Source organism: Pituophis catenifer, unplaced genomic scaffold (assembly GCF_029215685.1).
Source record: "Pituophis catenifer annectens isolate HBS135680 unplaced genomic scaffold, rPitCat1.0.hap2 SCAF_2, whole genome shotgun sequence".
Taxonomy (NCBI): domain Eukaryota; kingdom Metazoa; phylum Chordata; class Lepidosauria; order Squamata; family Colubridae; genus Pituophis; species Pituophis catenifer.
The window spans coordinates 150,656,308-150,800,486 of NW_027256882.1; the positions used below are offsets into that span (position 1 = coordinate 150,656,308).

Here is a 144,179-nt window from a genome sequence, read left to right on the forward strand (position 1 = left end):
GTATGAGGGAAATCAATCTTTATTAACGCCACATCTTTGGCTTTCATATTTCATATTTCATATACATATACATAAGACACATAAGACAAAGGCAATTTCACCACCATGGAATGAACTTCTCTGTTAGACAAGCATTGAACTGTGTATAAAGAATGTCAATTTCATTTCCAACAGTTGGCAACTTTTAAGGAAGACATAGTGCTTTCCTTACAAACTTCACGGTTTAAGAGACATTTAAGACACATTCAGTACCAATGTGAGAAGCCTCCGTGGTGACTTCCCACACAGAATGAGCAAGTGGGACAGCCAGGAGGAGGATAATTTTGAACTAGTTTTGTGTATTTGTTTTTTCTCAGCATTAGAGGCAGACAAGTCTATCTACGGTATCTACCTCATGGCATTTTATAATTATTATCCACACATAGGCTTTGGTACTTCCTGACTCAGCATTTTACTTCATTTTATCGTTAAGTGTGTAAACAATCCAAAGGAAACAAATGCTCTGCAAAGCCCCCTCAGTTGGTTACTCACCTCAACAGAGAACTTAAATATGAGTCAAAAGAAAGAAAAACAAAACAAAACAAAACAAAACAAAACAAAACAAAACAAAACAAAACAAAACAAAACAAAACAAAACAAAACAATGTTGGATTTTTAACAACAGACTAGCTATCCCAAACTGGCAAGTCGCTTAAAAGGTTAGGTAATTATGCCCCCCTAAATCATAGAAAGTGTTCTTGTCAAAAAAGAACAGAGAGGATCACGTTAGATCCGTGATGGCGAACCTGTGGCACGCAGAGCCGTATTGGTGGGCACACGAGCTCAGCTCTGGTGCACATGCACGTGACGGCCAGCTGATTTTCGGGTCTTCTGGGCCCCCTGGAAGTCGGCAAACATGCCGTTTCTGGCCTCCAGAGGGCCTCCAGGGGGGAGAGGCCGTTTTCGCCTTCCCCAGGCTCCTAGAAAGGCTCTGGAGCCTGAGTAGGGTGAAAAACAGGCCTACCCGGCCCACTGTGCCATTGCATGCCAAAAGCGGGGGAAGCGCAGAGGGGTCACACACACATGTGGGGGCGGGGGGCGGGGCACATAGAATAATGGGTGTGGGCCAGTGGTGTGTTCCTCCTGGTTCGGCCCAGTTCTCCTGAGCCGGTAGCGGTGACGATATGACCTCACCAAACCGGTTCTGCCCCCCCACGTTATTCTTACCTTTTATTTGGCCCCACCCCCAATCTATTGCTGCCTCCTGAATCCCAGCTGATGGCTAGAGGGAAAAAACTGTTTAAACTCTTGCCGCGGGCTTCAAAGGGCTGCCCTACAGCTGATCAATGTTAAAAGAAAACAAATGAGTAGACCAGCGCCTGCAAAAATACATGAGTAGACCAGTGCCTGCAAAAATACATGAGTAGATCAGTGCCTGCAAAAATACATGAGTAGATCAGTGCCTGCAAAAAATAAATGGGTAGACTGGTACAGCTCTGCAAGCAGTTAAAAGCCTGGTAGACCAGTACCTCTACTAAATCCTAAATAACTGTCACATGACCATCAAGCCACACCCACAAAATAAGCCACACCCACAGAACCCGTAGTAAAAAAAATTTAGAACCCACCCCTGGTGTGGGCACGCGCACGTGCAACCCCCCTGCACTCCCCCCACTTTTGGCACGCGATGGCAAAAAGGTTAGCCATCACTGCGTTAGATCCATATTTCTCAATTTACCATCCAGTTGTGCTGACCAAGCAGTTTCAGAATCCTAGCAGTTACCATTCCAACCCATCTGAACCACACCAGATGGGTTGGGGCAAACAATCCAATAGTTTGACCTTTGCTTAGTCTGGGATGGACAACTATGGCCCCTTTACAACCCTTGGACTTCAACTCCCAGGATTCCTGAGCCAGTCATGAATTCTGGGAGTTGAAGTCCACAAGTCATAAAGGGGCCATACTTACCCATCCTTGGCTTAGATAAATCCATTAATCTAAAGATCAAGATTAGGAGATGCTGAACCTTTGCTCCAGGTTGCTGCTTTTATTCCTATATTTCCTCCTCCTTGGAAGCCAAGGAAAACAACTGCTTCTACTTTAGAAGTGTGACCTTAGCTCTGTATGGAGTCGGGCTTCTGCCCATCAATCCTGAATATACTTTCTAGGAAGGAAATCTCATTTAAATAAGACCTGAATTCAACCCCTTGTTTTCAATCAAGCTGCAATGGCTGGTAGAAAAAAGGATGATGACTTTGGGTATGAGCTCTGGGCCAACCTCCGGGGTGGCCTGAGCAGATAGAAAAGTGCTTGGCTGAAGAATACTCTGGCTCAAGGGTGAAATCCAAAATTTTTCCCTACTGGTTCTGTGGGCATGGCTTGGTAGGTGTGGTGTGGCTTGGTGGGCATGGCAGGGGAAGGATACTGCAAATCTCCATTCCCACCCTACTCCAGGGGAAGGATACTGCAAAATCTCCATTCCCTCCCTACTCCAGGGGAAGGATATTGCAAAATCTCCATTCCCATCCCATTCTGGGGCCAACCAGAGATGGTATTTGCCGGTTCTCCGAACTACTCAAAATTTCTGCTACTGGTTCTCCGAACTGCTCAAAATTTCCGCTACCGGTTCTCCAGAACCTGGCAGAACTTGCTGGATTTCAGCCCTGCTCTGGCTTCCCATTTCCAGGACAATTTCACCCACACTTGACCACATGCTTGTCTCTGGGAGGCCAAGAATCAGAAAAATTGCCTTTTCATAGGCCTGGATAAGAAAGTATCTACAAAGAGGCCCCAAGTGGAAGTATGCATGCATAGGATATCTATATAAAAAAGAGAATGAAAATCAATCAAAAGAAAACATTGTTATTGAGAAAACATTACTTCAAGTGTGGGAAACCTCTCTTGTCCTGGGAGCTACCCCAGACTATTTGGAGGCTAGGACAATGATGTCTCCAAGAGGATGGGCCTGAGCATGGCTAGGAGGCATTTTTGAGCTATTTGGGAGTGTTTAGAAGTTGGAAATGGATGCATTTTGCCTCTGGGAGGCTGATCAGTCCACCTCTACTTCCTTTTGGCAAAACCTACCCCAAAAGGGTATTATTAATATCTCACCAATTTTGCCAGATGTTGCAGGACAAAAAGAGGATCTTCTGAGGCTGCAACATGGAGGCTACACATAGCCTACAAAATGCCCATCCCTGATTTATTCACATCTTCCTTTTCCAGCATTTAAGGATTATGCTAAGCAGAAGTGGATCAAGAGATCTTCACATTTTACAAAAGAAGTTACCACAGGAGAAAGTAAATTATTTCCATCTGTATCTCCTTAAAATGCCTTGCATAATATCTGAGAAAATCAAAACACAATGGTGCCATTGTTCCTTCTGCTTTCAGGGTGCCACAAAAAGATTCCAAAGAACCTGCTTTTGTTCTGTAGAGGAGCCATGCCAGCTGGCTCTAATTTAGTCACTGCTTTTGTTGGGTGACCATCCTAAGCATCTTCAGCGCCATGTCACCTTGGTCAGCCGGGACCTGAGAACAAAAAAGCATTAGCGGTTAGCTAACTGCAGGAGATTTTTCAGAAAGCCATAAAAGAGCAGCCATAAAAGTAAAGGGTGCGGGGACTACAAAGTAGAGAAAATCCCTCCTTAGGTTTTGTAATATTATTTATCTACTGTTCATTGTTCAATGAGGCCAAAGAAAAATAAAATAAAAAAGGAATGCTCATTCCGGTAAAACTACAAAATATTTTTAGACTCCATTATCTCAAATATAGACAGTTAACCATAGTCTTTTAGGACAGGGGTCCTGAACCCCCAGGCCGTGGTCTACTACTGGGCCTTGAGCCTTTTGGAACTGGGGCACAGAAGTGGTGGCCGAGCTTACATGAGCATCCCCACTCAAGTGAGCAGTGGGTGAGCGCATGCGCAGACCCATCCCCTCTCCCTCCCTCCCCTGCCAGTCCACAAAGCTGAAAAGATTGGGGAACTATGGGTGAGGGAAGGGCAAACTAGATGTCTCTGATGGAACAGAAATGAAAATGCAGCCAAGACTGACAAGCTGGCAGTAAGCTTAGTCAACAGAGCCTCTCCAGATAAGGAGAGGATGAGAGATCACCCACTTGTGCTCCAGACAGCAACTCCTCATGAAGAGATTGCAGGACAGGGGTTGACCCACAGGTCAGAGCCCTGGGAAATAAGGGAAGCCATCAAGTAATCACAGTGGAGTCTTTAAGGACATTGGGTTCATCCAACCTCACTTACTAGCCACTTTTGGATTTATAGTGACTTTAAAGTTAACAAAGATCTTCCAAGCAAGTCTGGTGAATAAAGCTTCATTCCAAAGTAGAGGTAAAACTAGCGATTGTCTCAAAGAATTCAAAGAACATGAAATAAATGTAATTGAGGAAACTTATAAATGAATTAAGGGAACAGGCGAATTTGGAATATTAGGCCTTTTGCTAAGATTTTTGAAATAAATAAAAAAAACATTTTCTTTGCAGAAACATAAATTGTTTAATCTATCAGGAACCAACCAAGATGATTGGTTGAAATTTGAAAATAAATAAAGAATTCTGTGATTAAAGAAATGAGACCCTAAAGAAGATTAATGTCGGGGCCTGAAGACTTAGCTATTCCAACAAATGGGCTGATTTAGATTCTTGGGTGTTATTATTTATTATCATTCGATTTTAACTGGTTTTAATTGGGTTTTTATTGTATGTTTTTTATCTGTTTATTTGTTTTTACCTGTGTTCGCCGCCCTGAGTCCTTTCGGGAGAAGGGCGGCATATAAATACTTGCAAATAAATAAAAATGAATAAATAAATAATGTTCTAGGCAGGAATAGTAAAAAGAAGGAAGCGGGAACCTGTCTTCTATTCTTGAACTGAAAGAAGAGGGGTGAAATTTATAAAATGACAAAGTTATGATGCTCGAGACATTTCAAAGGATTGTTTTGAAGAATTGAGAAACATAAAACTAAATTGGCAGAAATAATTTCTGCACCTGCAAATGCATTTTTTGAAGAAGATTCTAAGGAAGAAAGACACGGAAGAGACTAACATGGAGTAAATTATAAACTGTCAGGATGAGAAGCAAAACAAATTCCAGCTGATGTATAAACGTTGTAAAATAAAATAATTGTTAATTATAAGACAGGAATGACAAAGTGAAAACACAAATGATAAGCCAGGAGATGAAAAATGACATGGAAGAATTTTGAGACTGGGAAAAAGGAAGGTTAATTAGAGATTCAACCCCATGGATAGCAACTTGATGAATTGAAGATCAAGATTGTTGGAAACAAAAGAATGGAACATTAAACTGACTTCTTTGATTGGGGTTAAAATAAGAAATATTTCTATAAAATTCTGGAAAACCTTTATGAACTTTATGCCAAAACCTAGTTAGAAATGACAAGAAATGACTTTTTAGCATTGTTAAATTCTTTAATAAAAAGTGTTTGAAAAAAGAATCTCCATGTTATTATGATCAAATGAAAAAGCCTTGCTTATGGCAGCCTCTCTCTCTCTCTCTCTGTGTCTCTCTCTTTTGCAAAATTTTTATTTTATTCGCAGACTCTCTTTCATGGAAGGGATGTACCATATTTTTCGGAGTATAAGATGTACCGTTTCCCCCCCAAAAAGAGGGTGAAAATCTGAATGTAGCCCCGCCCACTTCTCAAACAGAGGTTTCAGAGGCTGAAAAAAGCATCAGAAAAGAAACTTCAGAAAAGAAGCCTCCAAACAGAGCTTCAGAAAAGAAGCCCCCAAACAGAGCTTCAGAGGCTTTTTTTCTGAAGCTGTTTCAGAGGCTTTCAGAGGCAGGAAAAAAAAAACAAAGAAAAGCAAGGCACAGAGCTCACAACCAAGGAACCTGTTGCTAAAATTCACCTCTGGGAACAGCTGATTATCCACCTCCCAATCAGCTTTTTTCTTATTTTCCTCCTCAAAAACTAAGGTGCGTCTTATACTCCGAAAAATACGGTATCATCCTACTTGCCCTATTCTTTTGTCTTTGTGCTATGCAAAGCTGTGTCTATAAAATGTTTTCCTTCTTACGACATACAAAACAGAAACTGTCCTGTTCTTGCTCTGAAGACATGGAAAGGACTTACCATGTGGCCAGCCTTGAGGATCCAGAAGAAGCTCAGGTTACAATAGGATTTATAAAAAGCAGCCGTCTCTGTGCATTCTGGGCAGGTGTACAAAGGTTGCCACTTCAGTGTACTGAATTCTTTCAGTTTGGGCCATTTTAGCTTCCGGAGCCAAGCTTCTTGCCCTAAACATAGAACATTGATCAGTAACTCTATCATAAAAAAATCCTGCAACAAACTGCTCCTGTTTGAACAGATGATTCCCCCACCTACCATGGTGGAGAGCCATGGTGGCACAGTAGTTAGAATGCAGTATCGCCGATTGACTCTGCTCATTGTCAGAAATTTGATCCTGACCGGCTCGAGATTGACTCCTTCCGAGGTTGGCAAATGAGGACACAGATTTCGGGGGACAATAATGCTGACATTATAAACTACTCAGAGAATACTTTAAAGCACTATGGGGCAGTATATAAATCTAAGTGCTATTGCTATTACTAGCCATCAAAATAAATAAAGCAACAAAAAGTCCTGGAAAGAGCAGCATGCAGATTTTTTAAAACAAATAAATAAAAGGGGGAAAAACTCTTTCAATGCAAAGTGAATCACCTTAGAGCAGTGATGGTGAAACTTTCAGCACCGAGGGCCCAAACTGGAATGTGTGTGCATGTGTGCGTGCTGGAGTGCCGGAAACCCAAAGAACAGCTGGCTGGCACACAGATGCCTGTTTTTTGGCCATTTTCAGGCCATTTTTTGGCTGTTTTTAGGGCCAAAAACGGCCCGAAAAATGGCCTTAAAACAGCCCCAAAAACAGCCCCAAAACGGCCTGAAAATGGCCCGAAAAACAGCCTGAAAAATGGCCTGAAAACAGCCCCCAAATGGCCTGAAAACAGCCCAAAAAACAGCCCAAAAAACGGCCTGAAAATGGCCCGAAAAACAGCCTGAAAAACAGCCTGAAAACAGCCCCAAAACGGCCTGAAAACAGGCCCAGAAAACCAGCCCCAAAACAGCTCCAAAACGGCCTGAATACAGCCCAAAAATGGCTCGAAAAATGGCTGGTTTTTTGGCTGGTTTTCAGGCCGTTCTCCAGTGCTCTGGCACCTGTGAAGACCAGCTGGCTGGTGTGCCAGAAACCACAAGAGCAGCTAGCAATGGTGCGCGTGCCCACAGAGAGGGCTCTGCGTGCCACCTCTGGCACACGTGCCATAGGTTTGCCATCACGGCCTTAGAGAGTTATTAAAAATCTTGGTTGCAACTGCCCACAATGGCCCACTATGAAATTAGTAAAACACTTAACACATACAGTAATCTTAGCAGTGTGTGTGTGTGTGTGTGTGTGTGTGTGTGTGTAATGTATAGCCAGGCACCTGCTGTCATGTTGGCTATCTCAATCATTGCTACCATTGCCCAGGAACTCATCTTTGAAATCATCATGGTTTAACTGGCTGATGCTAACTTACCACTCATTGCAATTTGCTTTCCAGACCTTGAGGTAGCAATCTTATCCCAATGTCTGGGAATCAATATTGTCACCGAATAGAAAAAAACAGTATAAACGTGGGAAATGGTGTGTAGTCACTGGTACATTGCCTAGGATCCCTTGGGAGTAGGTAATGAATAAATTTTATACATAAATAAATATGCTTATTTATATTACTGAAAGATTTACTTTAGTTAAGAAGATAATCTAACTGTAATCTAAATATAAGCATACCGTCTTTGCCCAGTGCCAGGAGATTTAATTACTCCATAACTTAGTCTATGTTTACCCAACATTGTTATGAATGCTTTTGATCAAACGGACCTGAAAGCTCCAGTCACTTTTGCTCAAAAGGACCAACACAGCTGTCCACCGCAAGAACTCAGACTAAACCCAGCTGAGTAGACGGATAACACAGGCTGCATTCATACCTATTACTCAGCCTAGATTTGTTCACCTGGATTTATTTATTTATTTATTTATTGGTTCGATTTATATGCCGCCCTTCTCCGGAGACTCAGGGCGGCTTACAATGCGTTAAGCAATAGCCTTCATACTTTTGTATATACCTGCTTAGTTGGGTTTTCGGCCCCCCCTAAGCGGTGTTCTTTTTTATACAAAGTCAGCTTATTGCCCCCACAATCCGGGTCTCCATTTTACCTACCTCGAGACGATGGAAGGCTGAGTCAACCTTGAGTCTGGTGAGATTTGAACTTGCAGTAATTGCAGGCAGCTGGTGTTACTTAATAGCACTTTAGTCTGCTGTGCCACCAAGGATTTGTTGACCATAATACAGTGATCTGGTTTACATATCTCATTAAAGAAAAAAACCAGAACACTGTTTCCCTAGATTAATGTTATACTGTATGTTAATTGTTTAACCTGAGTTAATAAACTGCAACTGAAAAGAAGAAGAATCTATTAGAGTTTAGCATATGCCTGCAAAGACCGATAAAATCTCAAAATGGAGCAAAGTAGAAATGGAGACGGCTTAGAAAATACATCCACCACTTGGACTTCAGCTAAGGGTCATCTCATCATTAAAAGCAATCCAAATAGCTACTCACATGAAGGAATCCCATTTTAAGATGAAAGGGAGAGTATAAACTCTACAAACAAGCTTATGCTAGCTACTGCTTATTTATACACAAGACAATGCCTTGATCCTATCTCCTAGCAAAACATCCCTCCTATACAAAAGCTTTAGTCTCTGATAACGTTCATGTTTGACTGTATTACCCTCTTCAATACTCTCTTCTAACCCAGCTCACTTCTTTCTACTATTTCTGGGTTCTGTATGCCCCATTTTCTTCTAGAGCCGTGATAGCGAACCTATCGCACGGGTGCTACAGGTGGCACACAGAGCCATATCTGTGGGCACGCGAGCATTGTCCTAGCTCAGCTGCAGCGTGCATGTGCATGCCGGCCAGCTGATTTTCGGGCCTTCTGGGTCTACCAGAAGTCGGGAAATGGGCCGTTTCCGGCCTCTGGCGGGCCTCAGGGGGGTAGGGAAGGCCGTTTTCACCCTCCCCAGACTCCAAGAAACCCTTGGAGCCTGGGGAGAGTGAAAAATGGGTCTTCCTGACCCACTGGAAGTTGGGAAACAGGCTGTTTCCAGCCTCCGGAGGGCCTCTGGGGGATGGGGAAAGCTGTTTTTGCCCTCCCCAGGCACCAAGAAAGCTTCTGGAGCCTGGGGAGGGCAAAAAACAGACTTACCGGGCTCACCGGTAGCCTTTTTGCCATCATGTGCCAAAAGCAGGGGGAGTGCGGGGGGGTTGCGCACGCATGCATGAGGGGGCAGGGCACAGGGGGGCATAGAATTACAGGTGTGGGCACGCGCGCCCCCGTTTTGGCACGCGATGGCAAAAAGGTTAGCCATCACTGTTCTAGAGCTATGCCATCTACCATCCTTCTACCATCCACTCACTTATTTTTTACTTTTTTTGCTTCTGAACTTTTCACTTTCCTATCTTGCTTGATGTTTCATGATGTTTTTGACATTTACTTCTGGTTTTTGACAAAAACACACCAGTGGTGAAATCTAAAATTTGTTACTACCGGTTCTGTGGGCGTGACTTGGTGGGGGAGGGGGGGGTAATGTGACTGGGTGGACATGGCCAATTTTTTTTTTACTTTTAAACCATTTTTTACATGTAAAACCATGTAAAAAATGCTTTCAAAAGGCTCTGACGATCCCAGCTGAGTTGCCTGATTGTCAGAGGGTTTTTAAAAAGCCCTTTGCCGATCAGGCAACTCAGCTGGGATCATCAGAGCTTGGCTCGTCAGAGGCATTTAAAAGGAAAAAAGCCTCTGATGATTGCATGGCTCAGCTTGGCATGGGGGGCGGGGGCAGGGATTTTTGCTACCGGTTCTCCAAATTGCCTGCCGCCATCGCTACCTACTCGCCCGAGCCGGGAGCATTTCACCCCTGAAACACACCCATTGTGAACCATTGGTTCACTTAAGTGCAGATTCATTTAATGAATACCACAAAAAAGACTGTAAAATCAGGTCAGTCACATAACTGACCCATTTTAGGACCTTCACGAGTTATGATCATGATAGGCAGGCTCCATGATAGTCAGAAGTCAAGGACTACCTGTATACAGTTGCACCTAATAATAATGACCTGCTTTGCTGTCTCCACCAAGCTCATTCCCATGAAAAAAAAACACCCTTACCTATTGTAGGAACGATGAGATCCAGCTGCCCATTGTATACAGTGACATTCACATTGGCCTCCAGCAATTTGTCTACAATATCAATTGCATTTTTCATAAAGTCTTCAGCCATATTCATAAATACACCTGTTGATTGCCCTGTAGAGTGATAACAAAAGAGTATGAAGAGGCAGATAACCTTATGCCGTCTGAAGGTCATACTCAGTGTTATTGATAAAGAAAAGGGTCGTGTCTCTGTGTGTATGTGTGTGTGAGAGAGAGAGCGAGAGAGTGAGAGAGAGAGAGAAAGGGAGAGAAAGAGAGAGACAAAGGGGAAGAGAGGGTGAGAGAGGGAGAGAGAGAGAGAAAGAGTGAGAGAGAGATGCAAAAAAGATACATTTGCCTCATGGCCAGGATCTGGTATTTTCATTTCTTTCTGCAGTTGGGGGTTGGAGTAAAGTAAATTTTTTCTTTTCATTTTAACCTGCAAAAATTAACTTTTCAAATTAAGTTTCTAAATTGGAGGAAACTACAATTCACTACTGAATTTTGGAGCCAGCATTAAAAAGTGGGGAAAAAGTGGGGGGGAGGGCTTGGGGTTTATAACCTGAATCTCAGAGCCACCCAGAAGTTCTTACTAAAAAACTTCATGGTTGCAAATAGAATTTGAAATAGTACAGTAATTAACTTCAACCTGGTTTAGAACCCAATTGGTTTTAATCTGAGGGGGAAAAATTTCCTATACCTGATTGTAATTAGAAATCTAGCAAATGAGACAACTGTCAGGGTTCCAAGTAGCACCCCCAACGAAGTAAGACTCTGACATAAACACAATTTTGTGTCAGTTTAATAATCACGGGAGTGTTCTCAAAAGAATTTGGGGAGTTGTCATTTGATGAAAAGATTCTTTACCTAGAGATGAAAAAAAAATCTTCACATGTACAGAGAACTAGAATTGCAGCTTCCAGTCAAAAAGAGGGAGTTATTATTACAAATATACAGTATAGAAAATCCAAACATTCTAAGGCAGAGGTCTCCAGCCTTGGCAACTTTACGGCTTGTGGACTTCAACTCCCAGAATTCCTCAGCCAGCAAGTTGAAGCCCACAAATCATAAAGTTGCCATCCTTGTAGACTCCTGTTCTGAGGGACGATTTTGAATAGTATGCCAGTCTAAGTCATTCCTCCAATCTTCTGTAACACTCCCATCCAAATTCAACTCCCAGAATTTCCCAAATGACATGGCCATTGCTAAGAATTCTAGGAGTTGAATTCTACATATCAGTGCCAAATTCGGAAGGCTGTCTAGAGAGTTCCCATGTTAAGAGAAAGGTGATGACTGGTATGTTAGTACTTCTAGAGGAAAGCTTATTTCCTAAAAACCTTGCTCCATTACCATCTCTTTTGAAATAAATGATATTCAGATTTATAGCCTTGTATTGATTTTCTCCAGATGTTTAAGGCAACATAGTCAGCACTCCTTCCTCCAATTTTTTTCTGCAACATTAACTCTGCAAAGTCCGGCTGGCCTAAAATCTCCTTCCAGGACAGAGGCTAAACTCAAGAGATCCAGGCTCAATATCTTAACTTTTATTAACACTGTTGAGGTTGCTTTCTTACATGTATAATTAACTGCAGAACATTTTTCTTTTAATGTCACTTTTATAGGTTAAAGTGTATATATATATATATATATATATATATATATATATATAAAACTCCTTTCCATTTAAATTCAGAAGAACCATCACTTTGGATGTAATTGTAAACCACCCAGAGTTGTATCAGTGAGATGGGTAGCATAAATAAATAAATATCCCCAGTTCCCCCTAAAGACAGTATATCAGTTCAGTTACTGCAGATAAAGCACATTTTGCCATTGAAGTTCAATCATATCTAATATCATATAAAAATATAGTTTCCTAAGAGAAAAGCTTCATCATAGAGTTCTTCATTTGTTAGTGAGCTATGATATACTGTACAACAAACTATATGAGTATTAGACGGAGCCGGTAGATATTACAATACCTCCCCATTTGACATGGTCTGGAATTATTTTCAGCTTTTTTCTGATGGGCCCATTCATCAGGTCATTCAGCTTGTCTTTAATTTGATTTTTCACATGACGCTGGAACAATTTTACTGAAGAAAGAAGACAAAGAAACCGTGTTTGAGGTTTACCTGGAAAGAGAACCTCTTGTATTTTTTTTTTGTTTTGTTTTAAAAAGATGGATGCTCTAATCTTTGGTGCAGAAGATTTTTTTTCTCTCTCTCTCTCCCCCTCCCCAATTCCAACAACCAAATCATAAATATAAAAAATAAAACAAACAAAAAAAAACCCAATATGGCAACAGATCAATGTGCAATTAAATTGAAATTAAAAGAACTCTGAACCACAGAGATGTGACTCTAGTCATGCCAAGAGCCATCTGTTCAGGACCTCTGAACAGTAAATCAATGGCCGCCTACCAAAATGTAATCAGATCCATTCAGGAGTAAGTAGGGAACACTAGAACCTGTCTAGCACTCCTTTGTCAAATCCTGAATCCTTTATATATATTGTAGCCATAAATTGCAAAAGCCTACACCATTCATCAAGCAAAAAATAAAACTGTTGACAAGACTTCAATGACATGTTCTCTAATAAGAAAAATATATTTTTTAATGTATTAATTTTGTAATGCTCAGCTCAAGCATTTTGTGTAGTTTGGAAGATGGCAGTCTGTAGTGCTTGGGACTTATATGGAGATCCAATGTAACAATAACAGAACAATTGCTTGTTTAGTTAATCAGAACCGTAGTCTTTTCATGAAAGAATCTGTGGCTGAGTTCCTGAAACTTTCTTTACTTCAGCAAACTTCATTTAGAGCATTGGAGCAGTGAAAGGGAATTTGAAGGTTGCTACTTCCTGTTTGGCTCTGATCTCCATTGCATAGTTGCAATAGGCATATCACGTAAGCCCCCTACCCCCCAGATCCTGGGAAATACCGTATTTTTTGGAGTATGAGATGCACCTTAGTTTTTGGGGAGGAAAATAAGAAAAAAGTTGATTGGCAGGTAGATCGGCCTCCCGGAATACCCCCAATCAGCTGTTCCCAAAGGTGAATTTTAGCAACAGGTTCCTTGGTTGTGAGCTCTGTGCCTTGCTTTTTTTTTTTGCTTTTTTTCCTGCCTCTGAAACTTCTGAAACTCCATTTCAGAAAAAACTTTTTTTCCTGCCTCTGAAAGCCTCTGAAACAGAGCTTCAGAAAAAAAGCCTCTGAAGCTCTGTTTGGGGGCTTCTTTTCTGAAGCTTCGTTTCTGATGAAACCTCCATTTGAGAAGCTGGGCGGGGCTACATTTGGAGTATAAGATGCACCCAGATTTTCACCCTCTTTTTTTGGGGAAAAAGGTGTGTCTTATACTCCGAAAAATACGGTACATATATATAGAGAGTGGGCTAGTGTGTGTGAATTCAGACATTACAAACTGGAGTTCTAAAGATTTTCTGTGGAAAAATATAACAACTACTAAGCCCATTTTAGCATCTGTAAAGGGGCTACACACCAGGACTCTCCAAACTGAGCAACTTTAAGACTTGTGGACTTCAACTCCCAGAATTCCCCAGCCAGCATGGAAGTTGAAGTCCACAAGTCTTAAAATTGTCAAGTTTGGAGACCGTGGGCTACATCTTCTAAAACTACCATGTCTTGCTAAAAAGAGATTTCTGGCAATCCAGAGTTCTCACTCAACTTACAAAATGGGATGGTTTCAGTTGCAGCGGATGAAAGAGCTGTGTCCTTCGTAGATTCAGGGGTTAGAATGTTATAGAAATTCACGCCATTTGTGTTCTAGACAAGAAAAGAAACGACATTAAGAATAGAGATCCTGCAACAAAAGACATGGTTTGCTTTAAGGTTTGGGGTTGAAAAGGACTCCTGAGAATACCCTAGAATAGATAGCCAAGAAAACAAACCAACGGATCGTAGAAGAAATCCATCCAAAGGTCTCAGTCAAAACTCTAGTAACTAGACTTTACATTAAGTCAGAGGTTCCCAACTGGGGGTGTGAGATGATATTCCAGGGGTTGTGAAAACCTGGCTTAGAAGTTTCAAAATTATAGTGTATATGTGTAATTATATGCATATAATTATTTACTTTTGTAAGGGGTGCGAGAATATATCAGAAGCATTCTAGTGGTGCGGGGTATAGAAAAGGTTGGGAACCACTGCATTAAGTGAAGACCTAGCTCTCTTAGAAGTCTAAAATGCTGGGAAAATGGAAAGGAAGGGAAAGAAGAGGATGATAAGGTGGATGGGTGGATGGATGGATGGATTCAGTTACAGCAATGATCATTGCACCATGGGAGACCGTGAAGACTAAGATGGAGACAAATTGTCAGAGACAAAATCTGTCTGCCTGGTCTCTAGAAGCTGCCATCAAGTTGATGGCACATAAGCAATTAAATCTATCTCTTTACCTTTTCTATGATATCCTCTGCTTTATCCCAAAGCAGGGTAGCAAGCTTAAATGCCCCTGTATTCATTGCATTCAGGATCTTCTTGGCAGCATTAGTGACTTCTTTCAAGCCTTGGTCATCTAGGAAAGACTGCAGTACAAGGAGTGGGGTGGGGGACGGAGCAGAAAGGAAAGAAAAGAAATTCAGAACCAACATTGCATATAATGCCTCAACTTCAAGTACTTTCAAAGGAATATAAGTTGGGCAGTAAACTGTCCCAATGTCAAAGTGTATTTTAACAAGATATTATTTGCAATGGCTTCGAAGAAAATGTAGAGGCTAACTGGAATGCTCAACAATATTAGAGAACTGGTAGATTGGCTTTATTAATCTAAGCAAAGTCAACAAACAGAAACTATAAGAAGTCTTTGGTAAAGGGAATTGTGATGCTCTAAAGTGTCTGTATTTACCACCAAAGCTTTATATAGTTTCTTTTTAAATGGATTTTATCTTATGGCTTATTTGCGGGGTAGATAAATCTCAGCACACTTGAGACCTGCTACCGAAGCCAGGTTTAATGCCAATGCCATTAGGTGGCATCTTCAGGGATCAAAAACAGTTAAGAAGGGCAGCTGGAGCAACTATACAGAAAGGGGAGCACATGGAGAATATGTGCTTGCAGGTATGGACACATAAATGGATCCCAAGTATGCACTGAGAGCAGATATAGCCTTTGAGGCCCAAGAGTTTACTGTGTTTATAAGCGATCAATATTGGTCATAACATTGTATGAACCTGCTGATTTCAATCCCATCTTCGGAGTTCCCCAGAAGCTGATCCAACATGGTAACTCTCATGAATAGTCAAAAAGCAGAGGAATAAAAAAAGAAAGAAAAGAAAGGAAGCATCTGCTTCAAGTTAGGCTCAGTGAAATCTATTGACTCCCAACCTTGAATTGACTCTTTATTGGCAGCAAAACAGGTTCATTAGATGTTGTATGGCCAAGCATTAAATTGTGGTTTAAAAACAAAGTTGCATGAATTTTGATATAAAGGTAATTACCATATCTGCATAATAATAAAGTTTATTTACCCTATTTATTAAGGTAGAATAGTTCAAATTATTTTTCTTTTTCTCTTTTTCTCCTTCTATTATTAGTTTTATTCAGTTTTATGTTTTGTATGAACTGTATTCCAAAGTTTGGGTTTTTCTATTCTTCCTTGTAGTTGTAAGAACATTAATATTTTTTTAAAAAAAAATATGGAATATACTTACAGTGCTATATAGGTAAGGCCCCCAAGCAAGCACGGAATCTAAAAGAAACAAAAATTAAGATTGATTTTTTTAAAAAAATAAAACAGACTAGTGGGCACAAACTTTAGTATCTTTTTCATCTTTCTGTATTTAAAGCAGGCAGGAATTTTTTAAGTTCCTGAGCATTTTCTGCATCAAGACAAAATAAGAGCTTATATAAAATAAATCCTAGCAATTTAAAAATTGGCAGCTTTTCAAAAGGAGAAGAAGGAAAAGGAAGAGGCAGCAGCATCAGTGCAGGGAAAGAACTCCAGGCTTTTAAAGTGGAGCATCACAAAATCTCTAAATCCATGGAGATCTGTTTATTATTCCAACATATCAAAATCTGGTGCCTTCCAGGAGCATTGATACAAGCTTTCCACCATCCCCAGATTGCAGGGATAGCCATGCTGGCTGGGTGCTGAAAGGCTTGTATTCTAGCTAACATGTCTTGATGCTACCAGGCTGAGGAGAATGGCATTAAACTATTCACATTTTTTAAAAGATCTTATTCATGTTGCTATTACACATTCTGAAGAATAGCCAAGATTTTGAGGGGGGAGTAAACTCTCTGAACTATTTTCAAATCACATGGGACGCCCAACCCAGATTCTTACTGACAACTGCCATTGTGTATCTAGTAACGACATTCTTCTTTACAGTAATTTCAGTAGAAGATAAGATGGAGAGAAGAGGATTTTAATTCTAAGGCCCCTGAAGTCAAGTTGGGGTAAAACCAAGCGTCTACAATGTCATTTGAACTTGGTTGCTGGTACTGAATATCAAATCATTCTTATTTTTTTTCCAGATTTTGCCAGAAAGAGGCAAGAAATACATTGGAACATACACAATATGTATGTGTTAGCTTCACATGACTATACCTAGAGGAGAAATCCATGAATCACCAAGGGCTACTCCATGAAAATTGCACTTGATTGTTCCAGCTTCAATAGCCTTAAAAAACACAGAATTAAGGTTTAATTAAAGCCTAATTATTCTGAGGTAAATGTACCATATATATTTTAAGCACTTTCCCTTAAGGACAGGAAGAAGGCAAACAAGAATTGCAGATTATTAAAGGTTGATTTCTTAGCTGATGCTATAGCTAAGGAAAGTGCTTTTTTGGCTAAAAGCAATCAAATATCTAGCAATATCTCATACATGCAGGCCTATGTGTATGACAAGATCAGGACTCGACTCTCTGAAACCTTGTGCAATAACAAAAGGGGCGGGGCTTGCCTTGTGATGGACTGCTCACCATCTTGCCAGTTTTAACACACTTCTGTGGACTCTGCTGCCTACGCAGAGTTTATTTTAGCTCAGTGCTAACATTCTTTGCCTCCATTGTGCTAGTTATCAAATCCATGCCAGGAATCAAATCTGGGAGAGACACTTATCTGGAGAGCTTGGTCCTCCCTCTCTTCAATCAAAAATATACTTGACGTTATGTAGTTTGTACATTACATTTTCCTTCCTTCCCTCCCTCCCTCCTCCCTCCCACATCAACTTTCTTCCACATTTTCAGAATAACAGTTAGAGAAAAGTAAGAGTAGCTGCTCAATCACTTGCTAAACAATGGCTCCTACTGCTGATGTGCACTTACACAACTGGTTGCAGCAGGGATGTGCAATATCTTTTGGCCTGAGGTACACACCTGGTGCCTGAGTCACATGCAAGATCCACACATCCACCTGAGGGGAAGGAAGGGGCAAAGAACTGGATAGGATTGGGTCAATAAGCAAGATTTAATTGAATTTAACTGGTATCAATAATATTAAAATAAACTGTTCAACAGCTGCGATTACTCTTGAGATATCAGATATAACAATAAGTTGTATCTGTCAATTGTTTCGGGGATGCCCCAGGAGCGGGGACAACCAAGGCTTTCTAGGGGTGCCTGTGGCCACCTGGCAATGGCCCACTCTAAGTATTCCTGAGTGGAAATTCCAAGATCAGATGACTGGATGAAAAACATATTGGGACATGAGAGAAAGACTGGAAGAACTTGGGGGTGGGGTGAAAAGGGATTAGCCTAGAATCCTTACGTGGTCACAAGCTGACCAAGTCTAACATATGTTAAGTGCCATTGACTCCTATCTAAATCTAAGTAGGTGCTGTTAGTTGAGAAAATTCTGATGCATAGGCTATAGCAGTGGTTCTCAACCTGTGATCCGCAGATCCCTGGGAGGCCGCAATGTTGTCACAGGCTTGAAGAAATGTTATGATTTAAATCTTGGTGATCCATGGCCATAGTCCACGGCCACAAAAGATATTTAAAGGGGGTCCATGAAGAAAAAAAGGTTGAGAACCACTGGGCTATAGCAATAAATCAGTTAACTGAACCACTTGTAGACCTCATCTTTCACACTTGACATGGAAACATGTATATATTTCACATCAGAGGTAACAGCACCTAGCCAATTTTGACTGATCTGAAAAAAGCAAAGGCAGTCCAATTTAGTTAATACTGGGAAAGCCCAGGGTCATAGACTAGACTAGGAGGTGAGCAATATATCCTAGAAGCCGTAGCAAAACACTTCCATTTTAAACAACACTTAATCAAGAACTAATCTTGATTTGAGGAGAATTTTATGTGCCCCGTTTATTAAGAGAGATTCTTCCCTCAGGATCTTGCAGAAGAAATCCAAGCTAGCTAGAGAGAATACACTTTCTCTGATAGGAAAAATCAACTTTACCTTATGAACTTCCAGAGCAATTGCAGCTGCCATTTTTCCTCCATAAGATTCGGAAAAGATGTAGAAGGGGATTGTCTGAAAGGAAAAATGCATTTTAAAAAATTAAGAGATTGAGCAACTGAATCCTTTACATGCTTTCCAGAAAAATAAAAGAATTACTCAATACATAAATAAACCTTCACTCTTTTCTTCCTCTTGCTTGATGCCCATAAACACTTCAGGGAAATCTTTCCTCAGAAGAGCAAGACAAAATGGTCTCCATCTGCAGCTATAAAGCCAAGTAAAAGACCCCCCCCCTTGGATTTTTCTCCTGCCCCATTCCACAGACATAGGATTCATTACAATGCAGATAACAGGTACCCCGCAACTTCCGAATGTAACTGAGCCCAGAATTACAGTTGCACAACGCCAAGCAGGTCAAATGATCATGCTCAATTTTATATTTTTCACTGCAATCATTAAGCAAATGCCAGTGTCACTAAGCAAACCCTGGTTTCTGGCAAAAAGCATTATAAATCACATAAATGCAAGCTGGTTGCCGAGCACCCAAAATGTAATTATGTGACTACTGGGGGGGAGGGGGGGCATTGTTGTCAGAACTTTGAATTATGGTCATAAGTATAGGTACCTTTTGGGGGGGTGTCTCTTGTAATGCTAAGCAACCGTCATAACTCGAGAATTACCTGTACACCTAATGAAGTCATTTACACACCAACTGGGACATTTGGGATTTCATTCCAAAAATTTAAAAAAACCTAACATTTAATTTTATTTCCCCCTGAAGTTAGAGAATCCACACCATTCTGATGACCGGCCAACACAATGAATTTACAAGGACCTTTCATATCTCCCTCTGATCATAAAACCCTGCTTCCCAGGACTAATCCTACAGCCTAAATCTTTTTGGCCAAAATTAGGCCTAGGATTATAAATCACTCGATTAAATGGCCAATTTTCAGGAGGGAGCAATCTCTACACTGGCAGGAATGAGGAACCTTTCAATACACCATCATTTGACCCATGTTCTGAGATACACTGAAGGGGGGCGAAAGGGGGGCCTAAATCTAGCTTTTGGGCACACTCACATTGTGAATTCCTGCTATGTCAACACTCTGAACAGGCCTTGCCCTGTAACAGATAATGTTCAGGATGACAGTCTGCAGGAGCCTTTGCAAGCATAACTATTAGTGGATTGGCTTTGGCATGAACCAAGATACCAATTGTTCAAGACGCCGATTTGCAAGGAAGTCAGCACTTGTGCAATTTTAAGCGAACTTAAGCAAGGTTTCGTTCTGTAAACATCCATCTCCAAAGCCATTTGATAAATGTCGGCAGAGCTTAAGGAAAAGGCTTGTGTGATGAGTACTTCAGTTTTGCAATGTTTGAATAGGGCTAATGTGTAGCTTAGGGACTTCATACAGTGATAGTGGACAATAAGGCATTCCATGGGCTGTTCCGACTGTACTTGCCTGGAATTCCACTTTTGATTTAAAGAACTCTCGGAGAACCACCATCATATCCGAAGCGACCATGCCGAGATCAGTGGCGTAGGCAAGGGAGTCATTAACATAACTGTATCCAGTGCCAACAGGATTGTCAACAAAGAGAAGACTTGCTGCCTGCAGCTACACCACCCAAAGGAAACACTGACATCAGCAACACAGAGAGAGGGAGAGCAGCATACTTAAAAGGGATGACAAAGGAGGACTCTTCCAAAGATTCCCACAGAGGCACGATGAGAGAGCTTATTTTGCATTGAAAGGGTAGCGCACTACTCATTATTGCTATATTTTAAGCCTAGAGGCATTTATTAAATATGTCCTAGGATTAGCTATTCTCATTCATAGGCAACCTCAGCCATAGAAGTCTCTTAATTTCAGTTGTTAATACTTGCAACAGAGTCAAACCTTCCAGTGTTTGTGTTTCAAAACAATAATTTTTCCCAATTTTAAGTTCATTCTTTTAAGGTTTTATAAATTATCCTTATGTATCTGTCTGTGTGTTTATGTGTATGTTGTTTTGTACACATGCATATATATATACTTGTAATATATATTTTTAATATACACATTTTTGTTTTTGACTTTCAGGAAAATGGAAGAGCAGTCTTACGAGTACTGGTAAAATTCACTTCTTTAAATATGAATCCAAAGTAACACCTAAAGTCTTACTTGGTTTGTTTAACACAAGAACAATACAGAAAAATAGAGCAAATAAAGATCTCCTAGCATAAAGACAAGTAATCTATTAGGCCAGGGTGTCAAACTCGCAGCCTGGATGTGTCACGCGCTGGCCACGCCCACCCCCATTTTAGCGAAGGGGGGGGAAAGCTGCGATACGTCACGTGACAACAATGTGTCGTTGCAAGTTTGACACCCCTGTATTAGGCTGCTGGATGAAGTGTAGGAGTAAGATCACTTTAAATAACTGACAGCTTCAGAAGCATACTGTGTATGGGCTCCTAGAGGAAAATGAGCAAGAAAGATCTCAAAGTCTGCAACAAAAATCAACATACTGCAAAAAGTATATATTTTTTAACATGGCCTGCCAGAACACACCCAATCTTCCCAGTATAAGTTAAGACAGTTTACCCAAGTTGTCTTCCTTGGTTTTAGATCAGTATCTAAAGGGCCAATCTCTTCAAAATTTCCATATCCACAACCTGAAGCTCCTGGGCCTCCCTATGAAAAACACAGAGATGAGAAATGGAGAGAAAAACATCAACCATTTTTCTTGCTATGTTATTTTTCATTTATCTCCCAAGAAAAGGAGGTGTGATGAACATAATGGTTTCCTTCCAAGGCTGTTAACGCAAATCTACAAATAGAATCCTGTAGAACTGTTTCTTAGAAACGGCTTCCCAGTGCTATCTTAGTCCACATGGGAAAGATAATGCAGGCCTTTAAGCAGCAGCCTAGCAGTCAGAAATTCTGAACTTTCCCAGCTAAACTTAATTCCTGCTTGCTACAGATAGTCCTTGATTTATGACCACCATTGAGTCCAAAATCTCTGTTGCTAAGCAAGACAATTGTTAAATGAGTTTGGCCCCATTTTACGACCTTTCCTGCCACACTTGTCAAGTGAATCACTACCGTTGTTACGTTAGTAATACAATTGTTAAATGAATCTGGTTTCCCCATTGACTTTGCCTGTTAGAAGGTCCCAAAAGATGATCACGTGACCCTGGGACACTGCAACTTTCATAAATACCGGCCGATTGCCAAGGGTCCAAATTTTGATCACGTGAACACGGGGATCCTGCAACAGTCATAAGTGTAAAAATAAATCACTTTTTTTTCAGTGCTGTTGTAATTTTAAACTGTCATTAAATAAATGGCTGTAAGTTGAGTTACCTGTTTAGGCATAAGAATGCCAGAATGAAATTCTATAGCTCATTTATGTTATGCTATCATTTAATTTTTGCCCTTACATTTTGCATTACTGTTACCAATTCTTTATTTGCTGCACATCCTCCACTATATTTAGCCAGTGATCACCGTTTTGAATCTTTAAAAGCTTCCGTAGTTTGAGACAAGGGAAATATTAGTAAGGAGTGACAAGTTTCATACACAAAGTAGCTTAACTTGCAACATATAATAAGTAGGATAGAGCTCCAAGGAAGCTTAGCATAATATGGCTTCCTCAATTTTGGCTTAGAGTGTTACAAAGTTATCATTGTTTGCAATTAGCCTGCCTTATTTTGTGAATTATATTTCAAAAGCAATGGCTAAATTCATAAAACACTCCAAGCAACTTACAAATCCAAACAATTTACACTACAGCTTTGTGTGGTGCATCAGAAATAATATTTCTGATTTTTTAGCTGCTTTTAATAGCTTGAATTAGAATAATTAAGGCAATGAGATACAATTAATATGCAATGAGAGCCAATTTGGTGTAGTGGTCAAGGCATTGGCTAAAAATCCAGAAACCAACAATTCTAGTTCTGCCTTAGGCATGAGACTACCTGAGTTATCTTGGGCCAGTCTCGTCTTCTCAGTTCTAGGAAGCAAGCAAGAGCAAACCGCTTCTGAAATCTTGCAAAAAACCTGCAGGACTGTTCCAGGCAGGAACCAGGAATTAACAATGACTCAATTCCCCCCCACCCCTGCCCCTCCAATGCAATCAGTTGATGTTACAAGACTGAATCTAAATTTAAACTTTATTTTTCCCCTCTGAAGGATTTATTCAAGGTTTTAGAAACCTTTTACTGCAAGGTTTTACATGGTTCAACTCTACTTCTGATGCTATCATCCTTCCATACAGCTCACATCAAAGCCTTATCCCCAACTTACCTGCAGCCATAAGATAAGAGGAAGTTGTGTGAAATTCTGAGTGGGACTGTCTGCATAGTACAACCACCAGAACATGCTTGCATTGCTTCTGACAGGAACATACCCCCATGCCTGTTTTGCTTCTTTAGGTTCCTTTATTGAAAAAGCTAAAAGGGGGGGGGGAAAGTAAGCAATTACCATGCTTTATAAAGCTAAGAGCACAAGAGGACTTGGTATTCTCCTACCATTGTGAGAATTTCAGGAGAAGAATCTCTTCTTTTCATACCAGGGGCCTCCAGCCTTGGCAACTTTACGACTTGTGGACTTCAACTCCCAGAATTCTGGAGGTTGAAGTCCACAGGTCTTAAAATTGCCAAGATTGGAGATCCCTGTTCTACACTACCACATCAAATCTATAATTCCTCCACACTTCCATGTACAATTGGCCTTGTAGAATATGTGGTTCTTTCAAAGCACAGAGATAGTAGAGATAGCAATGCTACTTTCAGTGCCATAAATATCCTTGGTTTTGCAGGATACTATACACATAGGGTTAATCAGCAAGGCCTAAATTAGATTTTGAGCTCCAAGTGTTCCATCAACAATGACAATGAGAGAGTGAGGCAGTCTATGGATTTTTTCTGCCCAGTAGAAGGCCCTGAGGTGACATTCACCCCAGAGTTATGATGAATCACAGAGTATGGTCTACATATCAAAATGTCCCATAATATGACTCGGAAGTATTAACAAGATATTTTTTTGTCACCATCAAGGAATCTGCAGATCATCTGCCATCTGAATCCACTCTACGGTACTTTCAAGACAAGTTCTGCCCACTTCAACCGGACAAACAGACAGTATCTATGCATTAAACTCTCTCTTTTTTTTTTTAACGAATACAGATTGTAATCCACCTTGGTCTACTTATAAAACAAAACAGATACTTTGGAGACCAAACTGATGGCAACATTTTAGGACTGTAGAAAATGCCCATTCATTCAAAGACAACCTGTTCAGCTTCCTTCCTACCACTCCATCTTTCTTTTGTCCCTTTTCGTGGATGCTTCCAAGTGAAGTTCAGCACATGAAGCCCACGGGCATTCTTGGAAATTAAAAAAAATAGACACGCTAGTCTTCTTAACTAAAAAAATATTTTTTTAAAAAAGAACATAGAGCAAGTAGGAACATTGGACAGTGCCAATTGTCCAATCCCATGGGATGATCTGTGGGATGGGCACAGCACTACCAGAAAGTGTCCTTTCCCCTTTTCTTAAACCTTGGCACTTTTTCTCCAATCCCACAGACCACTCCCTGGAATCAAAGAACTGGCAAGAGAGAACCCGCCACCTCACTCCAGAGGGTGAAATTTCTTTGAAGCTCTTCAGTAGACAGGATTCAACCTTGCAAGACATTCCGAGGTCCACAGGTTAACAAACAGGACTGTACAGTACAACCAAATCCAGTGCCAAGTAGATTGCCAAGATAGCCTCCTACATCTTTTGCTCATCTTCCATCAAGAGGACACATTCCTACAGCAGCTTACATCATATCAGTCCTACTGACCCCAATGCAATTGCTTACCCGTAGGTGTAGACCTCATGCAAAATACTGCCACCTTCTCTCCCCAGAGTAGCTATTAACAGTACTTGTTTAAAGGCAGTGTCAAAATAGAGTTTAGAACATAGAATACTTTAACTAACAACTGTAACATCTCTCTGCGGTGCAAATGGCTACTCCTAATTACACTGGGACTTGATAGGCAACTCATTATTAAAAGCAGGGGAGAGGAGAGAAATAAAATAAAACAGAGTGTCCCAATTCTCAGAGTGCAGCGGGCACAATCTCTCATAAGAGTTGGTGGTTAAAAGTCAGCTGCTCAGTAGGATTTACTTCCATAATAAGCAACTGTGAGAGTAAATCACGTTATCTCTGCCTCAAAGACTATATTCTGCAAACACAGAGAACTTCCAAGAACAAGGGTTGGTATCCTATAGTAGGGGTTCCCAATCCCTCGCTGCGGCCCATTACTGGGCCATACTCTACTTGCAACTTGGCAACGGGCTGGTACACATGTGCGGTGTACACATGTACACATGCGCAGCGGTCCACCGCTAATGTGGCCCAGTTCCCCTCCCCCCCAGCCATGCCGCCAAGCTGCAAAGATTGTGGACCGCTGTCCTATAGTGATTTACCTACAAGTAAATCCCATTCAAATCAATGAGACTCACCAGAATAGACTTGTATAGGACTGCATTCCTCTCCTCTCTAGTGCTCAAATTTAATAGCTCAGGGTTAGGTAGATAGGATTTGTACACGTTTAACACTATTGATCTGAACAGACTGGCATTAAGAAATACTTAACTTGGTTTTTAAAAAGAAACATACATGTTAGGCCTATCACATATCATCTGGAAAAATTCAGAAGATCACTTGATAGGAGTTAATTAGACTATTCTATAGCTCTCTGATGTCATGTAGTGGTCATCCATATTTTTTTTTGCCCTGATATGATAGCCTTAACATCTGGCTCTCTTTCTTATTGCCACCTGATTGAAAGGTAGAATAATCCCACAAACATTTACTCTGAAATAGTATCAGTAGTGAGATGAGCAGCATATAAATTTAATAAATAAATATTTTCTGACTTTACTGGGGTTTGCTCTCATACCACGTTGATGAAGCATGGAGAGATTTGGTTAAAACTAAAGACTCCCAATTCCAGATGTACCCTCAGTTATGGAAACTCAATAAGGAATTTAGGTAGGTCACTATTCCTCTATTATTTCATTTTTGTGCAGCAGGCATCTATGAAAACGCCTGCTGCACCATATATAGGTAGTCCTCGACTTACGATCATAATTGAGCCCAAAATTTCTATTGCTGTGAGACATTTTTTAAGTGAGTTTTGCCCCATTTTATAACTTTTCTTGCCATATTTGTTAAGTGAATCAGGCTTCCACATTGACTTGTAACATGTGTCAGGTCACAAAAAATGGTCACATGAGAATCCATCATAAATATGAGCCAGTTGCGAAGTGTCTGAATTTTAATCACATAACTATGGAGATGCTGCAATGGTCGTGTGAAAAACGGTCATAAGTCACTTTTTTCAGTACCATTGTAAACTTTGAACAGTCACTAAATGTATTGTAAGTTGAAAACTACGTATATACACTTTGTCTCTGAAGAAATTGGGAGCATAAGTTATACAATTTAAATTGAGGTTATACTTATCTAGCAGTTCTTCCTCGAGTGTCTAATTTTAAAATGTTAGCTTTAAAAAAGGAGTGACTGCTTAATTGGGATGTTTCCTTTTGGGCAAATTTAAAAACTTGTTTTAAATAATTACCAATTAAAGGAGTAGATATTTTACACTGACTTTCCAAACAAGCCTGCTTGGATGAATACTGGGAATCAAAGCGTTTCTCCACAGCAGCTCATATCTCCTAGCTCTGTGCAAGGCTTGTCACTAGAAATCAGAGAAGTATCTGGACGACAAGGGAAAGGACATGCCAACAAAAATACACAAAAAAGAAAGGGGGAGGGAGGGAGGGGGAAAGAGAGAGAGAGGGGGGGGGGGAGGCAGGCCTAAAGGTATTTTAGGCTGCAGCAGCTTTTATTGTAGAAGGCTAAAATCCCCCAAAAAATTTCCCCAAAGGAGATGTGAAATTCCCTCCCCCCTCCTCCCACAGCAGATCACACTGGCTGAAGCTGCTGGGAGTTGCAGTTCACAAACAACCCAAAGTGGGAACTGGCACTAAAAAGAGGATCTAAGAAATTTCCGCAGAGATTTTTCAGCCCATGATTACTCATTCAGATTCTGCCACCTACATAATGTTCTTCCACGGAGGGAGACTTGCATAGCTGGCAGGGTGAGAAAGCTCAGCAGCTACAAGGCAAGCTTTTAAAATCTCAATGCAGATAAAACAAGAAATATATACGCTCAGGTTAGCCTCGAGATGCCGCCGGTCAGTTTTAAATTCAACACCACAAAAAAGAGCACCGTTCTCCAATCGTGTTCCACCTCCCGTAAAGTGGTGTGTGTTTGTGGGTGTTTAAATGAAGCTGTTACTAATTCAACAATACAAAAAAGGAGCATCGTTCTCCAATCGTGTAAACGTACGTGTTTAAATGAGCTATTACTAACCACACACGATTTGGTGGGGAAAAAAAGAAGCCCTCTCCTTTCCAAACCTACCTGAACTTAGAGTCTGCAGCGACAGTATCAGAATAATACTTTCCGTCAGCAACATCACGACAACGGCAGGGCGCGATCTTCAGAGCAACAATCGTAAGACTCGAGCTCCTCGCCAGCCGCTTCTGAAGAAGGGGAAGTGGCGAGCCGAGTTTAAAAGCGAGCCTTGCAGGAGAGTTCCACAAGACCCGGCCCAACTCGGGAACCGCGATGTTTTTCTTTCGCCGAAGCTTCTCACGTGATCGCCTTGGTCCTGCCCGACCTTTGCGCGCTACAAACTGGACTTGGCGGCGTCCGACCAGCTTTCACCGCGCGACGAGAGCGCGAGATTCAAAACGCTGGCGCCGATTTGGGCTCTGTCCCGGTGGAGTCGAATTTCGCCTCTGCGGTTCTTTGGCTCCGTGCTGGATAGAAGCACGCCAAGTCGTCGTAGCCCTGATCCCTCTGGTTCATTTCTTGGCCCAGTTTATGCTACCAGGGCGATCAGACTGGTGAAAAAATGAATTTAAAATAGTTTAGCCTGCATGGTGTAATCTGGCTGTAACCTGTTTGGAGTTGCTGCCATCCAATGTGTTTCTTGCTGGCAAATGTAACCAACATGGAACTCTGGCTGAATTCCACCACTGCAACACGCCCCTGTCTACCTTATGAAACATTCTTCCCCTACATACAGTCACACACACACACACACACACACACACTCTACCTATTTAACATTTATTTTTGGGAAGGTTCATGCAAACGAGAAATACCCCCTTGCCCTCAAACCCCCCAAGGCGACTAATGTCGCTATACGATAGTCCAGCTAGTGTAATCGCCGCATTATGAAATGTTCTTCCTCTGTACCTACACACACAGAGAGGGGGAGGGAGAGAGAGAGAAATGCATAGAATGGCCATAGAAATTTTATGGATGGATGGGTGGGCGGGATAGACAGACAGACAGACAGACAAGATAGATGTGGTTTCGTTTTCATTTACTCTTGTAGGCAAACCTAGCAGTAGGGTTAAAATAAACCACAAGCAATACGGGAAATTGACTGATTTGGGAACTAAGTATTTGCTTCCACAACTTCCTCTTTATAAAAAAAAAAAAGCTTCCTGAAATACAAGCTCCCCTAAGCATTTGCAACCTTGCTGTAAAAAAATATGATTGCAGCCCACTCAAGAAAAATAGCAAGCAGAATTCACTACGGGATTAGTGAATGTGGCTTGTTTACTTTTGGCTTAGTGTGTTGATGCATCCAGTCAATTGTGGTTTTATTCAATCAAATAGGACTTAAACAATTTTAACTTAAAGTGTTACATCTTTAGCCTGTCACAGCAGCCATCCTTTCTTCCAGCTTGGTTCTCATGTTAAATTGAATCTGAAGGCTTGGACAGCTTCGGACTGCAAGAATAGATCATCTGCTTTTCCACATAAAAATAACAACCCCACAAAAATCTGGCTTATGAACTCCTCCTTTTCTCTGACATTCATGTTTCCATATTCTCATTTTAAAATGAAAGAATATTCCTTTGAGCCTATTTATTTTATTTTATTTATTGGCTGCCCATCTTAAAACAGGATAATTCTGGGTGGTTTATCATATTAAAAGGATAAAATTAAGTAAAACCTATATACCATATGAATAAAACACTACAATTATAGTTATAATCAAAGCACAAAGTGAACATTGTGCTAATGTACAAATAATCTCCACCTTTGCATCCTCCAAATTCAAAATGGTTATTATGAGCAAAACCAAGGAAGGCATACAAACTTGACTTATTTTAACATACTTCTATTTTACTGAAAACTTGTAAAGAGAGAGAGGAGGGCACCCTGATCCTATATGGAAGGCTACTAGCTATCACAATGGCAGGGAGAATAAAAGTGCTGGACATGTAATTCCCGAAAATTCATATGAAGAATTCAGTAAAGGAAAAGTGTGAAAAATGAGCATGTATCCCCACCTAAAATTAACAGAGGTTTTTTAGACCTTTAACAGTATTGCTGACTTTCGAGTCTTTTACACATTTTGTAGACAAACATGTTTAGTCTCCTGCTATCTATTTTTACACTTTATTTGCATACCTTTATGGTTAAAAAAAAGCCAGTATGTTTCTTTGACATACTGCCCTTAGCAAGATGACCAACTAAATATTCCTCCGCACACATTTTTTAAAAAAAAACACATTCCCGTGCTTTTATCAGCCGTCTTAAACACATTTAAAAAAAACAAAAACACGTTCCTGTGCTTTTATCAGCCGTTTTATATGCAATCTCGTTGCTCGGAGATTTCCGAGAGATGTTAAATTATTCAGAGTGAATAAGGAAGTGGAATTTGGGGTTTTTTTTCTCTCTCTCTCTCTCCTGAACTCCAACATATCCAGAGATTCTGAAAACTTCCAGCCTAACTTGATTTTATTGTTATGATTGTTTTCATTTAAAAACATTCAAGTAAAAAATAAATGGACTTTTTTTTTTTTTAAAGGGGGAAAAGCAACAAATTGCCGTGCTGGGAAAAAAAAAAATCCTCAGATTCTCGCGCTTTCTCTTTTCCCGTAGCGTTCCCGAGCAGCTCGCGGCCAGCCCCGCCCTCTCTCGCTCGCGCTCGCGCTCTCTCGTTTTGCTTTGTCCCGCGTGGCACGCCGTAGCTGTTGGCTCTCGGAAACATGGCGGCGGCCATAGGCAGTGGCTGCGAGGCTCCGGTGCGTCTCCGCCTGCTCTTCGATTACCCGCCGCCGGTGGCTCCGGCCTTCGGACTGTGTTGGCTGTTGGTGGAGCCCAATCAAGTGCGCCTCATCACTGACCTGATCAGCCTCATTCGGGAGAAGTTCGGCTATAGCAGCCGCGCCAGGCTCAACCTCTTCCTCGACGGGGCGCTCCTGCCGCCCACCGAGAGCGCGCGGCTGGTGCGGGACAACGACTCTCTTCGGTGGGAAGCCTTGCAAAAGGAAAAAGGGCCCGTGTGTGTGGGGGGGTGGCTCCTTGGATGCTACACAGGCCTGGGCTACGGTGGTGCGGGGAAACGGGCTCTCGCGAGCGGCTGCCTGCTTTGGAGCGAACAGAGATTTTGCCTATTTGGTTTGCGTGTTGGCAGATTTACTCAAATTTATTTTATTTTTTGAATGTTAAGCTTGATCCTGTTCAGATTTAGGCTGTAAGGTGCCTTCCAAATGCTTTGAATTGCATCTTCCATTAGATTCACATACAGTTGATGGGGTTTACGGTGCTCAACACATGTCGTCCTCGAGTTACAACCACAGTGGCGCCCAAAATTTCTGTGGTTGAGACATTTGTTAAAGTCAGTTTTGCCCCGTTTTCCAACTTTTCTTGCTTGCCACGGTTGTTAAGTCAATCAACTGCCGTTGATAAGCTAATAGCCCGGTTGTTAAGTGAATCTGGATTCCCCATTGATGTTGCGTGTCAGAAGGTTGCAAAAGGTGGATCACACGACACTGGGACACTGCAGCTGCCATAAGTATTGAACCAGTTGCCAAGCTTCTGAATTTTGATCATATGATCACAGGGATGCTGCAAAGGTCGTAAGTAGGAAAAAACAGTCACATTTTCCAGTGCTGTTATTACTTTGAACATCACTAAATGAATTGTTGTAAATTGAGGACTACCTGTAGTTGGAGGGGGAATGCTGGTGAAAGCCAAGTGCATCATAATTATATAGCATAATTATATAACTATAAAAATTATATAATTATTTAACATGTGGCACATTAAAGTTAGTACATCTAAATGTGGAAGTAAGCACTCATAAAATTATTTATCATCTAGAGCAGATGTTCCTAAACTCTTGAAGTTTTAAAGAAACTTTACCATGCTTATATTAGCAAGACTTCATCACTCTTGAGGTTTGGTCTCTGTTTTGCTTGTGAACGCTCATAAAATTTGAGAACACTGTGATGGCTAGATTAAAATGTAATTAAAACCCCAAGACATGTAAACTTCACTCATTACCAAACCTATGGGATTTCCCCCCCCCAACCATAAACATGAACTACTTAAAGTACCCTGGTAAGAAAACATTCACAGCAAGCTTGACCCTGAGTGGCATCAGAGGGAGGAATCATTGGTCAGGAATCTGTGGCCCAGTAAACTCAATTATTTCTATTCACTTACCATATCTCAGATAATGTGGGTGCCATGCTGACCTAGTAAGAATGAATAAATAATAAAGTCACATGGATGTCTTTATCTATCTAAAACATTCCAAGGTTGTGCTGTCCTGTTACCTTGTCTTCACAATGAAATAGGCCAAAGGTATGTCAGCTCTAGTTCTGCTTTTGCTCATGGCTGTTCAGCAAAGTGCAGAAGCGTTGCTGGGAGCCCAATATATACTGTCTTCTTGTTTGAATGCTAATAAAATTATGTGGTATATTCAAAGTGATTTGGTTGTTTTTGGTGAGCCAGATTTGGCCACAACAGTAATTATTATAAGTAAGCAATACACTGACTTGCCCAAACTTGGCCTTAATGATATTCATTTTATTTATGGAAGCTGTCATATAAATTCATTTATTATATTATTGGGTGATGGTAGTGCTCATTTTGAGAAACCATGACCTAATGGAAATTATTTGTTCTTCCAGGTTGCGATCCTATACCATTATGAGGTATAAGCTCTAAATATAGAGAAGGATTTATATGTTATGTAACCTTATGATTTTTTTTTGTTTAATGTGATATATGAGCCCAAACAAATGTGGCATACTTGAACTATGATTCAATAAATCATAGCATCATGTGATACGATCCCATTCATGTGGCTTACTTTTAAGTATACAGTACATATATAAAACTATTAAGGCATAAAGACCAAAAAAAGAGAATATTGTATTGAGATCAGTATTCCTAACCTGTGTCTTTGTTGGATTAAAGGCCAACTGGATGGATTTCATTTTTTAGCATGATACTACCGTGTTTCCCCCAAAATAAGACCTAGTCTTATATTTTTTTGAACCCTGAAATAAGCGCTTGGCCTTATTGTCATGCACTCAAAAGCCTGATTGGGCTTATTTTCAGGGGATGTCTTACTTTGGGGGAAACAGGGTATATAAAATGTGTTGCAACATTGACATTTTCTTTTGTTTGTGGATTTGATAGAGTCAGATTGGAGGAGATTGTTGGAGTGAACAGTTACAACACAGTCACCAATGGTTCCAACAGCTTGTCAAAAAAACAAAGAAAGCGACAGTGGAAATTGGAGGCAAAGGACTCCAAAAGTGAAGATAAGGAGTCCTACAAAAGAAATAAGAATAACTGGGACTTTGAGCACCAAGAAGAAAAATCTACAAATATTCAAGATTCTGTGACATTGGGGGAAAAGAAAAAAGCGGCACCTGAAAGGAGTCATATGATGGTCACTGAGAATGAGGATGATAACTCTCATTCCAAGAAACTTAAGGGGAAAAATCAGCAGAGGAAAGAGCAGGATGCAAAGAAAGAGCAAAAGAAGAAAGCAACTACATTTCCATCAAGGAGCACCACCCAGAAGACTGAGAAAAGTCTCAGCCAAAAAAGCACAAAGGGAAACACAATAGCACAATCCAACCCAAAGAAAGGCAGTCCCTCTAGTGAATCCTCTACCTCAACATCAGATAGTGACTATTATAAACCAGGCACAAAACAGACTAACACACATGCGTCTAAAGGGACATCGCAGCACATAAACAAACCACAGTTGGTGTCTTTAAAAACACTCTCTGCTGGGAAAAATAAAGACGACGTTTCTCTTAAAACGGGACAAACTAAGAAAACCAAGAGCCAGTCCTCTAGTTCAGATTCAGATTCTAGTTCTGAGGAAGAGCAGCAGAGCAGTAACCTGAGAAATAAGCTACCCTATCAAAAGCAAAAGGTGACAGGCCGTTCTTCAAAGGCCGAACCAAAAAGCTCCTCATCGGAATCTGATGATAGCTCTGAATCAGAGACATGTGCTTTAAAGAAACAGAAGGTGATTGCCACAGGCAATCTATCTGTCGGAGGGAATGACGACAAACAACTGTCAGATGTCTCTTGTGGACTAGCTTCAAACTTGAGGGAAAACGGAAAGGGGCGTGGAAGAGGAGAAGCCCCCTTTTGGAGAGGACCTAGAGTTCGCGGATGCCGTGGGATGACCAGGGATAGGGGAAGGGGAGAACGCGTTCATTTTTTTTATAACCACAGTAGCGAAAACCAGAAACAAAAACAGTTAAATGAAGCAGCAACAAATGCCTCTGTTGTTATTCAGGTGGGTGTAACAGTAACATTCCAGTCTATGATTCCATGGATCAGCGATGAAACATTCTTAGAAAAATGGAAGCCATTACATACCTCTCTTTGCCACCAAATGGTGGAAGTCTGGTTCCTAATTTTGTCTGCAGAAATTGAGTATCAATTGAATGTTCTATTTCTGACTTTGTCTAGAAACTGAGAAGCAGGGTATGAGGCTGCTGGAGTTTTCATTCTGAAGTTTGGCATTTTGATACAACTGACTAAGAATGTTTCTGGGCTGTATCATTTTCCTGTTATCTTTTCTCCCTTTTATGTTGCATCTTTGCATAGTCAAGTAACCATGCCAACTATTTTGTACAGTAGGCCAGTTGCACATGCTCCTATGTAATCAATAGACTTTTGACAGTACCTTTTTTCCCTCTAGGCCAGAGATCCCCAACCTTTCCGGCTTCACAGACCGGCGGGGGGGGGGGGGGGGGGGGGAGGGGATGATCCCGCATGAGTGGCAGACACACGCACATGCTCTCCCATCAGTTCTGCAGCCCGGTCCCAAATGGCTTAAGAGTGTAGTGAGCCACTGCCCAGAGGTTGGGAACTCCTGCTCTAGGCTATGGAGAAAATCCAGTACTTTAAAACAATTACCTGCCTTTGAAGAAGTTGCACCATCTAGAATCATGGAGAGTTTGCTATCCTACTTAGGAATAGGTAGAAGAACTCCTGAGTGTTTCATGGAGTGAAAAGAAGTCTCTGGAATTTATTAGAAACCTATTTTGAAATCTGCTCCACGCTGCAAGAAAAAATATTTTTTTAATGAAAAAGTTGAAATAAGGGAACTGGTATAGGTAGGGTTTTTTTAAAAGAATTCCAATATAGGATCACTCTGATAGTTTTAGTACTTCGGATCAGTGTTTCTCAGATTTTCCCCCCCTCTCATCATGGATGACTAAATAAATATTAGGAATATGCAAAGGCTAGCCAATGAAACAAGCTTTCCGTACATCATACATTTGCATCTTTAAGATTATGGGCGTTTACATTTATCAGCAAATGTATAATTTTTTTTTTTTTAATTTGATTTATATGCCGCCCTTCTCCGGAGACTCAGGGTGGCTTACAATGCGTTAAGCAATAGCCTTCATACTTTTGTATATTTATACAAAGTCAGCTTATTGCCCCCACAAACTGGGTCCTCATTTAACCTACCTTAGAAAGGATGGAAGGCTGAGTCAACCTTGAGCCTGGTAAGATTCGAACCTGCAGAAATTGCAGGCAGCTGTGTTAATAACAGGGTGCATTAAACCACTGTACTACCAAGGCTCCTGATATATATTAACTATAATTAATATAGTTCAGTGGTTCTCAACCTTTTCTTCATCCTGGACTCCCTTTAAATAGCTTTTAGGGCCACGAGCCAAGACTTAACTCAAGATTTCAATCATAACATTACTTGAAGCCTTCATGAAACCCCCGCGACAACATCACAGACCCCAGGATCTTCACACCTCTCCATTTTAAGAGGCCTTGTAAAGTTTTGTAAAATCTTCCTGTGTGGGCACTGAGCAGTAAGTGGTCTGGCAACTGGCTGTGTGCACATGGGGAGGTGAAGCTGAGGCAGCAATCATGAGGTAGCTTGGGTACACCACACTCTGGAGAATTACTACCTTAGAAGATTGGAGGAAGACTAGTAGACAGGCAGATCTATTCCTCCCTCAGCCTTCTGAACAAGGATTCCCAAAGTGTGGTCTATGTGGAAGACCACGAGGCTTGAAAGGTTTTAATTACCATGCTCACGATCTCTGTCAGGCTTAATTTTTCATAGATAAAATACTCCAGTATTGTAGTGCCATCCCTGTCATCACTGTCAAGGCAGTTAATGTGTTAAAGTAAACCTTAACTGGGCAACTTTGCATTATATCATCTTAGTACTGTACTTGTTTTGTACCAATGATCTTTTTAATGATTGTTTTGTAGAATCCTGTGGAAGCTCCGAAAAAGGACTATAGCGCACTACCTCTCTTAGCTGCTCCTCCACAAGTAGGCCAAAAAATTGCCTTTAAGGTATTCTTCTTTCAGCTGTATAATATGAAGTGGGGGGATGAAATGCAAATATTAACCGTGAGGCAGGTAGAGTAGCATATTCTGTTTTTGTGAGGTAGGTTTGTTCAAACATGATTGATTAAACTCCACACACCAGAATTGTTGGTTCCCACAAGGTACTAAATTGCAAGCAGTGGTTTACAAAGTACAGTGGTATCATGTTTCCCGCAAAATAAGACATCCCCTGATAATAAGCCCAATTGGGCTTTTGAGCGCACAAGCCTCATCATAGTTTAGCATTATATGTGTACCTGGTGTATTTTCTCTATAGATCCAAAATTGGATTAAAAATTGGATTCCACTTCTGTAGGACGGTGGAAGCTTCATTTTAAAAGAGAAATGCTGTTTTCATGTGTAAAAAGGGTAGAGTGTTCTTAACAAAAAGTAGCCTAATCCTGGAGAATTAGGAACCATGTTATACAGAAGCCACTCAACCACCTAACTACTTTGAATGATCTTGAGAAGCTAAGCAAGATTGGTTAGCTGGTTATTTGTTGGATGAGAGGTCACTGGGAAATCTCATGAATATATCTTGGACTGAGAAATTTTTAAAAAACCCATCTTGCAAGAAGCAAGTGGCAAAGCACCTCTCTATTGTTGCTTAGAAAACAACATGGAGGTTTCCATGAAGCTAGTGGGAGTTGAGGTTGACCAGACTTTTTCTGCCTGTACCTGTATCAGGTGAAGTTCTCCCCACTCCCCACCAATTAATTCTTTGGCGGGGAGAAAGGAGAACTTCATTGGTTCACAGGCTGGCATCTTCTCTGAAAGATTTATATACCTTTTTCTCCCATATGTGTTTTTCTGGGATGTTTTACTTGCCTTACTACGGTGACATGTACATAACAACTCGGAGAGAGCATCATTTATCACTGGCACTAATTGCCAGAGCTTGTTTGGAGTTATAATTAAATGATTTCTGGCGAGCTACAGATTCTTCTCCCTCTCCTGGAGGGTCATTAATCTACTTACGTTGTTAGCGGAGCTTTTTAGATGGGTACAGTGTAAATAATTATTAATATTATTGTGCATTGAATGTTATCAGGAGTAATTGGATTCAAATTTTTTATTTTATAAAGGTTTTTTTAACAAACTAGTTTTTATCATTGATTTCTAGTTTCTATGCTAACTTTAGGTGAACAATATAATTTGTGAAGGCTACATGTGTATCTGGAGCTTAAGAGTTTGGGTTTTCTTTTAACAGCTTTTGGAATTAACCGAAAATTATACTCCTGAAGTATCCGATTACAAGGTATTGCGATCAACTTTTCAATGTAATTTGATGCTGCTTTTCTATTTATTAAGTATTGCTGCTTTGTTTTTTTTAAGGCAGCCGTGTTAGTCTGTGGTAGCAAAAACTCAGAAGGAGCACCTTTTCTGAAAAACATGTTATATTAAAAGGCCTAAGCTTTTATGAGCTGCAATTACAAGCTAATTCAGATTTTCTCTTGTGATCTGCATCTGTATAATCATTCTGCCTCCCCCCACATCCCCGTTGCCTCATCCCAATTTATTATTTATTTATTTATTTATTGAATTTCTATGCCGCTCTTCTCCCGAAGGACTCATAGAATTTAAATCCTATGCATCGGATGAAGTGAGCAACGTCTTCTAAAAGCTTATGCCTTTTAATAAAATTGTTCTTTTGAAAAGACACATTGTCTTCTGAACTTTTTTGCTTTATTGCCAGTGTTAATTTTAATATTGAATTAAGCAAGTGAGATGTCGATTGGGGTGGGCTGGCCAATTTGAATCTAATTCTGTGATCACCCTTCCTTCTGGTCTCCAGTGATAAAGGTTTTAGTCTAATTTACAGATAGCATTTAGCACTTAGATTTATACCGCTTTACAGTGCTTTACAGCCCTCTCTAAGCGGTTTACAGAGTCAGCCTCTTGCCCCCAACAATCTGGGTCCTTATTTTACCCACCTCAGGAGGATGGAAGGCTGAGTCAACCTTGAGCCTGGTGAGATTCGAACTGCCACATGGCAGTCAGCAGAAGTAGCCTGCAGTACTACACTCTAATAACTGCCCCACCATGGCTCATTGAAAAGATTCTTGAGGAAAATGAATACAAAAATCTTTATAGAGATAGAGCATATTTTTGTTGTTGTTGCTGTTTGGGAATTTATCTTTCTTACTCTATTTCTGTGATGGAAAAAACAATCCACGAAAAGACAAACCAAAGTTACTGAAATCGGAAGTTTCCTTATTGAAATATAGAGCAGTGATCTCTCGGCTCCCAAACAATCCGTCCAAAGCACTAAAGATAGATTTGTAAAAGATTATATAAAAGGAGATACATGGCCAAAAATGAATAATGAATGATATTTGCATAGGCAAGAGAAGCCCCTCAACAAAGAGAGCCAGTTTGGTGCAATGGTGAAGGCACCAGGCTGGAAAGTGGAAGATGGTGAGTTCTAGCCCCTCCTTAGACAGGAAGCCAGCTGGGAGATCTAGGGCCAGTTACTTTTTCTCAGCCTAGGAAGGAGGCAAGGCCAAACCACTTCTGAAATCTTGCCAAAAAACCTTCCAGGACTTGTCCAGTGAATTTTCAGAAGTTCACACTGACTCAAAAGGCACACACATACCCAGAAGAATAAAGTAATAGCTCTAATCTAGACCTTGAGGTTGGTGCCTTAGTCTTGCTGTCACCTGACCTACAGTACATCCCTTCATTATTCTATAATATGAGCTTTTTTGCATTACCCTTTGCCAGATATGTTTATGGCATGTTACATGGCTTCTGTCCAAACAGCAAAGTGTAACCTGGGTCCTGATTGCTTCATTGATTTTTATATATACTTACTTACTTTCTCCTGCTAGCAGAGCAATATAATTTTAAATAGAAAAATCCATTCTTAACTAGAAAAACCCACCTTTACAGATGCCTTTTCAACTTTCAAATAGCACAGTCCGTAGTTCTAAAGCCTGGGCGTAACTGTGGAGTATCATATGAATGTGGTCTGTTCTTTTCTCTTTGGAAATATAGTTGTAAGGAATTTCAGAATTATCAGTTAAGTCATTCACTAGTCAAGTTCTCATTGTTAGTATTGTATGAAATGCTAGGGACCATGAAGAAGAGAAGTAATGCATTTTATTGGGAGAACACTATCCTTTGACATCAAACTACACAATACAGGTATTCGTCAACATACAATCACAATTGAGCCCAAAATTTCTGTTCTATTGTTGTTAAGTGAGTTTTGCCCCATTTTATGACCTTTCTTGCCACAGTTGTTAAATGAATCCTTCAGTTGTTGAGTTAGTAACACAGTTGTTAAGTGAACCTAGCTTCCCCATTGACTTTGCTGATCAAAAGGTCACAAAAGGGAATCGCATGGCTCCAGGACACTGTGGCCGTCATAAATATGAGTTGCCAAGTGTCTGAACTTTGATCACGTGACTGTGGGGATGGTGCAATGGTCATAAGTGTGAAAAACTGTCATAAGTCACTATTTTCAATGCCATTGTAACTTTGGTCACTAAACAAATATCTGTACTTAGCAGAGAGGATGAATTGCTCTTATTTAAACAGCTTCCGCTTATAATAAAAACCCCTATTATCCTTAATGCTGCAGGCGCCTTTTGGGTATAACTTGAGTAACAGAACAATTTATGATACGATAAAATACTGATGTGTTCTCGAATGCCCTTAGAAATGCTGTTATTTCATTCTTTCCCATATTTTTAAGGAAGGAAAAATTGTCAGCTGGAATCCTGTTAATAAGCAACTAGAGCTTGAAATCCTTTCTTTTTCTTCAGGTAAGTAATATGCAACATCTTAAATTGTTGTTCTTGTGAAGACGGATCACGGGTTGTCATAGTTTATAATGGGGTTTTGCAAAATTAGTCTGGCAGTGAAAACGGAGCTTGGGAGGACTGCACATGGCCCTCCCGAGCTCTGTTTTTGCTGGCAGAGGCACCTCGGGCCAGTCCTTCACTGTTTCCAGGTCGGCCCCACAGGCCAGATCTAAGCATCCTGCAGGCCGGATCCGGCCCCTGGGCCTTGAGTTTGACACCCCTGATTTACACCATCTGTTGACAAGTCCAATGACATTGCAAACATCCCAATCTAATTTACATTTTGTTGTGGTCTTTTTTTTTTTTCTTTAGTAACAAAAGAGCCAGGAAAATTCGATCTGGTTTATCAATCTGAAAATGGAGATGAGACAATTGAATATGCCGTATCTCAAGACAGGAAGGTATGACAGCACTTTCTTGAAATTGCTTGACCATTCTAAGCCTCTCTTTACGTATGCTGCAGCGCCTGTGCAGGAAGTATTTCTTTTGCTGGTAAAAGTTAAATTGCCTCAGAGAGAGAGAGAGAGAGAGAGAGAGAGAGAGAGAGGGGGGGGGGGGGAATGGACATTTCCCAATTCAAGTTTTTCTTGGGCAGATCCTTTTGAGGCCACATGTCAGCAACATTTGGAACTGGTACCAGTATTGGGGGGGACAGTTCCAAATTTGGTCTCTCATCAATCAACTCCTTTCATCCCTTCATTTACACATATCTGACATCATTCTTCTATGTTCTCTCTCCTCTCTCTCTCTCTCTCTCTCTCTCTCTCTCTCTCCCTCCCTCTCCCTCCCTTAGATTTACTTTCCCGCTTTTCTCTCTCTCTCTCTCTTTTCCATTTATACTCTTTCTTCTATTTCCCTGTCCTATTTCCCTTTCCTTCCCAGCTGCCCACACTTTGAGGTAACAGGTGTGTTTGTGTATGTATGTGTATATGTGTGTACACACACACATACATATATGTATACACATATGCACGCATACAGATAATCCTCGACTTACAACCATTTGTTTAGTGACTGATGTTACAACAGCACTGAAAAAAATGAGCTATGACTATTTTTCCACATACACTGTAGGACTGCAGCATCCCCATGGTCATTATGATCAAAATTTGGGCGCTTGGCAACTGACATGTATTTATGACAGTCATAGTGTCCCGGGGTCAACCCTAACCCTTTTGAGACCTTCTGACAAGCAAAGTCAATAGAGAAGCTAGAGTTACTTAATAACCATGTTACTAACAACTGCAGTCATGCACTTAACTGTGGTAAGAAAGGATGTAAAAATGGGGCAAAACTCCATAACAACTGTCTTATTTTGCAACAAATGTTGGGTTTACTTGTGGCCGTAAGTCGAGGATATCTGTATATCAATTAGAGGAAGTGACCAGATACATCCTTTACCCTAAACCAACTATGTTAAATGCAGTTCAACAACTATTGAACAACTCTGTACAATAAATGAAAGGTCGTGGCCACAACTCAGCTTGATGCCATGTTGGTGTAACTGGAATGACTGTGGCTTGCATTTTTAGCCTTTGGAGTTATATGTGCTTTGATAAATGTTTTGCTCATAACAGGACACTTATATTGTCTTGCAGTAATTGAATGTCATTCAGTTGGTATCTGCTGGCTGCCTCAATTTTTACTATTTCATTTATTTTTTCCTCTTTTAGATAACTGAGAGTTGGGAGGCACTAATTGAACCCAGATTAATAATTGACTCTCCAAGTAATGAATCTAGCTCCAAAAAGGAATCCCTTCAGACATGAACTTGCCTGACCCTCAGCTGTGAATACAGAATGCCTGAACTGTGTGTAAATGGTTTTTGAAGGCTTTTTCTTCAGTTTCTGAAGACGGCGTATACATATGCTTTTTTTAAATAAAATATTATAACATGAAAATGAGGTTGAGGGGATGTCTGTCATTTATTAATATCTGGTATGATGTCTCAGAAACTTTATGCAATCAAGGAGCATTAATGAATGCTTGGAAAATGCAGAGACCAGCTAATTAAACTTAAAACCCTCCCGTGTTTTCCTCTTTTAAGCATATAGGTGTGCCCATTTTTTGACCAATAAGTAGATGTTTAGGCCCTCTCCTTCATTTTTTAATTAAATGGAAAATGAAGTATTTCCCATTTGTATTATGTTATACGTTATTTCATAATATTAATAACTTAATGTAAGCTGGTTGATCAAGAATATTCAGTAGAAATCTTTTGAGTAGTGAGGGGCTGGGTGATTATCTCCAGTAAAATGAAATCTTATTTTTATATATTCATTGTATATCTTATTACACTTTTGGGTTGCTTTTACACCATCATAGTTTAATTTAGTATAGCAAATGCAGACCCATAATTAATTGAACCTGTTAGACACCTGTTCACTATTGTCAGTTTCCTGAATTTTAGCATTCACATTCCTACTTGTATTAGGAATGAAGCATTTTCAGCCTATTTTCTACTCTTGTGAACCAGCTGGCTATCGGAACATTGGGGGGGTGGGGAGGTAGAAAATAAGTCTCATCAGCTGTTAGGGTACACAAAGAAATGAAGCTGAAGATGTGAATATTCTCTGGTCTGTCAATGTGAGCAGGCTGCACCAGACCCCCGAGGGCCCTCTGTGCTCCCCAGTAGGATCGTTGGCTAGTGTCTTTCTCTTTAGTGGACTGTATAGCAGTCAACAACCATGGTCTCAACAGCCAGCTGAGAGAATGCTTGGTTGACTTTGAGAATTGGTCCTGCCTTTTGAAGTAGCTGCCTTCTCAGTAACAGCCCACCGTGATCTGTGCAACATGATTCTCCCTGAGTTCTGTCAAGGACGACCATCCTTCTAACCTAAAAAGTTGGCTTTCCCCCAAGGCATAGAGTGAGGCTAGAGCCCTGTGGTTGTTGTTTTTTTAAATGTACTGGGGAGTGTTGATGTAAAGTATTGGGAGTTGCTCCAATATGAAATGAGTCAGACAAATTGCTATTTGGATAAGAAAAACAACATGTGACATAACTTATCCTGAGAGCTCAGTCTCTCTTTAAAAAAAAACTTAAATCAATGTGCTTCTGTGTTCAAATGGAGATATAAAAGGAAGCAATCTTCATGTTCTAGTATAGACTTTAAAAACAACAACCAAGGACTGTGAAACAAGATAATTCCTAAACTATATTATTTAAAGCAGTGGTTTTCTATGCCACACCCCCTAGGAAATGTTTTGATTGTTTGCACTCTCCACAAAAGTTACCATAAAGGGACACAAGTCACTATTTGTCACAAACCCTGAAATTCCATCTCGTACCCCCTAGGAATGCAGGCACCCCAGTTTGGGAACCCCTGATTTAGACGAGACATGTTCATTGCTCAGATTATAAAATATATATATAATTATGTTCCCCTCGTGGATATGTGCCCACCAGGTTTCCGAGCATTCCATCAGCCGAGAGCTCAGGGCAGGGGCGGGGGGGGTGGCGGTTATTATAAAGGAAAGTCTTGATCCGAGGGAGACCACTGTTCCACAGATAGCCGGATGTGAGTCCCTTTTTGTGAGGTGGGGTCGTGGAGTACAGATGGGCTTGTTGATCACGTACCTGGCTCCCTGCCGCGTGGCAACGGCCCTGCTCGAGCTGCTCAACGTCATAGCTGAGGTGGCGGTTGGTACCCCCAGACTTCTAGTCATGGGGGATTTCAACCTGCCATCTATCGGCGAAACGTCTGAGGTGGCTCGAGAGTTCATGGCTTCCATGACGGCCATGGACCTTACTCAGTTAATTCATGACCCCACTCACACGGGTGGACACACTCTGGACTTAGTTTTTGTCTCTGGTCAGTGGTTGAGTGGCCTTGATACAGGGGATATAGTCATCGAACCCTTGTCATGGTCTGACCACTCGCTCCTTCGACTGGACTTTCTAACCGCTGCACCCCGCCGCAGGGAGGCGGGACCGACCAGGTGGTTCCGCCCCAGGCGCCTGATGGACCCTGATAGGTTCCAGATGGAGCTTGGGCCATTTCCTGAGACTCTGGCTCATGACTCGACTGAGGACCTGGTGGCCGCCTGGGATAGTGCGGCTGCCGGGGCCTTGGACCGTGTCGTGCCTTTGCGGCCTCTGACCCGGCACCGAACTCACCTAGCTCCTTGGTTTTCCGAGGAGCTCAGGGAGATGAAGCGCCGGAAAAGACGCCTGGAGAGTAGTTGGAGGACCAGTCGCTCCGAATCCGACCGAACACTGGTGAGGTCTCATATTAAGACCTACCTAGTGGCGATAAAAGCGGCGAAATCTAGTTATTTTGCCGCTCTTATCGCGTCATCAGATAATCGCCCGGCCGCCCTGTTCAGGGTGACCCGCTCCCTCCTCCATCTGGAAGCGCGGGATGACCCCTTGCAGGGCCGAGCCGAGGATTTTGTGCAGTATCTGTATGACAAAATCGCTCAGATTCGGGAAGGACTGGCCTCTGACTGGGTATGTCCGGATGGGATGACTGAGGCAGGTCTTGAGAGTGTTATCTGGGGGGAGTTCGATCCTGTGGCTCCCGAGGACATGGACAGGGTCCTGGGACGGCTGAACGCGACCACATGTTTATTGGACCCGTGTCCCTCCTGGTTGGTTCTGGCTTCCCGGGAGGTGACACGAGGCTGGCTCCAGAAGATCGTTAACGCTTCTTTGAGTGAGGGGGTCCTGCCGGCCGCTTTGAAAGAAGCGGTTGTGAGGCCCCTCCTCAAGAAGCCCTCTCTGGATCCGGCTGTTTTGGCTAACTATCGTCCAGTCTCCAACCTTCGCTTTGTTGCGAAGGTTGTTGAGAGTGTGGTGGCGCAACAGCTTCCCCGGTACCTGGATGAAGCTGTCTATCTAGACCCGCTCCAGTCCGGCTTCCGGCCTGGGCACAGCACGGAAACGGCATTGGTCGCGTTGGTGGATGATCTCTGGAGGGCTCGGGATAGGGGTTGCTCCTCTATCCTGGTCCTGTTAGACCTCTCAGCGGCTTTTGATACCATCGACCATGGTATCATGTTGCACCGGTTGGCGGGGTTGGGGGTGGGGGGCACCGTTCTGCGGTGGTTCTCCTCCTACCTCTCTGACCGGTCGCAATCTGTGTTGACGGGGGGGCAGCGGTCGACCCCGAGGCACCTTGCTTGTGGGGTGCCACAAGGGTCGGTCCTCTCGCCCCTTCTGTTCAACATTTATGTAAAGCCGCTGGGTGAGATCATCCGTGGCTTTGGGGTGGAGTTCCATCAGTACGCTGATGACACCCAGCTGTACATCTCCACCCCAGGCCACCCCAACGATGCCCTTGAAGTGATGTCCCAGTGCCTGGAGGCCGTGCGGGCCTGGATGGGGAGAAACAGGCTCCGACTCAACCCCTCCAAGACCGAGTGGCTGTGGCTTCCAGCGTCCCGATATAGCCAGCTGACGCCATCGCTGGCTATTGGGGGCGAATCACTCGCCCCCACGGAGAGGGCTCGCAACTTGGGCGTCCTCCTGGACGCACGGCTGTCTTTAGAAGATCATTTGACGGCCGTGGCCAGGGGGGCTTTTTATCAGGTTCGCCTGATACGCCAGCTGCGCCCCTTTCTAGATCGGGACTCTCTACGCACAGTCACTCAGGCACTAGTCATTTCCCGCCTGGACTACTGCAACGCTCTCTACATGGGGCTCCCCCTGGGGTGCACCCGGAGGCTCCAGCTGGTCCAGAACGCGGCCGCGCGGGGGATTATGGGGGCGACGAGGCGCTCCCATGTGACACCTCTCCTGCGCGAGCTGCACTGGCTCCCAGTGGTCTTCCGGGTGCGCTTCAAGGTGTTGGTGACCACCTTTAAAGCGCTCCATGGCTTAGGGCCAGGGTACTTACGAGACCGCCTTCTGCCACCAATAGCCTCCCACCGGCCAGTACGCTCGCACAGAGTGGGCCTCCTCAGGGTGCCGTCCGCCAGACAATGTCGGCTGGCGACCCCCAGGGGGAGAGCCTTCTCTGTGGCGGCGCCCACCCTCTGGAACAACCTTCCCCCAGAGTTACGTATAATAACAGACCTCCGGATTTTTCGTCGGGCCCTGAAAACCTATTTATTTCAACAAGCTGGGCTGGCCTGAGTTAAATTTTAAATTGATTTTAAATTGGGTTATCTTAATTTCGGCCAAAACATTTAATTATTTTAATATTGTTCTTAAATTTTGTATGCTTTGTTTTTATCTTGGCTGTGCACCGCCCTGAGTCCTATTTGGAGAAGGGCGGTATAGAAATTTAATAAATAAATAAATAAATAAATAAATAAATAAATGTTATAAGTTGTAAAAGATGTGATCCGGTCAATACTGTGTGCATAAAATATGTATGTAAAAGGAAAATCTTAATAAAACTTGTTTATAATTAAAAAAAGGAGACATGTTCATTGCTTTAGCTAGGGGGTCCATTTCAGATATTTGATATCAGGTACATTATATAGATCAGACATTCTCAGAGTAATAGCACTGCTCCATGTTGGCAGTGGAAACATTATTTATTTTCATCCCATCTTTATTATTTTTATAAATAATTCAAAGTAATGAGTCCTTGGTGCTCTCTGAGCTTAATTGTTTTTTTTTTTTTTTTTTTTGGCAGATGCTTCATTACCCAAATTGACGTAATGAAACTTTTGCAAGAAAACAAGCAAGCTCAAGAGAGCATCTGGGACCCCTTATTTCAACCCTGAGCTACAAATACTCTCCTTTATTTGTAGTAATAAAATACTAAATATTCCTTCCTCATCCTATTTTCCCCATGACATCCCTGTGAAGTGAGCTGAGCTGAGAGTGAGTGACTGGTCCAAGGTCACACCCATCCAGTTTTCATGCCTAAGGTAGGACTAGAACTCACAATTGTGCCTTAACCACTAGACCAGATTGAATCTCCATCTCTATCAGCATCTTTAGGGGGCAGTGAGGGAAAAGTGGACAGCATGGAGGCATCAGAAAAGAGGGTGAAAGTTTGTTTGTTTTTTTTAAATTGCTGTATATGCAAAATCTATGCATAAAAATGTAACTGCTTAAGTAATTATGCAAAAAAACCAGTTTTGTTTTATATAATTATATATATATATATATATATATATATATATATATATATATATATATATACACACATACATATATATATATATACACACATACATACATACACACACACACATATACACATGAAAAAAATGGCATTTTGTGGTCTAAAGTCAAATCAGGACAGATGATGTTCCACAGGGTGCCCCAGCAGAAAAGACTCACCTCCTAGGTCCCATCAAATAGAATACTTTTGCAGACAGGACTTGCAACCTGCCTGTCCTACTGGACTTGGGGGAAATGGATAAATGTAATGGAGAAGAGGCAATCCCTCAGATAACCTGGCTTCATCCCATGTCAGGCTTTAAAGATCAAAACCAAACACTTCGAATTGCACTCAGAAGCAAACTGAACCAGTAACCAGGTAACCAAATCAGCTCATCAAGCAGAAATGTAAGTGTCCTCATGGGGACACACATAACTGCCTGTGCTGCTGCATTTTGCACCAGTTGAAATTTCTGGCTACTCAAGAGTAATTACAATGGTCTGTGAGGGAAGTGACTAGAGCATGAGTCACTGAGCAGAGCCTTAAGATCCAGAAACTGACACAGATGCCCCTGACTGCCACCTGCTCCTTGGGCAGGAATTATGAGTCAGAAAGGCTCTTAGATTGTGAACTGGGTCTGTCTGGGCCAGTGCCAGCTATACAGCACCAAAGAAATAAAGTCCCAGATCTGAAAGGTCCTAAAATTCAAAGCCACTCAGTCTTGCCAGGTTTCAGTTGAAGCCTGTTGTTCCCCATCGAGACCCTTACAGCCTCCAAGCAACAGGAGAGGACATCCACAGCACTGCTTAATTTGCCAGACGTTCAAAAATACAATTGAGTATCATCATCCTACTGATGGCGATAGATGGGTCTCCCCCAGTGGTTTCATGTAGATGTTAAACAGGAGTGGGGGAACACCAAACCCTGCGGCACCCCAGATAGTACGTTGGAGCCGAAGGCAAGATCCCTTGATCAGCAACGAATAGTATCAGTCCTGAGGAAGGAAAAGAACCAGCATAATACTATGCCACCCACTTCCAATCCTGGAAGCTGATCCAGAAGGATACCATACTTGATGATATCAAAAAGGTACTGAGAGGTCAGGTAGAGCTAGAATAGGGTCACTATCCTCAACCTGCTCCTGACAGAGATCCCCCAAACATGTAACCAATGCCATTTCCATCCCTTGGAATGGATGGATGGATGGATGGATGGATGGATAGATGGATGAATCCATCCATCCAGACTGACTGACTGACTGACTGACTGACTGACTAAATGGGAGCCAGATAATCTGCTTTATCCAGGATTTGCAGAAGCTGCTGATTTCTTGCCATCAGCAAGTACACTTGAAGCAGAAAAAATAAGTACATCAGAAGTTCCCTTATTCTGAGTCAGAACCTCGGTTTCTTCAACTGTTTTGTTAACCCCTGGAGGACAGCAATTTAAGCAGGATTTTTCAAGTTCATTGGGGAGATGCCAGGGAAAGACTCTGCAACCCTCCTGATACAAACTACATTCTGCCAATTTGAGAGAGAGAAAAAGAAGAGCTCATATCGATTTTGCACATGCAACATATTTTCTTTTGGAGTTAGTTGCGGGTTCCTAAGAACACACAAGGTGACCTAGAATAAAATATCAGGTCAAAGTTAAGCCTAATCAGCGTTCTGCTTCCACGTATGCCCCAGAGCCCATACATGAGGCAAGAGCAGACTAGCCAGGTTTCGAAGAATTAGTAGAAATAGGTTTCTCCAATTTGGGAAATAATAAATAGCCATCACGTTTATCATCATCTGTTGGCTTTTTTACAATTCTCATTCTACATCTGGTACCTAACAGGCAGGGATCGGGCCATCCTGACGATTATAAACTGAATGTGTTGGTTGGTCGATTGGATTTGACCAGGAAATAATTGGCTCTAAGCGGTATCGTTTATCCCCTGCGATGATCCATCACGAAACCTCTTTTCTTCTGCGTCTTGCACACCCGGCGTTCACTTAAACCCAGAAAATATGTAACGTCCTCAACCCATAGAAAAAAAATGTAGTCCTTGTTTCCTGGTATGGACGCGAGTGAGTTTAATCTCCCGGATTTGCCTTTTGCGTCTTCCCACTCACGCCTCATAAAACATCCCTCATCGAAGGCCGGGTGCCCTTTCTATGCACTTCTGGGGGGTGGGGGGCGCCACCCATTTCGAGCCAACGCCATCGGAAGCTACCCAACTCGCTCTATACGGCTACCCTAATTTTTAAAAAAGGACTAGGCTCTTTCCCCGGGGGGGGGGGGAGTAGCAAAGCCAGGGGTACTGTGCAGTACGGCTTGCTTCTAGGCGTGCAGTAAGCGGAGGGGACGGGATCAGTAAGGAAGGGCGAGGATCGGGAAGCAGAACCAGCAAGCAAACACATCCAGCCGCCCTTGATGGTGTCGGTCAATTGGGAGAACCTCCTTTCCTCTCCTCTCCATAAAGGCTTATCAGGCGGCTCTTTGCCTTGCGCACAAGCGCCCCCGCCCGCCGGCCCACGTGATTTCTAGGAAACGCACTTAGCGCCAGTGCAGAAAGTTTCGGTTTCCTTTCCTTTCCTTTCCCGCTTATGTACATATAAAGCGGTGACTTCGCTCCGGCGCCGCAGTCATGGCTACCTTCATCGACCCGTTGTCTATGTTCGGGCTGGAAGAGGAGCTGACTTGCTCCATCTGCCTGTGCGTTTTTCAGACGCCGGTCACTACGCCCTGCGGCCACAATTTTTGCCTGCCTTGCCTGGAGATGACCTGGATGGAAGTCGAGGACACCTTCAGCTGCCCCCAGTGCAGAGCCTCTTTCGAAACCCGTCCTGAGCTGAAGAAAAACACGGTGCTCTGCAAGGCGGTGGAGCAATTCCAGATCAGCCAAGATGGCCTCTACAAAGAGACGGGCGAGGAGAAGGCGAAGAGCAGCCCGGCTAAGCCGAGGTCTCCCTCGCCAGTGGCCTGCGACAGCTGCCTGGTGGTCGACGCGGCCAAGACCTGCTTCACCTGCATGGCCTCCTTCTGCCAGGAGCACCTGGGGCCCCACCTGGAGAGCCCGGCGTTTAAGAGCCACCAGGTGGTTCCAGTCGTGAAGGAACTTCAGCAGAAGAAGTGTCAGGCCCACAGCAAGCTCCTGGAGTTCTTCTGCCAGGAGCATGGAGTCCCCATCTGCTGTTTTTGCCTGGTTTCTCACAAGACCTGCTCCACTACCCCACTAAAAGAGGCCAAGGAAGCAAAGGAGGTGAGGAAGGAGTGGATGGTGGCTACATTGGTGTGCTAGGCGTGGGAGACACAGGGGCACCTTGATTATTTTCTATTTTCTATTTTCTATTCTATTCTATTCTATTCTATTCTATTCTATTCTATTCTATTCTATTCTATTCTATTCGAACATTCCCCCCCCAAAGTGCCAAGTCTGCTTGAAGTGTGAGGACATTGTTCCAAAATAGCAACAAAGGAGTAATCATTTATCTGATGATTACTCATCTTGTACAAAGTATCCAGGAACATCTTACTACTGAAATAATTCAATTCAAAGATGGCTGCCAAGGAAGATTTAGTCAATTAGTATAAGCAGTATCACAAAGATGCTCTGCAAACATTCATATCTAGGATAATTAGAGTTTAAGAGGGTATAAATCTCAGTTGACAATAAAAAGACGGGCCTATATAAGATGGGGGAATCTTGTCTCTTGAAGACAAAACCAAAAGATCATCTTTATTCTAGCATATACAGGTAATCCTTGACGGGGGTAGAATTTCTGTTGCTAAGCAAGGGGTTTGTTAATGAGTTGTGCCTGATTTTATGACCTTCAGTGCAGTTAAGTGAATCTGACTTCCTGCATTGACGTGGCATGTCGGAAGCCAGCGTGGAAGGTCACAAATGGCAATCAGATGACCCTAGGAAGCTTCAACCATCATAAATAACATGCTGGTTGACATGCGCCTGCAATCTGATCGCGTGACTCATGTCACTTTTTTCAGTGCCGTGGTAACTTCAAACAGTCACTGAACAAACAAGAAGTTGAGGACTGCCTGTAATATCAGGTACATAAATGACAGTTCACCCCACCTATCAAACCAGAACTTTGCGTGGCAAAGCGAGTAAATTTGTCACTTTTGATGTAAGATTAGGGCTTTTGACAGTGGTCACAGTCTGCCAGAAATCTTGAAGTTCAGCATTGACTAGTGGGGTCATGTTTCAGCTTCCACTTTTATCTGCAAAATTGAAACATATTGCTAGGTTGAGCCATAGATGTAATTGTTCCCATTTTTAAACGGGGAAGACTTGATTCTATAGTACTATTGTCTTAATTAGTTTGGAGTCCAGCGGAGCTAATACATTGAAATAAATGAATTAAGTCTACTGAGCATAGTTTAGCAAGCTTTATGCTCTGGCCTTAGAATGGAAGCTTTAAGAATGGATGGGGAAAATAACTATTTTGTGCCTGGAATATACAGGCCTTAGATTGGGGCCCTGTACCAAATCATGTTAGTCCTTTGACTGAGATACAATGTATAGTAATAAGCCTAGAATCTTACCCATAGGCTGCTTTTGTTGATTTAAAATAGGCATTGAACTCCATTTTGAGAACCCTCTGTTGGGAAAAACTCAGGTGAAAAACTTTTGAATTCTTGACTTGGAATAAGATATAATTCACAAAGTTCAGTTTCAGGCAAATCTCTGTACACAAGAGTGTTAAGGTAATGATTTAATAGCTGAATAGCTGCTGTTTCAAAGGTGTTTCAACAGGTTTCAAACTCAATTGCGTCACAGGGCGGATCGTGACGTATCATGACTTTTTTGCCTTTGCAGAGCTGGGGTGGGAGTGGCCTGCCCGTGACGTATCCAGCTCGTGGGCCGTCAGTTTGACCGGCCTGTAAATCTATCTACCTTCAGTAGGTCTATATTAGAATTTGCTCCCGCAGTGTTGTTCTTAAACTGGGGGTGATGATCTCCAAGAGGGTAATTTGGGCAATTACCAAGGTAACGGAGCAATTTGTGATTGCTTATTGATGAGTCAAGGATCCAGTATGGGGCTATTGTTGCTGAAATAAACAGTAACGATGCCTTTAACACCATCAAACAACCTGCCTAACCCAGGTCCTTGGGAAGGACTCGGTAGGTGAGTAAAAATGCCAACTCCAGTCCAAACACCTGGCTGATCCTCCTGGCAACCATAATATAACATTGATGCTTGTGTAAAATAATGGGGGTTTGGATTTGGGGGGAGGGAGGGTTGACATCCAAGATTACAAAAAGAGGTAATTTTACAGTAGTCCTCCCGGCTGGACTATTGTAATGCTCTCTACATGGGGCTCCCCTTGAAGAGCACTCGGAGGCTCCAACTGGTCCAGAATGCGGCCGCGCGGGTGGTTATGGGTGCAACTCGTTGCGCCCACGTGACACCCGTCCTGCGCAAGCTGCACTGGCTCCCAGTGGTCTTCCGGGTGCGATTCAAGGTGTTGGTCACCACCTTTAAAGCGCTCCATGGCATAGGACCCGGGTACCTTCGAGACCGACTTCTGCCACCAATAGCCTCACACCGACCAGTCCGCTCCCACAGAGAGGGTCTCCTCAGGGTGCCATCGGCCAAGTTATGTCGGCCTGCGACACCCAGGGGGAGGGCCTTCTCTGTGGGAGCCCCAGCCCTGTGGAATGAACTGCCCCCGGAAATACGTAAGATCTCCGACCTCCGGGTGTTTCGCTGCGCACTGAAGACCCTGTTGCTCTGCCAGGCCGGGCTATTAACATAACGATTTTAAATTGGGGTATTTTAAATTTCTGGGATTTTAATTGGAGCCTAATAATTATTATTATTATTAATTGGGTTAAACTTTAAAAACCACTGCCATATATGTTCCCACATATGCTATATATGACATCTGTTACTCTGCGTTACTCAACTTTCCCTCAATAGCCAAAGGATCTTTCCCTTGTTCCTACATGCTCCAAGTCACTGAATTTTATGTCAACTACCATCCTTCAAATAAGGTAGCTTCTGTCATGTGTTGCTAAGTAATGGGTTTCAGTAGTTAACATCCCTAAACATCTGAAGCTGAATTGATAACAGCTTCTTTTACATTTAAAAAAATACTTTTACAGTAATGTTTACACTGTTGGTGTTGAGTCGTTATTTTATTTCATTCTGATTTTGTTTTGTGTGTATCGGCTTTGGCCAGATTTGAAGCTATATTTATCTACATAGTTGTCAGCTCCATCTTTGGCCCACCATTTTTTTCCACTCTGCACAACATTAAAAACCCAATTTTTTTTAAAAAAATAATTTTTTGAAGATGTAACTGCAGATGTGTCCTTTTAATCAGAATCCTGAAGTAAAACTATTATCTCCTATCAGTGGTTTTGTTTTCTTACCGTAGTAGCTGGCATGCTGCTATGTAGTAGCTGGTTCCGAATGTTGTTTTTAATCTAAAGAATATTTTTTTTGTTCTCTTACAGTTACAACTGAGGAAGAGATTAACAGAACTCCGTGACTTGAATGACAAGGCTGCAAAGTCCATGGAAGAAGTACGAACGCAGCAAAAGCAACTCAGTGTAAGGAAAGAATTCTTTTTAAATGGAAGTTCACGTCTCTTTGCAAGTAGGACGTGGTAATGTAAGAGGGCTGCCCCAGTTTCACTATATAGAGGTCCACCTTGGAGTTATGCATTGTGTTTAGTGACACTGTATGTGTGTGTGTGAGAGAGAGGGGGGGGGAGGGGGAATTGTGTCAAAGGGCTTTGCTATTTCTAAGATTGCCTTTTGCTGTCACCATTTACTTGAGTTTTATAATATATGAGGTAGCTGAGATTCAAATAGGGGAAAAAATGAAGTTACACTTCTTTCAAAATATTTTAAGACTGAGTTGTACTATAAAAAATGCCTCCTTTGAATTATGATTTCATGTACACATTACAGTAGTCCTCAGTTTACAGCCACAATTGAGCCCAAAATTTCTGTTGCTAAGTGAAACATTTATTAACAATTTTGTAAAAGTTTATTTTCTTGTAGTTAAAATTTGCTTTACTTAAGGATTAGAAACAGAATTGCCCATGTTTTCAGACTTGTCAATTCAAAATTTCTAATAGCTGAAAAGTAGCTAACAAGCAATTTCTGAATGTGATTAGAAAAGGAAGTACAGGTAGTCCTCACATTATGACAGTTCACTTAGCGACTGTTCAAAGTTACGACCCCAAGTCCTTACAACACAGTCCCGAACGCAGCACCACGGTAGTAGTTCACTCTTATGACCAACTGCAGAGAAACTGCAACATTCCCCCTGCCTATCCCCCAGCACCACACACACAGAGGGACCTAATAGGGACTGGCCCTGCTATGGTAGCCCACCAGCTCCTCCCAACCCAAAAGGCTAACTTACGTTTCGAAGATCCAGAGTTCCTCCTCTCACCTCAAGCGAGCTTTCTCCTCTCCGGCCTCTCTACTGCAGGGTTTGTACAGCAGCATCGTTTCTTTTTCTGCTCTTTGCACTCCAAAAGCGGAGCGGTGAGAGCAGAGGAACAGTGGGATGAGAACACCCTGCTCAGCCTGGCTCACTCACCAAGGCTCCCTGCACAGGACACCTGATCCGATTTTGGAGCGCTGGGCAGCCTCAGTGAGTCTGAAGGAGCGTGAGATTGTGTCCCCAAAGGCTTCTGTTCTCCACGCGAAAAGCATTTGTAAAGGGCAGGAGGCCTGAAAGGGCATGAGATCACTGTCCCAAAGCCCTCGATCCCCTTGCAAAAGCTTTTGCTGCGGAGAACAGAAGCCTTTGGGGGAGCAATCTTGCACTGCTTTCAGGCCTCTCTTCTGCTTTCCAAAAAGTTTTACAAAGGGACGGAGGCCTGAAGCAGCCAGAGATCGCTGCCCCGAAGCCCTCCAGACCTTTGCAAAACCTTTTGACATGGAGAATAGAAGCCTTTTGGAGCGCCAGGAGGAGGGAAAAAAATGTGGCAGAGAGGCTGGAAAAGAGAGAGCTTGCTTTGGTCATCAAGTTCTTCAAAAGGTAAGTGAGTCTCTATAGGCCCAGTGCCTTTGGAGACCTGGTGGGGCAGGATGGTGGGGAGGCCTTGGGTGGTCAGAAGCACTAGGCCCCCCATGGTCTTTCCCACCCTGAGATACCTCATGTGCACTTAACGGCCTGCATATTCAATTAGCGAATGCATTGGGTAAAGCAGGAAGGAATCATGTTCATTTAACATGATCCAATTAACAAATCCTCGGGTTACGAATGTAATTGGCAGGCTCTATTACAGTTGTGTCAAACTGGATTTCTTCAAGGGCCGGAACAGCATTGTAGTTCTCCGTGGGCTGGCCTGGGGGAGGGAAGGAGATGGGACGGATGGCCTCCTGCAGCAATTTCCCAGCCAAAAGTGGGCCTTGCAGAAGCCCTGGGCAGCCCTCCACATCCTATTTTCAACCTGCACAGCCTCCTGCAGCGCTCTCTGGGTGGAAAACTGGCTTTACAGAGGCCCCAGGCGGCCCCCTGTGGCCCATTTTTGGCCTCCACGACCTCTTGCAGCACTCTCCTGGCTGAAAACAGCCTGTTTTGGCCGGCAGAGGCACCACAGGCTGGTCCTTTGATATTTCCAGGCCGGCCCCGTGGCCAGATCTAAGTATCCTGTGGGCTGGATCTAGCCCGCGGGCCTTGAGTTTGACATCCCTACTCTATTACATTTGTAGCTCGAGGATTACCTGTATTTGAACTTGGTATCCTTTTAAAAATGCTAACTATACTTTGAGCAAGATGGCTATTCCCTCATCTCCCTGTGCTCAAAACTTATAGAAGACTGCTGCCTTGTGGTCTCCTCAAGAGGACAAACGGAAGCAATATTGGGTGATCTCCCACTGTCTCTTTGTCTGGAGGGGTTCCTCGAGCTGATCTGTTCACCAGCTGTTCATTCTTACTGTGTTTCCCCAAAAACATGACCTATTCAGAAAGTAAGTCCTAGCTTGATTTTTACATGTGCACCCTATATAAGCCCTCTCCCCTCCCCCCCAAAAAAGCCCTAATTAAGACCCCCACAGTCCAGAGTGCACAGGCAAAAATTAAGCTAGGGTGGGGATGTGGGGCTGGAGTTGCTCTACTACTTACGTTCAGATAGTTACGTCCAGGCCTCACATACCTTGGCCCATTTTTTCTGCAGCCAGCAAAGTTTTCCTGAAAGCCTCTGTAGCTGATAACAGAGCTCCAGATCAATCCGGATCTCTGTTATCAACTGCAGAGACCTTCAGGAAAGCCTTGCTGGCCTTGCCGGCCGAAGAAGTTCCTGAAGGCCTCTGATAGCAAAAAAGAGGCCAGGGGTGATGCGCACAAATGAGGTGAGTCAGTGGATGACCCACCCACCCCCGAAAATAAAACCTGGTGCCTTTTTTGGTGGCAACAAAATTATAAGACAGGGTCTTATTTTCAGGGAAACACGGGTAGTTGTGGTTGTCAGCTCCATGTTCAGTCCACCATTTCTTCCTCCAGAGGTCTCCCAACTATTTCTCCATTTCCCAGCCTCCTAATAAGTAATGTGGCATTACTTCATTTCCAAATCATTTTTTTATTTTGATGATATTGTCCCTTCAGAATACCACTAGTCAGAAGCTGGATTTGCTGAAATCGAAATTCCTAGAACCAGTAGCTTTAATTCATGAAGAAGAAAATAATTGTTGGAAGAAAATCAAAACAGAAGAAAAAAGAGTCTTGGATAAATTTGAATACGCCCATACAGTGCTGGGCAAGAAGAAGAATGAAATCCAGAGGGAGCAAAATGAAATTGAAGTGACCTTGGCAGAGATGGATGACACCACATTTTTAAAGGTAATTTTCAGGTAAAGGTAAAGGACTCGCTAATTTCTCCAATTAGGGAGGTCCTTTCTCCAGTGAAATCTTTCCTGACCTGCTTGTCCTATAGATGTATGTGTTGAACTCCCAGAATTCCCCATTGCTGAGAATTCAAAGAGTTGCCCAGAAAATTGCACAGTGGGGATGGTTGTTTTAGTGTCTTTAGACTAAGAATACAGATGGTAATGGTCCTAGTTTAACATGCCCAATCTGATGCTCTCTGGATGTTGTTGGTCTTCAACTCCTAGAAATAATAAATTCTGACAGTTGAGACGGGCATTCCTTTCCCCGCTTGGAGTCTGTTTAAAAAAAGAAAATGCAGGATGTACAGTATACTCCACTATTTTATGATGACTATGATCATAATTTATCACTTAAAGCTTTTATGTACCCTGAGAGCTTATGCACCGAAGACAAATTCCTTATGTGTCCAATCACACTTGGCCAATAAAGAATTCTATTCTATTCTGTTCTATTTTCTATATCTGTGATGACGAACCTATGGCACGCGTGCTGGAAGTGGCACGCAGAGCCGTCTCTCCGGGCACGCGAGCAGTCGCCCATTGCTCTTCTGGGTTCCAGTGCACTCGCCAGCTGGTCTTCATGTGTGTGGGAGCACTGGGAACTGGAAGAGCAGCTGCCTGGTGTGCATGCACGTGCCAGAAAGATGATCTTCCAGTTTCCAGTGCGCGCATGCTCACTGGCCAACTGGTCTTCGCACGCGCATGCGTCAGTGGTGAAATGCAAATTTTTTTTATTACTGGTTCTGTGGGTGTGGCTTGGTGGGCATGGTGTGGGCATGGCAGGGGAAAGATACTGCAAAATCTCCATTCCCACCCCAGCCAGAGGTGGTATTTGCCGGTTCTCCGAACTACTCAAAATTTCCGCTACCGGTTATGCAGAACCTGCTGGATTTCACCCCTGGCATGCGTGCCAGAAACTGGAAGACCAGGTGGCCGGTGCGCATGCGCACGCCAGAAACAGGAAGATCATCTTCCCAGTGCGTGCATGCACACTGGATGGCTGCTCTTCTGGTTTGCACGAACTCCCATTTCGGTACTCAGTGCTGAAAAGGTTCGCCAACACTGTTCTATATAATGTGTCAAGCACTGTGAAAGGAAGTAGAGCTCTTTGTTGGCTGGAGTTCAGATGATCGCAAGTCTTAATGCTTTTTTTTTTAGAGATCAACAAAACTGCGGAAGATATCCTTCAACGATGTATTCGTTCCCAGAATAGAGTTGGATCAAAACCTGCTAGGCACTTTTTATAAGAAAGCCTGTAACCTCAAAGACGTTACAGCACAATTTTTGCGTATATCTCAGGAACAGGAAAAAAAAGGTCCTTTTATTTATTCATTTATTTACTGGGATTGTTTTTGGGGTTTTTTTTCGTTTTCACATATTTTATTCTAGCTGTATTGCTAACGTATGAAAATGTTTAATAAATTAACTGACTTTAGTTAATAAGATTTTTGGGATAGTACAGGTAATCCTTGACTTACAACAGTTCGTTTAGTGACCATTGAGAGTTACAGCATTGAAAAAAATGATTTATGACCATTTTTCATGCTTACGACTGTTGAAGTATCCCCATGCTCATCAGTCAAAATTCAGATGCTTGGCAACTGACTCATATTTATGACGGTGGCAGTGTACCGGGGTCATGCTATCCCCTTTTGTGATCTTCTGACAAGCAAAGTTAGTGGGGGAAACCTGATTCGCTTAAAGACCATGTTACTAACTTAACAAGTGGCAAGAAAGGTCATAAAAAGCGGCAAAACTTAACAAATGTCTCACTCAGCAACAGAAATTTTGGGCTCAAATGTAGTCATAAATCGAGGATTACCTGTATTGCTAAACCATTGGTTATCATGAAGAAACAAGTTTGCAAATATATAGTGTACAAGATAGCTATGGTCCTTCTCCTACAGCAGGGGTGTCAAACTTGAGGACCGCAGGGTGGATGAGTCACGCTAGCCACATCCACCCCCGGTTTAGCAAAGGGGAAAAAAGTCATGTTATCTCACATAGGACAACATGACGCCACGAGTTTGACACCCCTGTCCTACAGCATTTAACTCTACAGGTAGTCCTCAACTTATGACCACAATTGAGCCCAAAATTGATGCTGCTAAGTGAGAAATTCAACAACTACAGCTACGCCAAACGAGGCGTTTTTTGGGCGCTGGCCCTGGTGGCTGCTCCAACTCTCGTGCCAGCTCTGCACACAGCTGGCCTGAGAGCTGCAGCACCCACCAGACCCAGGATTGTAGCCTGGCACCTGCAGCACCAAGTAGGCGTGCAGGCTGGCGCTCAGTAGCCCAAAGAAGACGCCTTCCTGCCGGAGTTCCTTGTCCAGCTGGGAAGTGGTTCCCACAACTGCCCGATTCTCAATCAGCCGGCTGCATGGTAGGAGGGGGCTTCCTGCCCACCTGAAAAAGAGGCTGGGTTGCATAAAGGGGCTTTCCCCCCCAAGACCCTCTCAAGTACCGGGCTGCGGGCTCCACCACAGGGAGCCTCAATTGGGGCCAAGCTCTTGGCAACCGATTGAGGTAAGATGATTCTTGAAGGGGGTGTGAGACGTGTGGGGCCTCCTGTTGCTTTTTCAGCCTCAATTGGCTACAAAAGCAGCCATGATTCTTGCCATTTCTTCTTCCCCACACCTTTGCTGGGCATGGCAGGGCTTCCTGCCCCTCACTTCTCCTCCTCTCCATCCCTCCCCACCTGTCACCCCCAAATTGTGCCCCAAAATAATAAACCCCCCCCGAAAATAAGGCCAAGCCCTTATTTCAGGGTTCAAAAGAAAATAAGACCCTGTCTTATTTTCAGGGAAACACGGTACTTGGCAAGGAGTCTCTGTGAGGCACGATCTCAGATAAGCAAATCTTCACATGATTAAACAAAAGTAATTGTCTCCTGCAAACACCACTCCCCTTTTGCTCCTATTTATTCCCTATGGGAGGGGCCATTCAGTGTCCACTTGTGCCTTTACTCCTGAGTCGACCCCTGTTCCTTAATCATTCCCTTCTCCTGACAGCTCTGCACATGCGAGCAACTGGAAAAGGCTCCAGCTATTCTTCTGCCCCACTTATCTCCTACTCCGAAGGTAGCAAATAATTTTTGGATGGCCCTGGCCCCATCTCTGCCTCTGACGTAGAGCCCTCATCAGAGCCTTTCCCAGACTCCAGGTCTGGCCCATGTTCCTACCCAACCTCCTCATTGTCTGAATCTGCTTCCAGCTCTGCTAGCGGGCCACAACAGGGCCAAAGAGACGTGGGCTGGACCCTTACAGTTTCCAGGATGGCCACACGGGCCAGATTCAGCTTCATCGTGGCCCGGATCCAGCCCACGGGCCTTGAGTTTGACACTCCTGCTATAGAGGAAGAAGATCCTTCGAAGAGCATGAATTCTCTGTCAGACTCTTTCTGGAGGTGTTCTGCACGCTCCTGGGTTCAGCTTAATGGTCACTCACTTGCACACATACACTTAGTTGAGATCTTGTAAGCCCCCATAACTACCTACCTGTGTTTTTCAGATAGGGCCTGCTAGGGCATACAACACACACCTGGTCTAGAGCAGAGAAATAATAACACAAGGATCACTTTCAAATGAGTTGAAATGCTGAGGAACATCAAGTTCTTCTGGAATTCACAGAGATGCAATGAATTTAAAGTGTGGGGAGAATTTTATTGGTTGCCATGTACATTTGCTCACTCCCATACTTAAAGTCATCCCCATTTGCCACATCCTTCTCAATTAAGCTGCCACAAACTAGATAGAGGAGTAGAAGCCACTAAGTCCATATCCAGAATAATTCAAAGAACGGGTGAGCTTCAGGACCCCTTCTATCTCCCAAATACTTGGTTTGTTGATTCACAACTCCAGTAACTGCTGATGAGTTTGATGGAATTACCTTGTGCTGAGCACCCAGCCTCCTTCCTCTGCTTCTGACAACATTTCTCCTTTGTTCCTTGTTTCCATCTTACCTACCTATTCAGAGGGATCCTTTTGACAAGATTCCTGGCTTTTGTCGTCTTTGTTTATGTTCCTTTAGGTAATCCTGACGCTTCTGTACTCCCATTGAAGACGCCCATGGTGGAAGAGGTATGCCCAGCAGCTGCAGGAAAAACTAGTGAGTATTTAGAGCAAATCATAGTGATAGATATTCTTTGCACATGGTGGAGTTTTTGAGATCAGAGCAGGTGGTAGGAGTCTCTGGTGGAGCATTTAGCTTCCTGTCTGAAGGACGCTGTTCTTTAGCTTTCTCGCAAGGAAGAGAAGGACAGAAGGAGCTTCCCTCATTGGTCCATTAAATGTTGGAAGAGTTGGAACTTTATGTATCATTACAACCATTGCATGAGATAAAACAGCAGCTAGTGATGAGTACTGGGCATTTTGTTACTTATGATAATCCTCCATCCCTTGATTTTTCTCCACAACCCTTTGAGACAGTCTAGACCAGGGGTGTCAAACTCTCGGCCTGCGGACCGGATGCATCATGCATAGGCCACACCCACCCCAGCTCCGCGAATGGGAAAAATGTTGAGAACGTGTTGTCATGAGTTTGACATCCCTGGTCTAAACTTAAAAGCAACTGTCCCAAAAGCAGTCAAGCTGAGTTAGGATTTTGGATCACTTCATTGTAACCTGACACATATGTTTTATCACACAAGTTATTTACCCTTTGTTATTTATCAATTAATATGGCCACTTACCTATCCGAAGTAATTCAAAATGGATGTCCTTTTCAACATTTTTTCAGTACCAACATTTATATATACATTTCAGTATCATTCCTTCACATCTTGCTGTATGCAGATCTCTCTTGCTTTAGTTTCATCCCTAATATTTTTTATCACATTTATTTTTAATTCCATTCACTTGGGTAGAAGCTGTTTTCCAGTCCTTTTCATCTCTTTCCAAAACACTTGGCTTACATGATTCAGCAAAGTGTTTTCTTTTTTTTTTTTTAATTATATTTTTATTGTTAAGGAATAACAAAAAGGAAAAAAAAATCAATACAAAAAATCAATAGTAAGGAAAAAAAAATTTTTTTCCCCCCAACGTGCTATACAAACGGAAAGGAAGTTTTAGGAACTTGAAGTCTTCAATTCTTCCAGAAATCTCTTTGATAAGGTACTGGTGCCGATTCATCCAATCTCCCAAGTGCAAAGTCCACAAATGGTTGCCAAGTGTTCCAAAAAACATTTTCTTTATATATACCACTTCTAATTTTAATATCACAAGTCAATTTATCATTTAATGCAAATTTCCATGTTTCATTGTACCATTCTTCTAATTTTAAATCAACATTTAATTTCCAATATCTAGCAATTATAATTCTCCCCATTATAACCAAAATCCTCACCAATTCTCTTTCTCCAGTTGTTAATGTTGTTTCATTCAATATTAATAATAATATGGTTTCCAATTTCAATTTGACCCTCTTCTTAATTATTTCAAATATTTCATTTTCTATCCTAGACCAAAAAAGTTCAACCCCATTACATTTACACCACATATGAACATATGTCCCAAGTTCCACTTTACATCTCCAACACATTTTATCCACTTTATTATCCATTTGAAAGAGTCTTATTGGGGTCAAATACCACTTCCAAATAACTTTATAATTATGTTCTTTAATCCTTATTGATAATGTCCTCATTATTCTGCTAACCCAATTCATATTCCAATTTTGATCAGAAATTTCAATACCCAGTTCTTTTACCCAATTCTCTTTCATTACCCTTTGTGGATTATTATCAGAGTTAATAATTTTATAAATTTTACTAACTAATCCCTTTGGCCCGATTTCATCTTTTATTATTCGAGATGTCAAATTTTCAAATTCCGTTTCCTTTCTGCTCTCATCATTCCTTTCTTTGCATTTCCTATTCCATTTATTCATTTGAATTCTTTCAAACCAATTAATGTTTAATTTTCCATAAATTTCCTCTTTCCTCATTTCATTTTCTATAAATTTCAACCATTCACTAATTGTTTCCACTTTCTCTTCTATTATAATCCTCTCTCTATTACTATTTAATTTCATTGGGCAATTCTCTTTCAGTTTACCTAAATACAATGCGTCTGGTATTAATTTTTTTGCTACTCTGTCCCAATTTTTAGTCAAACTATTTAACCAATAATTGCAAATTTTAACCTTACCTTTAAAATTTTCCAAAAACCATTTGTAACCAAACTTCTTTATTTCCTTCATTTCCAAATTACCCCAAAGTTTAACATCTCCTTTTAAAATTTTTACTACTGTTTTTATATTAAATGCTCTATAATAGTTTAATAATTTTGGAATTCCTAAACCACCTTGTTTTTGGTTCTGATACCACATTTTCTTAATCAGTCTTGGTTTTTTATCCCCATTACAAAATTTATCTAATTTTTTTTGATATACTTCAATGTCCTTCTCGGTTAAAAAAATTGGAAGCATCTCGAATAAAAAGTTAAATTTAGGAAGTAACATCATTTTACATAAAGCTACCCTACCAAACCAAGATAACTTGAGTTTTTTATATTTCCCAATTTTCTCTTCAATTTCTTTTGTTACTATGTCATAATTTAGTTTCTTTAAATTTTTAATTTTAAGTGGAAGTATAATACCTAAATATCTTAAATTATCCTTTATCCTAATTCCAAATTGATTTTGTAATTTTTCTAATTTATTTTCCCTATCAATTTCCATTAATAATTCTGATTTTGCCCAATTTACTTTCAAACCAGTCATATCTTCAAATTCTTCCAAATGTGTTTGAACTCTTTTTATATCATTTGTAATATTATTTAAAATGACAAGAGTGTCATCTGCATATAAATTAACTTTGACGCCTTTATAACCTATTAATTCTGAATCCTCTTCAATCAAAGTTGTTAAAATTTCCATTGCTAATAAAAATAGGGTCGGAGACAGAGGACAACCCTGTCTTGTCCCTGCTTCCAAATTTATATCTTGTGTAAATATACCATTTACCTTCACTCTTGCCGTACCCCTCTGGTACAATTTGGAAATAATATGAATAAATTTATTTATTGAGTTTGACACTCCTGCTATAGAGGAAGAAGATCCTTCGAAGAGCATGAATTCTCTGTCAGACTCTTTCTGGAGGTGTTCTGCACGCTCCTGGGTTCAGCTTAATGGTCACTCACTTGCACACATACACTTAGTTGAGATCTTATAAGCCCCCATAACTACCTACCTGTGTTTTTCAGATAGGGCCTGCTAGGGCATACAACACACACCTGGTCTAGAGCAGAGAAATAATAACACAAGGATCACTTTCAAATGAGTTGAAATGCTGAGGAACATCAAGTTCTTCTGGAATTCACAGAGATGCAATGAATTTAAAGTGTGGGGAGAATTTTATTGGTTGCCATGTACATTTGCTCACTCCCATACTTAAAGTCATCCCCATTTGCCACATCCTTCTCAATTAAGCTGCCACAAACTAGATAGAGGAGTAGAAGCCACTAAGTCCATATCCAGAATAATTCAAAGAACGGGTGAGCTTCAGGACCCCTTCTATCTCCCAAATACTTGGTTTGTTGATTCACAACTCCAGTAACTGCTGATGAGTTTGATGGAATTACCTTGTGCTGAGCACCCAGCCTCCTTCCTCTGCTTCTGACAACATTTCTCCTTTGTTCCTTGTTTCCATCTTACCTACCTATTCAGAGGGATCCTTTTGACAAGATTCCTGGCTTTTGTCGTCTTTGTTTATGTTCCTTTAGGTAATCCTGACGCTTCTGTACTCCCATTGAAGACGCCCATGGTGGAAGAGGTATGCCCAGCAGCTGCAGGAAAAACTAGTGAGTATTTAGAGCAAATCATAGTGATAGATATTCTTTGCACATGGTGGAGTTTTTGAGATCAGAGCAGGTGGTAGGAGTCTCTGGTGGAGCATTTAGCTTTCTGTCTGAAGGACGCTGTTCTTTAGCTTTCTCGCAAGGAAGAGAAGGACAGAAGGAGCTTCCCTCATTGGTCCATTAAATGTTGGAAGAGTTGGAACTTTATGTATCATTACAACCATTGCATGAGATAAAACAGCAGCTAGTGATGAGTACTGGGCATTTTGTTACTTATGATAATCCTCCATCCCTTGATTTTTCTCCACAACCCTTTGAGACAGTCTAGACCAGGGGTGTCAAACTCTCGGCCTGCGGACCGGATGCATCATGCATAGGCCACACCCACCCCAGCTCCACGAATGGGAAAAATGTTGAGAACGTGTTGTCATGAGTTTGACATCCCTGGTCTAAACTTAAAAGCAACTGTCCCAAAAGCAGTCAAGCTGAGTTAGGATTTTGGATCACTTCATTGTAACCTGACACATATGTTTTATCACACAAGTTATTTACCCTTTGTTATTTATCAATTAATATGGCCACTTACCTATCCGAAGTAATTCAAAATGGATGTCCTTTTCAACATTTTTTCAGTACCAACATTTATATATACATTTCAGTATCATTCCTTCACATCTTGCTGTATGCAGATCTCTCTTGCTTTAGTTTCATCCCTAATATTTTTTATCACATTTATTTTTAATTCCATTCACTTGGGTAGAAGCTGTTTTCCAGTCCTTTTCATCTCTTTCCAAAACACTTGGCTTACATGATTCAGCAAAGTGTTTTCTTTTTTTTTTTTTAATTATATTTTTATTGTTAAGGAATAACAAAAAGGAAAAAAAAATCAATACAAAAAATCAATAGTAAGGAAAAAAAAATTTTTTTTCCCCCAACGTGCTATACAAACGGAAAGGAAGTTTTAGGAACTTGAAGTCTTCAATTCTTCCAGAAATCTCTTTGATAAGGTACTGGTGCCGATTCATCCAATCTCCCAAGTGCAAAGTCCACAAATGGTTGCCAAGTGTTCCAAAAAACATTTTCTTTATATATACCACTTCTAATTTTAATATCACAAGTCAATTTATCATTTAATGCAAATTTCCATGTTTCATTGTACCATTCTTCTAATTTTAAATCAACATTTAATTTCCAATATCTAGCAATTATAATTCTCCCCATTATAACCAAAATCCTCACCAATTCTCTTTCTCCAGTTGTTAATGTTGTTTCATTCAATATTAATAATAATATGGTTTCCAATTTCAATTTGACCCTCTTCTTAATTATTTCAAATATTTCATTTTCTATCCTAGACCAAAAAAGTTCAACCCCATTACATTTACACCACATATGAACATATGTCCCAAGTTCCACTTTACATCTCCAACACATTTTATCCACTTTATTATCCATTTGAAAGAGTCTTATTGGGGTCAAATACCACTTCCAAATAACTTTATAATTATGTTCTTTAATCCTTATTGATAATGTCCTCATTATTCTGCTAACCCAATTCATATTCCAATTTTGATCAGAAATTTCAATACCCAGTTCTTTTACCCAATTCTCTTTCATTACCCTTTGTGGATTATTATCAGAGTTAATAATTTTATAAATTTTACTAACTAATCCCTTTGGCCCGATTTCATCTTTTATTATTCGAGATGTCAAATTTTCAAATTCCGTTTCCTTTCTGCTCTCATCATTCCTTTCTTTGCATTTCCTATTCCATTTATTCATTTGAATTCTTTCAAACCAATTAATGTTTAATTTTCCATAAATTTCCTCTTTCCTCATTTCATTTTCTATAAATTTCAACCATTCACTAATTGTTTCCACTTTCTCTTCTATTATAATCCTCTCTCTATTACTATTTAATTTCATTGGGCAATTCTCTTTCAGTTTACCTAAATACAATGCGTCTGGTATTAATTTTTTTGCTACTCTGTCCCAATTTTTAGTCAAACTATTTAACCAATAATTGCAAATTTTAACCTTACCTTTAAAATTTTCCAAAAACCATTTGTAACCAAACTTCTTTATTTCCTTCATTTCCAAATTACCCCAAAGTTTAACATCTCCTTTTAAAATTTTTACTACTGTTTTTATATTAAATGCTCTATAATAGTTTAATAATTTTGGAATTCCTAAACCACCTTGTTTTTGGTTCTGATACCACATTTTCTTAATCAGTCTTGGTTTTTTATCCCCATTACAAAATTTATCTAATTTTTTTTGATATACTTCAATGTCCTTCTCGGTTAAAAAAATTGGAAGCATCTCGAATAAAAAGTTAAATTTAGGAAGTAACATCATTTTACATAAAGCTACCCTACCAAACCAAGATAACTTGAGTTTTTTATATTTCCCAATTTTCTCTTCAATTTCTTTTGTTACTATGTCATAATTTAGTTTCTTTAAATTTTTAATTTTAAGTGGAAGTATAATACCTAAATATCTTAAATTATCCTTTATCCTAATTCCAAATTGATTTTGTAATTTTTCTAATTTATTTTCCCTATCAATTTCCATTAATAATTCTGATTTTGCCCAATTTACTTTCAAACCAGTCATATCTTCAAATTCTTCCAAATGTGTTTGAACTCTTTTTATATCATTTGTAATATTATTTAAAATGACAAGAGTGTCATCTGCATATAAATTAACTTTGACGCCTTTATAACCTATTAATTCTGAATCCTCTTCAATCAAAGTTGTTAAAATTTCCATTGCTAATAAAAATAGGGTCGGAGACAGAGGACAACCCTGTCTTGTCCCTGCTTCCAAATTTATATCTTGTGTAAATATACCATTTACCTTCACTCTTGCCGTACCCCTCTGGTACAATTTGGAAATAATATGAATAAATTTATTTATTGAGTTTGACACTCCTGCTATAGAGGAAGAAGATCCTTCGAAGAGCATGAATTCTCTGTCAGACTCTTTCTGGAGGTGTTCTGCACGCTCCTGGGTTCAGCTTAATGGTCACTCACTTGCACACATACACTTAGTTGAGATCTTATAAGCCCCCATAACTACCTACCTGTGTTTTTCAGATAGGGCCTGCTAGGGCATACAACACACACCTGGTCTAGAGCAGAGAAATAATAACACAAGGATCACTTTCAAATGAGTTGAAATGCTGAGGAACATCAAGTTCTTCTGGAATTCACAGAGATGCAATGAATTTAAAGTGTGGGGAGAATTTTATTGGTTGCCATGTACATTTGCTCACTCCCATACTTAAAGTCATCCCCATTTGCCACATCCTTCTCAATTAAGCTGCCACAAACTAGATAGAGGAGTAGAAGCCACTAAGTCCATATCCAGAATAATTCAAAGAACGGGTGAGCTTCAGGACCCCTTCTATCTCCCAAATACTTGGTTTGTTGATTCACAACTCCAGTAACTGCTGATGAGTTTGATGGAATTACCTTGTGCTGAGCACCCAGCCTCCTTCCTCTGCTTCTGACAACATTTCTCCTTTGTTCCTTGTTTCCATCTTACCTACCTATTCAGAGGGATCCTTTTGACAAGATTCCTGGCTTTTGTCGTCTTTGTTTATGTTCCTTTAGGTAATCCTGACGCTTCTGTACTCCCATTGAAGACGCCCATGGTGGAAGAGGTATGCCCAGCAGCTGCAGGAAAAACTAGTGAGTATTTAGAGCAAATCATAGTGATAGATATTCTTTGCACATGGTGGAGTTTTTGAGATCAGAGCAGGTGGTAGGAGTCTCTGGTGGAGCATTTAGCTTCCTGTCTGAAGGACGCTGTTCTTTAGCTTTCTCGCAAGGAAGAGAAGGACAGAAGGAGCTTCCCTCATTGGTCCATTAAATGTTGGAAGAGTTGGAACTTTATGTATCATTACAAACATTGCATGAGATAAAACAGCAGCTAGTGATGAGTACTGGGCATTTTGTTACTTATGATAATCCTCCATCCCTTGATTTTTCTCCACAACCCTTTGAGACAGTCTAGACCAGGGGTGTCAAACTCTCGGCCTGCGGACCGGATGCATCATGCATAGGCCACACCCACCCCAGCTCCGCGAATGGGAAAAATGTTGAGAACGTGTTGTCATGAGTTTGACATCCCTGGTCTAAACTTAAAAGCAACTGTCCCAAAAGCAGTCAAGCTGAGTTAGGATTTTGGATCACTTCATTGTAACCTGACACATATGTTTTATCACACAAGTTATTTACCCTTTGTTATTTATCAATTAATATGGCCACTTACCTATCCGAAGTAATTCAAAATGGATGTCCTTTTCAACATTTTTTCAGTACCAACATTTATATATACATTTCAGTATCATTCCTTCACATCTTGCTGTATGCAGATCTCTCTTGCTTTAGTTTCATCCCTAATATTTTTTATCACATTTATTTTTAATTCCATTCACTTGGGTAGAAGCTGTTTTCCAGTCCTTTTCATCTCTTTCCAAAACACTTGGCTTACATGATTCAGCAAAGTGTTTTCTTCCCCCTCTTAATCTTAACTGATCCTCTCTATTGCTGATTGTATTTTTGCAACTGTCCTTTGTTTCTCTGTTCTTCTCCATGTTTTGCAGCTAATGTTCCCTAATACACAATTTGTCTCACCTCATAGCTTTCTTCACCTAATTTTTTTTCATACAGTACTTCCTGTTAACATCACTCTACACTCTGTAATATATTGTAATTCATTTCATATCAAATCTTTGCTCATTCTATAGGTATCCAGAGTCGGTGGGATGCAGGTAATAATTGTGTTACCTCACAACTCTCAAGATTACAGTAGAAATCCTAGCTTGCATAGAAAACTAAAAATGAACTTGGAATAAAGCTGGGCTCTGCTTTCACTTGTGGCAAATATGCCAAAATTGACTGGCATTCTTCTTTTCCAAGGGAATGATGTAGATGCCACTGGTATAACTAAGGATAATCTAAACTGCTTTTTTTCCCCAAAAAACTTTTTTCCCCCTTGTTGCAAAATCTCTTGGGCTGGCTTTTGACTTGATTCTGGCCTCTCTATTTTTCCAAAAGTCTTAGCTTATTATTGGATCCCTGCTTTCTACTATCTATGCATTCCAAATAATCAATTTGTTTATATAGCATTTGATTTTTTGTTTCAGTAATCATGTTGAAATTTAAGTAATTTAAGGAAGTAAGCGGTACTTACTTAAGAAATTTAAGTAAGTACCGCTACCACACCGGTAATTTCCACATAGCTAAAACAAATTATTGGGATAATCAAGTTCAAATTGGTAACACTTTTTAAAACTTCAATAAATCCTAATAAGAGCTAGCCAGAGGATCTCTTGCTTGCCCATTCCGAGAGAGTTGTTTGTCTCGTTCCCAAATAACTAAATTGGGCACATCTTTTTTCTTTTCAGAACGGAGAAGACGGCTTAAAAAGCGCCGTAAATTCAACCAATCTTGTGACTTTCCGCCTGCCAATGAACTCCACTGATTAAAATTTGAGGAATAGCTGCCTCTGCTGAAATTTCAGAAAACTTCAACAGGGCATTTGTTGGCATGGAGTAGAAATAATTGTGCTGTGGTCTGGTCATGAGAAAATTGCACCTGTGGCTTGAGCCCTATGCAGATACTTTTTCTTTGTACAATTAGATACATTTGTTTGCTACCTCTGCGCTTTCAGTTGTGTCTATCAATTTAATGTACTCCATACATTTCAGTGGCGAGATTTAGTCTGATGTATTTGGGTCCTCAGCTTTTAGAAATGTAGTGCATCTCAAAAGAGCATTCTAAATGTTTAAGGGAGTAATGGTTACATAGGCCTTCTTAAAATCACAAATATTTATTTGCGGCCTTGGTGTAAAGACTGCTAATGAATATTTCTCTCACCATCTGTTCTTTACAGATGTTAAGTTATTGGTTTCTTGTAAAGGATCTCCGTTTGCATTCCTCAATTTCTTTCATTCCACAGGGCAAGAGAACTAACCAATAGAAATGGCACTTTGACTTATATACTGCCTCACAGTGCTCCACAGCCCTCTCTTAAGCGGTTTATAGAGTCAGCATATTCCCCCCAACAATCTGGCTCCTCATTTTACCAACCTCAGAAGGATGGAAGGCTGAGTCAACCTTGAGCCGGTCAGGATCGAACTGCTGGCAGTCGGCAGAATTAGCCTGCAATACTGCATTCTAACTACTGCATCACCACAGCGCCTAATGAGTTCTAGTGAGATTAATGCTGAAACAAACTAGTTAATAATGGTAAATGCTTACTGGAGATTCTTTTAAAGAAGGTTAGGGAAGACCAAGAAATCAAGGGGTTAAGGATAAGGAAAGAAGAATACAAAGTCCAGGCCTTTGCTGATGACCTTGTGTATATAGTAGAGAAACCACTAGAATCAGCACCAAAACTGTTTAAGAAATTAGAAGAATTTGGAGAAGTGGCAGGATTAAAAATAAATCAAAATTAATCAAAATTAATAACAAAAAATCTCACAAAGAAACAAGAAAAAGAATTGGAGAATACTATACAAATTCAAACAACTAAGAAAATAAAATATCTAGGGATTTAGCTATCAGCAAGAAGCTCGGCAATAAAAAAAACAATTACGATAAATTAATAATACAGATAAAGAAAGATTTAAACAACTGGAGAAATTTACAGATATCATTAATGGGAAGAATCTCCACCATTAAAATGAATACTTTACCAAAACTCTTATCCTTATTTCAGGTCATGCCAATAAAATTAGAAAAAATCTTTTTTGAAACATTGAATAAAATAACATCCAAATTTATATGGCAGGGGAAGCGCCCACGAATTAAACTTAAATTACTACAAGATTCAAAAGATAGAGGGGGCACAGCACTCCCTGAATGGGAAATTTACTATCAAGCGGCTGTGTTATCCTGGGTAAAAGAATGGATGGAATTAAAAAATAACACAATACTAACAATTGAAGGATATGAAATACAAGCAGGTTGGCATTCATTCCTTTGGGATGAGAGACACAAAACACATACCTAATTCAAAAGACACATAATAAGGAATGCACTATACAAATTTGGTTAAAAATTAAAAAACAGCACTACTCGAAAATACCGATCTGGCTTTCACCATTAGAAGCAGTAAGGCATCCAAATCTAACAGAACTCAAAAATTAATAAGATACAAAGACTTAATTGAGCAACAAGGAAAATTGAAAAAATTGAATTGCGTTATTTTATTTGCCAGCTGAACTCATCATTTCTGGACTGTCAGACTCTCCGTAGCTTGCCAACTTCTTATCAGTAAGCTACGTGTTTCCGTATCCGCCCACATTCCTTCACTTGCTTCTCACACTCTTTCCTTTGTTCTCTTGCCAGAGGTCCGGCTGGACCGGCAGGAGATCTCGCTTGCCAAAATGTAACAATTAACTTTTTCTTAGTTAGTGAGGTGTTTTATTTTCTTTATAACAAATAAAAGTTTTATTAGAGACTTTTCTTCGCGTTTCTTTTCAAAATATTGCAACAAGGAGGAGCCACGATCCATCCTCTAATTAAACCAGGGTCATTAGTCCCAGAGCCAAACATGGGATTAATTGATGCCCTGACATTTACTATCAAGCGGCTGTGTTATCCTGGGTAAAAGAATGGATGGAATTAAAAAATAACACAATACTAACAATTGAAGGATATGAAATACAAGCAGGTTGGCATTCATTCCTTTGGGATGAGAGACACAAAACACATACCTAATTCAAAAGACACATAATAAGGAATGCACTATTACAAATTTGGTTAAAAATTAAAAAACAGCACTACTCGAAAATACCGATCTGGCTTTCACCATTAGAAGCAGTAAGGCATCCAAATCTAACAGAACTCAAAAATTAATAAGATACAAAGACTTAATTGAACAACAAGGAAAATTGAAATCAAAACAACAGTTGGAAACAGATCTAAACAGAGAAATTAACTGGTGGACTTACACGCAAATTCAATCTAAGTACAAGGAACATATAAAAATATATGAAATTCATAGAGAGAAACAGGAACTAGATAAAATTATATTAGAGTCAGAAGAAAAATTAATTAGCAAAATTTATAAATTTCTATTACGATACAAAATGGAGGAGGAAACAGTGAAGGATACAATGATCAAATGAGCGCAAAATTTTAATTATACAATAGATTTGGAGAAGTGGGAAACAATGTGGCAAGTGAATGCAAAACTAACACTTGCGGTGGCATACAAGGAAAATCAGTTGAAGATGTTCTACAGATGGCATCTGTCACCGACAAGATTGGCAAAGATACAAACAATAGTGCAACGTGCTGGAAATGTAAGAAATTGCAAGGAACATATCATCCATGGTGGACGTGCCTGGCAGCAAAGTAATTTTGGTCGAACATTAAGAAATGGATAGAACAAATAACAGAACAGCAAATAGAAAAAAACCCAGAAACATTCTTGTTAGGAATCTTTACAAAACCATATCCCAAAGCATGATGCTACACATCTTAACAGCAGCACGAATAACATATGCAAAAAATTGGGAACAGGAAAAAATCCCAACGGAGGAAGAACTGATAAGATTTTAGAGTGCACTGAGATGGACAGATTAACAAAAGAAATTAAAGAAAAAGAAGAGACAGACTACTATAGAATATGGAACAAATGGTATAATTGGCTCAACGCTGTCAATAAAGAAAAATAAATATAAGGAGAGAAGACTAGAAATACAAATTATATATATATATTATATGTATTAAGTGGTATAAGTATGTATATAATATGAATGAATGTAGAAATGTAGAATACTAAAGATATAATCAAAATATATAGATCTCTATAATGGAAAAGGGGGGGAAGAAAGAAAGGAAAGGAAAGGAAGAAAAGGAGGGGAAAAAGGAGTAGTAGACTAAGAAATAGGGGAAGAAGAATAAGGTAACAGATGGAAGACCACTATGAAACAATGCTTAAAAGGATAAGCTATTTATATGTTGTATGTTGTGTATATGTCAAATTTGTGTTTTAATAAAATTTATAAATTTTTTAATAAAATAATGGTAAATGCTTACTGCAAGCTTCCCAGGAGAATGTTAAAGCCAAGAAAACTTAAGTTCACGGACTTAGTTGAATTGAGGTTAGATGGAATTGTTGAGATCAACAGAAAGTCTTTTAAGAAGTCTTTTAAAAAGCATTCTTGTTGGAAAGGCAGATTAGCGGCGTTGTCATGAACAATAGGCAAAAGTTTCCACCCTTTGGAATCAACTCCACCTGGGGCTCCAGCTGGCTCCTGACCTCCACACCTTCCGCCGCGAATTAAAAACATGGCTGTTGGCGGCACCTAGCCTGGACTGAGGGGGTTTTCGATTATTTTAATGGGTTTTAATATTTGTTTATGTATTTTATGTTTTTATTGGCTTGTTTTAATTGTTGTGAGCCGCCCTGAATCCTATGGAGATAGGGCGGCATATAAGTTATATTAAATAAATTTATTTATTTATTTTTATTTATTTTATTGAATTTCTATACCGCCCTTCTCCCGAAGGACTCAGGGCGGTGTACAGCCAGAAATAAAACCATGACAATAGAAAAATTAAAAACAAGTTAAAACCATTAAATCAATTGGCCAAAAATTCTAATAAAACAACCCATTAAAAAAGTAAAAATATTATTATTATTTAGGCCAGCCCTGCTTGTTGGGATAGTAATGTTTTTAGGGGACGGTGAAAGGTACGCAGGTCAGTAATCCTACGAATCTCCGGGGGCAGCTCATTCCAGAGGGTATGGCCCCCACAGAGAATGCTCTCCCCCTGGGGGTCGTCAGCCGGCATTGTCTAGCTGACGGCACCTGGAGGAGCCCCTCTCTGTGGGAGCGTACCGGTCGATGGGAGGCTATCGGTGGCAGGAGGCGGTCTCGTAGATACCCAGGGCCCATGCCATGGAGCGCTTTAAAGGTGGCAACCAACACCTTGAATCGCACCCAGAAGACCACCAGGAGCCAGTGCAGCTCGCGCAGGAGTGGTGTTACATGGGAGCGTCGGTCGCTCTCATAATTACCCGCGCAGCCGCATTCTGGACCAGTTGGATCCTCCGGGTGCTCTTCAAGGGGAGCCCCATGTAGAGAGTGTTACAATAGTCCAGACGGGAAGGCGTGAGTGACTGCGTAAGGAGTCCCGATCCAGAAAGGGACGCAACTGGTAAATCAAGCGAACCTGATAGAAAGCCCCCCTGGCCACAGCCATCAGATGAATAAATAAATAAATAAAAGTGACTTCACTTAGGACCATTGTGTATGTTTGCTATTTTTTAGCAGGAAATTTTCATACACTATAGTTCTAGCTTCTAATAATGATCGTAGAAACCCTACCTCTGCTTTCCTTTAAACAGAATTCTTCTAGGCTCTAGAAATCCATAATTTAGAGTTCCGAGCTTTAGAAAGCTAGAGTCTTGTACATATCACCATACTAATGCTGTTCTCTACTGCCAGCTCTTGGAAATCTTAGATTGTCTGATGGGTAAATGCAAAATCTCTTACCACAACTTTGTGACCATGGAGGTATGCAGAGCAAATGGAAGCAGAAGGGAGGGGAATTCCACTTCAGATCTGGTGGTTATTGACCACCAGATCTGAAAGGAGCTGGAGAGTCTTAACCGAGTGTAGATTATATTCAGCGCTGTTTCAGAATAATAGAAGAGGATATTTGTAGCTCAGGATTAAACTGAGGTCCTTGGGGCTCGAATTAGAAACTGTTCCACCAATAGACATGGCAGTGGGGGACAAAATGGAGGACAGATTGTTCTGAACCATGGGGCCCTTGGTGCTTTCTGAGCATGATTGTTTTTTTGCAGACTAGGCAACAAAGTGGAGTTTATTCTCTGTTTAGACACATATACAATAACTCATGTCTAGAGCTGCTTCTAGTTTGCTGATGAGTTTACCCATTGGATTAAATCCCATGTAATCAAAACCAAATGTCAACCACATATGAAATGGTCAACTAAAACTATATGTCAACAGCTAGTACAAATTTTTGCCTGTCTTGTAGAGATGTATAAAACTTGGCAGTCTTCTTATTTCAATGTAATAGATGTAATATGTTTCAATTAGTATGTAAAGGTGTGACTTTTTAACTTGTTTGCTAAATATAGTGCAAAATCCCAAGCAGAGAGGACAAAGCTCAAACAGACCTGAGACAAAGAGTGAAACAACTTTTGATATTTGTTTAAGATAATAAGACAGCAACTTCTGGAATGTAAGTAACTAGTGTGGTGTAAATATCAGAAATGACGGAACAATAATAATAATTATGATTAACATTCATTCTAAGAAAACATTACTAAAACAAAACCACCCAGCATAAAATAGAGCATATAAAATGATTGGCCTGGAAGCAGGAAACCAAGATCAATGCACACGTAAGGGAACTCCAGGAAGAAATTAAAGATCTGAAAGGAGTTATGAAACAGGTGAAAGCTAGAGTAGACTGTATGGAGCATGGACTGGAGAAGACAAATGCTATAGTTCCATAGAGAAAGCTAAGGATTTATTGATCAGATATAAGTTAATTCCTGAGCCATGTGGATAAATAGGTATAGAAAAGAAGTTAGTGATTGAGCAAGACCCTAAAGTTGGCATTGAAGAAGAAGTGGCAGAGAGAAGAAAGAAGAACAAGTGGCTAAGGTAGTTGTACAGGAATCTATTATGGTGCTTAAAGATGGAGATTATCATGTGGAATATTAATGGAGCAAATGCTCCATCTAAGCATTAACAATTATTTCACTATTTGAGGAAAGTTATTTTGAATATAGTCTGTCTTTAAGAAACAAGACAAGAAATATTTGATAAATAAATGATTAAGAGAGGAATTTATATCAGCTGGTGTAAAAAAGATTAACAGTTGTTTTATATACAATATGAAACCCCAGTTTAATCCTAAACTACTTTTAGCAGATGATCATGGCAGATTTATAGCAGTGGAAATAGAATTTAATGAGATAAAATCAATAGTGGTGGGCGTGTACAGGCTAAATGATGATAGAAGCAATTTTTTTGATCATTTAATGGATCAATTACTGCCTTTTTCGTATGGAAACTGGTTTATGTTGGGGGATTGGAATGGAGTGATTACACCAACTTCGGATAGAACATCCATCAAAGGGGTTAAACCCTCGCAGGGTAAATTATCTAAGACTTTTTTGAGATGATGGATAATCTAGTATTAATAGACTCATGGGGATATAAAAATGGAGATGCTAGAGAATATACCTTCTTCTCTGAAATAAATATTTTTTAAGGATTGATGTGATATGGATATCTAAAAATCTTGCAAATAAAATTCTGAAAGTGGACATTCTGCCTATATCTTTCATAGACCATAATCCAGTGCTTTTGGTTTTAAGAGGAAAGAGCTCAAGTTTCAGATGGAGACTAAATGAAGCTATTTTGCAAAAGGATAGGATTATAAAAGACTGCAAAAAGAAATTGCAGGAATACTTTGAGAATAATCGGGGAAAAGAGACAAACTTAACAACAGTATGGGATGCTAGTAAAGCAGTTATAAGGGCTATTTCATACAGTACAATCGCTTAGAGAAGAAAAAGTCCCAGGAAAAGACGCAAAGGATATTGGATGAAATTAGAAAGAAATTCAGTTGCAAAAGACACCTGTGGATTCTAAAATTTTACACCATATTAAACTGTTATAGCAACAATTATCTATGTTAACTGTACAGGAAATGGAAACAAAATTGAACTACGTGAAACAAAGACATTTTGAATTTGCTAACAAACCAGGCAGATGGTTATCTTATAAATTAAGAAAAGAAAGAGAAAAGACAATACAGTAGAACCTCTGGTCACAATCATTATTCGTTCCATAACTAGTCGCAAACCGATTTGGCCATGAATTTGGCGCTTACAAAAAAAATGGTGCGGAAGGTGAAATCGGTCGCAGGAAAAAAAAATTGTGAATTTTTTGGTCAGAACCCAATTTGGTCCTGGTCAGAAGCGTTCATGACCAGAGGTTCTACTGTAATTGGAAAAATTTGTGAAGGCAATAATGTAATAACAGACAATGAACTCATTAAAAACTCCTTTCATAATTTTTATTCAGATTTGTATAAAAGACAGGAGATTGATATATTAAAAATAGATGAATACCTTTCAAAACAACAGTTACCTAAACCAGGGGTGAAATGCTCCCGGTTCGGACCGGATCCAGTAGCGATGGAGGCGGGTGGTTCGGAGAACTGGTAGCAAAAATCCCTGCGGCCTCCCCCCACATGCCCAACTGAGCCGCACAATCATCAGAGGCTTTTTTTTTTAGTTTTTAAAAGCATTTTTTCTACAACCTTTTCGGCTGAAAAAATGCTTTTAAAAGTAAAAAAAAGCCTCTGATGATCGCGCGGCTCAGCTGAGATCGTCAAAGGCTTTTAAAAGCATTTTTCTACAACCTCTTCAGAGGTTGTAGAAAAAATGCTTTTAAGAGCCTCTGACAATCCAAGCTGAGTTGCCTGATCGGCAGAGGCTTTTTTTCTTTTAAAAGCCTCTGCTGATCAGGCAACTCAGCTGGGATCGTCAGAGCCTTTTGAAAGCATTTTTTACAACCTCTTCGCGGAAGCGGTTGTAGAAAAAATGATTTTAAAAGTAAAAAAGAAAAAAAATTGGCCATGCCCACCCAGTCACATTACCCCCCCACCAAGCCATGCCCACAGAACCGATAGTAACAAATTTTAGATTTCACCACTGACCTAAACTATCACAAACCCAGAGACAAGTTATGAATGATCTGATAACTGCTTTTGAGATATCAGAAGCTATTTAAAAAATGAGGCCAGGCAAAGCTCCAGGCCCAGATGCGCTTACAAACCAATACTATAAGTGTTTCGAGGATGAACTTCAACCACTAAAAGACACAATGAATGATATACTACAGGGGGAAAATATACTCCAGACGTGGAAAGAAGCCAATATTGTGTTGCTCCCAAAAGAGGGTCAAGATGTTACAAAGACAAATAACTATAGACCAATCTCATTACTAAATAAAGACTATAAACTCTTTGCCGCTATTGATCTGTCCCCGTCCACACACACACACAAACACAGCCAGCCGAGGGTTAAGGAAGCACTTGGCACACACCCAGGTCTTTATCTCCAACTTGGCAGCGATATACACGCCGTCTGCCAAGTACTTTATTTCCACAGAAACAAAGATAATATACTCAGCGTACAAGAGTCCAACAGAAAATAATATTCCTCTCAGCAGTTTCGAACGATGCTTTAGTGACTATCCAAGGTTTATTTTTGTTCGTCACAGGGATCACTGGCCACCACCCTCTATTATATAGTCTCTGGGGTGTGGTCCAGTGACTCAGTTCTAATCCCTAGCACGCCTCCTGAGCTGCTGCAATAGTTTATCACGCCTTCGGAGGCGTGCGTCCAGGAATGATGTCTCTCCTTCACTCTCATCCGAGACACCTGTCTCCCTGCTAATCTCCTCTCCCTCGGTCGGCACCTGAGACAGTGCCAGAGGGGAGGGGCCTGGAGAGGGAGGCCTGCCTGACTCCTCTTCCTCATGCTCGGAGCTTTCTTCCTCCGATGGGATAGGCTCAGAGGGCGGGGCCACAACAGCTACTCTGGCAGAAAGACTAAAAAAGATTTCTGCCGAAAAGACAGCTAAGAGATAATGTGAGGACTGTCTTAAATATTATTGAATATTTAAAATATCATAATGAGAAACAGGCTGCCTTAATTTTTTTAGATGCAAAGAAGGCCTGAATTGGGGCTTTATGTTTAAGGTGCTGGAAGAAATGGACTTTGGAGGAGTGGTGAAATCTGAACCAGTTTGCTGGCTGCGCATGCGTGCCGTGCGCCAAAGGTACATGCAGTGCACACAAAACGCAGTGCGTACCAAATGCACACTGTGTGCATGCATGCACAATGCACACCAAACATGCACTGCATGCGCATGTACTGCAACCAAATGCACACCGCATGCACACTACACACCAAATGCACACTGCGCGCACACATGCACAGTATGTGCCAGAAGGAGGCTTAGGAAGGTAAGTAGAACAGTGAGGGGGGGAATCAGCTGTGGCGCGTGAGCATGGGAACCTTTTTTTTTTTTACTTTTTAAAAGCATTTTTAACTACTGGTTCTGGAGAACCGGTAGTAAGAAATGCTTAAAAAGTAAAAAAGAAAGTTCTGATGATCGTGCATCGCTCAGCTGATCTTTGGAACTTTTTTTTTACTACCGGTTTGGCGAACCAGTAGCATTTCACCCCTGCTTTGGAGTGAATTTTGTTCAATGAATTAAAGCGATCTACATGTCACAGAATGCAAAAATTGTTATAAATGGTGATTTAATTAATTCATGTGAAATTCAAAAGGGTACAAGACAAGGATGCCCTTTGTCCCCTCTGCTGTTTATTTTGGTTTTGGAAGTCTTGAAGAGAGATATCAGACAAGATGATAAAATAAGGGGTATAAATATTAAGAAAGAAGTTTATAAATTGAGAGCCTTCGCTGATGATCTGGTTATATTTCTACAGGATCCAAAAAATATTATAGAATATTAGATGAGAAAACTGAATGAATTTGGGGCTTTGGCAGGTTTCAAAATAAATAAACAGAAAGCAACAATGTTGATTAAGAATATGTCTTCTCAGGATATATTGAATAAAAAGTTGGGTTTTAGGGTTGAGAAAAATGTGAAATACTTAAGGGTTATGTTGACAAATACAAACATAGAACTGTTTCAAAATAACTATGTTCCTCTTTGGAGGGATATTAAACAGGATTTACAAAGATGGGATAAATTGCATTTATCACTACTGGGTAGAATCTTTGTAATCAAGATGAATATTTTATCAGATACTTTTTTTATTTCAGACACTACCAATACAATTGACAATTCATTTAAACAACGGCAGAAGGATATCTCTAAGTTCATATGGCAAGAGAAAAAAACCAAGAATTAGATATAAGCTATTGCAGGATGCTAAGGAAAGAGGGGGGTTGGGTCTACCAGATCTGTAATTGTATTTTGATGCATGCTGCTTGACCTGGACAAAAGAATGGGTGAGTCTCCAGAATAAGAGGCTACTCAAATTCGAGGGCCATGAATTAAGGTTTTGATGGCATGGCTACTTATGGTATGATAAAAGTAAAGTTAATATTGATTTTAATAAACCATTTTGCTGGACGTGCCATACTAAGAGTTTGGAATAAATATAAAACAAGGCTCTCTACAATGCTGCCCCTTTGGGTGTCACCACAGGAAGCTTTCTTTAGAAAAGAAAAAGTGACAGCCAGACTGGCTGATGTATGGTAAAATTTTATCTTTTAATTCTGGTGACCCAATATTAAAGCCCAGGGAAACTTATCAGCAACTGAAAGAAAGGTTCAAATTGGATAAAAAGTCCTATGGATTTAACTTTGTTAAAAATGAATTGGAAATTTCATTATGTGGCAGCGATGAACATATTATTGCTAAGATCTATAAAATGTTATTGAAATTTGGAAAATGAACGTGTAAAACACAATGATTCAGTGAGCAAGGAATTTTGGATATACTGTGATGCTTGAACAATATGTGGACGAAGGGTTTAAAATTTACATTAAATTATAATCTAAAAGAAAATTTCTATAAGATAATGTATCGTTGGTATTTAACACCAGATAAGCTATCTAAGATGTATAAAGGTATGTCAAATGAATGTTGGAAATGTAAAAATAAAGAAGGGACTTTTTATCATCTATGGTGGATATGTGATAAAGCAAAAAACATTTGGAGTGTGATTCATATTTTAATACAGAAAATTCTGAAATGAGAGATAAAAATGAAACCAGAACTTTTCCTTTTGGATCTAATGGAAAAAGAACTGGAGAAAAAATTTGGAACTTCGTTACTATATATGTTGACAGCAGCAAGACTATTGTATGCACAAAAATGGAAGGACGCTTCAATTCCTACCCAGAAGAATGGTTGCAGAAGTTGATTGAGTTGGCTGAAATGGCAAAACTGACCACTTTGATTAAAAAAAAGAACATAAGTACTTTTCTTTCCACATGGAAATCGCTTCTGAACTTCATGCTTGATGTGGAAAAGAACGAAACTCTGACTTTGGGTTTTACAGATTAGACAGACAGATCTTTATAGAAATGACTTGTTCATACTATTATGAAAAAGCAAAAAGTTGTGATTTGATGTTAATGCCTTACTTTACTGTAACAGAGAGAGTGGGAAGTCAATGCTTCTAATTTTCTTTTCTTCCCCATCTTTCCTCACTTTGCTTCCCCCTTCCCCTCCACCCTCACTGCTCTTCTATTTACTTTTGTATTTTATAATACTCTAACTCAATAAAAATATTTTTTTAAAAAACGATCAGCCTCTAGCTTCATAGTGGGTTGCTCCAAACTTTAACCTGTTAAGATTAGAGGTCAGTTGGGAGGTTAAGGCTTTTACCTTTTAAGACCGATGAGTACAAAAAATATCCTCCAAAATTAGCACACCTTTATAATCTCACCAGTCATGTTTCCATAGAAAACGTATATTTCTGACTGTTGACCTATTTCTTTAAATAAATCAGTAAGGCTACACTATGTTGAAAAAGAATAATTTGCAGAAGAAATAGTAGTAAGTCCTTTCTTCTAATATTTAAAAGGTTCATTGAATGTCAACTTTTGTTGATGGCATTGACTTGAGAGACTTTTAAAATATCATTGCTTTGGGATTACAGGCAGTCCTCCACTTACAACATTTCATTTAGTGACCAGTTACAACAGCACTGAAAAAAGTGATTTACGACCATTTTTCACACTAAGAGTATTGCAGCATCCCCATGGTCACGTGATCAAAATTCAGATGCTTGACAATTAACTCATATTTATGACAGTTGCAGTGTCTCGGAATCACATAATCATCTTTTGCAATTTTCTGACAAGCAAAGTCAGTGGTGATGCCGATTTCACTTAGCAACCATGTTACTAACTAAACAGCTGCAGTCAGTGATTCACTTAACAACTCTGGCAAAAAAAGATTGTAAAGTGGAGTAAAATTCACTGAACAGCTTTTCACTTAGCAACAGAAAGTTTGGGCTCCATTGTGGTCATAGGTCGAAGACTCCCTTTATTATGACTGTAGTTTTAGTCGATAGCGCCTCTTATGTATCCATAACTACTTACAGCATCAGAAATATAATAAGATAATGAAGGGATGTAGGTCAGGTGACAGCAAGACTAAGGCACCAACCTCAAGGTCTAGATTAGAGCTATTACTTTATTCTTCTGGGTATCTGTGCTTTTGAGTCAGTGTGAACTTCTGAAAATTCACTGGACAAGTCCTGGCAAGTTTTTTGGCAAGATTTCAGAAGTGGTTTGGCCTTGCCTCCTTCCTAGGCTGAGAAAAAGTAACTGGCCCAAAGTCACCCAGCTGGCTTCCTGTCTAAGGAGGGGCTAGAACTCACCATCTTCCACTTTCTAGCCTGGTGCCATCACCATTGCACCAAACTGGCTCTCTTTGTTGAGGGGCTTCTCTTGCCTATGCAAATATCATTCATTATTCATTTTTGGCCATATATCTCCTTTTATATAATCTTTTACAAATCTATCTTTAGTGCTTTTGGACGGGTTGTTTAGGAGCCGAGAGATCACTGCTCTATATTTCAATAAGGAAACTTCCGATTTCAGTAACTTTGGTTTGTCTTTTCGTGGATTGTTTTCTCCATCACAGAAATAGAATAAGAAAGATAAATTCCCAAACAAGAACAACAACAAAAATATGCTCTATAAAAATTTTTGTATTATCTCAAGAATCTTTTCAATGAGCCATGGTCGGGCGGTTATTAGAGTGCAGCATTGCAGGCTACTTCTCCTGACTGCCAGCTGACTGCAATGTGGCAGATCGAATCTCACCAGGCTCAAGGTTGACTCAGCCTTCCATCCGCCCGAGATGGGTAAAATGAGGACCCAGATTGTTGGGGGCAATAAGCTGACTCTGTAAACTGCTTAGAGAGGGCTGTAAAGCATTGTAAAGTGGTATGAAAGTCTAAATGCTAAATTGCTAAATGCTATCTGTAAATTAGACTAGCACCTTTATCACTGGAGACAAGAAGGGGAAGGGTGGTCACAGAATTAGATTCAAATTGGTCAGCCCACCCCAATCGATATCTCACGTAATTCAATATTAAAATTAACACTGACAATAAAGCAAAGAAGATCAGAAGACAATGTGTCTTTTCAAAAGAACAATTTTATTAAAAGGCATAAGCTTTTAGAAGACGTTGCTCACTTGAACCGATGCATAGGATTTAAGTTGGGATGGGGCAATGGGGATGGGGAGAAGGCAGAATGATTGTACAGATGCAGATTACAAAATCTGAATTATCTTGTAATTACAGCTCATAAAAGCTTATGACCTTTCTTGCCATAGTTGAATCCTTCAGTTGTTGAGTTAGTAACACAGTTGTTAAGTGAACCTGGCTTCCCCATTGACTTTGCTGATCAGAAGGTCACAAAAGGGAATCGCATGGCTCCAGGACACTGTGGCCGTCATAAATACGAGTTGCCAAGTGTCTGAACTTTGATCACGTGACTGTGGGGATGGTGCAATGGTCATAAGTGTGAAAAACTGTCATAAGTCACTATTTTCAATGCCATTGTAACTTTGAATGGTCACTAAACGAATATCTGTACTTAGCAGAGAGGATGAATTGCTCTTATTTAAACAGCTTCCGCTTATAATAAAAACCCCTATTATCCTTAATGCTGCAGGCGCCTTTTGGGTATAACTTTAGTAACAGCACAGTTTATGATATGATAAAATACTGATGTGTTCTCGAATGCCCTTAGAAATGCTGTTATTTCATTCTTTCCCATATTTTTAAGAAAGGAAAAATCGTCAGTTGGAATCCTGTTAATAAGCAGCTAGAGCTTGAAATCCTTTCTTTTTCTTCAGGTAAGTAATATGCAACATCTTAAATTGTTGTTCTTGTGAAGAGGGATCACGGATTGTCACAGTTTATAATGGGGTTTTGCAAAATTAGTCTGGCTTAAAGATAAAGTTTAGCCATCATGGGGAAAAAAAATCTCAAGTAGGGCGAGCAGAATTTCTTTTTCTTTTGCAGGCCTCTGCTCACACCCCTAAATTGTTCTGGAGAGAAGGTCTCAGGAGCAGATGTTGAGATTCTGCTGGGGAGGCAGCTGAACAGGAGGGCGGGTTCCTTCTCTGTTCTGCTGATCGAATCTCTTCCATCAGTGGAATCCATTCATTTACACCAGGGGTGTCAATCTCGATTTCATTGAGGGCCGCATCAGGGTTGTGTCTGACTTCGGAGGTGGTGGTGGCCAGGGTGGGTGTGGCCAACTTGATGTCATTCGTGTTGGGGGCGTCTCTGGTGGCCCAAGCACTCTGCCAGTGAAAACAAGCTCCTGAGCTCCATTTTCAGCTAGGATGGCCTCCTGCAACCCTCTGCCAGTGAAAATGGAGCTCAGGAGGGCCACCTGCGGCCCTCACGAGCTCCATTTTTGGCTGCGATGGCCTCCTGCAGCTCTCTGCCAGTGAAAACGGAGCTTGGGAGGACTGCACATGGCCCTCCAGAGCTCTGTTTTTGCTGGCAGAGGCACCTCGGGCTAGTCCTTCACTGTTTCCAGGTCGGCCCCACAGGCCAGATCTAAGCATCCTGCAGGCCGGATCCGGCCCCCGGGCCTTGAGTTTGACACCCCTGATTTACACCATCTGTTGACAAGTCCAATGACATTGCAAACATCCCAATCTAATTTACATTTTGTTGTGGTCTTTTTTTTTTTAGTAACAAAAGAGCCAGGGAAATTCGATCTAGTTTATCAATCTGAAAATGGAGATGAGACAATTGAATATGCCGTATCTCAAGACAGGAAGGTATGACAGCACTTTCTTGAAATCGCTTGACCATTCTAAGCCTCTCTTTACGTATGCTGCAGCGCCTGTGCAGGAAGTATTTCTTTTGCTGGTAAAAGTTAAATTGCCTCAGAGAGAGAGAGAGAGAGAGAGAGAGAGAGAGAGAGAGCGTGAAAGGGGGGAATGGACATTTCCCAATTCAAGTTTTTCTTGGGCAGACCCTTTTGACAAATGTTGTTGTCAGCAACATTTGGAACTGGTACCAGTATTGGGGGGGACAGTTCCAAATTTGGTCTCTCATGAATCAACTCCTTTCATCCCTTCATTTACACATATCTGACATCATTCTTCAGTGTTCTCTCTCTCTCTCTCTCTTTTCCATTTATACTTTCTTCTATTTCCCTGTCCTATTTCCCTTTTCTTCCCAGGTGCCCACACTTTGAGGTAACAGGTGTGTTTGTGTATGTATGTGTATATATGTGTGTGTGTGTATACACACACACATACATATATGTATACACATATGCACGCATACAGATAATCCTCGACTTACAACCATTTGTTTAGTGACTGATGTTACAACAGCACTGAAAAAAATGAGCTATGACTATTTTTCCACATACACTGTAGGACTGCAGCATCCCCATGGTCATATGATCAAAATTTGGGTGCTTGGCAACTGACATGTATTTATGACAGTCATAGTGTCCCGGGGTCAACCCTAACCCTTTTGAGACCTTCTGACAAGCAAAGTCAATAGAGAAGCTAGAGTTACTTAATAACCATGTTACTCACAACTGCAGTCATGCACTTAACTGTGGTAAGAAAGGACGTAAAAATGAGGCAAAACTCCATAACAACTGTCTTATTTTGCAACAAATGTTGGGTTTACTTGTGGCCGTAAGTCGAGGATATCTGTATATCAATTAGAGGAGGTGACCAGATACATCCTTTACCCTAAACCACCTATGTTAAATGCAGTTCAACAACTATTGAACAACTCTGTACAATAAATGAAAGGTCGTGGCCACAACTCAGCTTGATGCCATGTTGGTGTAACTGGAATGACTGTGGCTTGCATTTTTAGCCTTTGGAGTTATATGTGCTTTGAAAAATGTTTTGCTCATAACAGGACACTTATATTGTCTTGCAGTAATTGAATGTCATTCAGTTGGTATCTGCTGGCTGCCTCAATTTTTACTATTTCATTTATTTTTTCCTCTTTTAGATAACTGAGAGTTGGGAGGCACTAATTGAACCCAGATTAATAATTGACTCTCCAAGTAATGAATCTAGCTCCAAAAAGGAATCCCTTCAGACATGAACTTGCCTGACCCTCAGCTGTGAATACAGAATGCCTGAACTGTGTGTAAATGGTTTTTGAAGGCTTTTTCTTCAGTTTCTGAAGACAGCGTATACATATGCTTTTTTAAAATAAAATATTATAACATGAAAATGAGGTTGAGGGGATGTCTGTCATTTATTAATATCTGATATGATGTCTCAGAAACTTTATGCAATCAAGGAGCATTAATGAATGCTTGGAAAATGCAGAGACCAGCTAATTAAACTTAAAACCCTCCCGTTTTCTCCTCTTTTAAGCATATAGGTGTGCCCATTTTTTGACCAATAAGTTGTGTAGGCCCTCCCCTTCATTTTTTAATTAAATGAAAAATGAAGTATTTCCCATTTGTATTATGTTATATGTTATTTCATAATATTAATAACTTAATGTAAGCTGGTTGATCAAGAATATTCAGTAGAAATCTTTTGAGTAGTGAAGGGCTGGGTGATTATCTCCAGTAAAATTAAATCTTATTTTTAGATATTCATTGTATATCTTATTTATACTTTTGGGTTGCTTTTACACCATCATAGTTAAATTTAGTATAGCAAATGCAGACCCATAATTAATTGAACCTGTTACGACACCTGTTCACTATTGTCAGTTTCCTGAATTTTAGCATTCACATTCCTACTTGTATTAGGAATGAAGCCATTTTCAGCCTATTTTCTTCTCTTGTGAATCAGCTGGCTATCGGAACATTGGGGGGTGGGGAGGTAGAAAGTAAGTTCTCCCTGAGTTCTGTCAAGGAGGACTATAATTTTAACCTGAAAAGTTGGTTTTCCCCCAAGGCATAGGGTGAGGCTAGAGCCCTGTGGTTGTGGTTTTTTTATGTACTGTTGTAAAGTATTGGAACTTGCTTCAATATGAAATGAGTCAGACAAATTGCTATTTGGATAAGAAAAACATGTGTCATAACTTATCCTGAGAGCTCAGTCTCCCTTTTAAAAAAAACTATATCAATGTGCTTCTGTGTTCAAATGGAGATATAAAAGGAAGCAATCTTCATGTTCTAGTATAGACTTTAAAAAAAAAAACAACCACCGGAAATTGTGAAACAAGATAAGGTATTCCTAAACTATATTATTTAAAGCAGTGGTTTTCTATGCCACACCCCCCCTAGGAAATGTTTGTTTGCACTCTCCACAAAAGTTACCATAAACGGACACAAGTCACTATTTGTCACAAACCCTGAAATTCCATCTTGTACCCCCTAGGAATGCAGGCACCCCAGTTTGGGAACCCCTGATTTAGACAAACAGGAGACATGTTCATTACTCAGATTATAAAATATATATAATTATGTTATAAGTTGTAAAAGATGACCTGGCCAATACTCTGTGCATAAAATATGTATGTAAAAGGAAAATCTTAATAAAACTTGTTTATAATAAAAAAAAGGAGACATGTTCATTGCTTTAGCTAGGGGGTCCATTTCAGATATTTGATATCAGGTGCATTATATAGATCACGCATTCCCAGAGTGGTAGCACTGCTCCATGTTGGAAGTGGAAACATTATTTATTTTCATCCCGTCTTTATTATTTTTTTAAATAATTCAAAGTAATGAGTCCTTGGTGCTCTCTGAGCTTAATTGTTTTTTTTTTTGTTTTTTTTTGCAGATGCTTCATTACCCAAATTGATGTAATGAAACTTTTGCAAGAAAACAAGCAAGCTCAAGAGAGCATCTGGGACCCCTTATTTCAACCCTGAGCTACAAATATTCTCCTTTATTTATAGTAATACTATACTAAATATTCCTTCCTCATCCTATTTTCCCCATGACACCCCTGTGAAGTGAGCTGGGCTGAGAGAGAGTGACTGGTCCAAGGTCACACCCATCCAGTTTTCATGCCTAAAGTAGAATTAGAACGCACAATGTTGCCTTAACCACTAGACCAGATTGATTCTCAAATCTCTATCTCAGCATCTTTAGGGGGCAGTGAGGGAAAAGTGGACAGCATGGAGGCATCAGAAAAGAGGGTGAAAATGTGTTTGTTTTTTAAAAATTGCTGTATATGCAAAATCTATGCATAAAAATGTAACTTCTTAAGTAATTATGCAAAAAAACCCACATATATATATATGTAGGTCTTTGGTTATTCGGGTTTTCTCCCGCGTAAAATTGGAAGTGTCTCGGTGACATTTCGACGAAGTCTCATGTTTCTGTGTTCAAATGGAGAACACTGAAGAATGATGTCAGATATGTGTAAAGGAAGAAACAGCTGAGATCACACATTGCTCCTAGAAGCACAAAGCCGAAAACACCAGCCTGAAGATGATGAATGAGACTTCGTCGAAATGTCGCCAAGACACTTCCAATTTTATGCGGGAGAAAACCCAAATAACCAAAGACCTACATACAAACACCCGTGAAAACCTCAGAAAATACACACACACACACACACACATGAAAAAATGGCATTTTGTGGTCTAAAGTCAAATCAGGACAGATGATGTTCCATAGGGTGCCCCAGCAGAAAAGACTCACCTCCTAGGTCCCATCAAATAGAATACTTTTGCAGACAGAACTTGCAACCTGCCTGTCCTACTGGATTTGGGGGAAATGGATAAATGTAATGGAGAAGAGGCAATCCTTCAGATAACCTGGCTTCATCCCATGTCAGGGATGTCAGAAGCAAACTGAACCAGTAACCAGGTAACCAAATCAGCTCATCAAGCAGAAATGTAAGTGTCCTCATGGGGACACACATAACTGCCTGTGCTGCTGCATTTTGCACCAGTTGAAATTTCTGGCTACTCAAGAGTAATTGGTCTGTGAGGGAAGTGGTCTGTGAGGGAAATGACTAGAGCATGAGTAACTGAGCAGAGCCTTAAGATCCAGAAACTGACACAGATGCCCCTGACTGCCACCTGCTCCTTGGGCAGGAATTATGAGTCAGAAAGGCTCTTAGATTGTGAACTGGGTCTCTCTGGGCCAGTGCCAGCTATACAGTACCAAAGAAATAAAGTCACAGATCTGAAAGGTCCTAAACCTCAAAGCCACTCAGTCTTGCCAGGTTTCAGTTGAAGCGTGTTGTTCCCCATCGAGATCCTTACAGCCTCCAAGCAACAGGAGGAGACATCCACAGCACTGCTTAATTTGCCAGACGTTCAAAAATACAATTGAGTATCATCATCCTACTGATGGCGATAGATGGGTCTCCCCCAGTGGTTTCATGTAGATGTTAAACAGGAGTGGGGGAACACCAAACCCTGCGGCACCCCAGATAGTACGGTAGGAGCCGAAGGCAAGATCCCTTGATCAGCAACGAATAGTATCAGTCCCGAGGAAGGAAAAGAACCAGCATAATACTATGCCACCCACTTCCAATCCTGGGAGCTGATCCAGAAGGATACCATACTTGATGATTTCAAAAAGGTACTGAGAGGTCAGGTAGAGCTAGAATAGGGTCACTATCCTCAACCTGCTCCTGCCAGAGATCACCCAAACATGTAACCAATGCCATTTCCATCCCTTGGAATGAATGGATGGATGGATGGATGGATGAATCCATCCAGACTGACTGACTGAATGGGAGCCAGATAATCTGCTTTATCCAGGATTTGCAGAAGCTGCTGATTTCTTGCCATCAGCAAGTACACTTGAAGCAGAAAAAATAAGTACATCAGAAGTTCCCTTATTCTGAGTCAGAACCTCGGTTTCTTCAACTGCTTTGTTAACCCCTGGAGGACAGCAATTTAAGCAGGATTTTTCAAGTTCATTGGGGAGATGCCAGGGAAAGACTCTGCAACCCTCCTGATACAAACTACATTCTGCCAATTTGAGAGAGAGAAAAAAAAGAGCTCATATCGATTTTGCACATGCAACATATTTTCTTTTGGAGTTAGTTGCAGGTTCCTAAGAACACACAAGGTGACCTAGAATAAAATATCAGGTCAAAGTTAAGCCTAATCAGCGTTCTGCTTCCACGTATGGCCCAGAGCCTATAAACGAGGCAAGAGCAGACTAGCCAGGTTTCCAAGAATTAGTAGAAATAGGTTTGTTTTCTCCAATTTGGGAAATAATAAATAGCCATCACGTTTATCATCATCTGTTGGCTTTTTTACAATTCTCATTCTACATCTGGTACCTAACAGGCAGGGATCGGGCCACCCAGATAGATAGATAGATAGATAGATAGATAGATAGATAGATAGATAGATATTATAAATAAACCGAATGTGTTGGTCGATTGACTTGACCAGGAAATAATTGGCTCTAAGCGGTATCGTTTATCCCCTGCGGTGATCCATCACGAAACCTCTCTTCTTCTGCGTCTTGCACACCCGGCATGCATTTAAACCCAGAAAATATGTAACGTCCTCAACCCATAGAAAAAAAAATAGTCCTTGTTTCCTGGTATGGACGCGAGTGAGTTTAATCTCCCGGATTTGCCTTTTATAAAAAAGATCGAGGCGGTTAATGCGTCTTCCCACTCACGCCACAAAGAGGCATTTGGTACTTTTATCGGAGCTGTTTCCGCCATCCCAGCCCCATTGCATTCAATAAGGTTTTCTTCTGATAAAAACATCCCCCATCGAAGGCTGGGTGCCCTTTCTATGCACTTCTGGGGGGTGGGGGGCGCCACCCATTTCGAGCCAACGCCATCGGAAGCTACCCAACTCGCTCTATACGGCTTGCCTAATTTTTAAAAAAGGACGAGGCTCTTTCCCCGGGAAGTGGGGGGGGGAGTAGCAAAGCCAGGGGTACTGTGCAGTACGGCTTGCTTCTAGGCGTGCAGTAAGCGGAGGGGACGGGATCAGTAAGGAAGGGCGAGGATCGGGAAGCAGAAGCAGCAAGTAAACACACATCCAGCCGCCCTTGATGGTGTCGGTCAATTGGGAGAACCTCCTTTCCTCTCCTCTCCATAAAGGCTTATCAGGCGGCTCTTTGCCTTGCGCAGAAGCGCCCCCGCCCGCCGGCCCACGTGATTTCTAGGAAACGCACTTAGCGCCAGTGCAGAAAGTTTCGGTTTCCTTTCCTTTCCTTCCCCCGCTTATGTATATATAAAGCGGTGACTTCGCTCCGGCGCCGCAGTCATGGCTACCTTCATCGACCCGTTGTCTATGTTCGGGCTGGAAGAGGAGCTGACTTGCTCCATCTGCCTGTGCGTTTTTCAGACGCCGGTCACTACGCCCTGCGGCCACAATTTTTGCCTGCCTTGCCTGGAGATGACCTGGATGGAAGTCGAGGACACCTTCAGCTGCCCCCAGTGCAGAGCCTCTTTCGCAACCCGTCCTGAGCTGAAGAAAAACACGGTGCTCTGCAAGGTGGTGGAGCAATTCCAGATCAGCCAAGATGGCCTCTACAAAGAGACGGGCGAGGAGAAGGCCAAGAGCAGCCCGGCCAAGCCGAGGTCTCCCTCGCCAGTGGCCTGCGACAGCTGCCTGGTGGTCGACGCGGCCAAGACCTGCCTCACCTGCATGGCCTCCTTCTGCCAGGAGCACCTGGGGCCCCACCTGGAGAGCCCGGCGTTTAAGAGCCACCAGGTGGTTCCAGTCGTGAAGGAACTTCAGCAGAAGAAGTGTCAGGCCCACAGCAAGCTCCTGGAGTTCTTCTGCCAGGAGCATGGAGTCCCCATCTGCTGTTTTTGCCTGGTTTCTCACAAGACCTGCTCCACTACCCCACTAAAAGAGGCCAAGGAAGCAAAGGAGGTGAGGAAGGAGTGGATGATTGTCGCGCTAGGCGTGGGGAGACACGGGGGTACATTGACTTCAGCCAAATGTCTGGAGATTCTAGTTATCCAGATCATGGTTGTCCCAAAGGTAACTGCTTTTTCAAAAGGTAACTTGTTCAGTTCAGTTACCTTTTGAAAAAACACCTTTGGGACATCGATCTCAGCCCTGAACGCTTCTAGTGTGACTTTGAGCTATTGATTTCTTATCAGTAAGACCTACCCCACAGGGTGGTTGCTGGGAGAGAAAAATGGAGAAGGGAGTGAGTGCTGGGTATGTCTTTAAGAAAAAGTGGGATATAAAGCTAAAGCAGACCTGGGCATTCTGTGGCCCATGGGCCACATCTGGCCATTTGGCTGTCCCTGTCTGGCCCAAGAAAGTGCCACCCCTGTTCAACAACAGTCCCAGTTTCACATGTGGCCCCTTGGGAAAATTAATTGCCCATCCCTGATCTAAAGAAATAGTTTTCCAGGATCCAATTTGGGTTGGTCACTGGGCCACACTGGGATGGGCTCCAACACTGAGCTTTCAGACTCGTGTTGGAGCCCATCCTCAGGGAATGTCTCTCTACCAGAAAGTGTTCCCGGAGGATGGGCTCCAGCGCAAGTCAGAAAGCTTGGAAGACTAAACCTCTGGTCTTGGAGACCACCTTGGATGGGATCCTGCAGCATTATCCTGGGACATGTAAATTTTCCTTCATTTGTGAGAAATAGTTTTGATTCCTGGAAGTTACCTGGACAACTTGGGAAGGGTCTTTTTTAGAAGTGGTTTGCCCTTGCCTCCTTCCTAGGGCTGAGAGTAAGTAACTGGCTATTTGCCTAGGAGAATTCTAGAACTCACCACCTCCTGGTTTTTAGCCTGATGCCTTAACTACTACACCAGACTGGCTCTTGCAAGTTATCCGAAGCCAAAGATGGTTTATTTGGCCTTGTGCATTATGTGTCCACTCAACCAATACTGTTCAGTAAAACTGTGGTTAGGATATGTGTTCTGTGTATAGATGTGGCAGAGGTATATGGACAGCTATCTTGCATTTAACCATGTACCTGGTAGCAAGGATGTACACCCAAGAGACAGGGTAAGAAGGTTTGCTGAAACTGGCTGCTTGAGGCAGAAAGAACCTTCCTCCACAGCTGGCAAATGTCAACAGGATAATAACAGATAAGCTTAGTTTGCAATGGAGAACAGAATCTGTGTATTTTAGGAAACTTTTCTGACTTTTAATTTTTTTTTTATCAGTATAGCTGTTTTAGTCTTTTGTAGCAAGTCTGAGTTCTATTCTGAGCATTACCTTTTTTCCAATGCAAATCTTAGATGTGTAGATTTCATGGAAGTTGTTAATGCTTTGTATTTTTTCCCAAGGTGTTCACAAAAATTCTCAGTGACTTTAAATCAACATAGAATGTTTCAAAGTTAATGTAAAACCCATTTTTAAGTTTGGAAAAGAAAACCTGGGTGAAGGGAAGGTTTGTGTTTTCTTGCTCAGCTGTAGGAATCTTATAGAAAAGATGAATGTGACAAAAACTCCATCTCTCTCTCTCTAGAAAACCTTAGCCTTTGACCCTTTCAGCCAGTTATGAAATATAGATCAATATGTACAGGGGAAGAAAGTGACTATGTTACGTGTATGTCAGGCTGAGAAGCAATTTTGTGCTGTGTTTTGTATAAGTTGAGAGCAAATGATTTTGCCACAGCTTCTATTGCTAAGTGTTTCTTGAATTTATAAAGATAACAGAATAACAGAGTTGAAAGGGACCTTGGAGGAAGGGACCTTGGAGGTCTTTTAGTCCAAGCCCCTGCTCATGCAGGAGACCCTATACCATTTCAGACAAAGGGCTGTCCAGTCTCTTTAAAAGCCTCCAGGGATGAAGAACCCACAGCTTCTGAAGGCCAGCTGTTCCACTGGTTAATTGTCCTCACTGTCAGGAAGTTTCTCCTTAGTTGTAGGTTGCTTCTCTCCTTGGTTCGTTTCCATCCATTGCTTCTTGTCCTGCCTTCTGGTGCTTTGGAAAATAGGTTCCCCCCCCCTTTGTGGTAGCCCCTCAAATATTAGAACACTGCTATCATGCCTTCGTAGGTCTTGTTTTATGTTGAGAACTATGCTTTAGAATGCTCAGCATGTGAGCTTTCCTTTGCAATCTGATCAGTTTATTTATAATGGGCAGGAATTCAAAGGCAAGCCCCACTGATAGCAGTGGATTTCTTCATCAGTGGAGAATTGTCCAGTTGACCTTTGAAGTCTGTTTCAGTTCTTTCACAATCGGCCTGCAGGGTAGAGTAGAACAGAGTTCTCTGTATATCCATGGATCTCTTTTCACCGGTGAGACCTGTGGATATATATTTTCCAGCCATAGAGGCTGAGCCAAGGGACTTATGTATTAAGTCAAAAAGAGGGCTATGAAAATATCTACAGACCCCTCACATCTTGGACATAAATTGTTTAAACTTCTACTTTCAAAAGACGGTATAGGGCACTGCACACCAAAACAACTAGACACAAGGACAGTTTTTTCCTGAATGCCATCACTCTATTTAACAACTAATTCCCACAACAATGTCAAATAATTTACAAAGACTGTATTACTATCATTCTTCTCTTCCTTTCTAGTATCTATCTCTTCCCACTTATTACTATAACCATCTTGCTTGTAACTTTCAATTATATTGTTTTTAATTTGTTTCCTAGTATGATTTGATAGCTTATTAGTAACCTTGATTATCACTATGTGTATCTTTTTATTCTCAAATGTATTTTATTCTCCTTATGTACACTGAGAGCATATACACTGAAGACAAATTCCTTGTGTGTCCAATTACACTTGGCCAATAAAGAATTCTGTTCTGTTCTATTCTATTCTATTCTATTCTATTCTATTCTATTCTATTCTATTCTATTCTATTCTATTCTATTCTATTCTATTCTATTCTATTCTATGTGAACATTTTCCCCCCAAAGTGCCAAGTCTGCTTGAAGTGTGATGACATTGTTCCAAAATAGCAACAAAGGAGTAATCATTTATCAGATGATTACTCATCTTGTCCAAAGTATCCAGGAACATCTTACTACTGAAATAATTCAGTTCAAAGATGGCTGCCAAGGAAGATTTAGTCAATTAGTATAAGCAGTACCACAAAGATGCTCTGCAAACATTCATATCTAGGTTAATAGAGTTTAAGAGGGTATAAATCTCAGTTGACAATAAAAAGACAGGGGCCTATATAAGATGGGGGAATCTTGTCTCTAGAAGACAAAACCAAAAGATCATCTTTATTCTAGCATATACAGGTAATCCTTGACGGGGGTAGAATTTCTGTTGCTAAGCAAGGGGTTTGTTAATGAATTGTGCCTGATTTTACGACCTTCAGTGCAGTTAAGTGAATCTGACTTCCTGCATTGACGTGGCATGTCGGAAGCCAGCGTGGAAGGTCACAAATGGCAATCAGGTGACCCTAGGAAGCTTCAACCATCATCAATAACATGCTGGTTGACATGCGTCTGCAATCTGATCACATGACTCATAAGTCACTTTCTTCAGTGCCGTGGTAACTTCAAACAGTCACCGAACAAATAATAAGTTGAGGACTGCCTGTAATATCAGGTACATAAATGACAGTTAACCCCACCTATCAAACCAGTTTTTTTCGTGGCAAAGCGAGTAAATTTGTCACTTTTGATGTAAGATTAGGGCTTTTGACAGTGGTCACATTCTGCCAGAAATGTTGAAGTTCAGCATTGACTAGTGGGGTCCTGTTTCAGCTTCCACCTTTATCTACAAAATTGAAACATATTGTTAGGTTGAGCCATAGATGTAATTGTTCCCATTTTTAAACGGGGGAAGACGTGATTCTATAGTACTATTGTCTAATTAGTTTGGAGTCCAGCAGAGCTAATACATTGAAATAAATGAATTAATAAATCTACTGAGCATAGTTTAGCAAGCTTTATGCTCTGGCCTTAGAATGGAAGCTTTAAGAATGGATGGGGAAAATAACTATTTTGTGCCTGGAATATACAGGCCTTAGATTGGGACCCTGTACCAAATCATGTTAGTTGTTTGACTGAGATACAATGTGTAGTAATAAGCCTAGAATCTTACCCATAGGCTGCTTTTGTTGATTTAAAATAGACATTGAACTCCATTTTGAAAACCCTCTGTTGGGAAAAATTTAGGTGAAAAACTTTTGAAATCTTGACTTGGAATAAGATATAATTCACAAAGTTCAGTTTTAGGCAAATCTCTGTACACAAGAGTGTTAAGGTAATGATTTAATAGCTGAATAGCTGCTGTAAGGCTGTAATACTGAAATGATGATGCAATGAGAATGAGTCAGCAGGGTTATCACTTTAAGAAGCTGTTTTGTAAGAGAGGCCCTGTATAGTTGATATTGATTGCCTGACTTTGCTTACTACGTGTATGTATATATTCTTTGTAGATAAACCACTGTTTGAAAGACAAACCTCTGTTTACTGTATTTTGCTCCTGGGTTGTCTCAAAATAGTCACCTGTACGCACTCTGTCAAAGAGTGTCAGACATAAAGATGCATACAAGCACCTTTACTAGTCAAACCTTAGTTGAACTAGCTTGTAAAAAAGCTCACTGACCCAAATTTCCATTCTTCCAAAAGATCCACTCTGAATGTCAAACTTTTGCTGCATTTTGATGATTCACCCAATACCCACCTAATAATCAGTTTTCAGAAAATCAAAATAATGATCTTTGCCACACAAAACAGAAGAAAAAGCACTACAAACTTGGGATGTATAATAAATGCATAGGAGATGATGTCCAAGTATAGTATTCCAGGATATGGGATTAAAAAAAAAATTATTGGCTTTTATAATTTCACAGGCCCAAAGAAATGCTTTCATAGGTTTTAAAGGCAGACAATGCATTTCTGCAGTCCTGAAATTATTTGCAGCCAGATCACTAGTTCATTTGCCCTAAGACTCACACCTGTGCAAATACAAGCCATTGCAAATAGTGTAAAGTAAATTTATAAGGAGGTTGATTCAGGTACCTACCTCTGTACATCCAGTACAATCCTCTCTGTCTTTAGGTTGGTCAGCTGGAGATTGAGGCACAAACCCTGTAGCTAATATTTAATGCCTTTCCTCAGATTCCTTTCATCTAATATTAGTTTTTATGGCCTCAGGCAGTTACAGGTAAACATTTATCATGTGTGGTAGCTAGTTTTACATCCCTTGGAATGTCCTCAGGTTACAAAAAGGATTAGGGAATGGCTTTTAGATGTAGGATACCAAAATGAGATTAGCCTGATCCCAGGACCAATTAGCAAACAAGTGGAACGTGCCAGATAGTAGCAATTGGCTAATCGCATCCTGTTACTTATTTCTTCCATCCAATCGGGTTCAGCTTATTCTACTATTCTATTCCATGGGTTTCAAACTCAATTGCATCACAGGGCGGATCGTGACGTATCATGACTTTTTTGCCTTTGCAGAGCTGGGGTGGGAGTGGCCTGCCTGTGACGTATCCAGCTCGTGGGCCGTCAGCTTGACCGGCCTGTAAACCTATTCTGTCTACCTTCAGTAGGTCTATATTAGAATTTGCTCCCGCAGTGCTGTTCTTAAACTGGGGGTGATGATCTCCAAGTGGGTAATTTGGGCACACCAAGGGCAATTTGGGCAATTACCAAGGTAACGGAGCAATTTGTGATTGCTTATTGATGAGTCAAGGATCCAATATGGGGCTATTGTTGCTGAAATAAACAGTAACGATGCCTTTAACACCATCAAACAACCTGCCTAACCCAGGTCCTTGGGAAGGATTCAGTAGGTGAGTAAAAATGCCAACTCCAGTCCAAACACCTGGCTGATCCTCCTGTCAACCATAATATAACATTGATGCTTGTGTAAAATAATGGGGGTTTGGATTTGGGGGGAGGGAGGGTTGACATCCAAGATTACAAAAAGAGGTAATTGGGTTAAACTTTAAAAACCACTGCCATATATGTTCCCACATATGCTATATATGACATCTGTTACTCTGCGTTATTCAACTCTCCCTCAACAGCCCCTTGTTCCTACATGCTCCAAGTCACTGAATTTTATATCAACTACCATCCTTCAAATAAAGTAGCTTCTGTCATGTGTTGCTAAGTGATGGGTTTCAGTAGCTAACATCCCTAAACATCTGAAGCTGAATTGATAACAGCTTCTTTTACATTTAAAAAAATACTTTTACAGTAATGTTTACACTGTTGGTGTTGAATCGTTATTTTATTTCATTCTGATTTTTTTTTGTGTATCGGCTTTGGCCAGATTGAAGCTATATTTATCTACATAGTTGTCAGCTCCATCTTTGGTCCATTTTTTTCCACTCTGCACAACATTAAGAACCCAATTTTTTTTAAAAAAATAATTTTTTGAAGATGTAACTGCAGATGTGTCCTTTTAATCAGAATCCTGAAGTAAAACTATTATCTCCTATAAGTGGTTTTGTTTTCTTACCGTAGTAGCTGGCATGCTGCTATGTAGTAGCTGGTTCCGAATGTTGTTTTTAATCTAAAGAATATTTTTTTTGTTCTCTTACAGTTACAGCTGAGGAAGAGATTAACAGAACTCCATGACTTGAATGACAAGGCTGCAAAGTCCATGGAACAAGTACGAACGCAGCAAAAGCAACTCAGTGTAAGGAAAGAATTATTTTTTAAATGGAAGTTCACTTCTCTTTGCAAGTAGGACCTGGTAATGTAAGAGGGCTGCCCCGGTTTCACTATATAGAGGTCCACCTTGGAGTTATGCATTGTGTTTAGTGACACTGTGTGTGTGTGTGTGAGAGAGAGAGAGGGGGGGGGAAGGGGAATTGTGTCAAAGGGCTTTGCCATTTCAAAGATTGCCTTTTGCTGTCACCATTTACTTTACTCATATATTACTACCTTAATATATGAGGTAGCTGGGATTCAAATAGGGAAAAAAATGAAGTTACACTTCTTTCAAAACATTTTAAGACTGAGTTGTACTATAAAAAATGCCTCCTTTGAATTATGATTTCATCTACACATTACAGTAGTCCTCAGCTTACAGCCACAATTGAGCCCAAAATTTCTGTTGTTAAGTGAAACATTTGTTAATAATTTTGTAAAAGTTTATTTTCTTGTAGTTAAAATTTGCTTTACTTAAGGATTAGAAACAGAATTGCCCATCTTTTCAGACTCATCAATTCAAAATTTCTAATAGCTGAAAAGTAGCTAACAAGCAATTTCTAAATGTGATTAGAAAAGGAAGTACAGGTAATCCTCTCATTATGACAGTTCACTTAGCAACTGTTCAAGGTTACGATTCAAGTCCTTACAATACAGTCCTGAAGTTATAAATCTTTCAGCACCACGATAGTAGTTCACTCTTATGACCGACTGCAGAGAAACTGCAACATTCCCCCTGCCTATCCCCCACCACCATACACACAGAGGGACCTAATAGGCACTGGCCCTGCTATGGTAGCCCACCAGCTCCTCCCCACCCAAAAGGCTAACTTACCTTTTGAAGATCCAGAGTTCCAAAACAGGCTGACCGCTCCTCCTCTCACCTCAAGCGAGCTCTCGCCTCTCCAGCCTCTCTACTGTGGGGTTTGTACAGCAGCATCGTTTCTTTTTCTGCTCCTTGCACTCCAAAAGCGGAGCGGTGAGATCAGAGGAACAGTGGGACGAGAACACCCTGTTCAGCCTGGCTGACTCACTAAGGCTCCCTGCACAGCACACCCGATCTGATTTTGGAGCGCTAGGCAGCCTCAGTGAGTCTGAAGGAGCATAAGATCGTCGTTGTGGTTCGCTGGCAGCAGAGCCAGACAGTGAGGAGGCTGGGGAGGAAAATGGGCCAGTTCTGGAGTCTGGGTAAGGCTCGGATGAAGGCTCTGCGTCAGAGGGAGAGATGGGGCCAGGGCCATCTGGGAGTTATGTGCTGACTCTGGAGCCTCCAGAGTCTGACATTAGCGAAGCAGAGGAACAAGGGAAGCCTGTTCCCAGTGCACACATGCGCAGAGCTGCCAGAAGGCAAGAACAGTTAAGACAAAGGGGGCAACTCGGGAGCAAGGCTTGGAGATGATTGGCCCCTCCCATAAGACATAAAGGAGGAGCAAAGGGACACGATCCTTTGCAGGAAGCAACTTTGTTCGTTCTGGTCGGTTTAAACTCTGAAGCTCTGTTTTGACTTTGTGCTTTGTTTCGCCTTGCAAAGCTAATTGGCAATTAGGTCTTTGGCAGCGTTTCAAGGGAGATAAAGGTGGGTGCTTATCAGCCTTATCCCAAAAGTCTGTGGCAGACTTCTGCGGGCTATTCACAAACTGTTCGGGACTCATTACGAGCTGTGAATGACCATAGCTCACAGCCGTCTCAATAAAAGAGTTTTATTGGGACTAAAATTGTAATTTATGCTTTGTCAGGAAGCCTAGGTCAGAACAATCATGTCCCCAAAGAGCGTGCTTCTCTTCTCCAAAATTCTTTACAAAAGAATTTGTAAAGGGCAGGAGGCCTGAAAGGGCATGAGATCATTGTCCCAAAGCCCTCGATCCCCATGCAAAAGCTTTGGCTGCGGAGAACAGAAGCCTTTGGGGGAGCAATTTTGCACTGCTTTCAGGCCTCTCTTCTGCCTTCCAAAAAGTTTTGCAAAGGGACGGAGGCCTGAAGCAGCACGAGATCGCTGCCCCGAAGCCCTCCACACTTTTGTAAAACCTTTTGGCATGGAGAACAGAAGCCTTGGGAGACATGATCTCGCCCACCTTCAGACTCACCGAGGCTGCCTGGGGCTCCAAAAGCAGATTGGGTGTCCTGTGCAGGCAGCCTCTCACCGCTCCACCTTTGGAGCGTCAGGAGCAGAGGGAAAAAAAAACCATGGCAGAGAGGCTGGATATTCTCCGGTAATATCACACTACTAACCAGAGCATACAAAACATTTGCTAGGCCAATTCTCGAATACAGCTCATCTGTCTGGAACCCACACTACATATCAGACATGTTGAGTCCTCGCTCTTACGATGAGGTCCTCGCATTTATGACGTGCGGCCCTGATTGGCTAAGACACACCATCCAGCCGGCGGGAGAATACTAAATCCTTATTGGTTGTTGGTTTGACAGCTATGGTATAAATAGCTGTCAAATGCCTAGTTCTTTGCTCTGTTTCTCTCTAGCTGTTCTGTTAGTAATAAACAATCGTGTTTGACTTTACCTGGTCTCGCCTCAGTTACTGACCCCCGGGTTGTTCTACAGAGCAAGACATTAATACAATTGAAAGTGTCCAGAAATATTTCAGAAGAAGAGTCCTCCACTCCTCTGCTCGCAACAAAATACCTTATGCCACCAGACTTGAAATTCTGGGCTTACAAAACTTAGAACTACGCCACCTTCGGTATGACCTAAGCATAGCTCATAAAATTATCAGCTACAATGTCCTACCTGTCAATGACTACTTCAACTTCAGCCACAACAATAGACGAACCAGAGTGGATTTGATTTAAATCGAGTCAATTTAAATCACTAGTAAAAAGACTTGATTTAAATCAACTCGATTTAAATCATAATTTTTAAAGAGCAACTGTCATCTCTGCTACTCCTTTGACCTGCTGTTGACTCACCGATAGTCCCCGTGTTGCAGAATATACAGCCTTGTACTACATAACTAAACTCCATTTCATGCTGAATAAACTAAATTATTTATGTATCTTAAATAGAAAACTATCTTACGATAGATTTTTACCCCAAAAGTTTTTTATTAAAATAAATTCAATAAAAATCAAAAAAATCCGATTTAAATCAAAAAAATCCGATTTAAATCAAAAAAATCCGATTTTTTTTTTATTTTTTTAAAAAAATAATTGATTTTTATCCACCCTGACACGAACACACACTAGATACAAACTTAAAGTGAACCGCTCCAAACTCGATTGCAGAAAATACGACTTCAGCAACAGAGTGGTCAGTGCCTGGAATGCACTACCTGACTCTGTGGTTTCATCCCAAAACCCCCAAAATTTTAACCTAAGACTGTCTACTGTTGACCTCACCCCATAAGAGCACCAGTATGCCTACCGTCCCTGTCCTAATGTTTCCCCTATTTGTATTTATTTTATGTATCCAATCCATGTTTATACTTATTACCTAATACGTTCTTGACAAATAAAATAAAATAAAAAATAAAATAAAAGAGACAGCTTGCTTTGGTCATCAAGTTCTTCAAAAGGTAAGTGAGTCTCCACAGGCCCAGTGCCTGTGGAGACCTGGTGGCACAGGATGTTGGAGGGGAGGGGGAAGCATGAGATATTTCAGTGGGTCAGGGGAGGCCTTGCTTGTTTGGAAGCACTAGGCCTCCCCATGGTCTTTCCCACCCTGAGATACCTCATGTGCACTTAACAATCTGCACATTCGATTAGCAAATGCATGGGGTAAGGCAGGGAGGGATCACGTTCATTTAACATGATCCAATTAATAAACCCTTGGGTTACGAATGTAATTGGCAGTCTCTATTACATTCGTAGCTCGAGGATTACCTGTATGTGAACTTGGTATCCTTTTTAAGATGCTAACTATAGTTTGAGCAAGATGGCTTTTCCCTCATCTCCCTGTGCTCAAAACTTATAGAAGATTGCTGCCTTGTGGTCTCCTCAAGAGGAGAAACGGAAGCAATATTGGGCGATCTCCCACCCTCTCTCTGTCTGGAGGGGTTCCTAGAGCTGATTTATTTTATATTTATTTATTTATTATATTTATATGCCACCCATTTCACTGTCAAGTGACACTGGGCAGCTGTTCACCAGCTGTTCATTCTTAGTTGTGGTTGTCAGCTTCATGTTCAGTCCACCATTTCTTCCTCCAGAGGTCTCCCAACTTTTTCTCCATTTTCCAGCCTCCTAATAAGTAATAAGGCATTACTTCATTTCCAAATCATTTTTTTTATTTTGATGATATTGTCCCTTCAGAATACCACTTGTCGGAAGTTGGATTTGCTGAAATCAGAATTCCTAGAAATGGTAGCTTTAATTCATGAAGAAGAAAATAATTGTTGGAAGAAAATCAAAACAGAAGAAAAAAAAGTCCTGGATAAATGTGAATTTGTCCATACAGTCCTGGGTAAGAAGAAGAATGAAATCCAGAAGGAGCAAGATGAAATTGAAGTGACCTTGGCAGAGATGGATGACATTACATTTTTAAAGGTAATTTTCAGTCGGGAGAAGCAATGATTAAAGGACTTGCTAATTTCTCCAATTAGGGAGGCCCTTTCTCCAGTGAAATCTTTCCTGAGCTGCTTGTCCTATAGATCAGGGGTGGGCAACTATGGCCCTTTTATGACTTGTGGACTTCAACTCCCAGAATTTCTGACCCAGCCATGTTAGTTCAGGAATTCTGGGAATTGAAGTCCACAAGTCATAAAAGGGCCATAGTTGCTCACCTCTGCTATAGATGTATGTGTTGAACTTCCAGAATTCCCTGTTGCTGATAATTTAGAAAGTTGCCCAGAAAATTGCACAGAGTGGGGGGTGGTTGTTTTAGTGTCTTTAGACTAAGAATAAAGATGGTTACAGTCCTAGTTTAACCTGCCCTCCCTGAATATTGTTGTCTTCAATTCCTAGAATTAATACATTCTGACAATTGAGAAGGGCATACCTTTCCCCTCTTGGGGTCTTTTTTTAAAAAAAAAGAAAAGAAAATGCAGGATGTACGTTTTAGTCATTTAATAAATAGTCCACTATATAATGTGTCAAGCACTGTGGAAGGAAGTAGAGCTGTTTTTTGTTTGGAATTATCGCAAGATCTTAATGCTTTATTTCAGAGAGCAAGAAAACTGCGACAGATATCCTTCAGCGATGTATTTATTCCCAAAATAGAGTTGGATCAAAACGTGCTAGGCGCTGTTTATCAGAAAGCCTGTCACCTCAAAGAAATGACAAAACGATCTTTGGCTATAACTCAGGAAGAGAAAATAAAAGGTGCTTTTATTTATTCATTGATTTACTGGGATTTTTTTAAAATTCACATATGGTTTAAATATATTATTCTAGCTGTGTTGCTAACCTATGGAAATGTTGAAAACTAACTGCCCTTAGTTAATAAGGTTTGTGGGATGGTACAGGTAGTCCTTGACTTACAGCACTTCGTTTAGTGACAATTCAGAGTTACAACGGCATTGAAAAAAGTGACTTATGACCGTTTTTCACACAACTGTTGCAGCATCCCCAGGGTTAAGTGATCAAAATTCAGATGCTTGGCAACTGGCTCATATTTATGACGATTACAGTGTCCCGGGGTCACGTGATTACCTTTTGTGATCTTCTGACAAGCAAAGTCGATGGGAAAGCCTGATTCATTTAAAGACCATGTTACTAACTTAACAACTTCAGTGACTCACTTAACAACTGGCAAGAAAGGTCGTAAAACGGGGCAAAACTCGCTTAAAATAGGTCTCACTCAGCAACAGAAACTTTGATGGCAACATGACGCCACAAGTTTGACACCCCTGTCCTACAATACTTAACTCTACAGGTAGTCCTCAACTTACGACCACAATTGAGCCCAGAATTGATGTTGCTAAGTGAGAAATTGGTTAAATGAGTTTTGCCCCATTTTATGGCCACATTTGTGAAGTGAATCACTGCCGTTGTTAAATTAGTCACACGGTTGTTAAGTGAATCTGGCTTCCCCGTTGACTTTGCTTGTCAGAAGGTCACAAAAGGGGATCATATGACCCTGGGACACTGCAACCGTCATAAGTATGAACCAGTTATGAACCAAGCATCTGAATGTAAATCACATGACCATGGGGATGCTGCGATGGTCATAAGTGTGAAAAATGTCACATGGGGAGAAGGAGTGTGTGGGGTGAGCACACAAACATGGTGCAGAGTAGTTCTGAAAAATACCTCTTTACTTCATACCATCTTAAAGTCATCAATGAATGTGGCTCTGGACCCCCCCATGTAACTTTAGACACACTGTGCAAATGTTAGTTTTATCCATTGGAGTAAAAAGTTCCCAGGCTAGAGTACCAGCCATCCCAGTAGTGCAATGAAATCCTCCCCTCCCCTCTGGGGTACCAAGAGTAGCAGTAGTAGAGATAAAATTTGGAGATGGGTCTGTTGTGTGCACCGCCATAAACTTCAGAATAATGTTGCCAGTTGATGGGCGAAATCTGTTTAACCTCTACATATTTTAATCTTGTACTTTATATTTTGAATTTTATATCATAGAGTATGCCTTATTTTAATTGTGTTGCTTCTGACAAGAATAAACAAACCAACCTCAGGATGAGATCTCAACTTAACTAAAGAGAGTATAAATAAAGCTTAGTTCCATTAAATGAGGAAAGAAATGAAAGAAATGTCCGCTATCTGAAAGGTGCTTTTTCAAAAGATTTTGTTTTGCCTTGAAGAGGTTTCGCTTCTCATCCAAGAAGCTTCTTCAGTTCTGACTGAGGAAGCTTCTTAGATGAGAAGTGAGACATCCTCGAGGAAAAACCAGAAAGTCCAGTTGCCTTTTGAAAAAGCACCTTTGGGACAACCACGACCTGGACGACTGAGAGAATCTCCATAGACAAATGTCAGCTAAGGAAGATGCAGGTGGGTGACCATAGTTAGAGACAGTCATGGGTGGAGTGAAAGTAAAGAGTTGAACATTTTGCTCCAGAAGAATCTAGATGCTTTCTGGGATTGCATGGGGGATGTTGGAGGAAGGGGGGAATTGACAGAAGTCATTGTTCAGTCTCTGTTGCCCAGAAGGAGGGGAGCCCTTTTGGGGCTTTGTTTCCTCTGTGCATAAAAGGAATTCTTTTGTCCCAGATAAGTCAGAAGAATCCCAAAGGTTACCCATAAACCTGTTTAAAGTATTGGAACAGGACAATTCCATGCTGACCCTACCATGATTTTTTTGGTTTACTTATATTCACCTCATTTATCTTTTTTCCTTCAGAAGGGCCACAGTGGAAACCGAAATCAGAAACTCCCATATTACAACCAAGAGAATTTAGATCTAGTAAGTGAGACCACACACACACACACACACACACACACACACTGTTGTAAGTTGAGGACTACCTGTATTGGCTCCTATAAAGGCAGTTTGACAAGTACAACTGTCTTTACTAGAGCCAATACAGGTAGTCCTCAACTTACAACAGTTCATTTAGTGACCGTTCAAAGTTACAACGGCACTGGAAAAAAGGGACTTATGATCGTTTTTCACACTTAAGACCTTTGTGGCATCCCTTTGGTCACGTGATCAAAATTCGGATGCTTGACAACTGTCTCATACTGATGACCATTGCTGTGTCTCAAGGTCATGTGATCACCTTTTCCGACTTTCTGACAACCAAAATCAATGGGGAAGCCACGTTCATAGCCCTGTTAAAACAACTTAGCAACTGCTGAGTTCACGTAACAGCTGTGGCAAGAAATGGGGCAAAATTCACTTAGCAGATGTCTTGCTTAACCACAGAAATTTTGGGATCAATTGTGATTGTAAGTCGAGGACTACCTGTACGTTTCTCGGCAGACATATTAAGTGGTCTTATGAAAGCAAAGTTACACTGTACACTTCTTTGGTTCTGCTACCTGTCGTCACTTGCAGGTTTTTTTCAGTCTCGCAAATGCTGTTCAACAGAAGGGGAGGGGGAGAGGGAGGGAGAGAGAGAGCCATTTGGGGTGCTGTATAAGATGATTTATGCTTTTCTAAAAGGGCTCTAAGGGGTGTGATGACCCAGTGGTTAAAGATGTGAGCTTGTCAGATGGAAAGCTGACAGCCCGGGTTCGAGATCCTAGCGCCATGTCATGGGCGTGAGCTCCTATTACTTGCCCCAGCTCCTGCCCACTTAGCAGTTTAAAAGCATGCAAATGTGAGTAGATAAATAGGTACCACTTTCATGGGAAAGTAACAGTGTTCTTTGCACCTCTGCGTAGAGTCATGCTTGGCCACATGACCACGGAAATGTCTTTGGACAACGCTTGCTTCCTCGGTGAGGAAGCATACATTAGCTTGCCTCCTAGAGTCAGAGACCACTGGACAGGGAAACCTTTACCTTTAAAGAGGATAGTGTCAGGATTCCAAGTAACACACCCATCAAAACTCCAGGGAGGCATATTCCTCAAAGTATAGACTTATTAGGCATGTCATATTGGCACGTCTGGGAAAGCCCCTCCCCCCTAGGGTTCCCCCCCAGTTAAAAGTAAAGTTTTCTTTCCCCTGCCCAGGCAATCCATCACATGGTCCAATCAGGTCACAGTCCAAGGGTCAGTTGGTCTCAGATCCCACCTGCTTGCACCTGGTGAGAAAGTCCTTGGTTCTCAGAGGAAAGAATGTTATTTTGGCTACAATTCCCCAGTTGTCTCTATCTCCCCATTCCCACAGCTCGACTCAATCTCTGCTGTGGCAGCCCTGAAGGTGCTGCCTTCAGGGAAAATGGCTTCAGGGCTGAGAGCTATAGAGGAAGAAGTTCCTTCAAAGGGGGAGAGATTCTCTGTCAGACTCTTTCGAGGTGTTTGCACACATACACTTTGTTGAGATCTTGTAAGCCCTCCTAACTCTCTACCTATGTTTTCCACATAGGGCCTGCTCGGGCATACAAGGCACACCTAGTCTAGTAGAGCAGAGAAATAATAACACAAGGATCACTTTCAAATGAGTAAAATCCTGAGGAACGTCAAGTTCTGGAATTCACAGAGACCCACTGAATTTAAAGTGCGGAGAGAATTTTATTGGTTGCCGTGTACATTTTCTCACTCTCATACTCAGTCATCCCCATTTACCACATCCTTCTCAACTAAGCTGCCACAAATACCTTGGTTTGTTGATCCACAACTCCAGTAATGAGATTGATGGAATTACCTTGTGCTCAGCAGTCCTCTGCTTCTGGCAACATTTCTCCTTTGTTCCTTGTTTCCTTCTTACCTGCCTCCTCAGAGGAATCCTTTTGACAAGATTCCTGGCTTATGTCTTGTTTATGTTCCTTTAGGTAATCCTGGCACTTTTGTACTCCCATTGAAGACACCCATGGTGGAAGAGGTATGCCCAGCAGCTGCAGGAAAAACTAGTGAGTATTTAGAGCAAATCATAGTGATAGATATTCTTTGCACATGGTGGAGTTTTTGAGATCAGAGCAGGTGGTAGGAGTCTCTGGTGGAGCATTTAGCTTTCTGTCTGAAGGACGCTGTTCTTTAGCTTTCTCGTAAGGAAGAGAAGGACAGAAGGAGCTTCCCTCATTGGTCCATTAAATGTTGGAAGAGTTGGAACTTTATGTATCATTACAACCATTGCATGAGATAAAACAGCAGCTAGTGATGAGTACTGGGCATTTTGTTACTTATGATAATCCTCCATCCCTTGATTCTTCTCCACAATCCTATGAGACAGTCTAGACCAGGGGTGTCAAACTCACAGCCCATGGGCCAGAGGCGTCACTCATAGGCCACACCCACCCCAGCTCTGCAAATGGGAAAAATGTCGAGAATCATCATGTGACGGCAATGTGTTGTCGCAAGTTTGACACTCCAGGTCTAAAGTATCCGCAACTCTCCCAAAAGCAGTCAAGCTGAGTTAGGATTTTGGATCACTTCATTGTAACCTGACACATATGTTTTATCACACAAGTTATTTACCCTTTGTTATTTATCAATTAATATGGCCACTTACCTATCTGAAGTAATTCAAAATGGAACATGTTGTTAAAGCCAAAAGAAACCAAATTGATGTCCTTTTCAACATTTGTCCAATTCTAACACACACACACACACACACACACACACACACACACACATTTCAGTATCATTCCTTCACACTTTGCTGTATGCAGATCTCTTTTGTTTTAGTTTCATCCCTAATATTTTTATCACATTTATTTTTAATTCCATTCACTTGGGTAGAAGTTGTTTTCGAGTCCTTTTCATCTCTTTCCAAAACACTTTGCTTACATGATTCAGCAAAGTGTTTTCTTCCCCCTCTTAATCTTAACTGATCCTCTCTATTGCTGATTGTATTTTTGCAACTGTCCTTTGTTTCTCTGTTCTTCTCCATGTTTTGCAGCTAATGTTCCCTAATACACAATTTGTCTCACCTCATAGCTTTCTTCACCTAATTTTTTTTCATACAGTACTTCCTGTTAACATCACTCCGCATGCTGTAATATATTGTAATTCATTTGATATCAAATCTTTGCTCATTCTATAGGTATCCAGAGTCTGTGGGATGCAGGTAATAATTGTGTTACCTCACAAGTCTCAAGATTACATAGAAATCCTAGCTTACATAGAAAACTAAAAATGAACTTGGAATAAAACTGGGCTCTGCTTGCACCAAATGTGCCAAAATTGACTGGCATTCTTCTTTTCCAAGGGAATGATGTAGATGCCACTAGTATAACTAAGGTTAATCTAAACTGCTTTTTTCCCCAAAAAAAACTTCTTTTCCCCTTGTTGCAAAATCTCTTGAGCTGGCTTTTGACTTGATTCTGGCCTCTCTATTTTTACAAAAGTCTTAGCTTATTATTGGATCCCTACTTTCTACTATTTATGCATTCCAAATAATCATTTCGTTTATATAGCATTTGATTTTTTGTTTCAGTAATCATGTTGAAATTTAAGTAAATTTACTGGTGTGGTAGTGGTAATTTTCACATAGCTAAAACAAATTATTGGGATAATCAAGTTCAAATTGGTAACGCTTTTTAAAACTTCAATAAATCCTAATAAGAGCTAGCCAAAGGATCTCTTGCTTGCCCATTCGGAGAGAGTTGTTTGTCTTGTTCGCAAATAACTAAATTGGACACATCTTTTTCTTTTCAGGACAGAGAAGTCGGCCTGCCAAGCGCTGTAAGTTCAGTCTTTTAACCAAACTTGTGACTTTCTGCCTGCCAATGAACTCCACTGATTAAAATTTGAGGAATAGCTGCCTCTGCTGAAATTCCGAAAAATTCAACCGGGCATTTATTGGCATGGAATAGAAATAATTGTGCTGTGGTCTGGTCATGAGAAAATTGCACCTGTGGCTTGAACCCTACGCAGATACTTTTTCTTTGTACAATTAGATGCGTTCGTTTGCTACCTCTGCACTTTCAGTTGTGTCTACCAATTTAATGTACTCCGTACATTTTCAGTAGCAAGTTTTAGTCTGATGTATTTGGATTCTCAGCTTTTGGAAATGCAGTGCATCTCAAAACAGCATTCTAAAACTTTAAGGGAGTAATGGTTACGTAGGCCTTCTTAAAATCACAAATATTTATTAGCGGCCTACGTGTAAAGGCTGCTAATGAATATTTCACCATCTGTTCTTTACGGATGTTAAGTTATTGGTTTCTTGCAAACGATCTCCAGTTTCTAGAGAAAATGCTATATTTTTGTATTCCCCCTCAATCTCTTTCATTCCACAGGGCAAGAGATCTAACAATAGCAATGGCACTTTGACTTATATACCGCTTCACAGTGCCCTACAGCCCTCTCTTAAGCCGTTTACAGAGTCAGCCTATTGCCCCCAACAATCTGGCTCCTCATTTTACCAACCTCAAAAGGATGGAAGGCTGAGTCAACCTTGAGCCGGTCAGGATCGAATTGCTGGCAGTCAGCAGAATTAGCCTGCAATACTGCATTCTAACTACTGCATCACCACAGCGCCTAATGAGTTCTAGTGAGATTAGTGCTGAAACAAACTAGTTAATAATGGTAAATGCTTACTGCAAGCTTCCCAGGAGAATGTTAAAGCCAAGAAAACTTAAGTTCACGGACTTAGTTGAATTGAGGTTAGATAGAATTGTTGAGATCAACAGAAAAAGTCTTTTAAAAAGAAGTCTTTTAAAAAGCATTCTTGTTGGAAAGATTAGCTGTGTTGTCACGAACAATAGGCAAAAGTGACTTCACTTAGGACCATTGTGTATGTTTACTACTTTTTAGCAGGAAATTTTCATACACTATAGTTCTGGCTTCTAATAATGATCGTTGCAACCCTACCTCTGCTTTCCTTTAAACAGGATTCTTCTAGAAATCCATAATTTAGAATTCCGAGCTTTAGAAATAGCAATAGCACTTAGACTTATATACTGCTTCATAGTGCTTTACAGCCCTCTCTAAGCAGTTTACAGAGTCAGCATATTGCCCCCAACAATGCGGGTCCTCATTTTACCGACCTCGGAAGGATGGAAGGCTGAGTCAACCTTAAGCCTGGTGAGATTTGAACTGCTGAACTGCAACTAGCAGTCAGCTGAAGTAGCCTGCAGTACTGCACTCTAACCACTGCGCCATCTCCGCTCTAGAAAGCTAGAGTCTTGTACGTTTCACCATTCTAAGGCTGTCCTCTACTGCCAGCTCTTGCCAAATCTTGGATTATCTGATGGGTAAATGCAAATTTCTTACCACAACTTTGTGGCCATGGAGATATGCAGAGCAAATGGAAGCAGAAGGGAGGAGACCTCCACTCCTGAAATGCTATTGACCACCAGATCTGAAAGGAGCTTGAGTGTAAGTTATATTCAGCGGCTGGTTCAGAATAACAACAGAAGAGGATGTTTGTTGCTCAGGATTAAACTGTGAGGTCCTTGGTGCTCAAATTAGAAACTATTCCACCAATTGACATGACAGTGGGGGACAAAATGGAGGACAGATTGTTCTGAACCATGGGGCCCTTGGTGCTCTCTGATTGGTTTTTTTTTTGCAGACTAGGAAACAAAATGGAGTTTATTCTCTGTTAGGCACATATACAATAACTCATGTCTAGAGCTGCTTCTGGTTTGCTGATGGGTTTACCCACCGGATTAAATCGCATGTAATCAAAACTAAATGTCAACCACATATGGATCGGTGAACTAAAACTATATGTCAACAACTAGTACGAATTTTTGCATGTCTTGTAGTATAAAACTTGTCAGTCTTCTCTTTTCAGTGCAATATGCTTAATAAGTTTGAATGAGTTTGAAAAGGTGTATCTTTTTATCTTGTTTGGTAACTATAGCGGAAAGTCCCAAGCGGAGAGCACAAAGCTGCAGCAAAGACAAAGCTGCGGCTGAGACAAAGAGTGAAACAACAACTTTGGATGCTTTTTTAACAAAACCAAGAGAGGAGCTTCTCAAATGTAAGTAATTAGTGTGGTGTAAATTTTGGAAATGATGGAACAGTAATATTAATAATTATACAGAACATTCGTTCTGAGAAAACATTACTAAAACAAAACCACGCAGCATAAAATAGAGGATATAAAATGATCGGCCTCTAGCTTCATAGTGGGTTGCTCCAAACTTTAACCAGTTAAGGTTGAAGGTCAGGTGGAAGGTTAAGGCTTTCACCTTTTAAGACTGATAAGATCAAAAAATACCCTCCAAAATTAGCACACCATTATAATCTCACCAGTCATGTTTTCGTAGAAAACATATGTTTCTGACTGCTGGCCTATTTCTTTAAATAAATCAGTAAGGCTACACTATGTTGAAAAAGAATAATTTGCAGAAGAAATAGTAATAAGTCCTTTCTTCTAATATTTAAAAGGTTCATTGAATGTCAACTTATATTGATGGCATTGACTTGAGAAGTCACTGCTGATTGGACTTTTAAAATGACATTGCTTTGGGAGTACTTCATTTACAACATTTCATTTAGTGACCATTCAAAGTTACAAGGCACTGAAAAAAGTGACTTACAACCATTTTTCACACTAAGACCATTGCAGCATCACCATGGTCATGTGATCAAAATTCAGATGCTTGACAGTTAACTCATTTATAACAATTGCAATGTCCCAGAATCACATGATCACCTTTTGCAATTTTCTGATAAACAAAATCAATGGGGAAACCAGATTCACTTAGCAACCATATTACTAACTTAACAGCTGCAGCCAGTGATTCACTTAACAGCTGTGGCGAAAAAGAATGTAAAGGGGGGCAAAACTCACGGAACAACTTTTCACTTAGCAACAGAAAGTTTGGGCTCCATTATGGTCATAGGTCGAAAACTCCCTTTATTATGACTGTGGTTTTAGTGGATAGCTCTTATGTATCCATAACTACTTATAGCATCAGAAATATAATAAGAGTTCTCAAATGAAGGAAATGGTCTCAAGATCCTTTCTTTTTATCTTGTTGATAAATGATCTGGAGCTAGACATGAACGGGAAAATGTTTTTGATGTCACTAAGTTATTTAGGATGAATAAACCCAAAACAAAAGTTTCTGGTTTTATCTTCATATTCACTTTGAGAATCTTCTGTATTAAGATATGAATCCTACTCCAATGATTTCTTTGCTTTGTCTCACATGTCCACCATAAGCGATAAAAGGTCCCTTCTTTACTTTTACGTTTCCAACATTCATCTGAAATACCTTTGTACGTTCTTGACAACTTATCTGGTGTTAAATACCAGTGATACATTGTCTTATAAAAAATTCTTTTAAGTTTTAATTTATTGTAAATTTTAAACCTTTCATCCACATATTCTCCCACTGTTCAAGCATGACATTATATCCAAAGTTCCTTGCCCACTGAATCATGCAGTGCTTTACATATTCATTCTCCAAATTCAAGTTGAATAACAATTTATAAACTTTAGCAACAATATGTTCATGACTACCACTCTTTTCCAGGTTTCTTGCTGTTTTCTGATTTCTCTTCTGATTGTATTTATTCCCAGTTGCTACACACTTTACTCTGGATCGCCACAGTGCTCATAAGAATATCGTATTACTGGAGAAATGTACCAAGATGTCCGTCACGGAAACGATACAGGATTACAAACCGCACCCTCAGCGATTTTTAAGCTTCTCCCAAGTGCTTTCTTTCCAATGTTTCAAGAAAGGAATCCATTACTGGGAAGTTGACCTGGACAACAACAACTTCTGTGCTGTCGGCATCTGTTATGGTAGCATCCCAAGAAACGGGCCGAAAAGCCGCCTAGGACGCAATAATAGCTCCTGGTGCATTGAATGGGTCAACAATAAAGTCTCAGCTTGGCACAATGATAAAGACACATCTCTGCCCAGCAACAAAGCAACGAAGATTGGTGTCCTTCTAAATTATGATGGGGGTTTTGTTATTTTCTTTGGTGTCACTGAGAAAAAAAACTTCCCGCTCTATAAATTCAAAATAGAATTCGCGGAAGCTGTCTATTCTGCATTCTGGGTGTTTTCTAATGGAGCCACCATTTCACTCTGCCCGCTGAAGTCATAACAGGCTGTACAGAATGGCTTTGGTGCCCTCACGAAAACATGCACCCACACGTTATGATGTTGTCTTTCCACAGGTTTTCCTTTTGAATTAAGTTACAAAAATGTTTTTAAATTTTAAGCTCTTGTGCTTGCTTTTTGGAAAATTCTGGGGTTATTTGATCAATATTTCAGTCCACTAACAGAGATCCTTGGCAAACTCAATGGGGAAACTTGCCCAGAGGGTTTTTAGTGGATGAATCTATCAGGCTTTCTGTTTGCCTCATACCTCTGAGGTCTAAGCCATAATGGGATATAGGTATATAAAGGTCGTCTTGGAACAGAAGCTTCCTTCATTTCATCTCATGCTCTACTATAGAATAAGAAATGCAGAAAATAAAACTCATGTATTTTCAGTGACCAAGTTGTTAACTTCTATACAGGCTGCACTGTTCACAGCTTTGATTACCTTCTCTTTGGGGTGAGCACTCCTCGCTTAACCTGCACAGAATTTGCTACCACATTTGGCTGTATGAACAGTGAGCTCTAAAGGTCTTGTTTTTCAGATGACTGAAAACAAGGCTATGCTGGGAGACAATGAATTTTTTTCATTCTTCTACCAAACACCATGGAAAGAAGGGAAAGTGGTACTTTGCTAGTGCTGCTTGGAGGAAAAGTGATAATAAAAATATTTTCATTCCTGGAGCTCCTTTTTAAGACCCTGTTCCATGGATTTCTTTTCCTTGCTACCCTCTTTTCAGATGCTCTGAATATGTCAGACAGGCCATTTTGTGCCATCTGATAAAACAGTTCTTCAAAATTATATGTACTTAAACTATGTACTTAATTATACGTTCCTCAAGAGCTGTCCAATAGCTTTGGACAATGTTCTTCAGGCAAGTTAGGCCATGAATATCTTTGGCCATGCTTGCCGAAAGGAAGTGGTTAAAAAAGATTGTCATCTGCTTAACCCATCTATCCATGTTGAACATAGTTCTTTGATCAAGGTTGATTAAGATGATGAGGTTCTTGTTCCTTGAAGGGCTACGTACCTTCACAATGATGTTACCTTCACAATGATGTTCTAATGGAAGATTAGGTATAATGTCTGCATCTAATCTTTTAGACTTTGTTCCGCTTGCCACTGCTTGAGGTAATTAGATTACTCTAATTTCCTGCATGCTATTCACTGAGCATAGCCTTTGATCACATTTGGCTGTGGAACCAAGCGTTGAAGATCATTTAAAGGACTTCCATTAAGTTTACAAAACCATTCAGGGTGCCATCTTTAATTTCTGTCTGGAAGTTTCCTAGCTGGCATTTCAACTTCAGTATGTCTTCTGTTTTCTTTTTTAAAAATGAGCAGTAGACTGGGACAATCCACAGAAATTGGAAGCGAATGGTTTAGGAAATCCAGTTTTAGACTTCTGATCGTTTTCATCCTGGGACAGGGGAGGCACCTAGTGGCACATGGTTCTGAGAATTGCACATCTAAGCCATTGAGTACTTTGCTAAGCTTCCTCATTCATTAGTGGTATTCTAATTGGCATTAGAAGAATCCATAACACAAATGTAGTGGCTTATGGTGCTGTCGGCTTTCAGAAGTACTTCTGCTAAAAAGTGGAAGGAAGTGTCCATATGATAGAAATAAATAAACTACAGTTTTGGCAAATTTAGATTTCTGCAGGACATAATTTGAGATAAAAGAACAGTCTGACTAGCATTCTGATTCAATTGTAGGTTTATGATCGAGTAAAGGACCCAGTCTCAGGACACCACTTGTTTTCTAAGTATGTGTTTTATGCCGTATTACTTGATTTTGAGAAATGTTTTAAAAGTTAAATTACGGCGGCATTAGGAAAAAGGTGCTCTGGAAGTTACTGAAGTGGAATGGACCACTGCAAAAAATAAAATGAGCATTATCCATTCCTTAAGGTAACATGGGAAAAAAGGCTTAAGTAGTGATACAAGGTAAGAAGTAAAAATAAGAACAGAAGAGTTCCATGAAGGAAAGACAATCTATATTGAGATCATGGCTGTAAGAAGATGAAAAAAAAAATGGCATGAGATCCTGTGGTTTCCTCTGCAATGTAACACCTTTCTTGAAGGGAATGTGTGTGTACGAGAATTGTCCCTCAGAGTCTTCCATAGTTGCATGTTTCTCTTCATGAAAATGAGCTTCCTGGCTTTTGTGGTGTTCTTGAGAGTGTGTGCTCCCATAGGAAGTATCAATGAAGCATTCTTTTAACATCAACACCTAGATTTAGACATATATTTGTAATTTTTTAAAAAAAACCACAAATCCTAAGGCAGCATGTATCCAGCCTCTTGTTATCCAAATTCCGTGTGGATAGCATCCACTGTGGTGTCTTTGCTGGTATCTAAATGTCTTTAGATTGTGGTTACAGTAGGTGACTAATTAATATTGAAGTCTTAATGATTATACTGGAATCACCTAATCGATCTTGAACTATCTCTGGGACTCTTCAAGAATCTCTTTACATAGTTTATTTTTTTCTTTTAAAAACAAAGAAACAATATCCAGGCACAATACTGTCCTTTGGCTAAAAGTTGATTCTTAGCCTTTGTTTCTTATATTACAAACAAGGCTTCTTTCAGATCAGGCCCAAATAATGTTTTATCTTATGGCAAGTCAGCTCTTGAGATAATGTCAGTGGGTAGGATCGAAGCATAGTGAAGCATATTATTTTCACCTGGTTTTAACAGAAGATAGCCAAATCTCATGCTTTCGCTTTGAAATTGTGTGTTGTTTGGTTCTGTATCTCCAGTGGTCATATTTGTATTATTACATCATTAACTCTCGTTATGTAGCCTGTGGCTTAATATTTTTTGCTAAGCTTTTTGGAGATACAGGAGATGTAAGACAAGCAATTTTGGCAATAACAAAACTTTGGGGAAATGGTTTCTATGGGACCTCTGCAGAAAAGTTGTTCAGCTTGCTATTTTATGGTGTGTTATCTTGACAATAACATATACAGATTTGTGAGGCAGTTTGTGTTTTTATTTTGCGCTGTAAGAAAAAAAAAACTTTTGTAGTTTGCATTAACAAATAGTGGCCTCAAAATCTCAAGATAGTGAAGCTGTTATGATTTCTGCTGAAGTCTTTACTTTGCTTAATTAAGAATCGGCCTGTTGTCTCCCTATCTATCAAAATATAATGTGATGAACCTCATTGCCTGGTCTTTTAATGAATAAGTACTTGTTAAATTAAAATAAAGTTTATCATGGTTTATCATGGAGTGGTTTTTCTGCTAAACTCAAACCTGCTGCTTCTGCGTAGAAAGGTTTCCACGAATGAAAAGGACATTCCAAAATATATTTATGTAGTTGAAAGGAATTGAACCCAGTAAAGTGCACATGAAAATAAAGATGTCGCAGCAATTTAGGAGCTAAAGCTTTCATTCCAAGCAAGTTTCCCACAAATAAACCTTTCTAGGATTCAAGTATACCACAGAAGCAAAAATCTCCAGCCAAAGAAGTTTAAACCCTTCAAAAAACAGATTCCCAATCTTTGCTGCCTATTTGGGAACCATCTTTGTCTTTCAAAATCATCTAGCCCAGGGGTATCAAACTCAATTTCATTGAGGGCCGCATCAGGGCTGTGGTTGACCTCCTTATTGGACTTTGTGTGGGAGACATATTTATCTATATTCTTTTACAGTGTAACCATCCATTTACATAAAATATAGGCAATTCTATGAATAACTCCCACCCCAAAGGCTGTGAAAAGGAGGAATCGTCATTAAAATAAAAAAGATACCCCAGTTAACTGAGTTTGAAAATCCTTGGCTGAATAGGATTCACAAACTGAAATTAATATATTTATTGGTTGATTACATTTACACACTGTCCATAGGGATTCATGATACCAACATGATTCAAAAATTCCTATATGGTTGCATCCCAAGAAGCTAAGCAATCCTATTAGGAATGCCATAATCGATCCGCTTTAAGCCATTTTCTATAAAATGTTTTTTTGTTAGGGAACTCCAAGTGGGTTCTTGTTTCCAATGATGGGTATTTGTGTACACAAAATTGTCAGCTATCAAGAGCCCTGTGGGATTTAAATTGAATGAATAAATAGTATTTTTGGGAGGAAATGCCTATGGACTAATGGGGGCCCCAGTTGCATTAGTCAAACTATACCAGTGCTTGGTTTGCAAAATGCTTCCTTTTTAAAAAATCTTGAATCCAATGAGTCAGATTCTGGAAAGTAGTATGATATACTGTAGATGCCAGTTCACACTGTATTATATTCCCATGGATCAGTATGTAGATTAGGCAGGAAGAAAGGAGATGGGAGAAAATAAATCCATTTTCTATATCTACTCATTTAAATGAAACAAAGCAAAACCCTTTTACTACTTGTTTCTATAGGGCCGTGATGGCGAATCTATGGCACACGTGCCACAGGTGGCATGCGTAGCCATATCAGTGGGCATACTAGGTCAGCTCTGGCATGCATGCACGTGCCGGCCAGCTGATTTTTGGGCCTTCTGGGCCCACCAGAAGTAGGCAAACAGGCTGTTTCCTGCCTCCGGAGGGCCTGGGGGGGTGGGGAAGGCCCGTTTTTCTTTCTCACCTGGCTCCAGATCCTCTATGCATCTGGGGATGGCGAAAACAGCCTTTCCCACTCCCTCGGAGGCCCTCCGGAGGCCTAAAAAGGCCCATTTCCCAACTCCCGGTGGGACAGGAAGTGACTTTTTTGCTATCCCCAGCCTCCAGAGCCTCTCTCCGCCCTATAGTATAGGGTGATGAAAATATTAAACCACATTGATCTACAGTACAACTTTAGGACATCTGCTTATTTTATATTATTGTTTACAAGATTATCAAGATGATTATATTTTTAGAGCCCTCTCTAAGCAGTTTACAGAGCCTGTTGCCCCCAACAATCTGGGTACTCATTTTACCCACCTCGGAAGGATGGAAGGCTGAGTCAGCCTTGAGCTGGTGAGATTTGAACTGCTGAACTGCAGCTAGCAGTCAGCTGAAGTAGCCTGCAGTACTGCACTGTGCCAATGGTTGGAAAGGAAGAAAAGGAGTCAGAGCAGAAAAGATTTAGGGTCTGTAGAACTGAAAATGGACAATATTTAGATAAATATACAAATGAGGACAAGGGATATGTTTATAAAAAACATAGTAGCAATGTATGATAAATAGTAATTATATTTGCTATGGTAAAAATATGTATGGAAATGACAAAACCAGGATGGTCACACGGTGTTCAATGTTTTTAATGTTTATTTAATAAAAAAAAAAACTTTTTTAAAAAAGATATTTTTATGTAGAAGGTGATGTGACCTCTCTGCTACCTGCATAAATAGAAGAAAGCATATTGTCGTTATGAAGTTGCTGCAGGAATTTGTCAACTTCTGTTCCCTTTGTATCTAAAAAGAGATGAGATAAATATATGGGATAAATATATAATATAAATAAAGTTGAAATGCTCTAAGATAACAGTTAAATACATACGTACAGATGCATCAAATTATTTCCTTTTGGGATGTTATCCTGGGTACAGAAAAGAAGTAGTAACCGGAAAGGCCCATGGATATATTGATTTCTCATCCATTGTAGGTTTGGTCAATCAAGGCTTTCACATACATTCAGAATACCTTGAGAATAGAATGAGCTGGAAGAGACCTTGGAGGTCTTCTAGTCCAGCCCTCTGCTCAAGCAGCAGAACCTATACCATTTCAGATAAGTGACTATCTAGTCTCTTCTTAAAAACCGGTGACGGAGCGCCCACAATTTCTGAAGGCCAGCTGTTCCACTGGTTCATTGTCCTCACTGTTAGGAAGTTTCTCCTTAATTCCAGGTTGCTTCTCTCTCTGGTTAGTTTCCAACCATTGCTTCTTGTCCTGCCCTCTGGTGCTTTGTAGAATAAGTTGACTTCTCTTCTTTGTGGCAGCCCCTCAAATACTGGAATACTGCTATCATGTCACCCCTAACTCTTCTTTTCTTTAGACTAGCCAAACCCAAATCCTGCAGCTGTTCTTCGTAGGTTTTAGTCTCCAGGCCTTTGAAAAAAACATAACACTTTGAAAAAAACCACGAAGTAGATTACCAGCCTTACATTTGTGGCATGCGCTGCCCCAAAGAACAGCACTGGTCAGTAGGTCACCAGTACTATACAGCAATATGCCCATTTTAATAGTATTCGCATGCTCTATACAAGCTAGGATCGCTACTCTAGACTGCCTTGCAAGCCAACTAAGAGGCATGTGAGTGTACTGACACTCGGTGTAATGAAATGACTAGTCTCTACAATTCTTATCTGTTTTCTGTCCCTCTAGTCTAGCACGTGGCTTGCATTTAAAAGTCTACAGCAAGTCTACAGCTTGTTTGCATGAGGCCTTTAATCCAAGCTTAGATTAAATATTTCAGAAACATCATGTTCTAGCTCCTTTAGAAATAAAGCTAAGTGCTGTAGCATCTAGTATGAATATTGATAAACCAAGAGACATGTCTCAGTAAACACCCTGCTAATCCTTCTGAGAGCCCTTTTTGCTGTGACGTTCCTTATTATGTGAATTAAACCTGAGGAAATCAAGACTGCAGTAAGATGCTTTCATACCTTTTCCAAAAATGAAGCCAACACAACTGATAACACGGAGAAACCTCTAGTACAGTGGTTCTCAACCTGTGGGTCAGGACCCCTTTGGGGGTCGAACGACCCTTTCACAGGGGTCGCCTAAGACCATCGGAAAACACATATTTTCAATGGTCTTAGGAATAATTTTATGGTTGGGGGTCACCACAACATGAGGAACTGTATTAAAGGGTCGCGACTTTAGGAAGGTTGAGACCCACTGCTCTAGTAGCTCAGCTACAGTGGAAAAAGTGCTGATTGTGTGACAACCTGTTTCTACACCACGGAAGCCTTTGTGAGTGCTGTACAAAGAGGCCAGGCAGTTACCCTGAAGATGAATGCTATTTAAGCAGATAACCATGCATTTCTAAAATGCTCATCTGATAATCCTGGCTAGTTTTTTCTTTTTTCTTTTTAAAGCCAGAGTTCCTGCCATGGATTGTCTTTTTTTAAGGCTGGTGGGAAAGTTTGCACTAAAGAGGGAGAGCTCTGACATTACTTGCATTAAGTTCTGGTATGGCACAATCTGCTTAGTCCTGGAGCAAAGGGTGAGGATTCAGGTTTTTAAAAGGAAAAATAAAAAGTAAAGGTTCCCCTCGCACATATGTGCTAGTCGTTCCCGACTCCAGGGGGCGGTGCTCATCTCCGTTTCAAAGCCAGAAGAGCCAGCGCTGTCCAAAGACGTCTCCGTGGTCATGTGGCCGGCATGACTAAACACCAAAGACGCACGGAACGCTGTTACCTTCCCACCAAAGGTGGTCCCTATTTTTCTACTTGCATTTTTTTAATGTGCTTTCGAACTGCTAGGTTGTCAGAAGCTGGGACAAGTAACGGGAGCTCACCCCGTTACGTGGCACTAGGGATTCGAACTGCTGAACTGCTGACCTTTTGATCGACAAGCTCAGCATCTTAGCCACTGGGAAATGCTAATGCTACAGCCCCCTGGCCCCCTCTTCTTTTCTGGCAGATTGAGAAAGTCTTAAGAGGTTCTGAAATCAAGAGGCTTTGTTAGAGAAGGAAGACAGAATCATCTTGTCAGATTAAGCCTACACAAAGTCCTACTGAGTTATAGGCATTTATCTCCCTCCTCCCAATTCATTCAACGTCCAAAAATTCAGTCTCGTAGGGCTGGAAGGCACCTCAGAGGTCTTCTAGCCCAACCCCCTGTCCAAACCAGGAGACCTTATAACATGCCAGTCAAATCGTTGTTCAATCTCCTCTTAAAAACCTCCAGTGATGGAGCAACCATAGCTATCCCATTGATTAACTGTTGTCACTGCAGGAAATTCCTCTTTATTTCCAGATTGGATCTCCCGCTGACGAGCTTCCAATCATTGCCTCTTGTTCTGCCCTCAGTTACTATGGAGAATAGACCTCCTCTTCCCTTTGGCAGCCCAGGTATTGGAAGACTGTTATCATGACACCCCTAACCCTTCTCTTTGCTAGGCTAGACAGACCCAATTCCCTCAACCAGTCCTCGTATGATTTAGCCTCCAGAGCCCTTATTATCTTTGTTGCCTCCAGATTAGTGGTGGTATTCAGCCGGTTCGTACCAATCCAGAGATCTTGGGTGGGCCTGCCCCGGCGCTATGCTGTCCTATTTAGCCACATTTTTGAGGCTGGGTGCATACGTGGAAGGCGTGTGCGTGAGCAAAGTGCATGTGTGGAAGGCCAGGCGCATGTGCGGAAGGCACAAGCGTGGGGCGAACCGGTGGTAAAAATCTTTGAAAACCACCTCTGCTCCAGATCCCTTATTATCTTTGTTGCTCTTCTCTGCAGGCTTTCTGGGGTCTCAGCATCTTTTCCCACTATATTTCCACTATGTATTTCCATTCTTAATGGCATGTAATAAAATGAATAGAAGCAAGCTCTAATGCACAGATATTTTCACTTCTTGGAACAAACATTGATTCCTCATCATAAATCGCATGCTTCCCACTATCAGCAGTTGCAGCTGTTAAATTTCCCATCATTTCAGTCCCCAGCCAAAAAACATGATGACCTCTGCAAGAAAGTAAGAGAAGAAAGGAAATGATCAAGCAACTTCAGCAGAGAAATGCCAGGGTACTTGCGATCAGAATATGTTTCATTCAGGAAAGTGTAATAAAGCAAGTTAGAATATTGCTTTGATCAACAAGTCTTTTCTGACTGTAAAGCAGATTTTTTTTTCTGTTTCTTAAAAAATAGGGTGGGGAGACAGTTATGGATAAATGTGAAAAATTATTTACATGCAACTGGGCTCTGCCACCAAGCAATAGCCAATCCACCAATCTTTAATTATTTTTCCTTAAAAGTCTTTATTTCATTTATAAACCATTTTTCCTCTTTGAGCACTAAAATGGTAATCCACTTTTAAACATTTATATAAGAGTATATCTATCTTATGTTTTTTTTTTATTTCTTCATTCTGCTCTGATTAATATTTTCTTCCTGGCTCTTCTCCCTCCTGTTGGAAGAAATTTTCCTGAGTTTGTTCCCAGCTGGGAAGCAGTCATCGATGCTGAGAAGAAATGACACAGAAGCCAGCTGCCAGAAAGCAGGGTTCTTTAATTCAGGAAGGCAAGAAAAGTAGTGACACAGCTCCTGGCTTGCAAGCAGATTGGGGGTATGACTCTGAGCCTTTTATGCTTAATTCCCTTTTGAAGCTCCCGCAGCTTGATCGGTTTATTTGTGTGCCTCTAGTTAAAGTGATTGCCCTGGATCCTGTCTTCCTGCCTTAATGGCTTAATCCTGTCCCAGGACCTTTGTCTTTCCTATCCTAGGGTTAATCTTGTCAGAGGGCAGGAAAAAAGGAGTTTTGGTTTACCTTGGAGAGTTTATTTTTAGCCTTATTCCCCTTATCTTAATGGCTCTACTTAAGTGTTTCTTTTATAACAACCATTTTGAGTTTTTCCTTTCAGCTGGTGCTTCTTGGTTTTCTTAAAGTGGGAAGGGCTGGCTTGAGTCTCTTGGCACTGTTTTCTGAGGTTTCTGGTGCTATGAGGTTTCTGGCACTCTCCTTTTGAGGTGTACTTCCTACACTCCCTACCAGCAATGCCTTGCAAAAAATCATAACTTTGTGATGCCCTGAACTGGCTCAGTTCCTAGTTTTAGAGGTATATAGTTCAGCAATACTATGCAGAATTGTTCAATAGCTGGAGTAGTTATGAAAGGTAAAGGTTCCCCCTCGCACATATGTGCTAGTCGTTCCCGACTCTAGGGGGCGGTGCTCATCTCCGTTTCAAAGCTGAAGAGCCAGCGCTGTCCGAAGACGTCTCCATGGTCATGTGGCCGGCATGACTAAACGCCAAGGGTGCACGGAACGCTGTTACCTTCCCACCAAAGGTGGTCCCTATTTTTCTACTTTTCTACATGTTTTATGTGCTTTCAAACTGCTAGGTTGGCAGAAGCTGGGACAAGTAATGGGAGCTCACCCTGTTATGTGGTACTAGGGATTCAAACTGCTGAATTGGCAACCTTTCGCTCAACAAGCTCAGCATCTTAGCCACTGAGCCACCATGGCCCTCCTGGAGTAATAGTGTATGTCTAAAAGCCCAAGATATGGCATCTGACAGTTAATGTTTGATTGTAACTTGGAATTGTTTGTATCCTTGAACTTTATGATTTAGATATTTAGCTCAACTAGTTTGTTTTTAACTTTGTATACTGGCCAGAATCACTGCTATTAAGTTGGATGGCATTTACCTTGTTTAAATAAATAAAAAAACTAAATGTTCTGCCTTTGGACTATTGATTCTGGACTGATTGCAGACCATTGCTGTCAATTATCACTCCATCTTTTGGAACAACTATTCAGAATTGCTTAGTGAGATGGCTGATGCATACATTCAATCAATCAATCAATCAATCAATCAATCACACATCAAGAGAGAATCAAGAAATGCTGTTGCCTTAATCAACTCCTTGTGAGTGCTCTTTAAGGTGCTACTATGGTGAACATCAGCTGATCAATCATCCCCATTAATCAATTGCTGATAAACTGAGACACATGCGATTGTATTTTTAGGTGTTTTACATTCTGCAAAGCTGCACTAAGAATGCATTATGACCTGAAAAAGAGGAAAATAAATATTTTAAAAATATGATGCTGCTGTTGACCTCTGCTATGTTGTTTTTTTTAAAAAAATCTTAAAATGATTAGTAAGAGTTTCGCACTGCACTGTAAAAACTAACCCAACTGAATCTTGTCAGTGCAATCAACACACTGACAGTGGAATAATGGGAATTCTACTTTCTACTTTAATTTCCTTAATTTCTAATTTCAGGATCACCTTTCAGGGTTCCAGGCACAAGAAAGCATTGGGTGCCCTTGTGATTGTTGTGCAAAACTCACTTTCTGTCTGCTGATGAATAGATTTCTGTATGCATTCTGTATGTCTCAGCTTCAATGAAGGATATAAGGAGTTGCTCTCTTGTGTGTCTGAAGGAGCAAGGTTCTCGTGGATCCTTGTGGAAGTGTGGAATTGGAATTTTGCACATGGAGGCCAACAGCAACTTTGTGCATTGGTGGGTGGCACAGGGTCAACTCTTGTGTGGAAAATTAGAATAGAATGGAATGGACCCTGGAGGTCTTCTAGTCCAACCCCCCTCCACCCCCCAGGTAGGAAATCCTATACCATTTCAGACAAATGGTTGTCTGAATCTAATCTAAGAGTCCGATCTCTTCTTAAAAACTTCCAGTGTTGGAGCATTTACAACTTCTGAAGGCAAGTTGTTCCACAGATTAATTGTTCTAACTGACAGGAAATTTCTCCTTAGCTCTAGGTTCTTTCTCTCCTTGATTAGTTTCCACCCATTGCTTCTTGTCCTACACTCAGGTGCTTTGGAGAATAGCTTGACTCCCTCTTCTTTGTGGCAGCCATTAGATATTGGAACACTGCTATCATGTCACCCCTAGTCCTTTTTTTCATTCAACTAGACATACCCAATTCCAGCAACCAGGATTTTGCACATGGGGGCTAACAGCAACTTTATGCATTGGTGGATGGCACATGCTCAACTCTTGTGTTATCGTTCACCCCACAAGCCTCAGGGGCAGCAGGTTTCAAGGCCATCTGGGACTTTGTGGCTAGTAGAAGGTTCTCACCTTCTCCACGGCTGCACCGAGTGGTGGTAATAGCTGCTCAAAAGGAGACTCTTCAACTCCTAGGAAGTCAAAGTTTATTTTTTTAATATCCTATTACAAAATAACGGTCTTCAAATATAAGGTTACATTGGACCACTAGCATGCTGGTTATTGGACAATTCGCCTGAGGCAATTAAAATTAAAAAGCAAAATAAATAGAAAATTTAAAAAAAGGAAAATAAACATACTGTACCTTAGCCAGCAATGTGAGGGAAAAAATCTTGGACATTACATGACTTTTCTTGGAATTATATTCTGAAATAGTGGCAAATCACAAGTTCTCAGGTTGAGCAAAACTACAAGGAAGAAGTGCTTCTGAATGCTTTTGAGCTCCTGCACCTTTTATTTCCAGCAGAAAACTGTTTTCTAAAACTTCTGAGCTTAAAATGTTTCAGGAATGTTTCTTAAGGATCTGAAAATAATTTTTTCAGCAAAACCCCCATATGGTTTCAGCCTAAGAATGAAGAGCAAATGTAGTGCAAAACAAAAGGGTCAGTGCAGAAATCCTCATGGGATTATGTGGGAGCAGATGTTTTAACTTCTTTTATAACAGATGCAAGAAGCATGTAGAAAAACAAAAATTGCCTTGAATGACAGCACAAATATACTAATTCCTGGAAGATGCATATATGGAAAACATTTGTAAAGCTCAATCCTTGGCAGACGGTTGCAAGTTTTGTTTTTTCAGGTGTCTGAATATTTACCCGCCTTATGTAAGCAATGCCTTCCAAAGCAGTTATCCCTTTAGCTAATCAGCAGCTAAAGGGATAACTTCCTTTCAATACCTGAATATTGGATTTTTTGTTTTTTGGGGGACATATTGCTTACACATAATAATATGTGGCCATAAGCTCAGCTGTAAAAGTAGGAACTAGATCCAGGCTACATAAAATTCCCTTTGAGTGAAAATGTTCTCCGCTGGATTTTAAACTTGCCTGGTTTCAGTTATATTGGCTGTAAAAAATCAACATTTTATAGCTGTTCTTCAAGGCGAGGCATCCTAGAGCTTCCCAAATATCATAGTAGATCAGATGCAAAGTGCAATGGCATGCCAAATATTAAATGCTTTTGCATGTATTGATTGACCTCAAACTTTTATTAACTTGTTATGTAACAATAATGTTGCTTTAATGTGGTTTTAATCAGGGGTGAAATGCTCCCGGTTCGGACCGGATCGCCTGATCCGGTAGCGATGGCGGCGGGTGGCTCGGAGAACTGGTAGCAAAAATCCCTGCGTGCCCCCCAGCTGAGCCACACGATCATCAGAGGCTTTTTTTTTTAACTTTTAAAAGCATTTTTTCTACAACCTCTTCCGATGAAAAAATGCTTTTAAAAGTAAAAAAAAAAAGCCTCTGATGATTGTGCGGCTCAGCTGGGATCGTCAGAGGCTTTTCAAAGCATTTTTTTCTGCAACCTCTTGGCCGAAGAGGTGGTAAAAAAAATGCTTTGAAAAGTCTCTGACGATCCCAGCTGAGTTGCCTGATCGGCAGAGGCTTTTCAAAGCATTAGAAAAAATGCTTTGAAAAGTTAAAAAAAAAAAAAGTTGGCCACGCCCACCGTCACATTACCCCCCACCCCACATCCCCACCAAGCCACGCCCACGTAGTAACAAATTTTACATTTCACCCCTGGTTTTAATGCTTTCCTTTGATTAATTGCATCTAAATGAACCTGTTTACATATGCCATCTACAAAGCAATAGCAATAGCAATAGCACTTAGACTTATACCGCTTCACAGTGCTTTACAGGCCTTTCTAAGAGGTTTACAGAGTCAGCATATTGCCCCCAACAAACTGGGACCTTGGAAGGATGGAAGGCTGAGTCAACCTTGAGCCAGTGAGATTTGAACTGCAGTCAGAATTAGCCTGTAGTACTGCATTCTAGCCACTGCACCATCACGGCTCTTAAGGATGGACAAGAAATAATACTGCTCTTCTGTATAGCCAAACACAATGCAATGCCCAGAGCAAAGGGATCAAAATCGTTTCTCTAGGGCAGTGATGGTTAATCTTTTTGGTGCCGAGTGCCCAATGCGAGCGCCCTCCGCGCATGCACCCCGCCCCTGCGCACACATCCCGCATGCATATGCCCCGCCTCCCCTTGCCCATTTTTGGCTTCCAGGTTGGTGCAGGCCTTCCAGGCCCAAAATGGGCCATGAGGGAGGCATGCGCATGCATGCGAACCCACAATATGCTATGTGAGTGCCCCCCGCGCATGCACGTATGTCCCCCGCATGTGCCCCACCCCTCTGCCCATGCGTGACAGAGACCCGAAGACCAGCTGGCCAGTGGGAGGCGCATGCACTTGCATGGTGGAGCTGGGCTGGGGCGTCGGTTGGCGTGCCAGCAGAGAGGGCTCTGCATGCCACCTGTGGCACGAGTGCCATAGGTTCACCATCACGGCTTTAGGGTAGCAAACTGTAATTTTTTTTTTTTTTTTTTATTTGATTTATATGCCGCCCTTCTCCGGAGACTCAGGGCGGCTTACAATGCTTTAAGCAATAGCCTTCATTCTTTTGTATATTTTATACAAAGTCAGCTTATTGCCCCCACAAACTGGGTCCTCATTTCACCTACCTTAGAAAGGATGGAAGGCTGAGTCAACCTTGAGCCTTGGAGAGATTCGAACCAGCAGAAATTGCAGGCAGCTGTGTTAATAACAGGGTGCACTAAACCCTTGTACTATCAAGGCAATTTAAGTGTAGTTGCTGAAAATAATTCTGCAGTTGCTGGGCAAAAAGAGGGGTAAACTCTCACAAGATATTGCGTTTATTTTGGCAGCTTAATGATCTCCACAGTTGGGGGTGAGACATTTCTGACACTTCTATAAGCCAAGCATAGTCTGAATGTATCTGGCCCAGCCTCATTAGGCAAGCGAAATCTAGGCTTCTAATGCAGAATAGGCTTCTAATGTTCTGATTATAAACACAATATTGGGAGCTGAAATCTTCCAGCCACTCTTTTGTTCAAAGCCAGGGAAACAGATGGAAAGATTTATAGCCCATCAACAATAGAGGACATACAATTGCCTTACAGGATGCAAGGAGAGAAAGGGGCCAACGTATCTCCTAGAGACATATGATCCAAAGTTGGGGGTTATGACAGAGAAGGCCTGCCTAGCCATTCCTCCATTTCCTAAAGGGCAAGTCTAAGCCGATCTTCAGTTGAGGTTTCAAATATACCAACCAACTTGTGCCATGTTGGGTCATCATTCCAGAGATATGTATTTACTTAAACAGAGAAATAGAATGACCACAGGCAGGTAAAAAAACCTCGGGAGCAGGAAAGAGTTCAGAATTCCTGCCAGCTTCCCCATTGTGTTTCCTTGTGGCAAGCTGGTAAGAAGCATTGGAAACCCTTTCCTCCTTTCCTTCAAAAGTTCAATATATTCCAAGCCCATGTCCACATCTTAGGAACACGCATCATTAAATCCAGGCAGTTAATTCTCAGTAAGCATGCCCAGGAAGTAAGTGGTGATTCACGATTGAATATACAGCCTGCCTATATTTAAAAAGCATTGTGCATATTAAATAATTTGAAATGTCTTTCTACAGAATTTGTCATATCTTTTTCCTTTCCTTTCCTTTCCTTTCCTTTCCTTTCCTTTCCTTTCCTTTCCTTTCCTTTCCTTTCCTTTCCTTTCCCTTCCTTTCCCTTTCCTTCCCTTCCCTTCCCTTCCCTTCCCTTCCCTTCCCTTCCCTTCCCTTCCCTTCCCTCCTTCCCTTCCTTTCCCTTTTCTCCCATTGAATATTCTTGTATATTCCCTTCCCTGGAAAATTTTTGTATTTCTGCTTTTAAACATAAAGAACTGGATATATCAGTCTGGTTTCAAAGAATTCTCTTTTTTAATAATTCTCTCTATTGCTCCATTGAAAATATTTTGTGCTTCTGTTTTTTTTTGTCTTTCATCATTTTAAATGTTTACCTGATAAATCAGCCTTTTTCAGCCTGATGCTCCCTAGCTGCATTGTTGCACAATTCCATCACACCCAGTCTGAACAATGTTGCTCAGGCTGATTTAAGGAAGTGTTGCGTCAGTTACTGGCATGTTAACTAAAAATAAAAGGATACAAAAATTAGGTGCCAAAGTTACTTTATTATAGCTCATGGAAGTAGGCATTCAAGATGGCATATGAAAGAATAGAACATGGCTTCCGAAACACATAGATTTTCTTCAGTTTAAATTTACATAGACAAATACATGATTTATTGACAGACATATTAGGGAATATTCATAGATGTCTCAAAGGTATGAAAATAGTATTTTTTAAAAACAGTGTTTAGAAAGTATGAAGCAGACGTTCTCGAAGACACACCTCTAAAATAAGTGCTGCCATGTTTTCACTTTTCCATGATAGAAAGAAAATGGGGGGGGGAGGGGAAATGCCTTATAATGACAAGAGCACAATGTAGTCTTATTTGCAATGGAACCTATTTCGTTTCTTCACTTCTACAGCTGCCAAACATATACCAGAACCAGGGTAGATAGATACAAAAAGCTAGGAAATTATCCTAAAGGTATTCCTTATCATAGCTTATTTGTAATTAAAAAAAAAATACTGTTAGCTTCTTTAGAAGTGGCTGCTTTTAATACTGAAAAGCAATATAAAATTATTTGGAAAAAACAAATGTAAAAGTTTCCCTGACGTGACAACGTGAGAGTCAAGGGTTTGTGCAAGTACTCTCAAATGTTCTGAAGGGTTTTGTTGAAAGCAGTTCTTGTGTCAGTAGTCAAACATATGAAGTTAGAGCAAACGTAAACTGAGATGCAGACCAAAACCGTTTTTCTCAATATCAGAGAAGAAAAATGGTACTTGAACCAAGATTTCCATTGGGGAAAAATCAAACATTCAGTTAACTTCACTTACAGAATAAATGTGATATAATATCACCAAATAGCAGCGGGGGGGGGGGGGGGGGGTGAAAGCTCAGGACTCCAGTTTGCTTATGCATTGAATGATTGAAAATAATTTTTCTCGCATGTGCTGAAGCCCCAAATGGAGATACCTGGAGGGAAAGATGTGCAAGAATATTTTCAAATGGCTTAACAGGATTCTGGAATGGCTTTCGGTTTCTTTCATTTTAAAAATAGAAATACAAAATTAATAAAGCAGATGGCTGCAGTCCGAAGACATTAACCCTGATAGAAAAAACAGATTTCCACTAAAGGAAAGCTATGTAAACTAGAAACAAAAAGATTCACAGGCTATACCAAAGTGAGGCATTCGGGATATTTATAAATGGTAGAGTTATGTAGGTCAGTTGGTCCTTTCATTAGAAACCGTCCTCTAATTTCACAATGATGGCAGCTCATAAAAAAAAAAAAGATCACCACTGTGAAATTCACATCACTGTGAATTTCAGGTATCTGACCAGAGGTGGTTATCTACATGAAAGTTGACACCAAAAAATATTTTTATACCAATTTAACACAGTCATAATTAACCAACCAGCCCTGCTTTTATAGCAGCAACAGTGTAACTCTTAAAAATTGCCCCTAAAATAAGCCATTATTAGAGATCTCTAATAATGTCTCATGCAGAATAGGGACAATAAGCTATTTATTGTCAAAATATTAGAAGTTCCATCATAGATGGATGGATTTACAAAAGGAAATGAAACTGGGAGGAGCCCCCGGAAGTATGGCTTTATGTTCTCTCTACGTATTTCATTTCCTTTCTTTTATTTCTTTATCTGATTTATATTCTGTGTTTCCACTGGAATACTCAAGGGAAGAGAACTCCAGTAAATCAGCAAAATAGAAGTCAATCATAGACTGGGAAGGGAAACCTGGATGGCTTTTTAGCTACTGTTCACCACCAGTTGCCACTGAGCTCTGCTGGTTGGGCTGCGAGGCACTGTACTTCAGCCTCTTCTGGGGGACCAGTAGCTTCCCCTCACTTGCCATGCAGTTTCAGATGCAGTTCAATAAGGTTGATATAACCCACAGCCGAGGAAAGTATTCCCTTACTGCGTATGCAATATGGCTATCCTTCCTTTTGCTTCAGCACAATGGCTGAGGACTCAAGAACACTCAATACCTCCTTAGAAAATGCCAGGTAATTTCAACATCCTACCTCAGATAGCCCCAGCAAAGCAACACAATACTAATGGGACACACAACTCCCTCTTCAACACAAAGATGGGTAGTGAGAACGGTAGAGACTGCACATACAATGCTGAGTGTATCTTATCTCCCAATTAATCCACATAGAAAACAGGGGCTTTGAAGCACTCCAGGGACAGTCATTCCTTATATGCTACAGTCCCATCTATACTTTTTGGGGTTGATTGTCCATATTCTCTTTAAGCTAACTATTAGCACAGCAGCTATATAGATTTGTATTCAACAACATCAGGTTAAAAACTCTGTTCTCAGAAACTCAAAGATTTCCACAACGAAACCTGAGACAGATGCTGTAATTGCAGAAAAGAAACACTCCCTGATAAAGAGCTTCCTTTAAAAAAAACAACAACCCAATATGGTGTTTCTTTTGAATGAATGAATGGGCGCAATATGTTGAGGCATTGCTGCAAATGCCAACCCTCACCCTGCTTCACGTGGATCTTCAGTCATTAAGCCACCAGACGTTAAATCAAGGACTACCCGTATATTAATAATAAAAGTTAGCCCCTAAGTTGAAATATGTTGCCTGGCCCTGCATTGTACTTGCCAAGAAGGCAAATCAGGAGCCGGAAGCGTCCCTGTAAAAACACAGAACACTCAAGCCCAGATGCCACCTGAATGGGAAGGGCAAACTCTGACATGAAAGGCATCCGGGAACAAAAGCAGGGCCTGCAACTGGGAGGAAGGGATGGAGAGAAGCCAGCCAGCCCCACAGACAACAGAGTATACCCTGAATCCAAAGTTCAAATCAGGAACTTTTGTGCAGACAGTTAAGTTACATATCATCCCAGTTCATTTAATTAATGGGCTTCTTCTTCTTGCTGATAGAAATACCAACTGCCTTAGGAAAGTGTGTGAAGAATGTATATGAAGTTCTCTGTAATGCAAAGGAGCAAGTGAGGAGGAAACCGATTTAAGGGAAAGCTGGAATACTGGGATACTCAAGAAGGAGCCTTTTCCTCTACTGGCTCTCTATTTTCCGGGTCACTTTTCAGAGGCCCAAAGAAGCATTTCCAATTCATCAAATGGGCTCCTACATCACTGACCCTTTCATCCTCAGGTTCTCCACCACCACTACCACCACCACCTTCATCTTCCAACCATCCACTACCTCCAGCAGGGTCAGTGTTTGATCCTGTCTCCGACCCTAGTTTCATAGAGATCCACCTTGTTAGACTTGGCTGTGCAACATCTTCAAGAATTGAAAAGGTATAGTGATATTTTGAAGAGAGGAGGGAGCACAAAAGGATGCAAACTGATCGATATACTGACTGTAACTGTTTGGAATGATGATGTTTTTATGTTTTATTTTTGTTTTAAAATAAAAAAAAATGTTTTTTTTAAAAAAGAATTGAAAATGGGAACTGACACCTTGATCCTGGATTGCCCATGACCTTCAGACTGGTAAGCTTAGTCTGCATCGATGTGCAGACCTTCTGCAAGAATATGCCCAGCGATGGTTTCCCCATAAATGATATTCCATTTATAGTCCAAGAGCACCACCCAACAGTGGAGCAACAAATCTACACACAGAATGAATTATGCCGTCATCCAACGCCTTATAAGCTCGAAAAAAAGATGTTGCTTCTACCATGCTATCCAGATGCTTGAAGAATGTGTATCACAGCCCCTTTCTATCCCACCAGAAATAAACAACTGCCTCTTGTCAGCCTTTGAGACTCCCACACAATCAACAGTGCACAACCCATGTACCCATTTGCAATGTTGTGGTCCCTTCTGCATCAAAAGTCACTTGTGGGACAAAAGTTCTTGCGCACATTTAAGGATCCAGCAAATATTGTAAGTACTCAGTGTCTGTTATGTTTCAAACAACAACAAAAAAACCTCATTGTTTTTGTGTTCAAGAGAGCATCAGTAAACTCTAATCAATTGATAGATTTTTAAAAGCTCACTTCAAACTAGATACTAAATGACACAATGACCAGCCTTTCTCTCTTCTTCACTGAAAAACGTGAGCCAAAGAGGTACAATTTGCTTATATAGAATTCATTTGTATTTGGTCCGTTATCTTGATAACTACATGGAATTGATTATGTCTGCTATGGACACAAGATGCTTCTTACAGTTCTGTAAGAATTAAATACTCTAGGTAACAGAAGTAGAAATGAAACAGCAAGTCATTCAACAAAACTCAGTTCTATCAACTTATTTTCAAATCCATATAAATGACAGGACACTCAAGATCAAAATACAGAGGTTAATAAATAGGTTTACAAAACAATATAACAATTCAGATAAAGAAAAATGCCTCTAATGGTTAGATCTGTGTGTTTGGCATCACATCCAAGAGCTAGCTAGATGCTTCAAAGTTTGTTTCTTGGTCTACTGCTGATAAAGTGCATATGCGTATATTTTTTCATAACAGTAGTCGTTCTTGACTTACAACTTCTATTGGGCCCAGAATTCTGGTCGTAAGTCATTGCAGTCATTAAGCGAGATACCCAGGTGACCGCCTTGCTCGAAGACCACAATCTCAGTCCTCCAAGTACAGCGGCTAAGCGACTACATGAGTCATTAAGTGGATGGATTGAAACAGTTGCCTGTCATGCGCAGAGATTCCAAAGACCCGAGCTTCATTTCTCCAGCTCACTTCAGACTTCCTCTTCCCTCTGTGCGTGGAAGGAAGCCACCATGCTGGACCAGAGAAAGGAAGCTTGGGTCTCCAAAGATCCTAGCATTTTTCCTCTCCCCCAGCACAGCTGCTCGTCTCCCCTGTGTGTTAGCCTCTCTACTCTTCAGAAACATTGCACTTGCTAGCGAATGTGAGTTTTCTGATTAATAGAAAGCCCGGAAAAAATAGAAAGCTAATAACATGATGTTTCTGAATGGTGAAAAGCTGTTAGCTTTTAGAACAATTGTGAGGGGGAAAACCCCCAGCTCTTGTGATCTTTCTGAAGGCAAGAAAGGCTGGAAAGAGCTTTGATTACTGTTTGGAAACATTGTGTTTTCTGATTTTTATGATTGGAAAGCTACGAACACTATGTTTCTCAATGGTAGAAAGATGATCGGATATTCAGAATGCAAGCTTCTTTTCTCCACACCAGTGCTGGAGTTTCCTTCTGCGTGCATGGAGGAAGGGGAGACTCTGGTGCTAGGCTGGAGAAAATCTCGAAGGTCTTTGTTTCTCCAGCCCCAGGCAGGATTTCCCCTCCACTTCCAGGAGAGGAGGGGAATCCCTTTTGCAGGCGACAGACCTGGTGGCTTCTGCTCTAGCTTTCTGGGGAAACCGGGAAGAGAAGATTGCAAATAGTAAGAGCAATAGCACTTAGACTTATATACTGCTTCATGGTGCTCTACAGCCCTCTCTAAGCAGTTTACAGAGTCAGCCTATTGGCCCCAGCAATCTGGGATCCTCATTTTACTGACCTCAGTACTGACCTGCCCGAAATACCCTCATGGGACAGCAGAGATGGTGCGGCAGTCGTAACTTCAAGGATGGGTAGTATGTAATTTTGCTTAATAACTCTGAACTGTTATCAAGTGACGAGTTGTAACTTGAGGACTACTTGTATGTCTTTTCTCATTATTCTGATTAATGGCAAGAATTTTATAATAGCTTTCGATAAAGCATCAGAAGGAACAAGGGCGTTTTTATCTTCCCTCAGCGAGGATGTCACAGAGGACGGCACATTCTGTACAACCAATGCAAGAAAAATGCAGACCAGCTGATCTGACTAGCAATGCTCTCAAATACTGGAGGGCATTCACCTAGTGCAGGGGTCTGCAACCTTAAACACTCAAAGAGCCATTTGGACCCATTTCCCACAGAAAAGAAAACACCGGGAGGCACAAAACCTGGGTGGGTGTGGCCAACTGACGTCACTCACTCCCACCCAGTCACATGACACACACCCCAGCCACACCTACCCAGGTTTTGTGGCTCCCAGTGTTTTTTGTGGGAAACAGGTATCTCTCTCTCTGTCTCTTTCTCTCTCTCCTGTCTCTCTCCTCTCTCTCAGGCCACGCAAGGAGTGACTGGAAGGGGAGGGCGAGGGGTGGGGCCAGCCAGTGATGGGTTCAACTGATAGGGAGCCACACAGGGGGATGAAAGAGCCACATGCGGCTCCGGAGCTGTGGGTTGCTGACACTCGACCTAGTGGTGCTGCTTACATAAACTGTTTGTATGTTACTATTATCTTGTGGTGGAGATACATTATCAATGTGGATGTTTATATATCTGTTGCTGTGCTTTTGGTGAGATGGAGGGGGGTGGGCTATATAAATTGAATTAATAAATAAATCTGGTACAAACAGAAGATAATCAGGGACACAAATATCTTATGAATAATATACTTATCCATGTGTGGGAATGTAGTAGCCATAGTACATGTATAGACCAGTTTAACTGGTTGGACACTTGTATGGAGCTTAGCATTGAAATAATCAAACTATGAAAAGTGGGTTCATATGAATACTCTCTGAAGGGCCCTATTCATTCTCTCATTGTTTTTAACATAGGACGTGCCTGCAAAAGTAAAGATATCTCCTTGTATAAACATCCTGGGATACAAAGTAAAGATATCTCCTTGTATAAACATCCTGGGATACAAAGTACCTGAGATACAAAGTAAAATATCTCTTATCTTTTTGTAAACACATTCCTAAGAAACAGATAACAGAGATGGGCCTCTCGCCTGGTAGTATCTGATACCAAACAGCCAGAGTTAGGTTTTGCTTTGTATCTTTACCATTGTTTCCTTTATCTCTTGTGTGTAATATGAGATGTGTGGCCATAATAACGCCTTCTGATGACGCTGTATTTGGGTAACTAATAAAAGAGATTGTAGCTCTTTGTTTGCTGCTCTCTCATCCCGAGAAAACACTTGTCCTGTGTTTTTTCTAATCTGGACAATACATGAGGAGCCCGCCAGAATGAATTCAACATCTGGTGTCCCCGACGTGATCTCTGAAACAGATACGTCTCGACGTGATAACCCGCTGAGGCTATACGTTTCTTGGAACCCCTGTTCTCACCGCCTGGAAGAGGCTGTGCACCACGATTTAGCCTGAAACACGGCGACAATCTTTCGTGAGTATGGGGGGGAGGTCTTTCCAAGCAGCAGACGCAGTATCTGAGGAGCTTGGTGAGATATCCAAGACTAATATTATTGTTTTTAAAAGATAACGGGAAAGTCCTGCCCATGAAAAGAATTTGATCTACCTTCTAAAATACTTTTGGCAATAAAAGGGCTCTTTAAAAGTGAATCTGTGGAAGCAGATGGGAACATGCCTCCACAAACCTCCCCAGCCCTGAAAAATTTTTTGCACTCTGGAGATTAGTTATAGAGTGTTTTATGATACATTAAAAAATAAATAAATAAAAGCCTTCAGGACACTGTTAATAGTTCCTTTTCAGACTTTGTTGAGAGATTGCTCTCACGTTAAATCACCCACACAGACACACGGCATGAAATTAAACATCAGCTCATTCTGAAGGAGTCAGTCACACCCCCACTAAGCAGAATTTAAAGAAACAGTTAGACAAAAAAAAGGGGGATGGATAGAATAAATTGCTGAAATGCTTTCTGTGTGTCTGCCGGCTGCAACTTTGCAAGCTTCTTCTGAATGTGCTTAACAAGCCTTCAGAGAAATGCTTGTCTTTGGCAAGCGTCAACAAAAGCTCCGGCTTTTAAAGTTACCCAAAGTTAAATTTGCAACAATTACTGGGTACTATTAATTGGGACTGCTCATATTTCTCTTTACCCATGCATTTACTTAGTCCATTATTTGAGTTATTGACTAAAAGAAAAAAGCCAGGAGATTTAATTCTGTTTTAGAACAGCAAAAAGTACATTGCTTTATTTGTCTCATTACCATCTAAAAATGTTTTACCCTTTATTTAAGCTATTGCTGAAATTATAACCTTGGGACGTAATCCAGACTGTCGAAGAAATGGAACTGATCTAATAAATATTATTCTTTCTATCTCAAAATCTGACTTTTACTTTTGTCTTCGGAATGATTCATCTTTTCAGTGTGCTCTAACTGACTATGTAAGCTGTATTTCATATCATTTGCCTAAAGATCCTAGGTTTACTTGCTTAATGATTTTCTCCAGAGGAGCCATTGCTTACAAGGATACTCATGACGACATCTGGAAAGAATCTTACACTAATTGTCTGCGACTATCTTAGCTTTCACACTATTTCTCAACAAGCTTTTAATTTGATCTCTGACTCAGTATGTTTCTCAGGCTGAAAAAATAAATAAATAAATTGTTTATTGTTCTTCCCACCCGGGGTTTAGCAGGAAATAAAATTAGAGCCTGTCTAAATGGGAAGACTCAGATAATTTGAACTAATCAACTTGAAGTGATTTCTGTTTAAAAATATTTTGTTGATGTACATCTATAATGATAGTGTGTGGAATTGATATGCTTGGCTGGCCAGCAAAAAATTGACTGGGTTTGAACTTGAAACTGTGGAAAACCGGGCAATGGTTATGGGCCCATATCACCTTTTGTGATTATGACTGTTGCCTGAATTTTTTCACTGTTTTGGGAATAAACTAGTTCATTGAAATAATTTGAATGACTGATTCGCATGAAGGATGTATTATACAAAAGGTCTGATTGCAGTACAGATGTGAATGGGTGTGTATTGGATTGCATGAAATGTAATTTTGTGTATAAGCACTTTTTTTCTTTTCTCTCCCTGCCCTCCGAGGAGAAGGGAGGCATGGTCTGTTTTAAAAAATTTTTTCCTTTCCCTCACCCCCTCCTTTTTTTCCTTGGGAGATGAGAGGCACGAAAGAGGGGGGGGCTACTTTGTACTTTTAACCATTTTTTTCTCTCTCAGAGAACCAGCCAGAGAAAGGCGGGAGTGAAAGGGTGATATCTGATACCTGCCTTTGCAAAGCACTGTCTTGGCTCAGAATGAAATACCTTCTTTTTCCTTCTGGAAATTTTTGACATTTTAAATACTTTCATACCCAATTCTATTTCAGAGTATTGACTCAAAATACTCCTTAATGTTTTTATGTCTACGTGCATTTTGCATACTTAACAAATGGCATGTTTGTTCTTTGTTTGTCTGTTGTTTGTTTATTTGTTTGTTTGTTTGGAATTATCACAGAGATGAGTTAGAAGTTACAATATGTAGAAAGAGAGATAAAATATATAGGACATTTAATTAATGACAGAAGATAACACCTGAAGAGTTGAGGAAATTTTTAGGACTGATTGGATATTGTAGGCTGTGAATAGATAATTGTGCTATTTTGAATAAAGAATGGTATGCAAAGAACCCAGTGTTATAGGGAATGTAAGAGAGAGTTAGTGAAGGAAAGCAGAAAGTTGACTTTTGGAAGTATGCTAGTTTACAAGGAGATTTAGAAGGACAATCAGATATTGGTGCAGAGAAGGAGTTGAATTGTTTAAGAGAAAGTTGGTTTGCACAGACTTGGGCTGGCTTGGAAGTCAGAATGGTAGTGAGAGAAGGACTTGAATGTTTAGTGTAATAAGGAGATTTGTTTATTGGAAGGTTATAGATGTTGTGGGTAGCGGAGACAGAGATTGGAAGAGGGAAATGACAAAGCTGCAACTACGCTCATGGTTATATCTTCCATCACACCATGGGACAGTCATGCCTATTTTCATCAAAATAAAAAGCATTAGCGAAACAATTTGGTCTCATGGCAGCTGAAGTAACTGCCATCATACAACAATGTCCTACCTGTAGTCAACAAGCTCATTCTATCCCTATGGGTGTTAGCCCCAGAGGGCTTAAAACTTGTGAAATCTGGCAAATGGATGTAACTCAATACCCATCCTTTGCCCCATGGAAATATTTGCATGTTTCCGTGGACACTTATTCAGGATTTATTATGGCATCTCCACAAAAGGGAGGAAGCAACCAAACATGTAATAAATCATTGTATTCGGATTTCTGCATCGATGGGACGCCCAATTGAACTTAAAACTGACAATGGATCTAGTACACCAGTACTGCCTTTGCAGACTTTTGTAACAAGTGGTCCATCACACACAAATTTGGCTTATAAAATTGAAAGAGGAAAAATGCCTCGGCCTCCCAGCCATGCAAAACAAACTCAATCTTTGTTTATATACTTTGAACTTTCTTAACCTGACTGGACAGCCTCCCACATCGGCTGCGACCCGTCATTTTTCTGCTTATCCATCAGCTGCCCTAAAACCAAAGGTCTATTTCCACCAACTACCTGATCCTGCATGGAGAGGACCTGCTGACCTTATTACCTGGGGCCATGGATATGCTGCTGTCCAGGATAATGATCGCATCATTTGGGTCCCCGGAAGACACGTAAGACCATTTCATTTACAACAAAAAGAGGGAGAAACCCCTGGTGCTGAGACAGCAACAGACTTTTAACGCAAGGTGGTGACCATCAGCTTTGCAGAACTACACCGGAAGTTGGTCCCCTGCGCACAGCGGAAGATTCATCAGGAGGAAACTTCACATTGTACATATACATTTTAACACTTTCTTATACATACTAATGTTAGTAGAATTGTTTTTCTAATTTTGCTAGTAATTTTGTTTCACACGTATAAGTGACTATGATTTGTTTATGGCCTTGGACATTGTTAGCTTTGGGACTCTCAAGTGACCATGTAAGAACGCTCCTGCCACAAACGCATTGTCTATGCACAAGGTCCTTATTTTCTACCTAAGTCTACTCCAACACCTAAGGTTCCCATATTGACATTTCCAGCAGAGGGGGGAGTGGATAAGGACAATGGGCCTCTGTAACAATTGCATAAAAGAGACTATATATCATGGATTCTGGAATTAAGTCACGATCTTGCATCTATTGCCCCTACATCTCATGATCCTTCATGTCAGCAGCCTCTATATTCAATCATGATGGGACAGTAAAAGACATTCAAATAGCTGCTAATCGGACAAACTCCACTACTCCTATTTCCTAAACCACACCCATCACTGACACTGGGTGGCTCATTAAAAACTCAGATATCCAGAGGCATCTTGCCCAATCTTGGGTGGCAATGAACTATCGGGATCTTCATTTATTAAATAACTGGACAGTATATATGTTCAACGAGACTATCAAGGTGCTGAAGCTGATGAATAAAGAACTGGCTGAAATCAGAGAGGTAGTCTTACAAAACCGATATGCCTTAGCTAAAGGAGGCGATTGTGCCCTTATACATTCACGTTGTTGTACCTATGTATCTGATTATCAGTATAACATCACTCACACCATAGAACATATGGAAAACATGATCAAAAAACAATCCCTTATCGTCCAATGGATCTGGCGCCATTGACATCTGGACTGCTCTTTGGTCATGGCTCCTGGATGGTTCTTGGTTGAAATCAATTATGCCAAATATTGTATCTATAATTGTACTGCTTGTTTTGCTTTGTTGCTGTATCCTATGTTTCCCCTCCCTTCTGCAAATGTGCAAAGGTTTTATTCCCTCCAATAGGAAGGACGTCCTGAAAAGTGAAACCAAAGCCCTTCTGGAACTGGAGGAACAAATCAGGTGTGGTCAGAGGAGGTGCTCGGGACTTGCAAGATAGGGCTTCCAAGATAACTCAGAGGTTACAAACTCCTGACATGTGGTTTTCTTGGGTGTCTGGATTCGGATGGATTTACAATTTGTATGAGCAATTTGTGGAAATGTATAGCTGAAATACACCTCATAAACATGATGGCCTACCTCGCTTGACATCTCCTGGCCACTTTTCCACTAACTTTGTTCACCTTAATAAAAGGATGGGTGAGCTAAAAACATTTGCAGAAACCAGATGGCTGAAGAACATATTGTCTACTGTACTCATGATCATTGCTTTGCTTATTTTTGTATGTATTCAATATATTCCTGCTTTGTTTGCTATGATGATAGACATGTTTCCCAGGCATAAAGAGAACATCATAATAACAATACAGCTGAACCTAGTTGCAAAAAACAAAAACAGAGGAAATGTGGGAATGTAGTAGCCATAGTACATGTATAGACCAGTTTAACTGGTTGGACACTTGTATGGAGCTTAGCATTGAAATAATCAAACTATGAAAAGTGGGTTCATATGAATACTCTCTGAAGGGCCCTATTCATTCTCTCATTGTTTTTAACATAGGACGTGCCTGCAAAAGTAAAGATATCTCCTTGTATAAACATCCTGGGATACAAAGTAAAGATATCTCCTTGTATAAACATCCTGGGATACAAAGTACCTGAGATACAAAGTAAAATATCTCTTATCTTTTTGTAAACACATTCCTAAGAAACAGATAACAGAGATGGGCCTCTCGCCTGGTAGTATCTGATACCAAACAGCCAGAGTTAGGTTTTGCTTTGTATCTTTACCATTGTTTCCTTTATCTCTTGTGTGTAATATGAGATGTGTGGCCATAATAACGCCTTCTGATGACGCTGTATTTGGGTAACTAATAAAAGAGATTGTAGCTCTTTGTTTGCTGCTCTCTCATCCCGAGAAAACACTTGTCCTGTGTTTTTTCTAATCTGGACAATACATGAGGAGCCCGCCAGAATGAATTCAACATCCATGTAAACTATTAAAGTAACCATAATACTATGAATAAATACTATGATAATCAAGTAGCAAAAAGACTGAAAAAATAAAATTGCAATAGTGAACAAAACGGTTCAATACACATAAACTCTTGCTGCCTCTAAGAGATACTCGTCCTTTGCACTCACTCAGCTACAAGTAACCAACATCTTCATATTCAACATACTAGTTCATGCATTGGTATAAGTCCCACAAAAACATTTAAACGTGCCTGATTTATCAAAACACTTAAATATTTCCCTACCATCAAATACCGTATTTTTCTGATTATAAGACGCACTGGAGTATAAGATGCACCTTAGTTTTTGGGGAGGAAAATAAGAAAAAAGCTGATTGGGGGTGGATCGGCCTCCCGGAATACCCCCAATCAGCTGTCCCCAGAGGTGAACTTTAGCAACAGGTTCCTTGGTTGTGAGCTCGGAGCCTTGCTTTTTTTCCAGCCTCTCAAACCTCCCTTTCAGAGGCTTTTTTCCAGCTTCTCAAACAGGTTTCAGAGGCTTTTTTCAGCCTCTCAAATGGAGGTTTCAGAGGCTGGGTGGGGCTACATTCGGGCTATAAGACGCACCCAGATTTTCACCCTCTTTTTTCGGGTAAAAAAATGCGTCTTATACTCCGAAAAATACGGTAAGTGAATCAATCTTAATTTAAGCTATATAATAGGTTCAAAATATGGATTTATATTACTCAAATGGCAAGCAAGCTTTAAAAGAGATATTTCAAAAAAGAGAGACACACGCAAAATTTCCTAAAAGGACAAGAAAACCAGTGCTTGGATCAATGACACAATGATTCTGTCTAATCAACAGAAATTTAGCCCTGTGCAATTCCTGATATATTGTGCCTCCAGTAAAGCAATAGCAGCTGTGTACATTAATTTAAGCATGCTCACCTTATACCTATTTAGATCCAGTGTTCCTTTGAGCAAGTACATTCCACTAACAGATTCTTCTAACTCCCCCACTCATGTAGCCCTTGACAAGCATCTCCAGAATGTTATCCCCCCCCCCCCCCCCGGAATAATGCAGTTACTATACTGGAGGATTAAGGGTGAAATTAATAAAAATGATCTCCCTATTCTCATTCAAATATCCAGACCGTCAAAAAGCTAGCAATTTTTGGGGTTATCGGGACGCGGCAAGTTTGTTGTTTCCAGTTGGAAGTGCCAAAATATTAAAAACACAGTAATACAAACAGCTGGAATACCACAAAAATCATCTAGAATAGATACACCTCAAAGTGCTAAAACAACAATGCTGAAATCACAGTGTATCTTTGTTCTTATCTAAATTCCTGTAAGATCATGCAAGGTCTTTGCTAACTTCCTTACATTTTGCATTCTGGCAGCAGCCTGCGTTTCCTATAAAATGAATCTAAAAGTAATCTCCAAAGTTGTAACAGTTAATTGAGGAGTCCTAATTAGAATTGCCATTTCTATAAATAAATCAGTGTAACAGACATTAGAAACAAAGCACATTGTAAAAAAAAAAAAAAAAAAAAAAACAAACCACTCTCTAAAACAGCTAGTATGGAAGCAAGATTAATATTCCAAACAACAAACATTTTCCTATGAGAACTCCAAATATGTTATCAGTATTGACTGGATAGGCAGCATACAAATCTAGCCCTCCCTCTATTCAGGATCGCAAAAAAGGTAAGAATATTAACCGGCGTGGTCTGCAGCATGTTTGTCACCAATACTACTACTTATTCAACGAAACTGAACTCAAAGCTGACTGTGAATCTAATGCAGACATAGTTTTTGCCCATAGGAGAGCTCTGTAACCTTATGAAGATTTCTTTTCT

The 144,179-nt window shown here is 40.7% G+C and overlaps 4 protein-coding genes and 1 long non-coding RNA gene across 8 annotated transcripts; 4 read left to right on the top strand and 1 right to left on the bottom strand.

Annotated features, from left to right (window-relative positions):
• Positions 1–3,300: 3,300 nt before the first annotated feature.
• On the bottom strand, positions 3,301–27,306 carry SCPEP1 (serine carboxypeptidase 1). Its single transcript, XM_070937786.1, has 13 exons — positions 27,115–27,306; positions 22,938–23,083; positions 21,234–21,323; positions 20,112–20,267; positions 18,643–18,717; positions 16,828–16,900; positions 15,929–15,966; positions 14,675–14,803; positions 13,952–14,045; positions 12,244–12,357; positions 10,238–10,375; positions 6,098–6,261; positions 3,301–3,511 (listed from the first exon to the last, which is right to left on the bottom strand). The coding sequence occupies exons 1-13, from the start codon at positions 27,167–27,169 to the stop codon at positions 3,446–3,448; spliced, it is 1,338 nt and encodes a 445-aa protein (XP_070793887.1). The 5' UTR covers positions 27,170–27,306; the 3' UTR covers positions 3,301–3,445.
• Positions 27,307–29,768: 2,462 nt separating this feature from the next.
• COIL (coilin) lies at positions 29,769–41,125 on the top strand. Its single transcript, XM_070934423.1, has 7 exons — positions 29,769–30,031; positions 32,215–33,337; positions 35,293–35,379; positions 36,623–36,670; positions 39,113–39,182; positions 39,534–39,622; positions 40,895–41,125. The coding sequence occupies exons 1-7, from the start codon at positions 29,769–29,771 to the stop codon at positions 40,988–40,990; spliced, it is 1,776 nt and encodes a 591-aa protein (XP_070790524.1). The 3' UTR covers positions 40,991–41,125.
• Positions 41,126–48,875: 7,750 nt separating this feature from the next.
• Positions 48,876–71,414, top strand: LOC139312746 (E3 ubiquitin/ISG15 ligase TRIM25-like). Of its 3 annotated transcripts, XM_070937787.1 has the most exons (9): positions 48,876–49,529; positions 52,749–52,844; positions 55,861–56,094; positions 57,300–57,456; positions 60,172–60,249; positions 63,864–63,941; positions 67,556–67,633; positions 68,695–68,718; positions 69,355–71,414. In XM_070937787.1, the coding sequence occupies exons 1-9, from the start codon at positions 48,915–48,917 to the stop codon at positions 69,429–69,431; spliced, it is 1,437 nt and encodes a 478-aa protein (XP_070793888.1). In that variant the 5' UTR covers positions 48,876–48,914; the 3' UTR covers positions 69,432–71,414. The 3 variants fall into 3 exon arrangements, with proteins under 3 accessions (XP_070793888.1, XP_070793889.1, XP_070793890.1); XM_070937788.1 differs by lacking the exon at positions 68,695–68,718; XM_070937789.1 differs by lacking the exons at positions 68,695–68,718; positions 69,355–71,414 and having other exon boundaries at positions 67,500–67,629.
• A 12,399-nt stretch (positions 71,415–83,813) lies between these two features.
• LOC139310623 (uncharacterized) lies at positions 83,814–86,170 on the top strand. Its single transcript, XR_011599896.1, has 3 exons — positions 83,814–83,886; positions 84,740–84,828; positions 86,036–86,170. It is a non-coding gene; the product is annotated as an uncharacterized lncRNA (long non-coding RNA).
• Positions 86,171–91,174: 5,004 nt separating this feature from the next.
• On the top strand, positions 91,175–117,197 carry LOC139312748 (E3 ubiquitin/ISG15 ligase TRIM25-like). Of its 2 annotated transcripts, XM_070937790.1 has the most exons (9): positions 91,175–91,810; positions 98,389–98,484; positions 102,764–102,997; positions 103,615–103,771; positions 105,747–105,809; positions 107,785–107,862; positions 109,610–109,636; positions 111,765–111,884; positions 113,436–117,197. In XM_070937790.1, exons 1-9 carry the CDS (start codon positions 91,196–91,198, stop codon positions 113,969–113,971), a joined length of 1,926 nt encoding a protein of 641 aa, XP_070793891.1. In that variant the 5' UTR covers positions 91,175–91,195; the 3' UTR covers positions 113,972–117,197. The 2 variants fall into 2 exon arrangements, with proteins under 2 accessions (XP_070793891.1, XP_070793892.1); XM_070937791.1 differs by lacking the exon at positions 105,747–105,809.
• The last annotated feature ends 26,982 nt before the right edge of the window (positions 117,198–144,179 follow it).

Bases quoted from the DNA above. Each gene is read 5' to 3' on its own strand.
- SCPEP1 (XM_070937786.1), bottom strand. From the start codon at position 27,169: ATGTTGCTGACGGAAAGTATTATTCTGATACTGTCGCTGCAGACTCTA. The intron at 6,262-10,237 runs GTAAGGGTGTTT...TTCTATGTTTAG, and splicing joins TCTCATCGTTCCTACAATAG to GGCAAGAAGCTTGGCTCCGG. The intron at 3,512-6,097 runs GTAAGTCCTTTC...TTTTGTTCTCAG, and splicing joins TCCTCAAGGCTGGCCACATG to GTCCCGGCTGACCAAGGTGA.
- COIL (XM_070934423.1), top strand. From the start codon at position 29,769: ATGGCGGCGGCCATAGGCAGTGGCTGCGAGGCTCCGGTGCGTCTCCGC. The intron at 35,380-36,622 runs GTATTCTTCTTT...TTCTTTTAACAG, and splicing joins GCCAAAAAATTGCCTTTAAG to CTTTTGGAATTAACCGAAAA. The intron at 36,671-39,112 runs GTATTGCGATCA...CATATTTTTAAG, and splicing joins CTGAAGTATCCGATTACAAG to GAAGGAAAAATTGTCAGCTG.
- LOC139312746 (XM_070937787.1), top strand. From the start codon at position 48,915: ATGGCTACCTTCATCGACCCGTTGTCTATGTTCGGGCTGGAAGAGGAG. The intron at 56,095-57,299 runs GTAATTTTCAGG...TTTTTTTTTTAG, and splicing joins ATGACACCACATTTTTAAAG to AGATCAACAAAACTGCGGAA. The intron at 67,634-68,694 runs GTGAGTATTTAG...CTCATTCTATAG, and splicing joins AGCAGCTGCAGGAAAAACTA to GTATCCAGAGTCGGTGGGAT.
- LOC139312748 (XM_070937790.1), top strand. From the start codon at position 91,196: ATGGCTACCTTCATCGACCCGTTGTCTATGTTCGGGCTGGAAGAGGAG. The intron at 102,998-103,614 runs GTAATTTTCAGT...GCTTTATTTCAG, and splicing joins ATGACATTACATTTTTAAAG to AGAGCAAGAAAACTGCGACA. The intron at 111,885-113,435 runs GTAAGTAATTAG...ATTTATTCCCAG, and splicing joins AAGAGAGGAGCTTCTCAAAT to TTGCTACACACTTTACTCTG.